The 140,011-nt window shown below is 42.2% G+C and overlaps 1 protein-coding gene, 1 non-coding gene and 2 pseudogenes across 7 annotated transcripts; 3 read left to right on the top strand and 1 right to left on the bottom strand.

Annotated features, from left to right (window-relative positions):
* The first annotated feature begins 30,300 nt into the window (after nt 1-30,300).
* On the top strand, nt 30,301-70,834 carry Znf496 (zinc finger protein 496). Of its 6 annotated transcripts, none has more exons than XM_074056116.1 (10): nt 30,301-30,440; nt 32,131-32,250; nt 32,357-32,383; nt 32,587-33,014; nt 33,394-33,577; nt 37,994-38,067; nt 58,146-58,278; nt 58,778-58,885; nt 59,961-60,074; nt 67,409-70,834. In XM_074056116.1, the coding sequence occupies exons 4-10, from the start codon at nt 32,625-32,627 to the stop codon at nt 68,164-68,166; spliced, it is 1,761 nt and encodes a 586-aa protein (XP_073912217.1). In that variant the 5' UTR covers nt 30,301-30,440; nt 32,131-32,250; nt 32,357-32,383; nt 32,587-32,624; the 3' UTR covers nt 68,167-70,834. The 6 variants fall into 6 exon arrangements, with proteins under 6 accessions (XP_073912217.1, XP_073912219.1, XP_073912221.1 ...); XM_074056115.1 differs by lacking the exon at nt 32,357-32,383 and adding an exon at nt 31,604-31,751 and having other exon boundaries at nt 30,303-30,440; XM_074056118.1 differs by lacking the exon at nt 32,357-32,383 and having other exon boundaries at nt 32,635-33,014.
* On the top strand, nt 38,389-58,109 carry LOC109687947 (large ribosomal subunit protein eL31-like; annotated as a pseudogene).
* A 1,417-nt stretch (nt 70,835-72,251) lies between the features above and the next one.
* On the bottom strand, nt 72,252-72,325 carry Trnaa-agc (transfer RNA alanine (anticodon AGC)). The gene has a single exon. It is a non-coding gene; the product is annotated as a tRNA-Ala (tRNA).
* Nucleotides 72,326-90,922: 18,597 nt separating this feature from the next.
* Nucleotides 90,923-101,716, top strand: LOC109675107 (T-box transcription factor TBX21 pseudogene; annotated as a pseudogene).
* The last annotated feature ends 38,295 nt before the right edge of the window (nt 101,717-140,011 follow it).

Genomic DNA, 140,011 nt, shown 5'->3' with positions numbered 1-140,011 from the left:
TCACTCATCTGTCTTAGGATGTGATCCTCCAAAAAGGATTCAGTTGTTCTGGATTCCCTCCCCAGGAATTTCATTCTCTGTCTCACTGAATTATGTCAATGTTGACAGATACTCTTACACCGTTTTTACCCATCAGATGGCTGGGGTCATTTTGTGCTACCTGTTTAGAAATCATGGGTAGGTGAAGAGAAACTTCGGTGCTGGAAACTCTGGGCCTCTGAGTGCCAAAGGCCTATGGGATGGACTTGCAGACCCAGAGGCTTACATTCCGGCCCTGAGAACCTGAGGCCTATTGCTCCAGGCCTTAGAAGCTAGGAACATATAGCTCTAGGCCTCAGGTTTGAGGCTTATTGCTCTGGGCCATAACTACAAGTGGCCCCAGCACTTGGCTCTTATAATCCTCCGGTACCAGCAGCAGTAAGCAGCAGCAACAGCAGATAGCAGGAAGCACTTGTTAGTTTTCCAGCTCTCCCTCAGCCCTATAGAAGCTAGTGTTAACAGCTCTCAAGCCTAGGGTGTCTGCTTAGGCTTGGTTGCTCTCTGGAACTCTTCCAATGACCAGGGCCTTCAGTGTCTCTTCTCTGGCTCTTCTCAGCCTCCCTTCTTCAGCCTCAGCTCTCCACCCTTTTGCGTTCCTTCGATGTCTCTGCTACCTCTACTTTCCATTGCTTCTGACCTTGCCACTACCCAGATCTCTTCAGCTGCCCTCTAAAAACTACTACTTTGTAGCTGCTGCTGCTGCTGCCTCCACTACTGTCACTGCCTATACCACTGCCACCTCTTGTGCCTCTGTTTCTGCCATTCTCTATTCATGTTACTAGTTCAGCCCAATCTCTTTGATGATAAAGATCAAAAGTAGGCAAGAAAAGGCAATTCAGAGGAAGGCTTTTTGGGGACCTAATATTGCAAAACCAGAGAGCCTCACAGAGGGTAACTCGCAAAATAAGACAAACAACTTGTTTATATAGTCAAAAGGGGTGTGGCAGGGATGTTTCACCAATCATCACAGATCTTCATGCAAGTGAAGGACCAGGCTTGCATCAATCACTACACAGCCCTCATACAAATGAAGGACTGTGTTTATACCAACCACAGACCTTCTGCTTGGCCATCAAGGGGAAGTGTACCCCCTCTAGCCTTGGTGAAAATTGACTGCAGTCATCTAGAGTTCACCAAAGATTGTGAGGGCAAAGAGTCCAGTGCAAATGCTTGAAATAGTCATGGCTTAGACAGTGCTTTCTGGAACCAGAGGTGTGTTTTGGCAGTGAGCAGCTGTGACTGCAGTGTAGCTTCCTCAAGGTTTCTGTGAAGTGTTCAAAGCAGCAGGCTGGAATACAGGTGGTTCAACTGGCTGCTTGTCTGACAATCCTTCACTCTAGGCAGAAGGGGCAGCAGGGAAGGATCTAACAGCAGTCAATTAGGGAGTCAAGTTCTCCTTGCCCTCAACATTTTAGCTTATTTAAAATAAAAATTAAGCCAAGAAATGGTGGCTAATACCTGTAATCCTAGCTACTCAGGAGGCAGAGAGCAGGAGGATCATGGTTCAAAGCCAGCCCCCACCCACACCCCAGGGCAAATAGTTTGAGACACCCTATCTCAAAAATGCCCAACACAAAAAAGGGCAGGCAGAGTGGCTTATGTGGTAGAGTGCCTTCCCAACAATTGTGAGGCCTGGGTTCAAACCCCAGTACCATCAAAAATAAATAAATTAGTGTGGGTGCTTATGATAAAGGAGTTAACCATGCTTAACTCCTGCCCCAGTGCCCAGGGAGAGGTGGCTCCCTCTAAGCTGTCTCACCATGTCTTGGAATTGTACATTAAAGGACAGTTTATAATAACCTCAGATTGGTAACTCCATTTCTATCTCTGTCTCCTATAGAAATGCTGGCTTATGTTCACTGTGATATATGTTCAGTGTTGCTCAGAGGAGTACCATTTACTGTACCAACCAGAAGAAACCATGAAGTGGAATCACTTTTGTGCAGGGAATACAGACACAAACACACACACATAAAACTGCAAATGTAGCCAGGCACCAGTGGCTCATGTATAATCTTAGCTATTTCAGAGGCAGAGATGAGGAGGATCACTGTTTGAAGCCAGCCCTAGGCACATAGTTCATGAGACATATCTAGAAAAAAAAACATCACCAAAGAGGGCTGGCAGGGTGGCTCAAGTGGTAGAGTGCCTGCCTAGCAAGTGTGAGGCCCTGAGTTCAAACCCCAGTGCCATCAAAAAAAAAAAATGCAAATGTGCTAGAAACCTATATGCCTTGTCCACATTTCAACCCTCAGTGTTGGGAACAGAACCATCCTGGAGAAAATCTATGCCCCAAAATACTTGAATAAAAAGATTATATAAAAAGATATGCACCAAATTATAGAAGGGAATAGTGGTATGGTAAGCAATTTTCATATAACAATAAACAAATGTGTGCTAAAGTTTTATGGTTTATTTCTTTCTCAAGAGTAACCCTAAACAAAAACTGTGAGACTGACCAGACTCAGCAAGACTGAGGCCAGTAATCCTGGCCTACTTTCCAGAACTCCACCCCAATCTTTCCAATCCCAAATCAATATGAAGAAGTTAGAAAACACAGGGAGAAAAAGGGAAAAGTATGGATATGGAGGAGGCAAGGAGGAAAAAGGAAAGGGGGAGGAGGATAGAGAAAGGCAGGTGGGCAAAGAGGGGGAAAGGAGAGCAGGGACTGGAAAAGAAGGGGGAGAGAGGAGGAGAAGGAAGCAGAATAAGGAGGGAGATGGGAAGTTCTAGAAGGAAGACGTGCTCTTTTTACGTGGGCGTGCACAAAAGCGAACACTTTCCACATGGGGGTGCAGGGAAGATGCCTTGAACTTGTTCAACTGAAACCAACCCTGCAGCTCTAAGCTAAAAAACAAAGAGCTTCCCCAGGCTCTTAGTTTCTGGTCCAGGGACCTGTGTAGGAGCTCGGGCAGCCAGCATGCCTGAGCCAGCCTGGCCGCACACACCTAAACTCTTGGCGACTCAGCGATCCAAGAGCCAGGACAGGGCTGGTGCGGCAACGGGGTGTTGGGGGTGGGGGGTGGAAGGCCTGGAAAGAGTGGGGGCTGCAGGGATGGGGCTGTGGGTGAGGAGTGCTGGGGCGCCAGAGGCAGAGTGAGCATCTTCCGGATGAGTAGCTCTCGCACTGGGAGCAATATGTACCGCCATACCGGGTCAATTGCGTTCGGGGAGCCTGTGCTTTCCGGTGTAACACCGTGAAAATCATTTCACAGCAACACACACTCTCTCGAGTGGACTTGAAGGAGTCGCAGTGGCGTTGGAATTGCCTTGCCCGCCCTCTGCTGGTCACAGCAAAGTAAAACGGATGGGAAAAGTCGTTACCTGCTAAACTACTGGGCGCAGAGCGTAGATTTATAGCAGCTCTGGGAGGCAAATGCAGAAATCTGGATTCTTTTGAAAGTCCAGAGCTTATGGCTCTCCGCGAGTCACCCTTTCGTTGCATGTGCACATCTCACCTTGTCACGATGATTGACTACTGTCGTCTTTGACCGCCACAGTGGCCTGGAACCTGCTCAGCGCTTTGCAGTGTGTCTCCGTTGGCGGATTTGTATACTGTCCTTCAGTGCCTCTACCTGCGCATCAGGGCAGGTTCCATGCCTCGCCCTAGGTTTCCTCCGACAACCTTCGGCCCTCACTGCCTGATCGTTGTTTGGCCCCAAGCAAAGAAATCGCCAAGGCTGCCAGGCTCAGGACTGAGCCGGAGAGGCTGCGTCCAAAGCCCACATGGCACTGTTAACGTCCTTTTCAGCATTTGTGCCGCTGCCCCACCCAAGAAGCTTCAGTATTAGAATGGGCTGTTCTTAAAGACGGGCATTGGATGGAAGTTGAAATCCATCTTCAGGGTACCGACAGGAGCTGTGGGTTTAAACAAACAAAGAACTGGGCTGGCGGCAAAGGTATGGATAAACAATTCCAGTGGCAGGTGTGGTCTGATTGCTCATTATTAGTCTTTGTTCTGGGAGTCATTGTTGTCTGACAAGTGGTCCATCCTGAGGGGGCTTCAGTGATAGGGATAGTTTCAGTCTCTTGTCATGAAGATGTTACCATCTGTCTTTCCTGGAATCTAAGACAATTGCAAGGTTACTGCAAAGAGAATGGCTTAGAGCAAAGACATGCTATGCTTTTCTCTTCTTTTTAGTTAATCCGTGGCCCTGAGTAAGGCCACCTCTTTTCAGCAAAAGTAGTTTATGCACCTCTTTCAGAGCTGGGTGTGTAGCTCAGTGAACACTTGGCTAGCTAGAGCCAGGCCCTGGGTTCAATGCCCAGCATAGTAAATCAGTCCCTCCACTGCAAGATGAAAAGAGTATTTGCTTTCCCATCCTGGAAAAGAGGGGAGGGGAGGGGAGGGGAGAGGAGGGACCCAGAACACCAAAGCCCATAACTGGGTTGGGCAGAGAGTGAGGGTTCTGTTGCAGGAGGTTGCTAGCTGAAATACAGAACTCTGAGGCAGTTTGGCAGGAAGCAACGTTTTATTGTGCTAGCACAGACTCAGCAGACTTGCGTCCAAAGGCTGAGCCCCGAAAACAAAGGGGTCTCAAGGGGTCTCACCTTATATACCCTCGAAAGCAGGTTACAGAGGCAATAAAATTTAAAAACAAGGCTTCACCCATGTACGGTTACATGCAATTCTATAGGCTATTTCAGCTTAGAGCTAAGTGCCCTTCTACCCCTAGTGCTATGTGACCTTCTTCACCTTTGAATTCTTTAGGTTTTGTCTCTCTGTTATGCCAGTCCCTTCCCCCCTGCTACTTTATCAGGACTAAGGCCTAGTCTGTTTTCTTCTGATCCTCTTCCCTGCTACAGTTCAGGTTTTATTGCCTTCCCTGCCTGGAGAAGTTTTCCATATTGAAATTCTGTGGAGTCCATGAGGGTAGGTGACACAGAACTTTTCATATGTACCAATATCACCCAAAGCTATAGTTTTCCAACTCATTCATTGGGGATCCTGAGAAAAGGAAGGTGTTTGGGGTGGGACCCAGTGATTCTAGGACATTGAAAGCCTCATAGTTAGTGATAACCCTAGGTAGTTTTGACCAGAGAGTTTTCCTCTGGCGTTTGATACATGCTTCCCTGAGGTGGTGCTTGATAGAACAATAATGTCGCCATTTTGTGAATCAGCCAAAATGGCAGCCCTGCCCTTAAACAAATTCTCTTGCTCTAAGACAGCCCCACCCCTACCAGAGACTACTGCACCTGTACTAACTTCCTTACTCTCCCCCTTCTATAAAAGCCACTGCTCTGCTCGCCCAGACTTGGCGCTGCGCCATCTTTTCCCCGGCCATCCTGGCAGTTTGGGCCTGCCATTAAACTTTGCTTTATGGATGTGAGACTTTTCTCGTGATCTTTCTTTGAGAGTGGTGTTTTTCCTAACAGTGATAAAATGCAGATTCCAAGGTCACCTGCCTACAGCTTCTAAGAGCTAATGTCCGTAGAGGGGTCAGGATTGAGCATTTTCAGCCCCCACATGGTTCTGTTACAAGTATTGCATGACTGCTTTTGAAGTGGTGGACTCATATGGTATTATGTTGTATTTTTAAAAATTAAAAGCCCAGGCTGAGCACTAGGGACTTGTGCCTATATTATCTCAGGAGACAGAGATCAGGAGGATCACAGTTCAAAGCCCAGGCAAATAATTCAAAAGACTCTATCTCAAAAATACTCAAAGCACAGAAAAAAAAAGGCTGGTGGAGTGGTTCAAGTGGTAAAGCTCCTACCTAACAAGCATGGGGGCCTGAGTTCAAATGTGAGTGAACAGGAAAATCACCCTAAAAGCAGGTTTTAGGGACACGAGAAGTTGCTAGTTAGGTCATAAAATGGGTCCCAGGCCAAGATAAAAGGCCCCATGCACAGATAACCACCCATTCCTGCCTTTCTTTGTCTCCTTCTGTAAACACACTTCCCAACAGAGGTCTCCCACTACTCCTGCCTAAACAAACCTCGATCCCTAAACCCCAATGTGAGCCCACCTATTAGCATCCAGCACGTTCCCTTTAACCTGATGCCTTCCACTGCCCTATAAGAATCCTGTAATTTCACTGCTGGGGCCCAGAATTTTTAGTATGAGCTCATCTGGGACCACTGGCATGAAGTCCGAGTTCTCTTACTTCTCTGAGTGTTGCTTGGTTTCTTTTTGGACAGTATTTCCTCAACACTAGTACCACCAAAAAAAAAATTTTTTTTTTGAAAGCCCAAAAAGAAATATGCTTTTATGGTTGTTTTTGAGATGGAGTCTTATTATGTAGTCCTGAGTGGTCTCAAACTGGATCTTTCTGCCTCAGCTAAGATTACAGGTGTACTTCACTATACCAGGTTTAAGAAATACATTTAGCATATCTAGTACGTTTGTATTTGTGTGTATATATATATGTGCATGAAATGGGAATACATTTCAGAAAATAGTACTTCAGCCTGCCTATGGAAAACAGCCCCTCTATAAATGGATCTTTAGCCTGCATTTTAAAAGTTACAAACTCAACAGAAGTCTTTGAACTTCCCTCCCACCACCATTTATTATTCAGAATGAAGCTGGGACCCCTCACTCCCCTTAATTAAAATGCATGCAAGTTTGGGTTGCTTTCAAATGCTTATTTCACCTTCTCAGAGGCTTTTTAGGCTGGTTTTCACCAGGTAAACTAGAGTAACTTTTTAAAGGCAAGTTAATGGTATGCTTGCTTTATCAGGACTTCCCTACCTCCAGGGATTCCCCCAAACAAAGTTTTTGGAGGGGGAGGGAGTCTTCTGTCACCACAGGGAGAGGCCATGAAACCTTGTAGGTAAGAACTGTGGGGAAGGCTGATGGATGCTCCCCTCATTCTTCCCTCTTGCACATCTTTAGACAAGAAAAGTTTCATTTAAGTAATACCAGGCCTTGGACTAGGGGTGTAATTCAGTGTTGGAACTTTTGCCTAGCCTGTGCAGGCACTGTGTTCTATCTCCAGAACACACACACACACACACACACACACACACACACATGTTCTATCTCCAGAACACACACACACACACACACACACACACACACACACACACACACACATGGTACACCAACCAAGACAGACCCAAGCCTATGTATTATTTCTCAAACAAAAACAGTGAACTCTTGAATCTAATCTCTAGTAGTCCCCTTCATTAAAAAGTGGGGAAAAAAAACTAGCACTGGCATTTGCCTACTACGTTGCTTAAACCATGCTCCAAGCATAAGGTAAAACACGCAGATTAAGACTGTTGAGAAGGGATGTGCTGGAAGGATCCAGACTGAAAGAGAGGCTGGGTTGGAATCTGTGTCCACGAGATGTCACTGTTTCCCATTCTCTTTCCATTTCTAGAGGAGTTCTGCTGGGCCCATAACAACTCAGAAAAAGGAACCTCCAGGATTCTTCACTGCTAATAATGAGGAATCAGTGACAGTTCTGGAAAAGCGAGAAGGGTAGGAGGGACACCTCACTCCCAAATCAAAGGACCCAAGTGAGGTCGCAGACCCCCAACCATCCTGCAGAGTGCAGAGGAAATGCACCGTGCACATACAATCTAGGTGACTGAGCTAGCGCAGGCCAGTTGCCTGAGGGCTCCACACCTTTGCTCCTGCCTCAGTCATTTCATTTGTCACTCTGTCACTTGCAAAGCAGCTGTACATTAATGCTCAGATTTCCCTTTAAAGGAGATTCTTTAGGAAAACTATTTACTGTACTTTTTTTAAAAATTGGCTTTTTCATCTAAGCTACACATCCTTTACCCAGTCCCTTTCAGTTTCTCTTTCCTTTCCTTTTTTTTTTTCTTCCCCCTCCCCTCTCCCCTCTTCCCTCCCTCCCTTTCCTTTCCTTTGTACTTTGGGCCTTCTGCTTGACAAGTGCTCTGCACTTGAGCCATGCCTCTGGCCCTTTTTGCTTCTTAGCTTATTTTTCAGATAAGGTCTCTCATTTATTACCCTGGGCTGGCTGGCCTCCCAAGCAACTGGGATTACAGACATGAGCAACCGGCCCCCCCTTTCAATTTTTTACACAGCTTTCCACAGGCTAATTTGGTGATAAACATTCACCTCTAGGCCTCTCATGTATTCTGGAATGGACCTGAGGAGCCCACTGCCATCCGAGTCCCTGTTCCATGTCCCTACCAAAGCTCTAGGGTCTGCAGGAACGCTTTTTACAGCTAGTGACCCACAGAGACCTATGGCTCTGGAGGACTGACTGACTGCCTGTGATGCAAGACACGTGGGAACTTCTGCTCCAGCAATAATAGAAATAAAGACGGAGAGGTCAAGGGAAGGGATGCTTTTTCTCAAGAACTGGGGAAAGTATGGGGAAGGCTTGTAGGGAGGCTACATTGATGAGGAAGGAATATTGCAGGACAGCTCAGACAGAGAGACAGGGCACCAAAGCTTTCGGGAAGCAAGTTTATTAAGCAGGCTGACAGTGACTCAGTGGATTCGTATCCAAAGGCTGAGTCCCCAGAACAGAGTGGGCCTTCCTACATACCATTTAAAGCAGGTTACAGAAATGAGGGGTACAGATTGTCCCATACATGGTCACATGCTGTTTGATTGGCCATTTTAATCTCTGGGTTAAGTTGACCCTTCTCTGGTCTCACCCCAGTGCTATGTGACATTCCTCAAATCGAGTTTTTTTGTTTGTTTGTTTCACTGTTGCACTCATTACCTCTCATTACCTCCCATTATCTCTCTTCCCCCTCCCTCCCTTCCTGCCACAGTTCCCCCTTTGATGCTCAGACCCACTTCTGGGTCAAAGAGCATCATCTTGATCTAGGGGGTTATATTTCCACAAAGTCATTACATGAGCAGCTGTCTTTCTATAGTGGCTTCCATAATGGTTCTGAAGGACTGCAGTACCAGGGGGATTAGGCAGGGTAATATCAGGCAAGCTCCTACGACAAGGAACGACAAGGAACATTGCCCCTATTAAGGTCTTGAACCCACCTAGAGTTGAGAACCAGCCCCCGAACAGGTCATTAGGATTCCATCCCTTCCAGGTCTGCACAGGTATGTGGGTAAGCTTTTTCATCTTGTCAGTAATCTCTTCAATTACCTTTCCCTCACCATCAATCTGTTGAGTAGTTACTCAGATTGAACTTTCCACATACCCTGCCCTCTGAGGCTAGCAAATAGTCCAAAGCCAAACAGTTTTGGTAGATGGTGTTGCATATTTTAGTTTGTTGTTTGGCTAATATGCTAAGGGCATTTGCTGTTTCATTAGTTATAATCTCTACCACTACTATGAATGATGTGGTTGAGTATGTAGATTGGGGTGTGATAGCCCCAAAAGCCATCCTCTGCCCATGTAGTGGGACCATAATATTAAATGATCTGCTCTGGAGGCCATTCATTGTCCTGCCAGTCCCCTAATTGTGGGGCATCTCACTTTTTCCTGTTTACCCATTCCTCATATATGGAGATTCCTAATTTTTACCTTATCTGAGGGGGAGTAAGAAGAAAGAAGGCCAGATGGTGCCCAGCACACAGGATCCGAACCAGTTATTGGGAAGGATTGTGTAAGCTCATTCCCTACAGATTCAATATAGCCCCTTAGGCATCCACCACTCTGTGCCCATGGTCAGATTATTCCAGGCTATTGCAAGGTTAGGGAGCTAGCCAGTGGGTGAGGTTGGGGCTCCAGGTGATTGGGAGCCCCCCACCACTGAGTTTCCTGAGCAGTATCATTGTAAAACTTTTGCCCCAACCAGATCAAGTCCCCTACTAGGGTAGAGAATTGGCCTTTTGGACAGGAGATACGGTGATTTCTGATAGTAGAGGTTTTTAGGAGCCAAATGCTCTCCCTGTGGCTAGGCAGAGTGGTTTTGTTAATGGGCTCTTGTGGGTTTAGTTCTCTTGCCTCCCATGGCCAGTGGTCTCCCATATTCATTCCTCCACAAACATAACATGAAGTTACATTCAGAGTTTGGGTTATGAACTCAGCTAGTGAGAGGAATAGGTTTTTGGTCTAACTAAGATGAGAAACTCACTTTGCATCTCCTCATAGAAAGAGTGAAAGACCTGATATGAAGAGCTCTCATGGGTAATAGTTACTAACTTGAGGTGCAGTAGAGTCCCAGGATCAAGCCCCTTTCCATTTATCATTATACCACTCTTATGTCCCTGTTCCCAATCTGAGTGCTTAAATATAGTAACATTTATGGAGTTACAGTTTCCAAGCAGTTAGAGGTTGTTTCTCCTTTTTGAAAGAGGGCAGAGAATTCTGCCTTTTGCCAGGTAGCCCATGAAACACAACTCCAGTATGGGCAGTAGTTCCAATTTTTGTCATTACCTGGCCAAGAATTGTCTCCCCAGCACATATACTTATTATTTGACATGTAAGTTTTCTCCCAGGCCAGGCCTCTGCAGGTGTTACCAATGCCCTGAGGTCAGTATGTGGTGTTTTTAGCTATTACGGGCACACAGATCAAAGTGTATAGATACTGGTCTTTTGGGGTTGTAAACCTGTGTCCAGCTAATAAGCTCCCCAGTACTGGTGAAGGTTCAGACCTCCAGCCATTGCTCCCAAGGGCAATAGATGGGGTTAAAACATTTATACTGACCATCATCAGAGCACACTGATTAGATGGTATGGTTGTAGGTATGGGATCCAACAATTGTGCCTACACAAGAATAATAAGTATGGGAAACCAGAGTTTTAATAACAACACTTCCCACTCAGGTAGTACACATATTTGAGTCACAGTTCAAGGCCTGGGGGTCCCCAGGTAGAGAACTGACCAAGATTAGCAAGAAGAAAATACGAAAGGGACTCATTCCCAAAGGTGAGATGGGCGACTCCTCAAGCTTCCACTATGCATAGACTAGTCAGCTTCCAGAATGACCAGAGCAGGGCTGATGTCTTGTCATTTGTGGTCTCCTGGGAAGCAGGGTCCTGCCTGGGAAGGGCACAGGCGTTCCTGAGGGTGATCTTGCATGGTGAGGCTGGGTCGGGGATACATTCCCACTCGAGGGAAGCTGTCTTCACTTGGCTGTGGTAGATCCAGAGAACGATCCCTGCTACCTTAATTATGATGGGGGTGGACAAAACAACAACAAAAGGCCCCTCAGCGGGGCTTTAGTGGTTGAACATTCCATTCCTTTACCCAAATGGCATCCCCTGGTTTATAAGTGTGTGGGGGGTTCTCAGGCTAATGGGGAGTCTCTCTCTTACTCAGTCATTGATTTTTGAGCGAGTCAACCTAAGGGCCTGCATCTGCTGTCTCAGGGTGAGGTCACCTATTTCCTTAAGGTCCCCTCACAGGCCCTTGACTGAAGGGGATGGGTGCCCCAAAAAGAATTTCAAAAGAGAGGTGACCTGCCTGCTTGTGGGGCTAGACCTAATCCTGAGCAAGGCTATGGGCAGTAACTGATCCCAGTCTCCTGGCATAGTTTTCCCAATTGCAATTTTAGAGTCCTGTTCATCTATTCTACTTTCCCTGAATTCTGGTGGTGATAAGCCATGTGCAGCTTCCAGCTTATTCCAAGCCCTTAGCCACCAACCAAACCACTTCAGCCATGAAGGCTGACCCATTGTCTGATCCAATAGACATAGGTATTCTGAATTGAGGGAAGATTTCCTTTAACAGGCACCTGACCACTTCCCAGTGTTTCTCAGTACAAGTAGGGAAGGCTTTCATCTATCCTGAGAAGGTACAGATAAACACCAGCCCATGGCATGTCAGTAAAGTCCACAATTTGGTTTTCAAAAGGGGTTCCTCCAACACTTTGCACCTGGGGTAGTGCTCTTGGCCCTTGTCAGATATTGTTTTTGGCACACAGACTGCACCTTTCACATACTGTCTCACTTATTCTGGAGAGCTTGGGGACATAAAATGCTGGGCCAAAGTGGTCTCAAGAGCTGTCCACATTGAGTGAGTTCCTTCATGGAACTACCTGACAAATGTGGGAACTGGTGACTCTGGAATTGCAATACAGCCATAGGCAAATTTCCACCATCTGCCTGGCAGGAAACATTCTCCTTCAGTCTCAAACCAAGCTTATTCTTGTGATGTATACTGTGGGTCCCATTCAGATAAAGGGCACAAGAACAAGGCAGCTGTCAGTGATGCTGAAGTTTGCCCTCCTTGAGAGGGCTTTTTGTTTGGCTTCTCTATCAGCTTTTCAGTTTCTCTGAACAGTTGTGGTCTCCCCCTTCTGGTGCTCTCAGCAGTATATGATCGCTACTTGCTTAGGGGCCCATACAGCTTCTAGCAATTATAGAATTTCTTGTCCATGCATAACACTTTTTCCTCCTAAGTTAATGATCCCCCTTTCTTTATAGAGGGCTCCATAGACATGAATGGTAGGGTAGGCATATTTAGAGTCCATACAGAAATTTACCCACACTCCTGCAGTGAGCTGGAGTGTCCACATGACAGCAATGAGCTCAGCTTTTTGTGCAGAGGTCCCAATCGGCAGCGGACGTGCTTCAAGGACAGCATCCAGAATCACTATTGCATATCCAGCAAAACATGTACTGTCCCAGACAAAGCTGCTGCCATCTGTGACTCAACGTCTGGGTGACTGATAGGCTGATCAGTCAAGTCCAGCCAGCTGGAGAACACCTCATCCATAACCTCTCAACAGTCATGTTCTGGGGGTGATGAATCAACAGGCAATAGGGTGGCTGGGTTTAGAGTCTTAACAATCTCTAATTGGACATGTGGGTTTTCATGTAACATGCTTTGATGTCTTGGGACATCAAACACTTGGGAGTCTGTCAGACATAAATTTCCTTTATATTCCATAAGAGTCTAAACAGAGTGGGGAACTTGGACTATAAGTTCCTGTCCTAAAGTAAGTTTGTCTGCTTCAACCACCCAGAGAGCAGTGGCCACCAGGGTGCACAGGCAGGGCCTTGGGAAACTGCATCATGTTGCTTTGATAAATAGGCCACCAGGTGGTGGTGCCTGGAACCTAGCAGCTGGATCAAGACTCCTACAGCTGTCCCCAGTCTCTCAGGTACATATAGGAAGAAAGTCTTCATCATATCTGGCAAACCCAGAGCAGGGGTGTTTGTGAGTGGCCTCTTCATTTCTTTAAAGTCCTTTTCTTGCTCCTTTCCTCATACCATGGGTTCCCATTCTCTCCACTTGTGGCTTCATAAAGGGGTCTTGCCAAGAGACAGTAATTGGGGATCCAGATTCAGCAGCTCCTAGAAATTCTCTAATCTGTCAATGGGTCTTGGGGAACAGAATGGAACAGATGGCCTGTTTCCTCACAGGATCTAGTCTACATTGTCCTTGTGACAGGTGAAACCCAAGATATTTGATAGGATCCTGGCAAATATGAGCTTTCTTTCAGGAAACCTTATATCTTGCCTTCCACAAAAGGGAGAGAAGGAGGTGAGTTCCTTCCGTACAATTCTCCTGAGTCAGTCCAGCCGACAGAAGGTCATCTACATACTGGAGGAGTGTGCATTCATGCTAGTCAGCCAAGAAAGCCTTTAGGTCAGACACCATGGCAGTCCCAAAGACAGTGAGAGAGTTTTTGAAGCCTTGTGGCAACTAAGTCCAAGTGAATTCCCTTCTTTACAGTACTAGAACTTTCCCATTGGAAGACAAAGATGGGTTGGCTCTGTGGGGCTAGGTGGATGCAGAATAATGCTCCTTAAGGTCCAGGTAGGTAAAGAATTTTTCCTCAGTTGGGATAAGGCCCAAAAGCATGTACGGGTTTGGGACCACAGAGTGTAAAGTAACAGTTGCTGAGTTGACTGCACAGAGGTCCTGAACTGGCCAAAAGTCTTCAGTCCCTGGTTTTTGGACAGGCAGTAAGGGAGCATTCCAGGGAGACTGGCAAGGCCAAAGGATCCCATACTTTAGGAGTATGTCGAGATGCTTTTGGATCTCAATTTGGGTCTCGCAAGGAATGTAGTATTGCCTCTGGCTAACAGGAATGGCTCCTGGATTTAATTCTACCACCACTGGAGGTGTGTTCTAAGCCAGTCCAGGGAGGTTTTCCTTAGCCCATACTCCTGGAACCTTAAAGGGAAGGAATCTTTCTTAGAGGCATAGAGTCGCCATTCCTCCTCCTGCACAACTGTGAGTTAGAATCTTGGCTTCAGGTCCTCTCAGCTTTAAGGCTGCCATGCCACCAGAGTCAAAAGTTATCTATGCCCTTAGTTTGCACAAGTCTCTGCCCATCAAGGGCACATGGCAATCAGGAAGATAAAGGAATTCTTGCCTTACTTAGTGCTTTCCAAAATTGCATTTTCTAGATATGAGGAAAGGGCCCTAACAATGGTCACATGTCTCTGTGAGTGAAGGCCCACGGGTTGGGTTACAACCAAATGGATCATGCTAGTGTCCACCATTAGGTCAATGGGACAGCCCCCTGTCTTCATTTGGACCGGGCCCAGTAAAATGGAGCTTAGTCTGTCCTAGTCTGCCTCACAATCCTCAAAAGTGGCCAGCCCAATGATGTTCTCCTTCCAGGGGCCACTTCTCCCCTGAGCAGACTGATAATTTCCTTCAACAATTTGGCCTCTGCCTCTGGTCTAGGGGGGCTTGTGGGGGTCCCTGGGCCATTGGGGACATTCATTTTTCCAGTGTCCTTCCTGACAATGGGCACACTGGTCCTGCATTAGTTCCTCTCTAGGGTGAGACCATTCCAAGAGTACTGACTGCTCTATCCATGGGGATTGCCTCTTCCTCTGCTTTGGCCTACACACCAGGGCCTGCCCAACTGTTCAGCTAGAGCTGCAGCAAGGAGGTCCACCTTCCTCTTCATCTTTCTATTGGCCTCCCATTTGGCCTCCTGATCTCAATTGACAAAGACTTTAGTGGCCACCTCCAGAAGCTGACTGGCGTTCATATAGGCAAATCCCTCAAGCTTTTGCAGTTTTCACCTTATGTCCCCCTGTGCCTAGCTGACAAATGCTGCATTAATCATCCTCTGTTCTCAGCTGCCTCTGGGTCAAAAGGGGTACACAAGTGGAAGGCCTCACATAGCCACTAATAAAACTGGCTGGGGCTCTCATCTGGCCCTTGGAGGACTTCTGCTGTCTTACTCATGATCATGACCTTTTTCCCTCTGTCCTCCATGCCTCCTAATAATGCCTCCTGATATCGTTCAAACCACTTTTAATCTCGGTCATCATTAGGGTCCCAATAGGGGTCCTCCTTAAGAAACTGGCCCTGAGCATGGGCTTGGGCATTTACAGTGCCTGCAGGAGCATGATTTTCCAGCCAATTTAGAGCTACCAAAGTTATATGGCATCACTCCTTAGTATTAAATAGTCAGAAGAAGCTGTCAGCAGTCTGTTTGGGTGGGCTTATGAGTTTGGATAATAGACTGCATTAGATCAATCAGAGCCTGAGGCTTTTCTGTGGAGGGGTTATGATGCTTCCAATTTAGGAGATCTGTGGTGGTAAGAGGCTGGTAAATGAATGTCTGTCTTCCTCCTTGTATCTGACCTTGCTGGTCATAATATATTGAGCCCTGGACCTCTCTCAGGGCATCTGCTGGGTGCTGGGTCCCAGGGGATAGGCTAGGACTGTATTGAGACTGTTCAAATGTTCTTGGTTGAACCTAAGGGCCAGTCTTACAGAGAGCTGCCGAGTGAGGTCTGGTGGGCTCAGAGTGAGCATGAGGTTCATGGGGCCTGAGGAAGGTGGAGCTGTTGCAGTCTCAAGAACTTCTGGACCCAGCCTTGTAGGCATATAATCTGCTGGGGCTTCCCTGTCTGATGCTGCTTCCCCTCCCGAGGGTGGAGACAAAGAGATGGAAGGCAGTGGCAAAGGTGGGTACAGTGGTACATAAGGGCAGGGTCTCCTTGGGCTTCCCTGCTAATATGGATTTCTCTGGCTTTTTACATTTTTCCCTGTACTTGGAAGCTGCTGCCACCTTGGCTACCATGATGCTACATGTTTCCTTTAGCCATATGGGCTGACTGAGGACTGCATTCTGCCAGTAATCAATGTAAGGAAATGGATCTGGATGTCCAGGATCCCCTACAACCAATTCAAAAACTCTATTGACTATGACCTTTTCTAATGACCCCTCTGGGGGCCATCCCATACCAAAAGAAGGCCAGTCTATTTCACAGAAGTTCCTAAGCTTCCCAGGAGTCAGTTTGACTCCATAATCTCCATTAAATCCCTTTTTAAAGTTCTTAAGCATGCAACCTAAGAGGATGTTCTTACTCTGACCTCCTCCCATTCCTCCCATTACCAGACATCAACATAGAGACAGAAACAGAAGGGATGAGGGTTGTGGAGAGGAGGTAAGAGGTCCTCCCTTCCAGCACACAGGGAAAACAAACAATACCACTCATTTTGTCCTTCTCCGGCTGCTCCCCCCATGAGGATGTAGGCACCTCTTAGCCATAGTGCATCCATATAAACCCTGGACTGGATGTTTATACATCCAGTATAAACATTCCAAATGGGACGTACACCATAGACTATATGAGGATTGCAATGGAAGCATGGATCAGGACTCTGAACTCTCTTCGCAGCTTGGCAATATCTGAGGCTTGCACTTTCACACACTCTCACACAGCACAGTACTTCCATCCCACTCCCTAAACCTGAGAGACATGGTTTCACCCCAAAAGGGGGTTACTTGGTATTTCTGGAAGTTGATCAGACTCCCTTTCTGCCTCCTAAGGCAGGCCTAAATTCAAACCCGGATTCTTACCAGTCTGATAAATGGGACTCCAGAGTTGGTTCCCAAGCCTTTCCAATTCCTTTGTGCTATTGAAAATCAACTGCTTGGTTCACTAGGAGAGAGGTTCCTTCACTTCCTCCCATCAGATCAACATGGTCCAGTGGCACCTGGCAAGGGCACCCCTCCTGGTGGGCTGGGGACACTGAGCTGGTGACAAGGAGGTGAAAACACTGCCTCCAAATCCTGGGATACCAGCCCCCAGAATGCTACAGGATAGCTCAGACAGAGAGATGGGGCACCAAAGTTTTTGGGAAGCAAGTTCATTAAGCAGGCTGGCAGTAACTCAGTGGATTCACCTCCAAAGGCTGAGTCCCCAAAACAAAGGGGGCCTTCCTTATATACCATTTAGAGCAGGTTATAGAAATAAGGGGTACAGCTTGTCCCATACATGGTCATATGCTATTTCATTGGCCATTTAAACCTCTGGGCAAGGTGACCCTTCTCTGGTCTCACCCCAGGTACTATATGACATTCCTCAAATCTGTTTGTTTGTTTGTTTGCTTGCTTGTTTCACTGTTGCACTCATTACATTTCACTATCTCCCTTCCCCCTTCCTGCCTTCCTGCCACAGGAACAGGCCTATTTATTAGGTTGTTGGCATAGTCCAGGGTCCATTAATTTTCCACCACTAATGAGGGTAGCATTTTTTAAAAGAAACCTTACCTCAAGTAAGATACAGATAACAGGCCAGTTTGTCTTGGGGGACATCATGACATCACCTTGTACCTGGTGGGTTTTGTCTTTGCAATAAGATTAGCAGGAAGGGGTTAAGACTAAGGGTAGGTGGGCACATTCATGAACTGCCCACTGGGAGGGAAGAGACATATTTCTAATTTTACAAAATACAAATTAAGGGCTCCTCCCTTATGTCCATAAAGGTCCCAGTCTACTTCACCTGCAGGAGCCTGGCAACGCAGCCCAAAATCCCTGAGTGGTGTTCACCAGGGTGCAGGTGCCCATCAGCCCAGTGCTCCAAAACTCAGAGGCCAACCTTTTAGATGCTCCCTCCCCTCCCTGATCTGCCACTAACATGCCCCCCCAACACACACACTTTCCCTGCTTCTCCTCTTCAGGTCTTGGAGGTTACTCCAGTGCCAGAGGACACTGCATAGAGGTCAGGCTGGTCCCGCAAACTGCAGAGCCCTGGTGGCAGACTCCATGGTTGTCTGGGATGTGGGATGGGCAACAGAGCCAGGACAGGGGTCTCATGGTGACAGTGAGTATTAAAGAAGGCTCAGGATGCCCTCCCCAACTAGGAGAATGCTCTGGAAATCTGGAGACCAACCTAAGTCCCTGGTGAAAGGGACATGGGTTGAGAGTCAGAATCAAGTATTGTGGTCTCCCTTTCCTGGCCTATTTCAATACAATGAAGCTGGATAATATCAGATGATTCATCAGTGTTAACTCAGTGTTAGTAGAATCAGCAAAGTAAAGAAATTATACCAAGGGCTGGAGGAGTGGCTCAAGTGGTAGAGTGACTGCCTAGCAAGCATGAGGCCCTGAGTTCAAACCGCAGTCCTGGAAAAAAAAAAGAAAAAGAAATTATACCAAATACAATTATCACTGAAAAGGAAAGCTGTGGCACATTACTAGGAAAACAAAAAGTTTGTTCCAGCCAAAAAGAGGATGATGGGAGAGGGGAATTCTGCCCACCTAGAATTAGTACTCCCCAAGTGCCATCAGAGGAAGCTCTTTTTATAGAAGAACAATAAAGATGTTAGATCAAACCGGATGTTGTTAGACTTGACTGGTGGTAGTCCACTACTTATGTTATAAGTTCCTGCTAAAATCTATGGTAAGAAGAAAAAGGCTTTCACTGAAGTTATTCTCTTTATGGCATGAAGAAGTCTACAGAAACCTGCCTCTAGGTCACTAGGGAAAAAACCAAATAAGGAGGGGAGAAAGAGAGAAGAGAATGGAGAGAGGAAAAAAAGGGAAGTCACAACAATGACTTGTCTTGGTGACTTCTTCCCCACGCTAAAGAATCTTGTTACCTAGTTTCAATTGTGTGTGGGGGCTGCAGGACCTATCTGTCTGTCTGCTTTAAGGTCCCAGGTTGCCAGTGAAGTGCACTCCTATGTAGTCATTTCCCCAGGTAGAAGGGAGAGAGAAAGTTGTAGTTATGAGGCCAGGGCCAAACTGTAGATAGCAGCACAAGTTCTTGTGAGTGCCTCAGACACACAGTGCAGCAAATTCCTGTATCACGTTCAATCTTTGGGCCACCATAATTTGAATTTGTCCTATGGTTCTGACACATGGAGAGAGGCAAAAGGCAATTTAGAAAGGACAAAGTCATACCAATTAAGACAATTACCATTAATAAAATCTGGAATTCAAATCTGAAAGGATGAACAGGTGAAAGTGTCAGAAAACTCAAAATCAAACCAGCTAGTAGAGTCAGAAAAATTGGAATAACTCTTCAGAGATCTGACAAAAAATAAATAAATTAAGCCTGTAATCCTAGCTACTCAGGAGGAAGAGATCAGAAGGATCGAGGTTCCAAGCCAGCCTAGGCAAATAGTTCTCAAGACATTATCTTGAAAAATCCCACCACAAAAAAGGCCTGGTGGAGTGGGTCAGGATGTAGGTCCAGAGTTTAAATCCCAGCACTGCAAAAAGAAGAAGAGGTAGTACAGGCATTTATCTAAATAAAATAGTTTAGGGTTGTGCCAGCTTTGCCTGATATTGTGCAAATAGTTTTCCTTTTTTTTCTAGCTTTGAATATTGCTTAGTAGAGTAAGGCCAGAATGATTTCCTCCTTCTGGTAAGTAATCTCATTTTCTACCAGGAGGTCCTTCATTCTTTATAATCAATAACTTAGCCAGGACAAAATATCAGGGTTGAATATGTGCGTTTTTCTTTAAATATTCTGTATTATGTAGATTCAGTTGGGTTTTTTTTTTTTTTTTGTCTTTTTTTTCTTTTTGGCAGTACTGGGGTTTGAACTCAAAATCTCAGAAGTACTCTACAACTTGAGCCAGGCCCCCAGGACTTTTTGCTTTAATTGTTTTTCAGATAGGGGTTCCCTTTTTTGTTTTTTGGATTTTTTTAGGTTGACCTCCAACTGCCATCTTCTGGATCTCCACCTCCCAAGTTGCTGGGATTTCATGGGTGAACCATAGTGCCCAGTCCAATTCTTTCATTATTTTGTGGAAATTCTCTACTAGTCTATCTCTTTTTTTCTTGATTCATTTGTTGCATTATGCACTCAAGGAGATGAATCAGCTTGTAGTGTAATACCTTTGTCTCACTTCTATATTGTATGCTTTTCTTCTGGATTCAGTGCAATTTATTAGTTTCTGCAATTTATTAAATTCATTTGTACTGAGATTTCTTAAGTACCTACTGTATATACCAGGCATAGTGGTAAGTATGATCAAATCTCTCCTCTTATAAAGGTTATATTTTGGTGGAGGATGGGGAAGAAGAAATATAATTATAATACCAGAGAGTGATAAGTAGAAGGTTAGGAATTAAAGTGGGGTAGGGAGGGTAAAAGGTACATTTTTGATAGGTAGTCTGAACACACCTCTCTACATTATATTGAAAAGAATCCCCAGTGAAGAGAGGCAGAAAGCTAGGCACAGAGTTGGGCAACCCAGATATAGGGAAGAGCTAAACAATGGCCATGAGGTGGGCAAGCACTGTGTTCTAGACAGTGATTGGAGCCAAATAATTAGTTAGAGGGAAAGGGATAGGAGATGAAAGTAGGGAAATGGACAGGCTAGGTCACAAATCAGTTGTGGGTCATGGTGAGGAAGGAATTTTATTCTAAGTTCAAAGAGGAGCAGGCAGGTAGGTTTGTGCTGCATGGGAGTCACTCTGGCTGGCACTAAGATTTTCAAGAACAAATCACTGGGCATATGAATTGGTCATCAGATGAAATGTGGGATTTTTTTTTGCCTGTACTGGTGATCAAACTCAGGACCTTTTTCTTGCTAGACAAGTGCTCTACAACATAAACCATACCTCCAAGTCTTTTGCTTTTAGTTTATTTTTCAGATAGGGTTGTCAATTAACTTTTGCCTGGGCCATCCTCAGATCATGAATCCTTCTTTCTCTGCTTCCCAAGTAGCTAGGATTACAGGCATACAACATCACTCAAACCCTGAACTTTGAATGTTTTTTAAGAAGTTTAATAAAACAGTGAATGACAACAGTGGAGAATGTCTCCCCTGAAGAAAGTGGGTCATGTTTCTTCATCTAAGCACGTGGGCTTCCCGCTTTTATTTCAAAGCAAGAAAGTTGCTGTTTTTCAAATGGATAGAAGGAGGGTTGAGCACCACCAGTGAAGAAGCTTTAATCAGGGAAGATTAAAACCCTCTCAATCCAAACTAGGTACTGGTGGCTCATGCCTGTAACTCTAACTACTCAGGAGGCAGAGATCAGGAGGTTCCAAGCCAGCCCAGGGAAATAGTTCCACAAGACCTTATCTCAAAAAAAAAATCACAAAAAGAAGGGACTGATGGAATGGCTCAAGGTATAGGCCCTGAGTTCAAACCCCAATACTATAAAAAAAAAATAGCCTCTCAATCTTGCCAGTTGGGGCTGTGTTCCCCACATCCAAGGACTGTGGATAAAAATCACGTCGGGAGAGTTGTGAATCTCAATTACAAAGTTGTTTGGCCTGGGATATGTTCTCATTCACTGTGGAGTTCAAAAGGCCCTCCCCAGGAAGGGACAATCTTGTGTGCTGGGTTTTTCCCTGCCATTTGGGCTTTGGTTCTGTGTCACAAAAATTATACAACCCCGCAAAAAAACATGTAAATTGTTACCAAAACCTACTTGTGCCACTTTGACAAAGGCTAATTGCCTTATCTTGAAGGGTTTTGGGGGCAAAGGAAAGTGTCCCTGTGACCCACCCAGTGGCTTTCCAGGATTAGGTTTAGGACCAAAGTGCAGCAGGAAGGCACCTGAGAGTGACCACAGGATAGGTTTCCAATAATGCTGCTTTCCCTGGATGGTATTTTATTGGGGTTTCAGCAAGTCAGCTCATGAACATGCTGGAAGAAAGGCCTGTAATCCTAGCTACTTGGGAGGTTGAGATCTGGAAGATCTCAGTTGGAGGCCAGCCTGGGAAAAAGATTCCATCTCTGAAATAACCAGAACAAAATGGACTGGAGGTCTGGCTTAAGTGGTAGAGCACCTGAGTTCAAACCCCAGTCCCACCAAAAAAAAAAAAAAAAAGAAAGAAAAAAATGAACTGAAGTCCTTGGGGAGGCTCCATTTGGGTCTGTCGTTTGGTCTGTATCACAGCCTCAGAAGAGGAAGTTCCTCCTCTGGTCTTCCACATTTGGAATTCCTCCTCAGGACCTATGGGGAAGAGGTCCAGGGTCCAGAGCAGAGTTCAATCAAGGAGAAATGCTCAATAGAAACCTTGCCTTTTACTAGTAGAATAGAATACAGCAAGAATTATCATCATTATTGTGTGTGTCTTTCTCAGCATTGCAAGCAAAAAAAAAAAAAAATGAGAAACTCTGGCCTGCAGAGTAGAATCCAAATTCTTTAGCTCTCATATTTCCTAGTGCATCACACAGTTCCCTCCAAATTGCAAATGTTGTTTTCATTTCTATGTAAGAAGTCCTAGTTGTTTACCCTCTGACTTTTTTTTTTTTTGGCAGTATGGGGTTTGAACTCAGGGCTTTATGCTTGCTAGGCAGAACTTCTACCACTTGAGCCATTCCACCAGCCCTTTTTTGTGGGTATCTTGTGGGCCTCTCAAACTATTTGCCCACTGGCTTCAAGCCTCAATCTTCCTAATCTCTGCCTCTTGAATAGCTAGGATTGCAGGTTGTGAGTCACTAGTGCCCAGCCCACGTTCTTAGCAAACACTATGTGGTACTGGGGGCTCCAGCTTCCGGGAATGGAATTAAGTGATGAAATGTAGGTGTGGTGATGCACTCTGGGAATCCCAGGGGATCTGAGGCAGGAGGATCATGAATTCCAGGCAGTCTGGTTTACAAAATAACACCCTGTCTCAGCAAAATACAAAACAAACAACAACAAAAATCTCAAAATGTAGGTAATTAATATACCTAGCAAATGCTGAACATATTTTGTACAGTCAGTCTCTCTCTCCCTCTGTCTACACACACACAAACACACTGTAACAGCACTCCAGATGGAGTCCAGGAGGGGTCTCTGCTCCATTTGTTGTTGTTGTTGTTATGCTGGGAGCCAAACCCAGCACATGCTGGGTAAGTGCGCTACCATACATGCAGCCTAGCACTGGATCCTTGACCAGTATCCTCTCTGACCTTCAGTTTCCTTCCTGAAATTCCCAATGCTGGAATTCAGCTTGTTGGGTCTGGATACCTAAGGCAAGTAGCCCATCCCCCATGGAGAGCACCATGAGCCCTGCACCCTGAGAAGGAGTTATAAATCTGCATTTCTGCACCCTGAGGAGGAGATACAGGGTCTCACAAATCTGCCAGGAGGAGATACAGGGTCTCACAAATCTGCCATGGGGCTGATAAACAAAATGCTGTCAAGATTGTTTCCCCACCTCAATAAGGGGCAAACAGACCAGCTCATCTAAGAGGGCCAACATGCAAATACATGGCCAGTAGAAAAAACCCACCTAACTAAATACCCTAACCCAAAGTTAAAGCGTCCTTAAAAAGTCCCAGCCTTCACCTAAGCAGGGAGTTACCAGCTTCCAGGCTCCGCTGCAGTGCTCTAGCTGTAGCCTTTCCTTTCTGTCTAATAAATCCTACTTCATATACTGGCTTTGGCTCATCATTCAGCTGTCTCATGAGCCAGTTCTCTGGCCTGTGAAGGAAAGGACCCTTGACACCAGCCTGCAACACTTCTGACACCAGCACATAATAAGCTCACTGAAGGAGCAGGCAGTAAAGAAAATGAGAATGGAGCAAGCTCACAGTCATGGACCATGTGAGGAGCTTCAATGACCAGGCTGCTTCTATGCTAAAAGACTCCAGACCCATCTGGGAGAGAAACTGTCACAAGGGAGGACTATAAAGAGTACAAGTGGCCCAGCCTGTTGCTGGTCTGGGGGACATATGCAGTAAGGCAGTTATGGGTTCACAACAAAATGGCTCCCCAAGGTTTTGCTGTGAAATGCCATAGCCCCACTCTTGGAGTGCCTCCCGAAACCCCATGACTTCCACATAGCCTTGCTTCTCCTGAGACTACCTCTAACTAGCAACCAGCTCGGAAGTGGCCTCTACCTTCCTGATACTTGTAAATTTCTAAAACCTCCTAATTTCTTGATGCCAAACATCTACACACACAGGCTGAGAACTCTGCCCCCACCAAGTGGCTAGATTCCCCCATGACATAAGGCTGTTCCTCTCCAATGTCTCCTTCCTCACCCTTCCCGACTGTGATCTAGTGACATGGAGACACACTTTGCTTGTGCGCTCCACCCTGACTGTGATCTAGTGACATGCAGACACACTTTGCTTGTGCGCTCCACCCTGACCCCTCAAACAAGGCACCTACTCACAGGTCCCCTCCTATTTCCCTTCCTACATGCTGGAGCAGCTCCTTGGTACCACTGTGATAGACCTGTTGCCTGCAGCCAAGCCCCCTCAGAAACTCTTTCTCTCTATATGCCTCCCAGAGTGCAATGGCTATGGCTCTTTTAGAAAGAGCCTTAAAGAATAAAGAGAAGACTTACTTCACCATTTATAACACACCCAGCCTCCTCCACCTACTACTTCCTTCAGAAGGACCCAGGCCTCAGAAGACTTCTCCCCTCATCAAGCTGTATTCTCTCTCACTGTATAAAGACAATAAATAAATCTGCATTTGCTCATCCGAATCTGCATTTACTCATCCTGATAGCCTGGCTGAGTAAGTAAGCATTAACACCCTAATGCTCAAGAACAGTTCTCAAATACTAAAGTTTGGGGTCTGTTTTGTCATCTTAACTGCAGCACCCAACATATGGTTTCAAGGAAAGAGACATCACCTCTCTCTAATGAGGTACTTCTTCTTTTTTCTTTTTGGTGGCACTGGGGTTTGATCTGAGGGCCTCATGCTTGCTAGGTAGGCACTCAACCACTTGAGCCATTCCACCAGCCCACATTAGAGGTACTTCTATTTGGGGAGCTTCTGAGCAGTCAGTTTTGTTAGCTTAGGTGTAGGTCTGAAAGTTTTGGGTTTTTCTGTTTTTTTTTTTTTTTGCTTTTTGGAGACAAAAGGAAAAAAAGAAGAAGAAAGAAAAAAGATAAGCATAGAGGTCTATGCTTATCTCTATGGCAGCTGGAAAACAAAATCAAGCAAAGCTTTGCTGCTGCTGGCTTCCCACAGCCTTTTTCACATATCACAACTTTGGCTGGATATGGGGTGCCATGTGATAGTGTAGCAGGGAGGAGGTAGCCTGCTGCCCATGCCTCCCAGAAGCCTGTGAATAGCGGGCACAAATGAAAATCAGTTCTGCTATCCCTTTAACTGCTTATCAAGCTACAGTTCATTAAGCTTCTACTATGCAAATGATCTGAGTAGATACTTCTCAAAAGAAATACAAATGGACATCAAGTATAGCAAAATGCTCAAACAAAAAAATTATAAAATCCAGAATTACTGGACCATGACAGTACTCCCAACACAGAAGTGGAGATAGGAAGATCGCAGTTCAGGGCCAGCCTGGGAAAAAGTTAGTAAGACCCCTTCTCAAAAACAAGCCAGATGAGGGAGAATGATGGTAGGAATGAACCTGATCAAGGTACCTTGTGAGTATATATGGAAGTGTCACAATGAAACCCTCTGTTCAACTATTATATGCTAATAAATTTTTTAAATGTGAAAACAAACAAAAAAACAACCCAGGCATGGTGGTATATGTCTGTAACCCCAATTAAGCAAGAGGCATCCATCCATCCATGCAGGACAGCCCAGGGCAAAAAGCTTGAGCCCTTATCTGAAAAATAACTGAAGCAAAAAAGGGCTGGGGGCATGGCTTAAGCTGTAGAGTGCCTGCCTAGCAAGCATGAGACCTTCACTTCAAACTCCAGTACTGCAAAAAAAAAAAAAAAAAAAAAAAAAGACCAATGGTGGGAATGTAAATCAGAACAGTCATTATGGAGAACAGAATAGAGATTCCTCAAAAAAACTAAAAGTAGAACTGCTTTCCACTCCTGGGCATGTATCCAAAGGGAACAAAATCAGCATACCAAAGACATACCTACATGCCCATGTTTAGTGTAGCATTTTCATAATAGCTAAGATACGGGAATCAGCCTAGGTGCCCATGAAGAAAATGTGGTATATGTAGACAATGGAATATTGTTCAGCCATAAAGAAGAACAAAATACTGACAGCAAAATGGATGGAACTGGAGGGTTAAGTAAAATAAGCCAGACACAGAAAGACAAGTACGGCATATTGTTTCTCATATATAGAAGGTTAAAAAAAAAAGTCAACCTAAAATTAGAATAGTGATGACTAGGGATGGGAGGTGGAGTGTAGAAGAAGGGTGGTTGGATATGATCAATGCATGCTACATGCCTGGATAGAAATATCACACTGAATCTCATTAGGTGTACAGATAATATATTAATGAAAAAGAACTGTCACTGGGTTCCAGCCTTGCTATTCTCTCAAGGATCTTCAGCCAAGCTGAGTGAAAGAGCCTGCTTCATGGCCTTTGCACACTCTTTCCCCCTGCTGAGGGGTTCTTCCTTCACACTTCTGCTCAGGTGCCCCTTACTACCTACTTTCTGGCATGGATATTACATACAGAGGCCCTACCTGGATGTCCCTGCATGCCTCTCCTTGTCGTGTTTTATTTTCTTCATGACATCTATCACAAATGGCATTATACTGCTGCCATTCATTATCTGATTCCCCTTCCAGCTTTCTGAAAGTGGGGTTTTCTTCTATCTACCATAGTTTCCCCAAGAATTACTGAGTACTGCCTAGGTGACCCACCTGAATTTCTACCCTACTCTCACTTGCTTATCTTTGAGGACAGGATGCCTGTAAACCAGAAGATCCTCTTCAGGTGGGCTGGCTGGAACTGAATGATCTAAGATGGCTGCCAAAGTAACCACAAGACAACCTCTAACTTCATTACAATCCCATGTGCATGCTAAATGACACACCTCCAGCACTATGACAGTTGACAATTGTCATGATAATGACAGGAAAGAATCATAAAAAGAGAAAAACAGATGGTGCCTGAATTCCCAGAAATTCTCTGCCCATTGCCATGAATTTTCTTCCTCTTCCCATGCATTTCAAACTAGTTCTGTTACCTCTGAAACCCCAATGGATTGGGAGGCTGATTTGAGTCATCTCCAACTTCTATTCTTGGCCAAGAATGTTAGTCTCCTTCACTGCTCAGTTGTTATCGGTTCCACAATTCTGAAAGGGAAAAAGCACCCAGTTTGGAGGCAAAACCCAGTTACACAGTGCCAGGCACTGGTGGCTCACACCTATAACGCTACATACTCAGGAGGCAGAGATCAGGAGGATCTTAGTTTGAAGCTAGCCCAGGCAAATAGTTTGCAAGACCCTATCTAGGAAAAAAAAAAAAAATCACCAAGAAGAGCTACCATTAAGCGTGGCTCAAGGTATAGGCCCTAAGTTCAAAACCCCAGTACCACAAAAAAAAAAAAAAAAAAAAAGAGGAAAGAAAGAAAAAGAAAATCAAACAAAACTCCTGGTAACACAGGATGGAATGCTCATTGGCAAAACACCTTCCTTCCCATAGCCTCCAACGCTGCCATCTAGCTCTGCATGTAATTACCTCCTCATTTCACAGTGATATCGGTTCTGCCTTCCTCTTTATTTTGTTTTGGTTTTGGCAGTACTGGGGTTACTAGTGCCTAGCACCACACGATTAGTAGATGCTTTGTACACATTTGCTCAGTGACCAAGTGGTCTCACAGAACCACAAAATGACAGCATCATCCCTGTCACCTGAGAGAAAACAAAAGCATAGGTTATGTAGGCCTAAGATCACCTGGCTAGGTCTTTTTTCTTTCTCTTTTTGGTGCCATAGGGGTTTGAACTCAGAGCCTCATGCTTGTTAGGTAGGTGCTCTAGAACTCAAGCTGCTCTGCTAGCCCTTATTTGTGATGGGTTTTTTTTCAAGATAAGGTCTCTGGAACTATTTGCCTGGGGCTGCCTTCAAACCATGATCTTCCTGACTTCTGCCTCCTGAGTGGCTTGAATTACAGGCCTGAGCCATCTGTGCCCAGCAAGAGGTAGTTTTGGCAGCATAGAGGTTTGAACTCAAGGCCTTATGCTTGCTTGGCAGGCACTCTTACTGTTTGAGCCACTTCACCAGCCCCCTGGCTAGGTCTTGATAATGCAGGATTTAACCCAGGTGTTCTGATTCTGAAACCCAGACTCTTAACCCCAGATCTAAGCTAAATGCAGGGCATATTCTCAGTTATAGAGGATTAATGGTGAGAGGGACCTTTGTGTGGGGAGATATTAGATCAAGGGAGGAAACTGGAGTGGATGTGAGGCTTAACCATATGCTGTGTGCCAGCAGTCTCTGGACCCTGCATTTTATCTGCTAAAGCAGTTGTGTTCCACAGGGCATAACTATCAGCAGGATTCCCAAACGCTCAACAGCTGGTTCCTGGGCCAGTCACAGGCTGGGAGCTCCAGACTGAAGAAAATCAGCACAGGTTGGACTGTTTCCCAAAGCACCTGAGCCCGACTTCCTTGTGCTGATCCTTGGTTCCTCCATGCCTCTTCTCCAGGACATTGTTCCTGGCTGGTGGTGCTACTGAGAAGGGAGCATATATCTAGTGAATGCTGAGTCCAGATAAGTCAAAGAGGTTGGCTCTTGCTGGTGTCTGTAGGCTCCAGGTAAGATCTTCAGGTGACCCTTGCCTGTGTCTGGCTGTTACCTAGGGAGCAATCACTGTTCACTCCTTTCCTCCATTCATCTTCTGTCAAGTCACAGAATCTGGCATTGGACTAGTAAGTAGTAGTCAAAAGTGATTGTTCCAGTCAGGCACCTAGTGAGATCAAGAAGGATCACAGTTTGAAGTCAGCCAAGGCAAATAGTTCTCAAGACCCTATTTAAAAAAAAAAAAAAATCGCAAAAAAGGGCTGGTGGAGTGGCTCAAGGTGTAGGCCCAGTTCAAACCCCAGTACCGCCAAAAAAAAAAAAAAAAGTGATCTTTCAACAATTGGGAGGAAATGGAGGTGCCCCACCCACAGAATGTCCACAGCAGGTAGCTGATAGATGGGTGCCTCGATACAACCACATTTTCCCTCTCTTACATTGCCACTTTGGGGAAATTGGTTTCCTTACAGGTGCCCCTGAAACGGGATCTGAAGAAAATGTGAGAGCAAAGCACATTTTACTCTCTAGGCAGAATTCTCTCTCCCTTCTTTTCCCTGGAACTATCAATCTCCATTGCCAGGGCAGATGAAGGAGTGTGGGAATGAGAACTGCTTAGACACTGGGGACACACTTTCTCCCAAACTCTGGGTCCTGAACAATTAAGAATGACTCGGGAAAGACTCATCTGAGAATTGAGGCTATGTTCAGCATAGGGTGGTAGCAAGTAGCCCTGTGGGGTGCTCTGGAGGCCCTAAATCCTACTTGCTCCCTACTGTTCCACACCTGAGGTCAACATCGGATCCTCCTCTCTCTGCAGTGGGAACATCAGTAACTTTCACTTAACCCACTCGGGGCGGGGATTCATAGTTGTCCCTCTGCGCACTCACCAGGACGCTCAGAAGGGCCACAGGATGCACAGCCTTTCTTAAACCGTGAAACTACAAATCAGCTCCAATAATAGAAGGCGCAGGCTGATACCTTGGAGTGCCCAGTGGACCAAGTGGAAAGCAAATCTGCCTTTCTCCGGCCCTCCACACCTAGGGCTTTGATGTGGGATTTTGACTAGAAAGGGGTTGGGCCTGACCGGCATAGACTGGATGGGGGTGATCACAGTGGGGTTCATAAATCCGGCGACAAGCAGACCGAACTCCTCACGCCCCCTCCCAATACTGGCATTTGGCCAACGCTGCCAGATCTGCCCTTCCTGACGTCTACACACCCTCAGGGAGAACCCGAACGAGAAGAGCCCCAGGCTGGCCTTCCCCAAGCTGCGCCCGCGCACCGCGGTTCGCACCGGGCAAACCTTCCTGTGCCCAAGTCCCCGGTCACTGCCGCGTCGCCCCTGCCCCTCGCAAGCAGCGGCGCGCGCACCACAAGCCAGCCCGGGGGAGGCCCACAAAGCCCCGGCCCAGGCGCCCAGGCCTGGGCGCGCGCGGAGCTGAGCGGGGCGGGGCGCGCGGGCCGCGCCGGGCCGGGGGTGTCGGATGTCACCCCCCGCGCACACCTCGGCCGGGGGGCGGGGAAGCGAACCATTGAGATGCGGAGACCTCCTCGGTCCTAGAGCGGAGCAGGAAGTGTCCCAGGGGAGGGAGCCGGAGGGCTCCGGCCTTTCCTTTCGGCGGCGGCCCGGCCTGCGCGGCCCGCCAACCGGGACGCACTGTGGCGGTGAGTGTGGCCCGGTTCAGCGGCCCGCGCGCCCGGGTCTGTCTCCCGCCTCCGTCCGCGCCGCATCTCCGCGCAGAGCCGGGTGTCCGCGACAGTGCGGGCGGGGATGAAGCCGTGTGGTTGTCTTTCAGGCGTCTCCATTTGCTCCCAAGCCGAGTCGGGGCTTTCTGGATAATCTGGGACGCGGTTTGGACCAGCCAGGGACCGAGTCTGGCCCATGCAGAGGACCTGCCTTGGCAAGGACACCTAGGAGACAGGGCTGGAAGGATGAGGAGCTGTTGTCCTGGAGTTGTAAGCTGCGAGGTGAGAAGTCTGGAACTGATTATCCTGTAAGAGAGAGAAACCCCCCTTTTTCCTGGCCTAACATGCCCTTCTTTTTTCTTTCTGCTGATCGTGCTCCTTCGCTCCTTCTGTAACTGCTTTAAGCAAGCCCCGCCCCTGTGAGAACCCTCCCCTGATAACTAGCGTTAGTTCATTCATCAGGCTTCCCTCCTGAGCCTCCTACGCGCCAGGTGCCAGGGTGACAAAGAGGAAATGGGCTCTCTGGGCAGAGATGTCCCAGAGGGCAACCCCCCAGTAGGAACTGGGTGCTAAAGGTGGGGCGCAGGGCACCCCAGCATGGAGGCAGACCTGAGTAATCAAGGACCCAGCAGGTGGGACATAGGTGACCTAGGGGGCAGGTGAGGAGAGAAGTGGGGCTCAGAGTAGGTTCCTGATGCAGGAGCAATGGTGGAATGGAATCCATTGGTGGGAGATCAGTCATGGTCCCAGCTAGCTCTACCCTCGGAGTCTCTTATACATGTCAGTACATGTCTTTACTTTGTAAAGCCAAGAAGTCCAGCTGATGCAGCTCAATTACTTAGTGGTTTTTTTGGGCACCATTTGTCTTTCTGTAAAATGGAAATGAGGGTAAATGAGGGAGGTAAAGGATGGTGAATATGGTTGAGGTACTTTCTGTACACGTATGAATATGGAACACTGAAACCTGTCAAAGTCATTTTAAGAAGGGGAGAGAGGAAAGAGGGAGAATAATGGAGGAGTTAAACTAAACCAGAGTATAATATAGGTAGATGTGGAAATGTCACAATGAATCCCTTTGTATAACTATCATATACTAATAAAAACTTAAGGAAAAAAAAAGTAAAAGTGAGGCCTGTGCCATCCTGTGACCCTCCAGATGTTAAGATGCTCCATGGTGGGAGTGTGAAGGGAAAGTGGCCATGATGCCTGTGAATCCCAAAGACTTGAGGGGTGTAGGGGAGTGTCTCCAGTTGCCCTTTCACTTTCCCTGTGTCCTAAGCTGTAGATCAGGTATAGTAGCCACTGGTCTCTGCTGTGTGTGTCCTGTGTGTGTTGGCTGGATTGTCTGCATAACTGCATAGAAGGTGTAGGAACATCCATGCATATGTCTCAAGGGCTAGAATTATGCTATGAGTGTTCTCCTTTTCTGTCCTTCCCATGGAAAGGCTATGAAGTAGATGTGTACCATTGCCTTGAACATAGTTTGAAGAGAATAAGGATCAAGAAGAGGATGGAGACAAGTTTGAAGGTCAAGTCATCTTCAAATATATGATAAAGATTATTGTTCAGAAGTTTCACTTAGCTGGGCAGAAGGTTTGTCTGAAAGTGCTGGTTTTTTTTTTTTTTTTTGGAAGTGCTGCGGGTGGAATCCAGGGTCTTGCATGTGCTGGGCAGGTGCTCTACTGCTGAGCCATGGCCCTAGTGCTGATGTTTTTAAATAGTTTTATTTCTCTCTGGTAAACTGTGTAGCTGTCTGTTGTGACATTCTCCATCTCTGGGAGTCTTCTCACCTGTGCTTCACCCCCAGCCTCCTAGTGCAGATTCTACTTCTTGTCTGTGCAGTATGTAGCACTGGTGGTCAGCCCTCCAAAAGAAACAGTTCTCTTGGAGAAAATCCAAGACAACGGATTTTCCACTCCTGGATGTGTTTTGATAGGTCTTCCCATGGATGTCTGTCTTTTTTTTTTTCCAGCTTGTTCTGTAGAGGTCTCAAGAACAAGGAGGTAACATCAGCTCCAAAGCATCAAGATAGTGGCCTGCTTGGGATATCCATCTATCTTGTGTCCTCTCCAGGAGGATCTGAACACAACAGGTACCTGAGATCCTTGATTACATCCCTTATCTGCATGTTGCCCCGATGTGCTCCTAGGTGCCAAAAACACCAGTGTCCTGTTAAAATGCTGCCCCTTTTCTCCCAGATTTCCTGCCTTGTTCACCATCTCCTGGTAGGGAAATCCACACATAATGGTACTGATGGGAGGAGGGTATCTTTCTTCTGTTCCCACATGTAAGGACAAGTCACATCGACACTCCTTACATTTCCCAGGGCTTCTCCGAAGGGCTGGTCTCTGTGGGCTCTGCCTCCACCCCTCAGAAACAACCGCAGGAGATCAGAATATTGAAGCCAGCCATTTCTGTTTGGAAATAGGGTCGTCTTCTGCCGCTGACCCCCCATCAAATCCCATCATGCCCACAGCCCTGTGCCCGAGAGTCTTGGCTCCGAAGGAAAGCGAGGAGCCCAGGAAAATGCGGAGCCCTCCTGGAGAGAACCCTAGCCCCCCGGGGGAGCTTCCCAACCCCGAGTCCTCCCGACGCCTCTTCCGCCGTTTCCGCTACCAGGAGGCTGCAGGCCCCAGGGAGGCTCTACACCGCCTCTGGGACCTGTGCCGGGGCTGGCTGCGGCTTGAGAGGCACACCAAGGAGCAGATCCTGGAGCTGCTGGTGCTGGAGCAGTTCCTGGCCATCCTGCCGTGGGAAATCCAGAGCTGGGTGCGTGCCCAGGAGCCTGAGAGCGGCGAGCAGGCTGTGGCCGCGGTGGAGGCACTGGAACGGGAGCCAGGGAGACCCTGGCAGTGGGTGAGCAGGGAGCAGGCTGGGGGAGGGAGAACTCCACTGGACAGCCCTGTACTCTGGTGCTGTGGTGGGGTCAGGCATCCCCTGGACAGGGATGAGTAATTCTGCCTAGAGTCATGTTAGCCCCAGATAGACTTTGGTTTGGTTTCCTAGAAAAGCAAGTTTCATTCCCTAAAGGGTCGAATTTGGGCACAATTGTGCCGTCCCTCTGACAGCCTTGTCCAAGGCCCAAGTTAAATGTTTAGTGGTCAGTTGTGGAGTCAACAGTCAGCAGCCTGGGGCAGGGAAAAGGTCTACTCAGGTCCTTGCAGAGCCCACTGTCTGGACCCTGACCAGGGTCCTCTCCACCTAGCCTTGAACACCCCTCTCTCTGGGATTGCAGCTCAAGCACTGTGAAGACCCTGTGGTGATTGAGGATGGAGATGGTCCTCCAGACCAAGAGCAGGAGCGGCTGCCAGTGGAACCGCAGAGTGACCTTGCAAAGAGCCAAGACACACAGCCCACAGCCTTGACACAGGGCCTGGGGCTTTTAAGCAGACCACCAGGCCAGCTCAGCGAGGACCAGGGTATGTGGCCCATAAAATATGAGGGATGACTTGGGGCATGGTCTGTGGTGTTTGTTAAGGCTATGGCTCTTTATGTTAGCCATTTTCTCCTGTCCCCTAAGGAACTGTGAACAACTGATGGTTGTCCTCTTCATGGCGCTGGGTCCTCCCAGAGGGAGCTCTTCTATAGATGGATGTCTGTGATGTTGTGCACCTCATCTCTTGCATGGTGTGTCTCTGTGGGCTGTTGGTGGAGACAACTGGAGGCTATCACTATACAACCAGAGCTTCTGGCCTGACTGAGCATTGCCATGTCTTCTGACCCCTCGGAACCACATTTCCTTGGCCAGGCAACTCCTGTTCTCAGGGTTATGATGATACTGCAAAGAAATCTTAAACTTCACTTGAGAGTACAGTGGGGCCTGGACACCCTGAAACAGAGCTTGAGTATCTGAACAAAGTGCACTATGGCTATGGGCAGGTAGATTTGTCCCCAGATAAGCTTGATTCTGAATCTTGTGGGGATGACTCAGGGTATGCTACTAAACTCGCCATTACCTCAGTTTCTTCCTATCCAGTGCAGATAGTGGTCATCCTTTTTGGCTTTTTTGAGGACTGAATGAGGAACAACTTGTCAGATGTTGATCATGAGGCCTGAGTTGTCCATACCTTTCAAACAGGAATTGGTTGTTCTTGTGGTGTCTGGGGGGATTGGTTCCAGAAGCCCACCATTCCAAAACCCAGGTTACACTTATGTTCCTTATGTTCCTTATGACATACTGTTTGCATATAACTTCTGCATATCTTCCCAATCATTTCTAGGTTATTTATAATGCTTAGTATAATGTAAATGCGATATAAATAGTTGTTATACTATATCAGTTAGAGAGTAATGACAAAAATCTGTACATGTCCAGTGCAGATGCAGTTTTGTTTGGGGGGAGTTGTTTGTTTTTTCCAAATTCAGCTATAGTTTGTTGAACTGAGTAAAGATCATGGAAAGTTGTGACATCTTTAGTTTGAGGGTGACTATGGTATGTGCATTTGTCTGGCTAGATTTGCTACATTGCCCCATAGTTACATATAATGTAAAGAGTCCGGAAGACCAGGAGTGCATTCTTAGGATTTGCAATAATAAGCTTTTCAGTGGGCCAGAGGGGTGGCTTAGTGGCAGAGCACTGGGCTAGCATGGAAGAGACCCTGGGTTCCATCTCCAGCACTGGGGGAAAAGTTTTTTAGTTTTTTGTTTGTTTAGCTTTTTAGGTTTTGTTGTTATTTTTTGAGACAGGGACTTGCAGTGTAGCCCAGGCTGGACTTAAACTTATGATCCTTCTGCATCAGCCTCAAATGCTGGGATTACAGGCCTATGTAGCCATGCTTGGCAATAATAAATTTTTCAGTTTAAAAAAAAGTATTAAATTTCCCTGTATGTGAAACTGTACTGACTTCTGTGCAAATCATATAATTCTTCAGATAATCTCTCCTTGGTTAAAAGTCTAGATAGTTGTGTTAGTGTGCTGGGGCCACCATACCAATTATCACGGACTGGATGTTTTACCCAACAGAAGTTTATTTTCTCAGTTATGGGGCCAAAAGTCTGACATGAAGGAAAAGTCAACCTTGAATAATTCTTCTCCCTTTTTTTGGCGAAACTGGGGTTTGAACTCAGGACCTATACCTTGAGTCACTTCACCAGCCCCTTTTTGTGATGGGTTGGAGCGCTTGTGGTACAGCATAATGACCACAGGTAGAAATAAGATGTTCTATGTCTTAAAATTGTCGAGTGAATAGATTTGAAATGGTTTCATCTCTCACACACACACACACAAAAGATAAATATGTGAGGTTATAAATATATTAGCTGATTTAATCATTTCATAATGCATACTTATCACTTTGTGCACAACTTTTGTACACAAATATGTTCTTGTTTTCTAGCCGGCACCAGGGGCTCATGCCTGTAATCTTAGCTACTCTGGAGGCAGAGATCAAGAGGATCATGGTTTGAAGCCAACCCTGGGCAAATAGTTCTCTAGACCTATCTTGAAAATACGCAACACAAAACGGGGCTGGTGGAGTGACTCAAAGAGAGCCTGCTTAGCAAGCGTGAGCCCCTGAGTTCAATATCCTTTTTTTTTCTTGTGGTTCTGGGAATTGTACCCAGGGCCTCGTATATACTAAGCAATCATTCTACCACTGATGTATAACCTGCTGCAAAATACACAATTTTTATTTGTCAGTTATCCTGGGTGATAAAAGTAAATACAAAGGAAATTGAACACAAAGAAATATCTCCCCAAATTCTTGCCCACCTAGCCTGATGTTCCCTTCAGGCAGCAGAGTGAAGCAACTGCCTTCCACTGGGACCCGCAGAGTCAATGTGATCTACTTCAGCTCTGCCCCAGCCCCATGTTCAGCAGCTATTCCTAACCCTGCTGTTCCCGGGCTTTGCATCCCAAGTCTAAAAGCACAAGGACCCTGACTTCTGGTGTTTGCTTTAGTACCGACTAAACGTGCAACCTGGGGTTAATCGCTAGGATTCGCCCCTAAGCTGAAAGACTTACAGCTTTCTAAGTTTTAGTCTATAAAAAAGTGCAATGGGAGTTTTGTTTTGTTTGTAGTGCTGAGGATCGTTGAACCCAGGGCCTTACACAAACACTAAGCAGCTGCTCTGTCACTAAACTCCACCTCCCACCCTGGTTGTACTTTTAACAAGTTACATGGCTCATTACTGGCAGAGGTCTGAGCAAGGTATAGTTTCCAGTCTGAGAAAAGAGAATTTAGAATGTGGCAAAGGTTCTGAAAGGTTAAAATAAGGGGAAGTAAGATGGTCCCAAAGCCACACTCTGCACCTAGGTGTATGCCGGTACTCTTCCAGGAGCATCTAGCAGTAGTAATAGTCTTCACTTCCCTTCCTTCCTCCTTTCCTTTCCTCCCCTCCCTTTCCCTTCCCTTTCTTTCTTTTGTGTGTGATATTGATTGAACACAGGGTCTCATGCAAGTGCTCCACCACTGAGCTATACTCCCAGCACCTAATTTTTTTTTTTTTTAATTTATATATTTATTTTGTGGAAAGAAGTGACTGATTTTATTTTTTATTTTATTGTTTTTATATTTACTCACATATGTATACATTGTTTGTGTCACCTCCCCCCCAATTTTTATTTTAAATTGACAAATATTGTATATATTTATTGTGTACATCACAAAATAATTAAATCAAGTTAATTAACATGAATTACCTTATGTACTTATCCTTTTTTGTGACTAAAATATACTCTCAGCAATTTTCAAGCATATAATGTATTGTAATTATTCATAGTTGTCATGTTGCTCTTAAAATTACCCCTCTTCTCACAGAGACTTGTACCCTTTGCCCATCATCTCCCCAGTTCCCTACTCCTCCAGCCTGTGGTAGCTGTCTTTCTATCTTTTGCTTCTAAAAGTTGGACTTGTAACTATTTTATTTTTAAATTTTTATTTTATTTATTTAAATCTTTTTTGGTTGCACTGAGGTTTGAACTCAGGACCTTGTACTTGTTAGGCAGGCACTGACTGGTGCATACCCCGCTAAGTTCAACTTTTTAGATTCCACATATAAGAAAGACCATGAAGTATTTGTCTTTCTGGGCCTGGCTTATTTCTCCTAGGATAATGTACTCCTGTTCACCCATGTTGTCACAAATGACAGGTATGTATACCACATTTTCTTTATCTGTTCATCTGTTGATGGATCCCTAGGCTGATTCCAAAACTGACCTGTTGTGAATAGTGCGTCAGTGAACATGAGAAGTACTTACTTCATTTTCTGTGGATATGTACTCATAAGAGGGAATCCTAGATCATAGGGTAGTTGTTTCACAGTTTTCCTCTAATGGCTGTACTAATTAATGTACATTCCCACTGACAGTGACAAGGACTGTGTCTTCCGTATCCTCTTCAGCACTTCTATGGAGCTATTGGAGCTTTGCAGTTCACATACTTGTAGGTCTAGGTAGGTGTATGTAACAGCAGAGCCTCACAGTGATCCTCATCGCAGCAGCCCTTAATGATACCACGGATCCATAGTCATAACCTTTATTCCCCTGTGTTTTAGACAACAAAATAGGTTCCTGGGCCTGCAGAGGATGAATAGATAATTGTTAACAGTGCAAACTTGAACCCAGGCATCCTGTGATAGCTCCCATTGTTGTATCTGAAACAGTAGTAGAAATCCTTGTGGTTTGCAGAGTTCTTTTCATGTGTATCATCTTGTAAGCCTCATTTCACAGGTGAGAACAGAGACTAGGTTTTATGAAAAGTGCCATGAATTGCTCCTGTTGATGTCTCTCTCTTGTAATTTTCTTTGCTTGCCAAACTGGAAGCAGAGAGGATCCCCAGGGAACCCAAGAGGTAACAGTGGCTCCCTTCAGGACACCCTTTTCCAATCTCTTTCAGTTCCACAAGATGCTTTCCTTCTTCAAGACGATACTATGAGTACACAACCAGTGACCACCTGCCAGCTGCCACCGGTGAGTAATGTCTGCAAAAGTTCTTGAACATCCCATGTCTGCCTCTCTGAGGTACACCACAGGGTAGCTTTCTGAGGACCCTGACCAACCCATATTAACATGTCTCATGAGAATGTAGGGGGCTGAACAGCTTGCTTTCCTCACAGCTCACTGGACATGATTTTAAGCTTGTAGAAAGGCGGTCTGAGATGGAAGGGAGTTGGCCATCCAAGGCACCTGGGGTAGCCAGGAAGTCTCTGTGCTGCCTTCCTCTTTGCCAAAGCTGGGCACATGCCTTCACCCTGATGGTCAGCCCATGGATTTTAGCATTTACTGTGAGCCATGGTCATTGCCAAACCCCAAGGACACAAAGCGGGTAGGACCCATATTTGTAATTAAAAGTTGGTGCCTAGCCAGGCGCCTGTAATCCTAGCTACTAAGAAGGCAGAGATCACAGTTTTAGGCCAGCCCAAGCAAATACTTCACGAGACCCTATCTCAAAAATATTCAGTGCAAAAAATGGCTGGTGGAGTGGCTTAGGTGGTAGAGTGCCTGCCTAGCAAGCACGAGACCCTGAGTTCAAACCCCAGTACCAACCAAAAAAAAAAAAAAATGTCAGTGCCTTTAACCAGAATCACTTGCAAAGAGATGCTATGAATCTTGTACTTTGTGAGGTTTGGAATTCAGCTGTAAATAGGTCCAGGTCCATTGTAAATGCCATAGTGAGCACAGTATGTAGATTTTGATAAATCAGTGCTGTTTTGTCACTCTATTGAAGACATAGTTTCTGTCTAGTACTCTGCAAGTTACCATTGTGAGCTGGGCACATGTGGTGGCACCTGAAGTCCTAGCTACTTGAGAGGCTCAGATGGAAGGTTATGAGTTCAAGACCAGTCTGGGCAATGTTTTAAAGATTTTTAGTTGCAATTGTGGTTAAAAAAACAAAAAAGATCTAGTCACGACGGTTTTTAAGTACATACTTTAGTGGTGTTAGGTTTGTTTACATTGTTGTGCAACTGATCTCTAGAACTTTTTATCTACCTAAACTGAAATTCCTTATCCATTTAACTCCATTTCCTCTTTCCCCCAACCCTTGGCAACCCCCATGGTACCTTCAGTCTCTGTTAGTTTGATTACTCTGGATTCCTATGTAAGTGGAACCCTGCTGGGTTTGTCTTTTTGCAAATGGCAGATTCCACTTAGCATAAGGTCCACCTGGTTTGTATTATGCATCAGAATTTCCTTCTTTTGGAAGGCTGAATAATGGTCCATTGTATGCTCATGGCACATTTTGTTTATCCATTCTTTTGATGTCAGTCCTACCAACTTTTAATAAGAAATACGGATTTTACTCTTCTGCATCCTTCATGTGCGACAGTGGTCACAGAACATAGTAGGTGCTGAAAGGTTAGTACTGAGCATCAGGGTGCAAGGCTGTGTGATCCAGTTTGACAGAATGGAAGGCAAGGCACAGAGATCAATTCTCCAATGAATGCTTGGATGGCTCCCATATTTTGACTGTTGTGAATAATGATGTTATGCACATAGGTGCATATAAAATGTTTTGTTTTGTGTGGTTTTTGGTGGTGGTGCTAGGGATTGGACCCAGGGTCCCATGCATGCTGTGTACACATTCTATCACTAAACCACAACTCTAGCTCTGTTTTTGTTTTTCTTCTAGAGATAGGATCTCTATAGCCCAGGCTGGCCTAGAATTCATGATCCTCCCACCTCAACCTCCTGTGCCACAATACTCAGTGTTTTCTTTTTAAATAAACCTTTTTATTCTTAGATAATTATACATTTATATGCTATTATAAGAGATAACACAGAAGGCTGGTGGAGTGGCTCAAGCGGCAGAGCACCTGCCTAGCAAATGTGAGGTCCTGAGTTCAAATCCCAGTATTGCAAAAAAAAAAAAAAAACCCACAGGCTTCTCTTAACTTTTAACATCAGTGGTATAATATGGAGTTTAAAAAAATTATCTTGTGGGCCAGGTATGATGGTGCATTCCTATAATGTGTTGCCTGAGAGGTAGAGGTGGGAGGATTACAGTCCAAGGCTGGCCCCAGGCAAAAGCATGAGACCCTATCCTAAAAGAAACTAATGGCAAAAGGACTGGGATGTGGCTTGGCTTGCTGGGCAAGGGAAGGCCCTGAGTTCAATGCCCAGTACCATTGAAAAAAAAATATATAGATACAGATATATATCTTGTAACAATATAGTAAGCGTCCCAGCCATCACATTGCCCTCCTTATCTGCAGGACAGGAGCTACTGCTGCACTACAAGGTTCTTCTGTTGCCGTTTGTAGCCCCACCTGCTTCTTTCCTATCCCAAGTTCTCATCAGTCTGTATCAGGTACCAAGGTGATCTGCAGCTCTGTGCCATTGTCACTGCATTTCAGGAATATCATAGAAATGATCTACTATCACAGTCGATCCAGGGATTGTCTGTTTTTATCCAGCTTGTTGTATATCAATAGTCAGTTCTTTCTCACTGCTGAGTAGTACTCCAGGGTGTGGTGGCACCATTGTTTCTTTAGTCATTGACCTGTTGGAGAACATGTGGTTGTTTCTAGTTTGGGACCATTACATTATAAAGCTGCTACAAGTTTGTGCACACGGTTTTGTGTGAATGTCAGTCATCATTTCTCTAGATAAGTGCTTAGATATTCAATTGCTGGTTTGTATGGTAAGTGAATACTTAGCTTTATAAGAAACAACTATGTCCTTTCTCAGAATGACTGTTTCTTAAATTCCTACCAGAAGTATATGAGTGACCTACCTTCTCCACATACTTGCCAGCATTTGTTGTGGTCACAGTTATTTTTATTTTAGCTGTTCGGTTAGGTGAGCATTTATATCTGAATGTGAGTTTAAACTTGCATTTCCATATTGGCTAATAATGTTAAACCTATATTGCATGTGCTTCTGTGTCATGTCTACTTCGTCCATGAAATGCCTCTTTGTGATTTTTGCTCATATTCAAGTTGCACCCTTTAGCTTTCTAACTGTTGAGTTTCAGAGTCCTTTATAATGCTCGTCAGTCTGTCAGATTTCTCTTTCAGGATGTTTTTGGTGTAGTCTAAGAACCCTTTTATCTACTCCTAGGTCCCAAAGATTTTTCTCCTATGTTTTTTCTTAAAAGTGATATAAACATTTTAAGTTCATGATATGTTTGAAGTCCATTATCTGCGATCCACTTGGATTTAACTCCGTGATCCACAATTTTTGTGTAAGGTGTAAGACTTAAATTGAGGCTCATTTCTTGCCAGTGGATGTGCCTTTGCTTTAGTACATCTGTTGTAAAGGTTCTCCTTCCTGCATTGAATTGCTTTGGCATCTTTGTCAGAGGTCATTTGAGTATGTGTCTGTACATCTGTTCCTGGGTTATTTATTCTGATCCACTGATTTTATGTCTTACCCTCAACTAATGTTACACAGTTTTGATTACAGCAGTCATATATTAAGTCTTAAAATTAGGCAGTCTGATTTCTGCCATTTTATTGTTCTTTAAAAGTATTTTAACTTTTTTTTAATAAGACAGTACTTGCTAGTGGGTGTTCTACCTCTTGAGCCATTCCATCAGTCCTAATTTATTTTACTTGTCATTATCACTGTCTTGCTGTGCTGCCAATCAGCCCAGGGCCTTCCCATGATGAGCACATGGTCTAACACCAAGCTTCTCTTTTAACTATTTCAGTCGCCTTGCCTTTGTAGATAAATTCTAGAATAATTTTGTCCACATCTACAAAAAATCTCACTGAATTTTGATAGGAATGTGGTGAAGCCTGTGTGTTGATTTGGGGCGCACTGACATTTTTACCAACTTGACAGTAATAGTGAATTTCAATCTGTGAATGTAGTATGCCTCTCCATTTATTTATTTCTCAGATTTCTTTCATTGGTGTGAATGTTATTCTCAGCATATAGTGTTGTACATGATTTGTTAGATGTATTTCTAAGTGATTCATTTTTTGAGTACTTGTGAATGCTATTGTATTTCTAATTTTGATGCCAACATATTCATTTCCAGTAAATCAAAGGACGATAGAGTTTCATATGTTTGCATATCCTGGGGCCATATTGAATTCCCTTGTGAGTTCAAGGAGGATTTTCTTAAATAGATTCCTTTGACTTATTTTGTTTTGTTTTTGGCAGACAGTCGTGTTATTTAGAGGTGTATTGTTTAATTTTTAAGGGCTTGATGGCTTTCCTGTTACCTTTCTGTTTTGTTCTTAAAAATAGGGTCTTGCTATGTAGCCCAAGCTAGCCTGGAACTCAAAATTCTCCTGCCTCATTCTCCTGAGTACCATCATACAGCACCACCGCCCAGCATCTGTCTGTTATTGACACTGAGTTTGATTCCATTGTGAGCAGAATACACACTCTGTATGATTTCAATTCTTTATAACTTTTTGAGATTTATTTCTCCTTTCTTCCAAGACTTTGATGAACCATGTATTGAGGTCTGTCTTGGTACATGTTATTTGGGCGTTTGGAAGGATTGTATATTCTGGTATTGTTGGGTGAGGTGTTCTGTGAGTATTGATTAGATTCTGTTGGTTAATGGTGCTATTAAGTTCTATCCTTACTTATTTTCTGTTAATTGATGATTCCATCAGTTTTTAAGGCAGGAGTGAAGTCTCTTAAGTATAGAAGTTGATGTGTATATTTCTTTTTGGTTGTATCAGCTTTTGCCGCACATAACTTACACCTTTCTTGTTTGGTACATAAGCATTTATGATTGCTATCCTCCTTGGTGGACTGACCCTTTCGTTGTGATATAATGTTCTTCTCTTTCTCTGATAAGCTCACCCTGTCTGATATTAATACAGATTCTCTTCCTTCTTTTGATTAATTATTGCACAAAATGTGTACTTTTCCTATCCTTTTGCAATCATCCTGCTGTAGCATCATGTTTGAAATGAGTTTCTTTTGCCAGGTACCAGTGGCTCACACCTATATTCCCAGCTGTTTAGGAGGCGGAGATCAGAAGGATCAAGGTTCAAAGCCAACCCAGGCAAAATAGTTTGAGAGACCCTATCTCAAAAAAACCCTTCCCAAAGAAGGACTGGTGGAGTGGCTCAAGGTGTAGGCCCTGAGTTCAAGCCCCAGTACCACAAAAAAAAAAGAGAAAGAAATGAGTTTCTTTTGAACAGCATTTGATTGGCTTGCACTTTTGGAGTTTTGTTGTTGTTTGTTTTGTCTTGTTTTGTGGTGGTCTCGGGATTTGAACTTAGGGCCTTGTGCTTGCTGGCAAGTGCTCTACCACAGAGCTGTGCCCCAGCCCCACACCTCCTGAGTAGTTGGGATTATAGGCATGAGTCAGCATCCCAGCCTGGATATGTTTTTTAAGCCACTCTGCCAGCTGTTGGGGTTTGTTGTTGTTGTTTGTTTGTTTGTTTTGCAGTGCTGAGTTTTGAACCCAGGACCTTGTACATGCTAAGCATGTACTCTGGGGGAGTACATTGGTTCTCCCCCAGAGCCAAACCCCATGCCCAATTGCTGAGTTTTAACTAGTGCATTTAGACTATTTTAATATAATTATTGACACATTAGGGCTTAAACATGTCTGTCTGGTTTTTGTTTCTGTTTTCTCTTTCCTGCCTTTCTGTGAGTTATTTGAACATTCTGTAGAAATTTGTTTTGATTTTCCTAGTAAGTCAAACATCTGTGTTTCTGTGTATATCTTTTCTTAGTGGTTATTCTAAGTATTACCGCTTACATACATACATATACACATATGGAATACATATTACATTTTATCGGTTTGAGTAATTATAGAAACTTATGTCACTTTACAACCCTTTACCCCCATTTATAATGCAGTTAAACCTTAGACATTTCTTCTGTATACATAAATGAGCACATCAGAAAGTTGCATAATTTATATGGCAAATGTTATTTAGAAAACTTAAAAGAAGGAAAGCCTATAGTATCTGCTCATATTTTGACTTATATTTTCTTCCTTTCTTATGTTGTTTCCTTTTTGTTTAGATAATTTCCTTAGACTCTTTTTTTTTTGGTACTGGTGTTTGAACTCAGAGCCTCCCTCTTACTAGGCAAGCACTCTACTCCTTGAGGCATGCCCCAGTCCTTTTTTGCTTTTATTTTTTATTTTTGCTTGGGGTGAACCTCAGACTTATGATCCTTCTACCTACAGCCTCCCTTGTAGCTGGGATCACAGGCACATACCACCACACTTGGCTTACCAGTCGAGGTGAGGTCTTCCTAGCTTTTTCCCCCCAAGCTGGCTTCAAACCATGATCCTCCCGATCTCTACCTCCTGAGTAGCTGGGACTATAGGCATGAACCACTTGCTTGGCTAGAAATTCTTTTAGAATAAGAATAAGTAAATGAATAAGTAAACTTACTCATTTTTTCTTTATCTGTTATCTTATTTCCCTTTATTTCTGATGGATATTTTTACCACATACAGGATTCATGGTTGACAGTTTTCTTTTAGCATTTGAAGAATATTATGCCATTCCTGTTACCAGACAGCTGGCTGAGGTCCTTGTGTGCTGCTTGGATAGGCAATGCCTGAAAGTGAGATTTCTACCAGTGCCAGCAGTCCCAAGCCCTTGAGTGCCCACCTAGGGGTGGGACTGGCAGAGCCAGAGACTTACATTTCCAAACCCTGACAGCTAGAGGCCTTTTGCTCTAGGCATTTTTTTTTTTTGGCGGTACTGGGACTTGAACTCAGGGCCTTCACCTTGAGCCACTCTGCCAGCCCTTTTTGTGATGGGTATTTTCGAGATAGGGTCTCACCAACTATTTGCCTGGGCTGGCTTTGAACCTCAGTCCTCCTGATCTCTGCCTCCTGAGTAGCTAGGATCACAGGTCTGAGCCACCAGCACCCAGCTTGCCCTAGGCTTTAATCACCCAGCAGCTATTACAGTCCTCAGCTTCTAGCAGCAATGAACAGCAGCAGCAAATACAGGCAGCACCTGCTTGCCTTCCAGCTCTCACACAGGCCTCTTAGCTCTGGTAACTGGTGTTAACAACTCTCAGGCCTAGGGTGTCTGCGACTCTTGGCCTTAAGTCTTGGCTGCTCTCTGGAACTCTTCTAATGACCAGGGCCTTCAGTGTCTTCCCTGGCTCTTCACAGACTTCTACCTTTCTTGAGCCTCGGTTGTCTGTCCTCTTTCACCTTCTCTCTACTTCTGCCTTCCCTCGTTGTCTCTGCCTCCTCTGTTCCCCGTCATTTCTGCCCCAGCTACTCTCTGGAACTCTTTAGCTGCCCTGTCATCACTACCGCTGCTTCCATTGTCTTCTCTTTGTATGCTGGGCCCGGTGATACACACTTGTAATCCCAGGTACTCAGCAGTGAAGATTGGGAAGGTTATAGTTTGAGGCCAGTCTGAGCTAAAAGTTAGCAAGACCCTTCTCTACCAATAAGCCAGGCATGGTCACAGCTAGGACTACCATGGTCTGAGGCCAGCCCCAGGCAAAAATAGGAGACCCCATGGAAAAAATAACTAAAGTGAAAAAGAGTTGGTGGCATGGCTTGAGCGGCAGAATCCTGCCTAGCAAGCTTGAGGTCCTGAGTTCAAACCCCAGTACTACAAAAACAATAATAATAATAATTTAAGCCTGGCACCAGTGGCTCACTCCTGTAATCCTAGCTGCTCAGGAGGCAGAGATCAGGAGGATCTCAGTTTGAAGCCTCCTTGAGGCAAATAGTTTGGAAGACCCTATCTAGAAGAAATCTAATACAAAACAGAGCTGGTGGAGTCACTCAAATGATAGAGTACCTGCCTAGCAAGCTTAACAAGTGTGAGGCCCTGAGTTCAAGCCCCAGTACCACAAAAGGAAAGAGAAAGATTTAACAGTGCCTTGACAATGCCTAACAGTGTTTAACTCCTGCCCCAGTACCCCAGGGAGACTTGGCTCCCTCTGATCTGTCTCATTTCCTTCTGGCCTCCAGTTGCTTTTGAAAAATATGCCATTCAAATTTTATGCAGCCATGAAGAAGAACGAAATGTTATCATTTGCTGGTAAATGGATGGAATTGGAGAACATCATTCTGAGTGAGGTTAGCCTGGCCCAAAAGACCAAAAACCCTATGTTCTCCCTCATATGCGGACATTAGATCAAGGGCAAACACAACAATGGGATTGGACTTTGAGCACATGATAAAAGCAAGAGCACACAAGGGAGGGGTGAGGATAGGTAAGACACCTAAAAAACTAGATAGCATTTGTTGCCCTCAGTGCAGAGAAACTAAAGCAGATACCTTAAAAGCAACTGAGGCTAATAGGAGAAGGGGACCAGGAACTAGAGGAAAGGTTAGATCAAGAAGAATTAACCTAGAAGGTAACACACACGCACGGGAAATTAATGTGAGTCAACTCCCTGTATAGCTATCCTTATCTCAACCAGCAAAAACCCTTGTTCCTTCCTATTATTGCTTATACTCTCTCTTCAACAAAATTAGAGATAAGGTCAAAATAGTTTCTGCTGGGTATCGAGGGGGTGGGGGGGAGAGAGAAGAGGCAGGGTGGGTGGTAAGGGAGGGGTTGGGGGCAGGGGGGAGAATTAAAAAAAAAAAGAATTAACCTAGAAGGTAACACACATACACAGGAAATCAATGTGAGTCAACTCCCTGTATAGCTATCATTATCTCAACTAGCAAAAACCCTTATTCCTTCCTTTTATTGCTTACACTCTCTCTTCAACAAAATTAGAGATAAAGTCAAAATAGTTTCTGCCGGGAGGGGGTGGGAGGGAGAGGGAGGGAGTGGGGTGGGTGGTAAGGGAGGGGGTGGAGGGAGGGGGGAGAAATGACCCAAACATTGTATGCACATATGAATTAAAAAAAAAAAATCTGCCATTCAAATATTTCCCCACTATAGGGAAGGTATTGGTTTTACTATGGCTGCTTGTAAGATTTTTTTTCTCCTTTTTGCAGTTTTCATAAAGTTATGCTAGATCCTGATGTGCATTTCTTTAGATTAAGTTCCGGGTTTGCTCAGCTTTTCATTCAAAGTTTACATCTCTCTTCAGACATAAAAAAATCTGAGCCACATTTTTCTTCAAGTACTTTTTTGTTTCCACTCTGTTTCTCCTTTCAGGACTCCTGTGACTAGATCTTATGTTACATTTTCACAGGTGTCTAAGATGCTCTTATCTGTTTGAGTCTTTATTGTCTTTGTTCAAACTAGACAATTTCTTTCTTAAATTGACTTGAGTCTTTCTTCGATCTCCTCCCTTCCACTGTTGAGCCCATCTGCTGAGCTTTCTCTACAGTATTGTGGTTTTCAATGTTCACCTTCATAGTTACTTATTTAGGGTTTTTTTTTTTTGTTCAGTACTAGTGGGTAGAATTCCAGGCCTCACACTTGTTAGGCAGGTGCTCTACCTCTTGAGCCTGCCAATCCTTTTTATGTTTTTTTTTTAGCAGCACTGGGGTTTTGAACTTAGAACCTCACCTCATACTTGCTAGGCAGCGGCTCTGCCACTTGAACTAACTCCACCAGCCCTGTTTTGTGTTAGGTATTTTCGAGACAGGATCTCATGAATTATTTGCCCAGGCTGGCTTTGAACCACTATCTTCCTAATCTCTGCCTCCTGAGTAGCTAGGATTGTAGGTATGGTCCACTGGCACCTGGTTTATGTTGGTTATTTTTGAGATAGGGTCTCACTTTATGCCCAGCTGGCCTGGACTATGATTCTCCTATTTGTGCTTCCCCACATAGCTGGAGATAACAGGCACGTACCACCATCCTCAACCATTGGTTGAGATGGGGGTCTCCTGAACTTTTTGCTGGGGCTAGCCTCAAACAGTGATCCTCCAGAGGTCCCAGGTAGCTAGGACACGTTATTCTTTGTGTCTTACTTCTTTGCTGAGACACGGTGTTTCTTTTAGAGGCAGTCCAGCTCTTCGTTTGCTTTGAGTCTACTTATAATTGCTCACCAAAGCATTTTATCACAGCTTCTTTCTTTGTCCATGGTTTTAACAGCTCTGTTATCTCAGTGTTAGCATCTGTCTTTTCATTCAGTTTGAGATCTTTTCTGATTCTTGATTTGGTAAGTGATTTTTCTCTTGAAACCTAGACATTTTTATCTTGTGGGACTCTGGCTCTTATCTAAACTTCAGCTCAGCCACCTGTGTTTGGTGTTTCTGACACAGCATGGGGCGATGGGGGTCATGTGCCTGGTGAGAGAACAAGTCAGCTTCCCCCCATGCTGCATTGGAACGGAAGTGAGAGTGCTCCCCATTTGCATGAGGAGTAGGGCGTCCCGGTCCTCCTGTGAGCTCCACTGATAGGCTGTGTTGGGGATAGGGATGGGAGTCCAGCTCCCCACCCAGCCTACTCTGAGACCACCCAGCAGTGGTGTTCGGGGGTTAGGCATCCCTTTGCAGCCTGGCAAGTGTAGGCTTCCTGCTTGTTCTCTGCTGATGTGGATGAGGGGAGGCCCAGGTTTTTTCTTTGGTGCTTGGCTGAGGTAGAGGGGTTGTTGATGGTCTTGGTAGGCTGCCCCTCTCTTGGCCCTGTGGCTGAGAAGTCAGGCTTTTGTCAAGGTTTTATTTCTTTGTTTTGTTTTCTTGTCTGTGCTCATTGGTGTGACTGGTTTCCCAGCTTCATTTCTGGGATATGTGAGGCAAAAAGGAAAAGCAGGGAACTCATAACCATGGTGTTGCTAAGCTTCCAAGCTTCCTAGTCCATCTGTTGCCTTCACCACCTTTGTTTCTTTTATGAGAGTGGGGTTTGAACTCAGAACTTCAAATGCTTGCAAACCAGGCGTTCTACCACTTGAGCCACACCGCCAGTCCGTTTTGCTCTTGTTATTTTAGAGATAGGGCCTTGAGAACTGTTTTCCTGGGCTGGCCTCAAATCTCAATCCTCCTGATCTTAGTTTCCTAAGTAGCCAGGATTATAGGTGTGAGTCACCAACACCCAGCTTCCACCTTTTTGAGTCTTGTGTTTCTTTTATGTAGTGTTCAGGGCTTTTAGTTTTTGTTTTGTTTTGTTTCTTTAATTTATCAGCATATATTAGTTGTATAGGGGACAGAGGGGATGCATTGTGACATTTACATATTACATGTATTTTTACAATATATCTCAATTAGATTCATCCCTTCCATCATTCATCCCTTATTCTCCCTCCCCCGCTTAGAACAAGTTCAGCAAGTTTCATTGTTCTGTTTTCATACATGTATACAAAATACACCCATCATATTTGCCCTCCTTCACCCTCTCCATTTGCCCTCCCCCCTCATACTAGTACCACCCCTGGATAGGACCTGCTTTACTTTCCTGTCCTTCATCTTTTAAGTGTGTAGTTATAGTTCAAGGGGTTTCACCATAGTATTTGACACTACATGCATTGCACTTTAGTCAGATTAACCCTCTGTATTAGTAGTTCTTAGTGGGAGGAAGAGGTAATTTTAATAGGCAGGTGTATTAGTCAACATTCCATTACTGTGATAAATAACTGAGATGGTCAACTTCTAAAGAAAAATGGTTTGTTTGACTTAGCTTTAGAGGTTTTATTCTATGATCAGCTGTTCAGTTGCTTTGGGCGAGGCAGCACATCGTGGTGGAAGCACACAGCCAAGCAAAACCTCTCACTATAGCCAGGAAGCAAAACAGCAGGAAGAGAAAGGAACAGGTTCTGACAGTCCCTTTGAGGTTTACTCCCAGTGACCTAAAGACACCCACCAGGTTCTAAGTCTGAAATTTCTACCCCTCCCAGAAGTGGTACAGGCTTCAACACATGACCTTTGGAGCATTCTAGATCCAAACTCTAAACATATTCCTATGTTTTGGGAATTGGACATTGAAATACTCATATGCAGTCTTCACTGCTCATTTAGTTGTCTGTCCTGCCTCTAACGTTTCTTCCTGTGGCTTTCAGTGTCTGTAATGCAGGCAGTATGCTGGGGAATGGAAAGACAGTTGTAAAGTAGACTTCTCTCAGGTAGGATTTGAGTCAAGTTCAGGTCAGCTCATTTTGGCAGGAGGACTGAGCTGGGTTGTTCAAGAGGCATTAATGGTGGTTGCCTATGTTGGGTCATGGCAGCTGATCCCTGGAAGAAGGACTCCTGAAGTGACTTTTAGTAGAACCTGTATATACAATTCATCACTGTTCCATAGATAATTATTTTTCGTATTAACATTCTTTTTTTTGGTAGGACTAGGGTTTGAACTCAGAGCTTTGCACTTGCAAAGCAGGCATTCTATGGCGTAAGCCAAACCTTCAGCCCCATATTAACATTCTTTTAAACTTCACCAAAACCAGGCACTGGTGGCTCATGCCTGTAGTCCTAACTATTCAGGATGCAGAAATCAGGAGGATCACGAGTTCAAAGCCAGCCTGTGTAAACAGTTTGTGAGACCCAACCAATCTTGAAAAATCCCCTCACAAAAAAAAAAAAAAAAAGGGCTGGAGGAATGGCTCAAGGTGTAGGCCCTTAGTTCAAACCACAGTACCCCAAAAAAATAATGGTCTCTTTTAGGGGCCACAATTTGCGTAAAATACTCTACAGATATCAGTAGACCCTTGGTATCCACATGTCTATGGTTCAGAGGAGACCACTGTGGAGAGAAAACGCCAATGCTCTATATGTATAGAGTTCAGTGCTGTACTGCAAATGCTTGATTCATTTTTCCCACAACACTGCCCAACTGCTGCTAAAGACAGGCCACATTTCAATAAATCTAAAATTTTCACTTTAGCACTTCAGTGAAGTACATTATGCACCATTTTTGGCTTGGGAGGATTACCATAACTCTTACCTTGCTTTTTTTGAGCACCACTGCTTTTTGGGAGGCATACTGTATTTGCACAAAATGATAGAGAAACAGCTCAGCTCACACAGTGATTCAAATACAGCTGATGATAACACAGGATCAACTGAGCTGTGTAATGCATTCAGGAATTTAAATTTTCTTTTGATGTGTTTATTTTTTGACCACACTTGATCAACCTTATGTAAAATTCACGAATAAGGCGGATTTACTATACTTTTGTACTTTTTCAAGTATAGAAATTAGAGAGTTTTGGAAGGGAGGCAGGGTCTTGCCAAGCTGGCCCTTTACCTTTTTATCCTCCTAAGAAAGTTTTGATTTTTTGTTTTGTTTTGTTTTTGTCTTTGATGGTACTGCGGTTGAAGTCAGGGCTTCATGCTTGCTAGGCAGGCATTCTACCACTTGAGCCATGCTTCCAGTCCAGATTTTTCTATTATTATTGTTAAAATAAGGCTAGGGGTGTAGTTTGGTGGTAGATCACTTGCCTAATGTGCCCAAAGCCCCGGGTTCGATCCCCAGCACTGAAAAAAAATTGAAATTGTTTTATCCTTTCTGTTTCAATAGTGAAATGCATCTATACTTTAAAACTATAAGCCTCTTTAAGAACACATAGTAAAAGCAAGCCATTAGAAAGTAGAAACATGGACAAAGAAAATAAGTGAGCATCTCAACCAAGATGAAACCCAATTGGCCATTAAATCTGAGAAGTAATATTCATCAGAGAATGGGAGCTACAGTGTGTGTTCACTGCCCATCCGTGCATTCGACAGTGCCCAGCCTGGGCACAGGGGTTTGGAAACAGGGACCCATGCTCACTCTTGCTGTAGGAGTGTGCTGTGGTATTCCACTTATAGAACAATATGGAAATATTTAATGTAGGTGGAGATGTATGCCCCCACAAATCTAATAATTCTTCTACATATATACCCTAGAGACACTTGAACATGGACAGGGGAGAGAGATAAGAGAGTTCATTGAGGGGCTGGTAGAATGGTTCAAGAGGTAGAGCATCTGTCTCTGAGTTCAAACCCCCAGTGCTACCAAAAAAGAGAGAGAGAGAGAGAGTTCATTAAACTGTTGCTTATAGTAGCAAAATGTTGGGGGAAACCTAAACATTATTGACAGAGAATAGATACAGTGAACTGCAGTCTATGAAGTTGCACATATTAGTTTAAGTCAATGAGCTAGACCTCCATGTGTATTGACATAGATGATAAATATAATGAAAGTTTAACATTTAAAAATATACCAGACTTTGGGAGGCTGAGGTCAGGAGGATTATGGTTCAAGGCCAGCCCAGGCCAATAGTTCCCATGACCCCGTCTCCAAAATAAACAGAGGAAAAATGAATTGGAGGTGTGGCTCAAGTGGTAGAGTACTGAGTTCAAACCCCAGTCCCAACAAATAAAAAATAAATGTCAAACAGTGCCGTGAGAGCTGGTAGCAGTGGCACACGCCTACAGTCCCAGCTAGTCATGAAGCTGAGGCAGGAGAATCGCTTGAGTCCAGGATTCCAAGGCGAACCTGGGCTACATAGCGATATTCCATCTCAAAAAAAAAAAATGAAGTGAGCTAACCACTGTATCCAGTGTGACCTCCCTCTGGGGAACTGCAGGGGAAGAAGTTCAGTGGAGATCACACTCCCACCTGTGATACTCCATGCTCTGTCAGAAGAAATGGAGGAGTTTTAGGTCTTAGAGGAAGCTATGTGGGTATTTTTTTTCTACAGTATAGTGCAAATGATCCATGCTCAGAGTAAATCTTCAGATATTAGGAAAAACAGAGGTAAAGCTCACACATGGCTCTATGGAACAGTGTGTTGTACATCTGCTCACATACCTCTTTCACACATCTTTGATCATTTCCTTAGGAAAATTTCCCACAATTTGCTGGATCACAGCACTTGCTTTCATTTCACACTTCCAACTATTGTCCAGATACCTGCATTCCTGCCAAGCAAGTACAGGGAGCTGTTGTCCTGCATCATCAGTGACACAGTGGAGGATCATGCTTCTGATCGTTTATAATGAGACACGACTTCACGAAAGACAAACAAAAAATAATTGAACATGGAAGACTGTGGAGTGTCTCTTGTATTTCTGATGGTCGACATTTAAAGACACAGTTTCTATTTAGCAAGATATCTAGGGGTCATTGGAAACCTGTGGACTTTGTATCACCGTAACCTGGGCAGCTCCTTACAGCTTATTTTTCTTGGAAAGGTAATACTGTCTTACCTACTATCTAAAGGTGATTCAAAATACATTAGAGGCTGCATGTTTAGCTCAGTGGTAGAGCTCTTGCCTAACACGCACAGGACCTGGGTTCCATCCCCAGCACCACAAGAAAGAGAGAGAGACATTGGATTGTTGAATTTCCTGGGTGTTATACAGAAGTTTCTCAACTGTGGTGCTGTTGACATTTTGGGCAGATCACTCCTTGTCATGTGCAGCTGTCCTGTGTTATAGGGTGTTGACCAGCATCCCTAGCCTCTACATTCTACCCAATAGATGCCAGAAGCTCCCAACTCCCCCACCCCCTCATTGTGACAAAAGAAACTGTCTTCAGACATTGCCAAATACCCCTGGGGGCAGGATCCCCAAGCGAAGCTGGAGAATCTAGTTCCACAGCTGTGCGCCCTTCACATTCGTTGTATTACTGTATTTTTCTAGGTTTTAATTTTTAAAAGTAAAGAAGTATACTTGGGAAAGAAAGAGTCAAATGTACTAGAGGACATTCATTAAAAGCTGTCCTTCCCAGCCCTGTCCTGGATGTCTGTCCCTGTCCCCCAGGCACTAATTGCTATTCTTTCAGAAGTTCAAGTAGATATAAGAGCATATGTTTAAAACATGATTCTGGTTTTGTTCTGTTTTTTTCCACACAGGTGTCAGTAATACAAAAGTCCTGCAGGTTGCTTTTTGTTAAACTGTTCCAATTAACTATATAAAGTATTTCATTATTTTTATGGTCACGCAGTATGTGGATTGTATGGCTTATAGTCTATAGTTCAGTGCATGAAAAAGTCTCCCACTTAATCTCAGGATCCCAGCTGTTATGCTGGCTCCTGTACACCTGCCCAGGGTGGTAATCTGGGGCCCCTTCTGCATCCTGCTTTTCTTTTACCTGCACACCTGGTGCAGAATTCCCTTATTACAGAGAGGCTCTCATTCCTTCTAATGCCTTGTAGGAAGTATGTCCTCTAGTTGACTTAACTCACCCTCCAGTGGTGGGCAAAAGGTTTGTTTAATCCATGCTTCAGTAAAGAGCTGGAGTAGACAACTACACATTGCTCCTGTGCAAAAGAAACATTACAAGTTGGATCTCCAGAGCTTGGGGATGTAGCTCAGTGGTAGAGTGCTTGCTTTATGTTCATGAAGCCCTAGGTTCGATCCCATGCACCACCCAAAAAGAGAGAGAAGGGAAAAAAAGAAATGGAATTTCTGCATTGGAGGGTGAGCACATTGGTAATTTGATATACTTCCCAGTAGCCCACCATGGAATCTGTGGGGCACAGCTTCCTAGCACTGAGAAAATCCTGTTACTCTACACTTGAGACATAGCACCCATGAGGCATCTACCATTTGTATTTTGCCAAACAAATTAAGTAGAGGGAAGCAGGTCTTGGTAGGATTTGTGAAGTAATGCATGTCTGGTCCTGGCCTGTCTGCTTTCTCTGCTTCCTGCCATGTTGCTGAGAGCTGTGTCCTCAGCCCCAGCTTGTACTCTACCCTCCTATTTTGTAGCATCCCACTCTCTAGTGCTATGGTCTGAATCTTTGCGGAAATCCTGACTCCCCCCCACCGGGAGCAGTGCTATTAAGAGGTAGCTTCTGGAAGGTGATTAGGTTATCAACTCAGAGCTGTCATGAATGGGATTAGTGCTCTCATAAAAGAGGCTCCAGGTGGGTTGGAGGCATGACTTAAAAGCCCTTGCCTAGCAAGTACAAGGCTGTGAGTTCAAACCCCAGTACACCAAAAAAAAAGAAGAAGAAGAAGAAAAAAAACTGCAGTGACTTGTCTTAAGCCTTCTTTCATTTAAGAGCAAGGAAGTGGGCCCTCACTAGAATCCCACAATGTTGGTGCCCTTGTTAAAGGCATGTCCTGGGACAAATTCCTCACCTGGCCAGAGAGCAAGTAAAAATGTCTACTAGACCTAAAGGGGTAGGAGTTTTATAATGAAATTGTTGTTTAAGTTGTGATTTGGCAGTGCATTTAATAATATGAAGACAATAACAATCTTGTCACAAAGGAGGATTTACTTTGTGTCAGTCACTATGGTATACATTTTTCATATGTTATTTGTTATGCTTGTAGCAATCCTGAAAGATTATTTATGTTATTCATCTATTTATTTATTTGTGGTACTGGGGCTTGAACTCAGGGCCTACACCAGCCTTTTTTTGTGTGTGTTAGGTATTTTCAAGATAGGGTCTCGAGAACTATTTGCCCGGGCTGGCTTCAAACCACAATCCTCCTGCTCTCTGCCTCCTGAGCAGCTAGGATTACAGGTGTGAGCCTCCATCACCTGGCCCTTTTATTATTGTTGTTGTTGTTGTGCTGGGTAGGGGAGCATTGGAGTATTTGCAAAAGTTCTTAAGATGTATCAAATATATCATATTTGAATTTGAATTTACCCCCTCTGCTTATAATGAAATTTTGGATAGAAGAAATCTAGATTCTTTGCACTGACCCTATGCTGGTTGTATGATAAGGTCAGGATAACATGAAGGGAGCAGTGTCCTGGTACAGGAAGTTAACTGTACACAGAAGTTTTTGCTACTTCTTAACTGGTTGGTTCCTAAAGCAGAAAGCAGTGTGGTCTTGGTGAGTCAATAGTACACAAGAGAGAAACTTGGGGAAGTTTTTTTCTTTGTTGATTAATTTGGAGCTATGAGTTAAAGTGGCCTTCTTATCTCTTTCTTCCCTCCATTATCTAACCCATAACTTAACTTAGTACATCTCAGAATTCTTTTCATATCATTTCTCCTTTTTTTTTTTGAGATCTTTCAGAGAAAGCATGGCTGGTGGCTGCTGTATTGATTTTATCACTTTTTTGTTTTGTTTTGTGGTACTGGGGTTTGAACTCAGGTCTTTGCGCTTGCAAAGAAGGCCCTCTATCACATGAGCCACACCTCTAGTCCAATTTTATAACATGTTAAGTGGACATTATATGTTCTGGTCCCATTCCGCATCACTAGGAAGGCCTACTCCTAGGAAGTCATATCCCGCAGAGAGAAAGTTGTAGGTAAGGAATAGTGGTATGTCTTTAAACCCAACTATGGGAACAAGAGGGAGACCATCTATCCAATCATAATCAGGGCTCTTCAGTTATTTCTGAAGAAACTTGTTTTGGGAAGGTAAAGATAGCTAGTTCAATCTTTTGACCAAGCATGATATTGGCTACAATTCAGTCTATTAAGTTTATATAGTTTGGAAAGACAAAAAATGCAGCATTAGAGAGTTTATCAATCAAAAGAATGCACAGTGCAGCCCAGCAGAATAGTTCCTTCAAAGAAAGATGGTAAGAAGAAGAGCCATTTTGCCATCAACAAGGTAGTGACCTGAGAATACGCCATCAACATTCACAAGTGATCCACAGAGTGGGCTTTAAGAAGTGTGTCCCTCAGTCACTCAAAGAGATCTGGAAATTTATAATGAAGAAGAGGGGGACTCCAGATGTATACAGTGATACCAGACTCATCAAAGCTGTTTGGCCCAAAAGAATAAGAAATGTCCCATAGTGTATCTGTGTATGGTTATCCAGAAAACATGTGAGGAGGAAGATTCACCAAACAAGCTCTATACTTTGGTGACTTATGCACCTGTTACCAAGTTCAAAAATCTACACACAGTCAATGTGGATGAGAACTAACTAGTGAATGAAAATAAAGTTATAAAACTGCCCAAAAGCAAAGCAGAATTATCAAACCAAGCCATACTATTTTTCTAAACAATGAAACTATTTCTACTAGGAACCAACTAAAAAGATCACTAACCAGTTTAAATTTGGGTTCATCCATAGAGACCTATTAGAGCCAGGTAGCTTCTGTTCTAGTATTTTTCTAAATGGGTTTGTACTTTGTCAAAGGAATTTATGTACTCATAGCAAGACCATACTTACGCCTCCTTGCTCTGCTAATACTCATTCTAGAGCAATTTGATACCTAACACAACTTTGGCTGGAAGCCACTAGCTTCTGGTCTTTGCTGTAATAGCAAAGGCATCCTCTTTACTATGGCTGCTTGGGGTGACACAAAGACTTCTGACCACTTGTACCTGGACACAGAACCCCACCATGGCAAAAAGACTTTTCTAACGGAACAAACAGAGCTGTCTTCCTGGTTTCCTGGTAAATATTTGGAAGATGATGGCATCATGGATAGTCCCCATCTAAAATGGATTGAGTCTGGAAAAAAATGCAAAGGGACTAATTCAGTATCGGGTTTCCTCTGAGTCAAACAAAGATGCAAGAGTAAATTCAAGAGACCCTTACATAGGTCAGACTTTGGACCAAGGAATGTTTAAAGTTGCCATACGTTTAGCTAATTCAGTTTTTTGTTTTATTTTGTTTTTTTCAGGGCCTCATGTTTGCTAGGCAGGTGCTCTACCACTTGAGTCACTCCACCAGGCCTTTTTTGTATTAGGTATTTTCAAGATAGGAGCTTGTAAACTATTTCCCTGAGGCTGGCTTTGAACTGTGATCTTCCTGATCTCTGCCTCTGAGTAGCAAGGATTACAGATGTGAGTCCACCAGCACCTAGCTGCTAATTCAGTTTTGATGATTCCATTTCTCCTTTCTACCAATCCAGAGGACTGCAAATATTGTGCATAGTGAGACTGTAGTATCAGCCAGATAGCACACACTTGTTGGACTCCAGAAAGCTCTCTTGCTTCCACCATGCTTTCTGAACCAAAAAGTAGATTCTTACCAGAGACTCAGTCTGCTGGTGCCTTGATCTTAGATTTCCAGCCTCCAAGAACTATGAGATAGGTGGGCACCAGTGGCTCACACCTGTAATCCTAGCTACTCAGGTGGAAGAGATCAGGAGGATCATGGTTCAAAGCCAGCCCAGGCAAATAGTTCGAGAGACCCTATCTCTAAAAAACCCAAATCAGGGCTGGCAAGTAGCTCAAGTGGTACAGTGCCTGCCTAGCAAGCCTAGCAAATGTGAGACCCTGAGTTCAAACTCCAGTACCTCCAAAAAAAAAAGAACTATGTGATAAATGTCTATGGTTTCTAGGTCACCCAGCCTATGGTGTTTTGTCATAGTAGCCTAAATGGACTAAGACACTTAGCTCATCTCTGGACTGAAACATCCCTGTTCTCCTGTGGTTTCAGAACCGGGTTTCTCCATTTAAGGACATGATCTTATGCTTCTCTGAAGAGGACTGGTCCCTGCTAGACCCTGCCCAGACTGGGTTCTACGGAGAGTTCATCATTGGGGAGGACTGCGGGGTCTCAATGCCTCCGAGTAAGACCTAACTCCCCACACCCCCAAGACGAGGGAACTGGCAGGGGTCTCAGAGTCAGGATAAGCCTCCTTCTGTACCTCAGATCTCTGTTCACCCTCCAACCTCGACAGGAGGCCATCTATGCAGGGGACCTATCGGAGGTTTGTCCCATTGGCCACTGCATGCTTTTTAGCATGTGTAGGTCAGGCTCCCTTGGCCTCCCAAATATGACATGATTTTAGTGTCTCTAGTTTTCTTCATTTCTGCTCAACTGTCTCTTTTTCAGACTTACCTAATAGGTCTCAGAGAGCTGCCCCAGGCCCACCACTCTCCCTCCAGTGTGCTGCCTCTGTTGCCACTCCTGGCTTGCTCTGGCCTTTCATGACTTTGCAGGCCCATGTGTCCTCTAAGTGTGTCACAGCCCATTGGCCATCCCTCTGTTGCCTCCTTTCCGGGCCTGCCATGTCACCTGCAGGAGTAGATCACTAACTGAAACATATCCTGCTCCTCTCTAAACAGATGACCCACCAGCCCAGCCGGATCTTTCCCAGAGAGAAGAGAATGAGCCACGGCCCGCAGAGTTGCAGGACCTCCAGGGCAAAGAAGGACCCCAGGTCTCCTACTTGGGTGAGTAATGTTCCAGAAGTGGGTGGTTGGTGAGGTGAAAGGTCACTGCCTGCTAGAGCTGGGCCACTCCCTGTTTTTTTTTTTTTTTTTTTTGGCAGTTCCCAATCATCTGTTCATATTCCCCAGACTACGTCTTGGTGTCCCATGTCTTGCCTTATCCCTGACATCATGCAGAAAGAATAGGGGATCTTAATTTTGCCATCTATGAGGATTATACTCCCTCAACCAGGAACTAAGAAATAATGGGACTTTCTTTCTCCTCTGCCTGCAAGTAGCACTTGGTGTGTGCTGACAAGCCAGAGGGCCTTCCAGGAGTGAGGTCAGACAATTGTGACAAACCAGGCTGTGTGGCGAGTGTCTCTTCCTGACTGGGCACTAAGTACAGCATCTCCAGAGACTTCACCTGCCTGCTCCTCCCACCCGTGCTCACACAAGGGGCTGTAGGAGGTGCTCAGCCTTGGCAGCAGTATTCAGCTGTTGTCCCCTCCCACCCACCCTGATACTCCATATACCCAGAACTTGTGTTTGTAACCTCTGTGTGGTTCTTTGGAGAGTCTGCCCCTTCAAAGAAATAGCTTTGTACAGAAGCAATAGCAGTCCTGGACCTCCTTCCCCTTTGGGACCTAGTGTTGGCACTGAGCAGACCAGGTTCTGGTGCACCATCCTTGCCTGGAGCAAGCATCCAGAACCTCCAGCATGGCATGGTAGATCCTGTCCCTCCTATCTCTGTCTCCAGACTTTACACAGGCTGTTTGTGGAGGTTCTGCAGGTCTGCAGAGAACCCACCACAGGAGGTAGCAGTGAACTCATGGTCAAGGCCATTACTTGTCTCTGGCCACAAAGGTAAACAGGCAGATCCAAGATCTACATTGATTCTGGCTAGCTTCAGAACCCAGGTTCATGGTGTCAGCCCATTTTGCCTTCAAGTTTATTCATTCAGCAAACACAGAGTGGCCACTTCGTGCCAGGATCCAGAGGGGAGCCCAGTGCCCTCAGATCATAGCCTGGCTTCTCTTCAAGCTCCAGGTAGTGATGCCAATACGAGACAAACTTTTCCATTTTCTTCTTTGGAAAGACTTTCCCAGTCCCCAGCCAATCCAGGTGGAAGAAAGAAGGAAATGGGAGGAGCTGCAAGTGCCAGAGCTCCAGGCCTGCCAGCAGGTGATGCTCACTCAAAGCACCTGCCCAGGTAAGGAAGGCTGAAGTGTAGGGTATGTGCTAGGGCTCAGGGATGCATGGTGTGAATGTGCACTTGTGGGGTGTGTCTGTGGTATATGGTGTGTTAAAATGTGCGTGGTATACACATGCATCTTGGTGGAGCTGTTAGGATTTAAACTTTTGGAGTTTTCTGCTGACCACTGTTGTGCCGTCATCAACCACTTGCCCTGTTTCTGTTTTGCTGGGGTCTCTTTCCAGCTGACTTCCAATCCCATACTGTCCCCTTGTCTTTCCTGGGTGGGTTGAGGCAGGATGCTGGTAGGCATGCATGCCTTTCTTCCCTGTTCATGGATGGCCAGAGTCCTGAGACAGTATTGTCATCAACGAGCAGGTTCAGGAATGCCAAAGCTGCAAGGGTCTTCTCGAAAGTGATTGCTGCCCTTGGAGTATTGTGAACTCTGAATCATCATGGTAAAAGTCACCGCCACAGAGGCAAAGACTAAAATGTCACATCCTTAATATCCTCACAGTTCAGCTGTTCTTCTGAATATCAAAGTCAAGTTCTACTGAATGACAAACTGATCCTTACTTTAGCCCACTGTATTGTAGTGGTTTCCTGCAGCTGTGGAAATTTACATATTATCTCATACCAGTGATGCTTTGAAGGCAAGATTGGTGTTATTTCCACCTCGCTTTGTTCAGGGCATGCAACCATTTGTGCTGGGCCCCCTATGGTGTGTAGACAAAGGGGATTTTACAGTGTGACTGATCTGGAAGGATAAGACCACTCCTCACCAGAATTGAGGTCCACTCTTCACATTCTGAAGAGCTTCCCTCTGCATGCGGTCCTGTGGGGCCACTCAGTTCAGGTGCAGGCTTGAAGTCTGTGCTGCATTTTGAACCTTCCCTGGTTCTCCCAGCCATAGCATGTCTCTCATCTCATCAACATACTTTCAGAAGGTAGATGATGTTCAGTAACACAGGAGATTTCAATTTTGTTCTCCCTTCACTGTGCTCTGATGCAGAATCTGCTCTCACATGGCAAGAAGCAAAGGGTTGCTATCTGAGAAGGGGGAGAGGATGGAATTCAGAGAGTAGGTGCTGTTTTTATTTTGGTAGCTGCTGCCAACTCTCCTTCCACAATGCCTTTCCTGCCATCCTGTGCCCCCTGACAGCTGGTAAGGGACTGCTTCTCTGTATCCATGATCACACAGGATGCTCTCAACCTGTTTGGTTGGTGCCAGCCAGATTAGAAAGTTACTGTGCTGGCCACTAAGGTGGAATATCTTTTCTTATTTACTGTGTTTTCTTTATGAGTTGCCTGGCTAATGTTGATTTGTCTTTTTTTTCTTTTTTACATTCTTCCGCACACATTTGTTAAGTTCTCTCTCTTAATCTATTTTCTGTTGCTAATAAGACAATACCATAGACTGGGTAAATTATGAAAAAACCAAAGAGGCTTATTTTGGCTCATGTACTGGTTCAAGGTCGAGGAATTTCAGGTGATGGACTTTTTGTTGGCAGAGTCCTGAGGCAGTTCAGGACATCACATAGCAAGAGATCTCACCAAACTGGCTTTTATCTTAGGCCTACTCTCAGTATAACCCATTAATCCATTAATTATATGAATGGCAAAGCCCTCCTCACCTGCTAAAAGTCCCACTTGGTCCTACCTCTTAATATCTGACAATGGTGATTAAATTTCAAAATGAGTTTTGGAGGGAACATACCATATTCATACCATAGCATTCTTTTATGTCAAGTACTGTACCAGGGTAAAATGTTTGTGCAGTTTTGTGCACAAACATTGTGTACCACAATGTCTCCATTCTCCATCTGAACAGCAGAGAGCCTAGGAGTCCGGTGCTCACAAACAGCACAAAATCTAAACTCAGACTGTCAGGCCCCAATCTCATGGTCTTTACTCCCTATTACTAAACCATGGTTTGCACTTGTGCTCTCTCTCTCTCTCTCTTCCTCTCTCTCCTTTTTATTCACCCCCTGACCCCCCACAGTGCCTGGGTCCATGCCTTTGCCCCCACACCCAGTGAACCCAAGTCAGCCCGGGCAACTTCACTTCTCTGCTTTAATTTTTCATCTGTGAAACACAGATGAAAGTTATAGCTGCCATTTGGAGTTATTTTTGAAGATTTAAGGATTTAATGCATATATAAGCACTTAGATAAAAAACTCTTCCCTGTCTTTCCTACATTGTACTGACAGCTAGTTCAGGCACCCTCCCCTTTCACCCACACATATATTACACTCACATTCAGCACTCACACACCTGTTTCTGGGATTCTGAGCACACATCTAACAGCCTCACATCATCTACTTTTCTCTCTTCAAGGAATTTTTCACATTGTATTGATGGCACACAATAGCACTACTGTTACTTATCCTCCGACCCCTTTGAGATTACACATCTTTTGTCATTTGAGCTGATTTTAGCCTAAAATGTCATCATGTCACATATGCTAGGACTTCCATAACCAATTATTTCATGACATGTGGCTTAAAGAACAGAAATTCATTTTCTTATAACTCTGGAGTCTGAAAGTTCAAGACCAAGCCGGGCACCAGTGGCTCATGTCTGTAATCCCATCTACCCAGGAGGCAGAGAATAGGAGGATCAAGGTTCAAAGCCAGCCTGGGCAAATAGTTCACGAGACCCTATCTCAAAAAAAAAAAAAAAAATTCACAAAACAGGGCTGGTAGAGTGACTCAAGGTGTAGGCCCTGAGTTCAAGCCCCAGTACTGGGGGGGAAAAAAAGTTCATGACCAAGATATTAGAGGGTTGTGTTTTTCTTTCTGGTTTTGTTTTGGTCGTGGTGGTGTTTGGATTTTTTTAAGACAGTCTGGCCAGATGCCAGTGGCTTACGCCTATAATCCTAGCTGCTCAGGAGGCAGAGATCAGGAGGATCTCAGTTCAAAGCTAGCCCAGAAAAATAGTTCATGAGACCCCATCTCAAAAATACATAACATAAAGAAGGGCTAGTAGAGTGGCTCAAGTGGTAGAGTGCCTTCCTAGCAAGCATGAAACTCTGAGCTCAAACCTCAGTGCTACCAAAAAAAAAAAAAGGGCTTTTGTTTTGTTTTGTTTTAACTGAGGCCTCTCCCCTTGGTTTGCAAATAGTCGTCTTCTCCATGACCTTCTCTTTTCCTCTTCTCATAAGGACTCCAATGATATTGGGGTCAGTATAACTTCATTTTAACTTAATTACCTCTTGAATGACCCTGTTTCCAAATGTAATCACATTCTGAGATCCTGAGGGTTAGGATTTCAATATATGAATTTTTGGAGAATTATTTCAGCCCATTACAGTCCCTGCATTGGTCCTCCCAAATTTATGTCCTTCTCACATGCAAAAATACATTTACCCTTAACCAGTATGGTAATACAGGCCTGTAGACCCATCTACTCATGAAGCTAAGGGAAAAGAATCACTTGAGTACTAGAGTTCGAAGTCAGCCTGAAAACAGAAATGAGACCCGCTCTCCCCCCCTGCATAACAACCCCAAAAGTCTTAATTAACCTAGTACAGCATCGACTCCAAATCCAGGCTCTCATCTGAATCAGATATGGATGAGACTTGAGGTATGATTCATCCCGAGGCAAAATTCCTCTCCAGCTGTGAAACTATAAAATCAGCAAATTTATTTGTTTCCAGAAAACAGTGTCTGGACAAGCATAAGACAGATGTTCTCACTCTAAAAAGGAGAAACCAGAAAGGGTGACAAGTCTCAGGCAAGTCCAAAACCTAGCAGGGTAAATTCCCATAGACTTGTAAGGCTAGAGAAAAATCTTTGGCTCAGTGCTTTGTTCTCCAGAGCCTGCTGGCATAGGTGTCTCTACCTTTTGTACCAAGAAGATAGCCTCACACCACTGGCCCTGGGTGGAGGCAGCCTGGATCTCTGGAGTTAGGGCAGGAGATGGCCCTAACTCCCAGGTCTGCCCTCTAGATCCTTGGTGGCAGTAGTAGCCACCTATGAGGTCCCTTTTATTGCAGGATTATACATATTTACAGGAGGATAGTTATGTTGGCCTGTTCTGTAGAATGCCAGAAGTCCAACAACCTTCCTTCATTTTGTCCTATCCCCTTTAGCTCAAGCTGGGAGTGTGTGCTAGTATAAAATCCTCAAAACCTCATTGGCCTTCCATGCAGTTCAAGGGGGTCCAAGCAGCAGAAAAGAGAATCCTCCACTGATCTTTCTCAGATAGCTGCATCTCTATTCTTGGCTTCTGAGATGTTTGACTAGATTCCTGAGTATTAGCTGAAATCTCTTTATCTGGTGCTTGTTCAGCCATATTTCAGTGCTCTCACCAGAACATATGCAATATGGATAGTGCTATGGTTTGGGTATGGTTTGAGCATGTCCTCAAAGATTCATATATTGGAATCTTAGTACCCTGAGTGGTGACGTGGGAAGTGATGTGACCTTTAAGCGATGGGACCTAGTCGGAGGTCCTTAGGTCATTGTGGGATGGGGAGAGCTGCCCTTAAAAAAGATTAGAATTAAGGTAGCTCTCAAAAGGACTCTGAGCTCTTGAAGAGTGAGCCTGACCTCTAAATTGCCCTCTGATTTCCTGTTTGGCAGTGTAATCTCACTCTGACAAGCGTTTCCCATCATTGCCATCTGCCTTAAGGTCCTTGCTAGAGTCTGCACCATACTCACTGGACTTTCACCTTCCAAAGATGAACTTAAATGAACTTCTTCTCTTCATAAGAAGTGACCTCAGGTATTTCATTGTAATAATGAAAAAATAATACAAATAGGCAAGAATTTCTCAAATCTTCAAGTTTCAGTTCCTAATTTCAGTTCTTAAGATTCTCCCCTCTCAAATTGTACCATAGGTAGCAAGAAAAAATAATCCAGGCAATGCCTTTAACACATTGCTTCAGTTAAATATCTCTGTTTATCACTTATAGTTTCTACTTGTCACAAAACATAAGGACACAATTCAGCCAAGTTCTTTTGCCACTTTATAACTAGAATCACCTTTCTCCCAGTTTCCAGTAACATGCTCTTATTTCCATCTGAGACCTCATCAGAAGTACTGTAAATGTCCATATTTCTACCAACCATCTCTTCACAGCTTTCTCTTATCATTCACCTTCAGACTCTCCCAACTTGTACTTGTTACCCAGTTCCAAAGCAACTTTCACATTTTTTGGTATTTGTTAGTTGTACCCCTGCTTTCTGGTACCCAAAGCCATATCAGTCTACTAGAGCTGCTGTAGTAATTTAACACAGACTAGATGACTTTAACTTTCCTGCAGTTCTGAAGGCCTCAAGTCCAAGATGTCAGCAGGGTGAATTTCTTCCAAGGCCTTTCTCCTGAGCTTGTACGAAACCTTGCTATGTCTCCCATAATCTTCCCTCTGTGTCTGCATCCAGATTTCTTATATGGACAACAGTTATATTATATTAGGACCCACCCATATTACCACATTTTTAACATGAGTACCTCTTGAAAGATCCTATCTCCAAATATAGACACATTCTGAAGTTGTCCTAGAGATCAGGACTTCAACATTTGGATTCTCAAGGGACACAGTTCAGTCCATGAGATATGCTGTCTGCAGGTCATCTTCTCATTCAGTGAACAGATCAGCTCTTAGTGTCCACTGTAGCACTTTTTTTCTTTTTATTCACCCAAATCTAGTAATAGTTAACAGAAGCAAATTGCTGATCAAGTAGTTTGTTATTAACAGTGGATAAAAGCAAGTTAACACCTCTTGTCAGTTCATGAGGTCCAAAAAGTCCATTACACCTTCTTCACCTGCCCCACCAGCGACCTGATGCACAAGGCAGCCATAGTTCACCTTTCAGGCAAGACAACACAGGCTCAAAGAAGCCATCTTTTTTTTTTTTTAACTTTTTTTTTTTTTTTTTGCTATCCCAGTAGGGTAGGGGCTCTGAGTCAGATTTCACTGAATTTGAAAGTTTCTTTCTTCTCCTCCTTCTTCTCCTCCTCCTCTTCCTTCTCACTCCCTTCCTCCTCTTTTTGTGGGACTGCAGTTTGAACTCAGGGCCTCATGCTTGCTAAACAGGTTCTCTACCGCTTGAGCCACGCGCCCAGCCCCTCAAAGAGGCCATCTTGCTAGAGTGAGGTAGGTCCCCATAGCTAAAAGACCAAGAGGTGAGATGAGCGTCAAAACAGCCTCTTCTACAGCTGATAATTTCTATTCTGTATGAGTTCTTGCCAGGCTCCTTTCCCACTGCCTAGTCTCATATTCTCCCTATTACCTTGGTCTTCTGATTGGTGCAGATGCTACCCCTAGTTCTACTGCTGCCCATTAGCTGCTCTTTGTAGCTTCTGGATCTTCCTGTCCTGCTTTGTTTTTCCAGCCCCACCTACACTAAGCTTCTCTACCCTGCCATGGCCATCCACTAGCCATTAAGCTAAGACTTTCCACATCTAGGAGGGCCCACACATTACCTCTTGAGTTCTAGACCTGAGTTCCACACTTCACAAAGTGAGGATACAGAGGCCACATGTGTGGTGGGCTCTGGGCTGTAGTTCAGAACCTTGGGCCTGGTTCCCTGCTGCCTACCCACTTCCTCTCCATGGTACCACTCTCTGATATCACAGACTCAGGATCCATTAAGCCAGCTTCAGTCTAGGTTATAAAATGCAGAACAAACCATCTCTACCCATCATAGCTGTGGGCCTCAGACTTGTGTTGACATTGAGTAGGGAAGAGGTAGGAGTATGGATGGGGTTCAGTGACCCTGGGCAGTCTGGGAGCATTAAACAGCCTTAACATCAGTACAGGGCTCAAGTCCCACCTCAACCCTCCTCCCTTGGATAGGTCACTTTAGTTATTAGGGTATGTAATGTGGTAAATAATCCATTGGATGGTGACCAGGAGCAAAGAGGGCCAGTCCTGTCAGAAATGTGCTCAACAATGGCAGCTAGCACCTTCTTGCATCTCAGTTTGTAAAATAAAGAGTCCTTTGTCATAATATCCTAATAGAATTTTTCACCATGCCTGGTTAAGTGAGGTGGCAGTAAATGTTGTATATAGGGGAGGACTTTACACAGTTAAGTTACGATTCTTAGAACTTAAGTCTCAATGGCTCAAGAAAAAATGAGGGCGAGTGGTTAAGGGAAATGGAGGGAATAGAGGAACAGGAGAAGGTGCTCAAAACGCTTTGGCCACCATGTGCCCATGGGTACATTTCCTTCTCCCAGACTCCACCAGTGGCCTGTGCATTGCAGCTGGGGACTCTATGGTCACCAAAGATCATTGCAAAAATGAGGGTTTCTGCACCCCCTACAGAAACTTCCCGGAGAGCATTCCTAGGGGCTGGGAGGTAGCCTGAGCAACACCACTGACCCATGTTGATTTCCTGTAGCTGGAGGCGACTCACCCTCCCTAAAGAACGGCCTCGACCAGGAGGTGACCATCGAGATTGTTCTATCCAGCTCTGGGGATGAGGACTCCCAGCACGGCCCATTCTGCACAGAGGAGCGAAGGAGCACCCCAGAGAACCCGCGTAGCCTCCCTGCCTCCCGTCGGGGCAGCGCTGAGGTGGGGGGCGAGGCACAGACCTCCCAAAAGTCCTACGTGTGTCCGAACTGTGGGAAAATCTTCCGTTGGAGGGTCAACTTTATCCGGCATCTGCGGAGCCGCAGGGAGCAGGAGAAGCCCCATGAGTGCTCCGTGTGCGGGGAGCTGTTCAGTGACAGCGAGGATCTGGACGGCCATCTGGAGGCCCACGAGGCCCAGAAACCCTACCGGTGTGGCGTCTGCGGGAAGAGTTTCCGCCTCAACTCGCACCTGCTCTCCCACAGGCGGATACACCTGCATCCAGACAGACTCCAGCCAGTGCAGAAGAGAGAGGAGGGGGTGTCAGAGACCGAGGGCGGGGATCCAAGCCCCCTGCTAGAAAAGAGCAAGGCGAAGCTGAGCATGCAGTGCGGTGACTGTGGGAAGGGCTTCCAGCGGCATGACCAGCTTGTGCGGCACCGCAGCAACTTTCACCTGAAGGACGAGGCCCGCCCCTTTCGGTGTCGGTACTGCGTCAAAAGCTTTGGGCAGAATTACGACCTCCTCCGCCACGAGCGCCTGCACATGAAGCGGCGCTCCAAGCAGGCTCTGAACTCCTACTGAGCTCCCCTGGTGCAGCCCCAGTCACAGTGGTCAATTGGCCCCACACTCACTACACTTGTCCCAGGACATAGACGCACCTCCCTTTGCTCTCAGGTAGTGTCCGACTTTTCCTGGTGCCATGGTAGCTTCCTTCCTCCTTTCCAAACAAGGAGAGTGGCCGACTGAGCCTTTCTTCCATTTCTGCTGTGCCAAAAACCAGGGAGGCTGTCACCACCAATTTCAGCATGCTCCATATGTCTGCGTATTACAGATCCCTGTGCGGTGCTCCCCAAGCCCTCCAAAGAGAGTAGCTGTCCTCTCAGCACCCTCTCCCATCCTGCCCTGACACCAGCTCCTCAGGGTCCAGGGTGGCTGTACTTACTGTCTGACAGTGAGAAGCTGCCAGTGCAGTGATGGGCTGGCAGGAAGGAAGTAAGACAGGGAGGGGCTAGTGGGTGCAGTAGGGAGCAGGGCCAGACCCATTGACTCCTGTCATCAGAAGTCAGCCCCAGCTCATCATGCCTACAAGAACACCCCTACAGACCCTGAGCTTATCAGGAGGCCCTTCGGGGCTTGGAGTCTGGCTAGGAATGCCAGAGCTCCTTCTTGGGGGTTGGAAATTATCATGAGACCTTTTGATTTGTCCTGGTGCTAATTTTATGGATCCGGAGCTCATCCAGGGCAAAGCTCCCATTTTAAATTGTTGTGCACCCTATCATGTCCTTCCTTTATACTCTGAAGGTCCCTGGTATCTGGGATAGAAGCTGAGTTGTCACCATTTAAAAGGCACTTAAGCTCCTCACCCACTCTGTCTACGAATGTGGAGCTCATCCCCAAAGAGGAGCTCTTCTGGGTGAGCCAAGCCATGAACAGAACCTCTCAAGAAGTCACGCCCTACATCAGTTCTGACTTTGATGCCAGTTGTGTTAGTTTCCTACCACTTTGTAACACAGTACCAAACACTGGGTGATCTCCAACAACAGTGTATTCTATCACCACCAAACCACTTGGCTACTTGTCTAAGATCAAGGTGTCACCAGGGTAGGCTCCTTCTGAGGTTATGAGGGGGAATCTGTTCCTGGCCTGCTGGTTGCTGGCACGTGTTTATGACCCTTGACTTGTAGAAGCATCATGCCATCTTTGACTTCATCCTCACATATCTGTCTCCAAATTTCCCTTTTAGATAAGGACACCAGTCTTAGGATCAGGGTCCATCCTACCTATGCCTGTATAAACCTCATCTGCATCAGCAGTGACCATTTCCAAATAAAGTCACATTGTGAGGTACTAGGGGTGAGAACTATAACATTGGGGTCTTGAGAGGACACAGTTCAAGCCACAACTCCAGATAATTTCTTGGTACTGCTGATGTTTCTGACTCAGATGAGCCAATATATACTTCATACTCGTGGAGTTAGGATTCAAACCCAGGGTTCTGCATTCAGGACTGCTCTTGTCTGCATGGAAGAATCTTCATCAATAGCCTTTAAAGGTCAGATCCTGGGGGACTGTACTGTGACTAACAGACAGATGGTAGTGAAACCTCAAGCAATCAAAAACATGGTCTTACTGTACTGAAAGACTGGTTAAGTCTGCCAGGCTCAGCAATGAGAAGGCATCAGGGCTTGGTGTAGCTTTGGCTGGACCTCAAAGCTGCAACAAGGTAGTATTTTATGTTCTATGCCAGATCTCAACAGACAGGAAGCCTGGGAAAATGAATGTAAGGCTACTGGTGCTCCTTGTGAAGTGATTTTCACATCAAGAACCTCTACCCCAAACCCAATAAAAGATTTATGAGATTTTATGAATAAATTTCTATTTCTGGGCAACTGCATCTATATACCTAGGAATAGTAAATGCAATAAAACCATTTGGTCATACCTTGAGCAGGAAATAAGCTGTTAAAGGTCTTGATTTCTAAATAGTGTGTTTCTTGTATTTACTTGCCTAGAAGAGGGAGCAACTGGATCCTTAAGGGCAAGGGAGGAGAAATTCTACTCAGGCCCAGCTCTCTGCACATTTGCCCCTCCCACCCTAGTGCTCTTGACTGAGGGCTCTATCAGTAGCTCCAGGACCCAGAAGAGGTTATTTCCCCTTCTGCTTCAGACTTGTCTAAAATGGGGACTTTGCTCTACTTTATACATGAGATCATGTTACACATGAGATCAAATCATAAGTAAGTAAGGCACAAAGGGAATGCCATGGAACTGGAGTCAGAAGGAGTCTATCTCTTGAGTCACCACCAAATATTGTCAAGGAGCTTCCATCACTGATCCAAAGCCAACCAAGAAACCTCAATAATTGGAAGGTCAAGTTGCCAGAGAGTCTGGAAACCCTTCTGGGTGATGTAGCTCAAATCTCACACAGAAGTGGATGGGGGTTTACCTGTTTAGGGGAAAGGCCTACCAGCCCTCCTGCAACACGCCCTGCTCCAGTGGGAGGGTAGAGGTACTGAACCAAATTTATCTTTGTCTCCCTTTTAGCTACTGATGTTTATGGCCTCAGTGAGAACAGCTGGTCCCTTTCTTCCCTCTCTGTTTCCTCGTGGGGGAAGAGGGGCCAACAGGTGAGCTACAATTCTATTTTGCCATGGAAGTTGAGACCCCCCCCAATCCAAGAAGCTCCTCCTATTCCTTCGAATCATTCCCACAAATGCACAGGTGCATAATAAAAACATGATGAATTAAAATTGTGTTAGACTTTTCATTTAAAAAAAATAGAGCCAGGTGCCGGTGGCTCACACCTATAATCCTAGCTATTTGGGAGGCTAAGACCTGGAAGATCGCAGTTTGAAGCCAACTGGGCCAAATAGTTCACAAGGACCACCCCCCCAACCCATCTTCAAAAAATATCCAGAGCAAAATGGAATACAGGTGTGGTAGAGTGCCTGTTTTGCAAGCATGAAGCCCTGAGTTCAAACCCCAGTTGCACCATAAATTAAATAAATGACATATGAAACACAGCTGAGAGTGGTAGCTGTTCGAGATTAGCTGGAACCAGTCACTTGGTAACTGCTTTTCATGGAATTGGGGAGATTATAATCCTGCTCAAGATACAGTAGTTAACCTGGGCCATTTTCCTGTATCCTTTATCTTCCCATCATTCTACCCAGCTGGGAAAACAAACAAAAGGTAAAGGCATGGTGGAAAGATCCCTTGTCAGATGTCACACCATGGCTCAAGCAGAAGAAGACAGTAAGTCCAAGTCATCTCCTATGAGATGGTATACCCTACTCTCCCAAAAGCAGTCTGAACCACATGTAGATAGGTGGGGAATACCTTGCTAATTCAGTCAAACAGTTTCAGACTTAGCTAACTAGTTAGTTACCATTGAGCTACACCCCCAATCCCCCAGACACAATTTCTGTTAGCAACAAATACTAATGGATCCCCAGCATCACAAAACAAATGAGAGGAAGGAGGGGAGGGAAGGAAAAGAAAGAAAGAAAAATAAGGTCTTGCTTACTGCATCTTGTTAAAATACAGAGGGACAAGAATACTTGCCTTCTCACCCTCACCCTCTCCCCGGTACTGGAGTTTGAACTCAGGACCTACACCATGAGCCACTCCACCAGCCTTTTTTTGTGATGAATTTTTTTCAGGATTGGGTCTCTTGAACTATTTGCCTGGGCTGGCTTCGAAGCACAATCCTCTGTTTATCTCTGCCTCTTGAGTAGCTAGGAGTATAGGCATGAGCCACTGGTGCCTGGCTTCCCAGAAAGGTTTTTTAAGATGTCAAAATATCATGTTTCAAAAATTGAGAAAAACATTTACAGTACTACTGTCCTAAAACGTTGCTAATCAAAAAAGGCACATGTAGGGTTCAAGGCATAGCTCAGTTGTAGAGCACTTTTCTAACATGCTCAAGGCTTGATCCCAGTACCACAAAGAGAGAGAAAGCCATTGGGTAATTGGGAAAAATTGACCTCATTTGAATCAAGCTGGAATTCCTTTGGAATTGTCTGTGTGCCCTTAGAAAAGATGGGGTATGCCACCAACTAACTGAAGTTTTATTTGTTTTCAGTGCTGGGGATTGAAGCTAGGACCTCATACATGTTATATCCTAGCCCTACATTTAGCTTTTTGTTGTTGTTTTGTTTCTTTTTTTGGTGGCACTGGGGTTTGAACTCAGGACCTCATGCTTGCTAGGCAGGTGCTCTTACCACTTGAGCCACTCCACCAGCCCTATTTAACGTTGGGTATTTTCAAGATAGAGTCTTGTGAACTATTTGCCCAGGACTGGCTTCAAGTTGTGATCCTCCTGATCTCTGCCTCCTGAGTAGGTAGGATTGCTAGGATCACAGACATGAACCACTGGTGCTGGCTTTTTTTGTTGTATTTTTAAGACAGGTCTTGCTATTTAGCCCAGGCTGGCCTCAACCTTGTTTTTTTTTTGCTTTTGTTTTTTGGGGAGGGTTGGTGTTCCTGGGTTTGAACTGAGGGCCTCATGCTTGCTAGGCAGACACTACCATTTGAGCCACTGCACCAGTCTCTTGGCCTTAAACTTGTGATTTTTCCTGCCTAGGCCTCATGAGTGCTGGAATTCAAGCAAATATACTCTGGCACTTTTATTGACACAAGAAAAACTTTTGGAATGGGAAAGAAAATAAACTCCTGTGGAAATCAGAGCAATATTTAACCCCATTACCATCATCAGCAAATATTCTTCTATCTAGTTGCAGGGCACTGGTTGGGGGACTGGACCAAATTTTTCTTTGTCTCACTTTTATCCACCAATATTTTTACAGAATGGCTTAGCTGATGTCAAGATAATAATCTGTGCTCATGATGTGAATTTTTTTTTTTTTTTTTGCAGCACTAGGGTTGGAACCCAGGGCCTTGTACATGCTATACAAGCACTCTGCCATTGAGCTACATCCTCAGCCCCATAATCTGAAGCTTTTACTAGCAACTTCATCTAAAAATCTATGCTCTGGAAGCCCAAAATTCAACCAGAAGTTCACCCATCTAACTTACAGAAACATAGCTAGGTGGTCAGGCAAAGAATGAGTCAGAAACGACAGAGTCCCAGCATCCTGAAGTTGGTCTTCAGTCCCTATGAGATTTTCATGTAGCTACCAATGGTGGTAGCAGTGAACTCTGACTTGAGTGTGCTCTCGATCAGTCTTACAAGTATGAGGGAGGTGTGCAGTCTTGAGGCTCAAAGGGGGTGTAATTATAGTTTGGAAGAAATGTATTAATCAATATCCTGTGTGTTCTCTCTCAACACCTTCTCCGCCACTAACCACCAAGGACCTTACTGTGTCTGTTTACATCATGCAGTTCAATGTCTGAAACAAGATGGGACTTGATGTATGTTACACAAAGCTGTACCCATCACTCTACCCTCCCAAGAGAGAAGGGACTCCCGTCTGAACTAGAAACCAGCTTGTTTGGGTGCAGAGAAGAACCTGCCACTGTCCTGCCATCAGCTGGATATCCAGTCATTCAGTTAGATTCTGACACTAATCACTGAGAGGTAGTGTCAGATGCCACAGGTTAAGGATAACGTCCTCCACAAGACTGTCCCTTTGCTAGACTCCAGCTGAGTATCTGAGGGACCACCTACACTTCTGGCTGACTGTGTTAGTCAGCTTTCCATTACTGTAATGGAAATGTAACTCAGTATTTACTGACTTAATCGACTTCAAAAGAGGAAAGATTTGTTTTGGCTCATGGTTTCAGAGGTTTCAGCTGATGGTCCTGTGGTTCCTTTGCTTCTGAGCCTGGGGCAAGAAGAGTGTGGTAGAGTAAGCTGTTCACCACATGGTTGTTGGGAAGAAGAGAGAAAGAAGAGAGATTGGAGTCTCTCAAGTGCATACCCTCTAGGACCTAGCCTCTCAGTAGGCCACACCTCTTCTAATCTCCTTCCAGTAGAGCCACGCTGAGGACTATGCCTTTCTCACTGGGCCTTGGGGGACACTCAGTATCCTAACTGTAGCACTGGCCATCTACAAATTTGAGGCTTCTCATCACCCTATCAGGTTTGATTATTTTCTGAACCAACTCATAGAACTCACTCAAAGTCTGTAGATATGATTAGTTTTTATTATAATGGATGCAATTTAGAAAAAGCCAAATGGAAGAGTTGTATAGGGTGAAATCTGGAAGGGTATGGATGCAGAATTTCTATGCTCTCTTTCTGTGAAGTCAGGACACATCTCCTTCCCAACATGAATTTTTCACAGGCAAGAAGCTTGAGTTTTAGTCCCCAGTTTTGTTTTGTGTGTGTATGTGAGGGGTGGGTTTTGTTTTGTTTTTTGAGGTACTGGACTTTGAACTCAGGGCCTACAATTGGAGCCACTCCGAGGTAGGCTGAAATTAGGGAAAGTTCAGGACTCATAGAAAAATACTACATCTTAGATTAGCCATGCTTCAGCTCAGGAACCACCCTCACCTGGCTGGGAACTGCCCATGCCTCTCTCTACTCATTGGTTATTAGATAGGAATCACCTGATTCTCTCTTTCCTATAGGTTATCTTAGGTTTTAAAAGCACCTGAGGAGCAGAAGCATGCTCCCTCAGTCTCCAGATTCCACCTGGGCCCCACCATGCTCCTCTTTTTATTTTCCTTTCCTAACTTAATAAACTCCATTTACACCCACACGTCCTACCACAGATTATTCCATGAGGGACAAAAAATTTAGAAGTCTTCTGACCAGAGACTGTACCAGTGCCTTTAACAACTCCACCAGCCCTTTTTTTTGTGATTTTTTTTTGAGATAGGGTCTCAAGAATTATGTACCCATGCTGGATTTGAACTGCAATCCTCCTTGTTAGGAAAAATGCCGCTCACAAAGAAAGCTCACGAGAAAAGTCTCACATCCATAGAGCAAAGTTTAATGGCAGGCCCAAACTGCCAGGCTTGCCAGGAGAAAGATGGTGCAGCAACGAACCTGGGCCAGGCGTGGCTTTTATAGAAGAGGAAGGTTAAGGAAGGTAGCACATGCGCAGTAGTCTCTGGTAGGGGTGGGGCTGTCTTAGAGTGTGGGAATTTGTCCTTGGGAGTTTCTCAAGTGAGGTCTGAGGGTAAAATGGCCACCAATTTAGAAATGGCAACATTATTGTTCTATCATTCCCCCATTTTTTTCTTTAATAATGATGAGGGTAGGGGCTGAGGATCAGGAATTGGGGCAAAGCACCAGTCTCTTTAGCCGCTTCCTGCTGGCAGGGGGCGTTGTATGGGGCGGGATCCTCAGGCTCCTGTGGCGTCCTGGATGGGGCCTTCACAGTAGTTTTTTCAGGCAGTTTTGGAGAGGTTGATATCCCTGGAGGTACAACTGGTTAAATTTTTGATTAGCAATAGCCTACATGTAGTATGATACAAAGGAGGAAGCTTAAGAATAGGAGAACAAGAAACATAGGCATTAGGATGGGCATTAGCCAGGAAAACCACTGTGAAATTTTGTTTCCTAGACAATTTCTAGAGTCTTCTAACTCCCTTTTCCATTTTTCTAATGTTTCTTGAGAGGTGCCGCCATTGGGGGAATCCATTGAGCTTGACAGCAGTGGGTGTCATGAGAATGACCAGATGAGGGCTGGTCTATCGAAGTCCCAATGGAGAGGGTAGAAGATCATTTAAGAGAACAACATCCTCTGATTTAACAGAAATTATTATAGGGTGGGGCAGGATCTGGTCTGCATGCTTTCTGAGAAGTTCCCTGAGAAGGTTAAGGTAAGACAGGTAGTCAGCCAGAGGAGCAGAGTTTGTTGGAGGCAAGTTTCCTAAGAGAAATGGGTGGCCATACATTATTTAAGACCCAAATAGGAATATTAGGAGGCGCCTAAAAAGGTGTTTGCTAAGGGACTGCATACCTAGGGATCTAAATTCTGTAAAATCCTGTAACTCCCAAGAAAGCTGTAAGCTGCCTTATGGTATGGGGGGAGGGAAATGGAAGATTTGGTTGATGCACTCATGACTCAGGGAGTAGGTCTGTTCCTTTAAGGCCACACCCAGGTAGGTGACCTGTGGGAGACAGGGGCTGTCAGGATTTAGGTTAAATGTAACACTCTTGGATAAAAGAGAGCTCTAGCTCATTTTAAATATAATTTTACATTTTTAACTTTATAAATGTTTGTACCATATTTAGATAAAGTATAGACATAACACTGTTACAAGGTGTTATTTAAGACATATAAGCAAAAATGTAAACAAACTCTGATTTAGTAGTTAAGACATATAAGCAAAAATGTAAACGAACTCTGATTTAGTAGTATTTAAAGCCTGACAAGATTAACAGAAAATACAAGCAATTTCTTTGATAAAATATTTCTCTGTAATGATTTGTTGTAGATGTTACTTAGAGCAGAACAATATTAAGATAACCTTGTTATTTTATAGACATAGAGAATTTGATTTTAGTTTTACATCTAAACTTTTAGGCAACTCTTACTTAGACCTTTATATAACATACTAAACCCTTTGATGGTTTGTCCCTCCTATTTGAAACAATCTTTAGGACAAACTCTTCTTTATAAAATCCTTTTTCATCTAAAAACATTTCTTTTTCCTTTAACTTCTCAAAAAATACATTTACTACCTATCTATATCCCTTTTAATTGTTTACTTTGTAGCTTGTATTTTTAAATTAGCTTTTATAAGAATTTAAATTTTATTATATGGGCTGGAGTAACTAATTAGTAGCCTTTGTTGTTTTAAGGAATTTATGATAGGCATAAGGCTTCATGTCCCTCAGGCTTGAGGGGATATTGTTTTGGGTGTGGAAACTGTGAGGGATTTTTGAGTTTTATTTGAATAGGGAGGGCCATCCTGGCCCACCCTACACTCATCTCATCAGTCCACACTGTGGAATCTCTTTGTTCCTGAAGGAGGGGGCAGCAGAGATAGCTGCCTGGGGGGAGGAGAACTTAAGCTTTTAATTGAGATAGTAAATCCCATCCCAGCAGGGACACTGGAGTTTTAGGTACTATGAAGAAAGAGTGTCAGAAGAGGAGGTCTCCCCAAGAGCAGGCCAGAGGCCAGGTAAACTAGTGCTCTAGGGGCTGGCCAGATTTGCCCTGAACAATAACTTTTGTCATTGGACCAGGAGAAAAATATAAAACAGAGAAACGGGTTCCACTGTCTAGGAGGAAAATGACCTTTCACTTCTCTACCATTATGACTACCTGAGGCTCCTCAATATCGATATTAATAAGTGGAGCATGGACAGGAGGCCAGGACCTATAAATTCATAGAAGGTGGCACCTTGCCTTCCATCTGGTGATGGGGGCACTTAGACCTCCAGTGGTTACCCTTGCAGAGAGGGCAGGGTCCCGATTAGGGTGGTGCTGTCTCCCGGGCTGTCCCCCTTAAGCATTCTCTGCAGAAGTGCCCCTACTGTCCACCATGGTAGCAAACTTGAGATGCAGGCCCCAGACAGGTGGGGGCAGCAATGGGTCATGTCTCTTATCTTTCTCTCTGGTAGTAAGGTCCCAGACATACAGACATAGCTATAAATACAGACATGGCTAGCTTTATTACTTGGTTCAATGACTTTTTCCCTTCAGCCATAGTCTTTGAGTTTTTTATGAGTATCTAGGGGGCTGACTGTTAGAAATTTATCTTTGAGGAGAACCTCTCTAACCTGTGACTCTGGGTCCACTGTGGTATGTTTTTTGATAGCATCCTTAAGGTGTTGTAGAAAGGTAAGGGGATTTTTTTAGGGCATTGCTGTAAAGTAAAGTTGTTATTTTACATTGACATCTGACACTCTGGAGAGCAGGTCTCTGAAGTGTTCTGGACTTCAGTTTCCTCACTTGAAGAATGAGGGATCTGGTCTAGGTTAAACTACCTTCTTCCACTATGAGATGGCTGAAGTGACATTAATGTCACTTATCTTCTTTACTATTTTTTTAAATTAGTAATGCTGGGGAATTGAACCCAGGGCTTTGCACATGCTGGGCAGACATTCTCCCATTGAGCTACTTCCTCAGCCCCAATTTTTTTTTCTTTACTTTGGCTGTACAGGCTTGAACTCAGGACTTTATGCTTGTAAAGTGGCACTCTACTGCTTGAGCAATATAATCATTTCCAACCTGAGTGGTCTGGGCCAGAACCCATTGCTTTTCTAATGAGATAAGAGTCTGGTCTAGTAGAAGCATAATATCCTTTCATGTCAGTTGAAAGGTTTGGATCACAGAGATAAAGGCTTGAATGTATTTGTCTGGGCATCAGTACAGCTGTTTAGATGTTTTTAAATTTCCCTTAGATCTGGTAGCTGGAAGGGGACATAGACTTGCCCTCTTCCTTCCATTACCTGTTGAAGGGGGAAGCACACATTAGGACATTTTAAATATTGGGGTGGCTTAGAAGGTAGGGCAGAGGGTGGAGCAGTAGGAGTGGGCCTTGTCTTTGATAGGGACTTTTCTGGTTCTCCTTTCCATGTTTATCCTGTGGCTTACAAAGAATGGCCAGTGTTTATCTAAATAGTAATTGTGGGGTCAATCTGAGATGAAAGAAAATTTGTATGGGGACCTCAGTTTACTTTTTTCCCTTTTATAGAAAAGGTCTAATTGGAGTATGGTATTGTAATTTAAGGAACCCTGTGAAGGCCACTTCTTTTAGTCACAGAGGCTAATAGAATCTGCACAGGGGAACGGAAAGTACAGAGGGGAGGGTTTGGTGCAGAGATAGGGAAAGGATTGGATGTAGGAAAGTTCCTTCCACTTACCAGCATGCTCACAGAGATCGTATAAATCCCTTAAAATATTGAGATTGAAAGTGCCATTAAGTGGCCATTTGGAGGCATTGTCTAATGCGTATTGGGGCCAGGTCTGATTACAGAGAAAAATGAGCTTTCTTGGCTTAAGATCAGGTGTTAGGCGGAGGGGCCCAAGGTTGGCCAGGAGACATCCCAATAGGGAGTCTGAAGGAATTTGGGATGGTCCAACTGCCATGGTGAGGCCTGACCTGAAGAGAGATATGGCAGGCGTCCCCGAAATATCAGGTCCTCAGGAGAGAGAGAGAGATGTGGAACACCCAGAGGGAACGTCTTCACCACGGAAGTCCACAGTCCCTAGTGGGAAACCCGGTTCCCAGAGACAGAGTGAGCTGCGACCTAGCACTAGGTTCTCAAGTAACTGAGAGAGAGACCACAGCTCAGTGTGCGAGGAGGACTCACTGAGAGAGAGAGGACCTTGAGGGAAGATTGGCTGGTTGTGGATGGCAGTTGGAGGCGCGCTGGGGCAGAGGAACTTCCCTGTGAGCTAGTGAGAGAGTGGCGTTTTCTAGGATCAGGGGTCCCAGTAAAGCAGCTCAGATACTGGAGGAAGGGAATGGGAGTTGAGAGAGAGAGAGAGAGAGCGGGATGGGGTTGGGGAGGCCGGGAGAGCAAGGTCAGTGCCGGGAGCTCACCCGATCCGAGTCATAGCACCAAATGTTAGGAAAAACGCCGCTCACAAAGAAAGCTCATGAGAAAAGTCTCACATCCATAGAGCAAAGTCTAATGGCAGGTGCAAACTGCCAGGCTGGCTGGAGGAAAGATGGAGCAGCAGTGGACCTGGACCAGGCGTGGCTTTTATAGAAGGGGGAGATTAAGGAAGTTAGTGCATGCATGGCAGTCTCTGGTAGGGGTGGGGTTGTCTTAGAGCATTGGAATTTGTCCTTGGGAGTTTCTCAAGTGAGGTCTGAGGGTAAAATGGATGCCAACTTAGAAATGGCAATGTTATTGTTCTATCACTCCTGATCTCTGCCTCCTGAGTAGTTAGGATTACAGGCATGAACCACTGGAACCCAGAAGGTCCTCGGTTTTTTGGGGGGTTTCATTATGTAAAGGCATGCCTGATCACTGGCTGCAAGACTGAACACAAACTCCAGCCCTGTCCTTTCCCAGGAAGTCAGTTTGACCTAAAGTTTCAACCCTTTATTCATGTGGTTGATCGTTCTGCTACCAGCACCTATCCCAAAAATATATAGCACAACAAAGATACTCTTCTCAATCAGTTAATTTCAGGGGTTTTTTAGGCTTTTTAATCTTGGACTTAAAGCATCCAGAACTGTAAGAAATAAATTTTTATTGTTTGTAAGCCATTTAGTCTGTTGGTATTCTGTTATCACAGCCTAAATGGACTACAAAAATTGGTCATATTAGTACTTTTGCCCCATTGTAAATTCTTTTTTTTTTTTTAATGGGAGTTTGAACTCAGGGCCTCACCCTTACTGGGCAGGTGTTCTACCACTTTAGCCACTCTACCAGTCATTTCATGTTGGATATTTTCAAGAACTATGCAACCGAACTGGCTTCACACCTGGGGCTGGCTTTGAACCTTGATCTTCCTGGACTCTGCCTCCTAAGTAGCTAGGATAACACCAGCACTGGCCCCACTAGCTTTTGTACCCCCCCATATACCTCTTAGTCACATCCTAGAGTTTACTCTAGCTCAGAGAGCCATTTGTCTTATTTATTATTCTCTGTCTAAAAAGTATAAAAGCATCTTCCTTTGAACATTTCTTCCAACTTCACTTTCTTGTGAAAGTCCTTACCTACCCATAAAATTATTAAGATGTGGGGTTACAGGTGCAGCTCAGAAGTATGGCACACACTTGGCATACACAAGACCCTAAGTTTAAAAAACAAACAAAAAAACTGTGTTAGTCTACTTTTTGTTGCTGCAAAAAATTTCAGACATAAATGAGTTAAAAAGAGGAAAGGATTATTTTGGCTCATGGCCCAGCATGTGGTACAGGATGCTGCTCACCCCAGCAACCAGGAAGCAAAAAGAGAGAGGAAGAGCCAGGGCTCCGACACTCCTCCAAGGGCATGGCCTCAAAGACCTAACTTCTTTCCATTAGGCCCCATTTTCTAAAGGTTCTGCCACTTCCCAATAGCACCACAGTCTGATGACCAAGTCTCCACCATATGGGCCTTTGAGGGACATGTAAAAATGAAACGAGTGGGTGTAGTGATACTTGCCTGTAATCCTTGCACCTGAGAGAATTAGGCAGGAGGACCTAAAGGACCTGGATTTTGAGTTCCAGGCCAGTCTGGGCTAAATAACCAGACCCTGTGAGAGAAAGGAAGGAAGGGAAGGAGGGAGGGAGAAAGGAAAGAAAGAGAAAGAGAGAAGAGGAGGTGGGGAGTGGGGAGCACTCTTCACAATTTTTTTTTTTTTTTTTTTGGTGATATTGAGGATTAAACTCAGGACATGTAATACACCTTGAGCCACTGCACCAGCCCTTTTTTGTGATGTGTTTTTTGGAGATAGGGTCTCAAGAACTATTTGCCTGGGGTGGCTTTGAACCTCGATTTTCCTGATCTCTGCCTTCTGAATAGCTAGGAATACAGGTGTGAGCCACAGGTGCCCAGGTAACTTTTCTTTTTTCTTTTTTCTTTTTTTTTTTGCAGTGCTGAGGATCTATCCCAGGGCCCAACACGTGCTAGGCAGGTGCTCTACCACTGAGCTCTGTCCACACCTCTCTTCCATAATTTAAAAAAATGAGTGGGGGACAAAAAAGTAGCAGGACTTGGTCCACCTTCTGTTAAGGAAGCTGAAGGTCAGAGATTTAAGCAGTTCACTTAGAGTCAACCAGTTAGAGGTGGGACCATGGCTGGAAATTGCATGTCCTTGACCAGGAAACCTCCCATGGCTCCAGAGTGCTCTTGGCTTGCAGCCATAGCATCCTCTCCAAGGTTTCACTTTCCCACTCCCTGCACTCACAACTATTTGAAATCTGCCTCCAGACTCAAGGCCCCCACACCCCTTAAAGCTCAGAGCCCAATTCCCTATATATGTGGGAACCAAGGAATCATAAACAGGCTTAAAGTAAAAGTAAAGGTCATTTTGTTTTGTTTTGTTTGGGCCTCGGTGCTTGCTAGTCAAGCAGTCTACCACTGGAGCCACACCCCAAACCCACAAAGGCAGTTTTCGAATAAAGAACAGATTTGCAAATCAGGAAGCAGTTTCAGTTAGAAGCCAATCATGTGTTCTGTCAAGAGTAGTGAAACAGAAAAACAGAGGACAAAGAAGGGAAAACTGAAAAACAAGTGAGTTGTTTTTTTCATATTTACATTATTTCATATTTGTTATTTTCATTCCTGCACATGGAGCTCTGATCTCACCAGGGAGACCCCACAAAGAGCTGTAAATTCCATATTCCTACACTCTAACCTCACAAAGAAACCCTACAGAGAACTGTAAACAGATCCAGCCTTAAAGAAAACCTGTGTTAAAGACTCATTAACAATATAAAACATATTCTAGTAGAGTAAAATGAAAGAGTGATATGCTGTCCATTTGCCCCTCACTGTTAAAAGACACACAGAAGCTGGGTGCCAGTGGCTCATGCCTATAATCCTAGTTATTCAAGAGGCAGAGATCAGGAGGATCAAGGTTTGAAGCCAGCCTGGGCAAATAGTTCCACGAGACCCTATCTTGAAAAACACTTCACAAAAATAGGACTGGTGGAGTGGCTCAAAGTGAAAGCCCTGAGTTCAAGTCCTAGCACCGTAAAAAAAAAAAGGCAGACAGAATAAAGACTGGAACCATCTAATAAGACCCTAGCAACAGGAAACTCAGATAAGACCCTAGGAGAAAGGTCAAAATAAAGAATTGAGTAACCAGAGGGGCAGCAAAAGAAAAGCAATACAGATCAGAACTGGAAGATTTAGTCCAAAACATGTATGTCCCACTAAAGAAAGAGCAGCATACTGGGCACTGTTGGCTCAAGCCTATAATCCTAGCTACTCAGGAGGCAGAGATCAGGAGGATCATGGTTCAAAGCCAGCCTGGGCAAATAGTTCCCGAGACCCTATCTCAAAAACAACCATCACAAAAAAGGGCTGGTGGAGTGGCTCAAGGTGTAGGGCCTGAGTTCAAGCCCCAGTACCACAAAAAAAAAACAAAAACCACTGTGTCTCCTTCACTCCCACACTCTGTCTTTTGAGGGCATTCTTTTCTGGCTTTCTAATAAATCTGCTTCAATTTTACATCAGATTCATTCTTTAGTTCCTTCCAGCAGTGCTGGGAATCAAAATAAGAATGAACCTTGCACAAGCTAGAAGGTGAGCTCTCTACCATTAAGCCACATCCCCAGCCCCACACAAATTGTTTGAGTGAATTTAGATTGGTGCTGAGGGTCTGTTTGTACATTAAGCTACACACATTTAGTAGTAAGTCTTTTGAGACAGTCAGCAAGTTAGCTGATGCACAGACTGTAGGGTGCTCTGCACACAGACTGTTATGGTAGCAGGACCAAGGTGCAGGTGTGTAGCAAAGGTCCCGCTCCTCTCTTTCACTGTTCCTGGCTTCATCCTGGACAGGGAATACATATAGAGTCCAAACCCACAATAAACACTGATTGTGTGTTTGTTGACTCTTTGTGTGTGTGTGTGTGTGTGTGTGTGTGTGTGTGTGTGTGTATGAGAAGTGAGACTTCCCTGAGCTGAGTTTTAAGAAGCAGGAGGAAGCAATTGCTTTTCTGTGTCTTCTTATAGCTGGATGGGAAAAAGTCTTAGGCAAAGACCTGGCAAAAGCTCATAGTTTCCTGTCTCCCATCTGGGCTCCCCTCCCTTTAATCTCCCAGGAAGTCCCCTTGGGGAGGGTGGCAGGCCAGTCACCTGATCAGCTGGCTGCCCTAGCTGGTGGGTTTCCCCCAGGCAAGGGCTGTGCAGCTAAAGACAGAATCTCACTCTGGCTCTGGCTAGGTGGAGTCATGATAAATCTGAAGAAGAAAGAATATACTTTTAGCCAGAAGACCCTGTTCTGTTTTGAAATGGGAGAAGGGAAGAAGAGCCTTTAGCACCTGTTTTGCCAGCAAAGGCCTGGGAACTATCCATCTCCTCTTCTGTGTCCATGGGAGCCACCAGGAAACCCCTACAATTCACCCATTGGCAGAAGGTCTGACAAAAGGCCTGGATGCTGTGGTGGTTTATCTGCTGGATACCTGTAGATGAACATTAAATGTTCAAAAGTACAATCACCAGACTTGACAGGGTTGGTGGAAAATGAACAGAAACAACACCAAGAGCCACGAGTTGTGGTGCTGAGGTAGGAGGATCATGAGTTTGAGGACAGCCTGGGCTAAGTAGCAAGACTTTATCTCTATCTCAAAAAAAAAAAAAAAAAAAAAAAAAAAGAGAGAGAGAGAGAACAAGAACACCAGCAAATGTCACGGGGAGTGAAATGTATTTGCTGCTAATAGAGAGACCACAGGGACTAACTTCCAAAGCTGCAGTTTATATTCATGCAGCTTCACAGCCATAGGTGAGGACATCCTGCACAGGTCCATACTTATGGAAATGAGGACTCAGCTCTTCCCTGGGTGGAGAGTCTAGTATTATAATGAGGTTTGCTGCTCAGTCACTGGCGTGTGCTCCTTAGGGCAGTTGGTAGAACATTACTTCTACAAAACAACTTTAAGGAGATTTGTTAGCAAAGCAACTTTAGCCAGGCATGGTGGTGCATAGATGTGATCCCAGCTACCTACACCAGAGAGGCAGGAGGATAGAGCTCCAAGCCAGGTTTAGACAAAGTTAGCAATATCCTATCTCAAACGCAAAATTAAAAAAAAAAACCGTAAGTGCTGGGGGGTGTGGCTCAAGTGGTAGAGCCACTTGCAGGGCCCTGGCCTCAATCCCAGGCACCAAGGTGCAGGAAGCCACTTTATGCTGGGGCTCAGGCCACTGAATTTGTATCCTTCCCACCCTGTCAGGCTCTGGTTAAGAGACAGCCGCCTTCTCAGCACCAGGCTCCTCCCAACCTCACGAAGCAGCAGTTTGTGACCCCACAGTTCTTTGGTTCATTTCAAAGGTCTTTGGCAGCCACTCAGGTTGGGTTCCATCTCTGGGTGTGGCACATCCTAGCACATCTTTTGTCTTGAAAATCAATTAATCCCTCAGTGCCTTTGTGTGCCCACCTGCAGATCTTTAGGAGGCATTTCTTTCTCCAACTCCAATCTCCCCTCCCTAGCCCTGTGTGAAGATCAGCCTTCCTTCCTTCCTTCTTTTCTTCTTTCGTTTTTCCCTTCCTCCCCTTCTCCCACCCTCCCTCCCTTCCTTCCCCCTCCCTTTTTTTTTCCATGTATCTTTTTTAGAAGGTAAGTGGAGAGTCCAGGAATGAGACCTGTCAGGATTCTGGTCTCACCATTCCAGCATGGCCCTAAGAGGTTTGCTTGTAGTCACTAACCCCTCTGAGCCTCTGGTGTCTGATCTGTGGAAGTGTGTGGGGATAGCGCCCCCTGGGCTGTGAGAGCAGAGGTGCAGCTTCACTTGCCAAGCAGCTAACCTGAGTTGTGCTGGGGTGGTCTGAGCTAGAAAGAAAAGCACATGCTGCAGGATTTTATCTGTATCTCAACAGGACCCTCCCACTGGGAGATAATGGGCAAACAAGCACAAAAACAGACTCAGGAATCTTTTCTGAACTTGAAGAAGAAAGTTGTTATGGTTTGGATCTTGAATGTGCCCCAAGGTCCCATGTTGAAGGCTTAGTTGCCAGCCTGTATCACTATTGGGAGGTGATGGAACCTTTAGAAGGTGTGGCTTTCTATATAACATCACCAACTCTGCTTTAAGGAAACAAGAAAATTGTTTATTCTGAGCCAAATATCAGTGACCATAGTCCAGGATCACAGATTCAAGCTACCCTGAATGGCATGTTCCACCATGGAAAAGGTTACATGAATTGATTGTTTGGTTGGTTTTTGTTTTGTGGTGCTGATGATTAAACCCAGGGTCTCACATATGCTAGGCTAGTGCTATACCACTGAGATCCATTGGCAGTATTTATTTGTTTTATTTTGAGATAGGGGCTTGCTAAGTTGTCCAGGCTAAATTTGAACTGGCAATCCAAGTGCAGAGTTTACAGGTGTGTGCTACATGACCTTTTATAATTACAGAAAAGAATGTAATGAATCAATGTGTTTTCAAAATACATAGGTGGGATTACCTGGTAGGGGCTATAGCAAGGCATTTAGATGTTGTTTTTATCACTTTCTTAGCTTTTGAGTTGGTGGAGGCTAGGGGTGTCAAACTTATTGATACATTTCAAAACTCTTCCCTAAAAATCAAGAGGATGGTAGATCAAGACCCAGAGGTTAAGGAAATAGCCATTAAAAGAGACTAAAGATAGCCCAAGATAACTTGGACCCTTGACCTGAAATTTTCCATCTCTCCACAATCACGATGTTCTACTAAGCCAAGGTCAAGCAGTCTGGAGAACAGGATCTGTTATACAGATGCAACTCTTCAGAACCTCAGTTCACAGGGCCCACAGGAAGAAATTAGGTCATTGGGGCATGCCCTTGAAGGGAATATTGGGATCCTGGCCCCTCTTCTCCCTCTTTTTGCTTCCAGGCCACTGTGAGATGAGCCGCTCTACTGTGTCACATACTTCCAGCCATGGTGCTCTGCCTCTCCACAGGCCCAGAAGCAGGGCGAGTGGGGTAGGGAGGTGTCAGGAATCATGGACTGAAACCATGAGCCAAAGTAAATCTTTCCTGTTTTTAAGTTGATTATCTTAAGCATTTTTAGGAAAAAGCTGACTAACATGCTTTTGTAGTTCTTTCCCCTGGCAATGGCTAAGTGTCAGGCCCTCATGGACAAGCTTTGCACACATGAACTCGTGAACTCATTTTTTTTTTTTTTTGTGGTACTGGGGCTTGAACTCAGGACCTTCACCTTGAGTCACTCTACCAGCCCTATTTTTGTGAAGGGTTTTTAGAGATAGGGTCTTGTGAACTATTTGCCCGGGCTGACTTAGAACCACAATCCTCCTGATTTCTGTCTCCTGAGTGCCAGGATTATAGGTGTGAGCCACCAGCACCCAGCTCATTTAGTCTTTATGACCACCTTGGAAGTGTAAGAAGTGGTCAAACTGCTTTTGTTGAACAGCACAGACTCCTCACTCATAAATTAACTAAAAGCAAGATCTCCTTCATTTTCTATCTGTCTTTGCTCTAAGTCATTCTCCCTGCAGTCATTTTGTAATCACCTTGGATTCCAGGAAGGACAGGACTGGTATCTTCATAACAAGAGATCAAAACCACCCCCAACAGTAGAGCCTCCTCTAGATTGACCACCCACCAGATAACAACTCAGGAACCTCTCCCAGAACAAGGATGAGATAATGACCAACCAGACCACTCCTGTGACTGGACTGTTCCTTTTGTCCTGTATCCCCTGTCTACTTAAACATGTAACTCATTTACCCCAAAGATGGCTGAAGATGGGTTGAATGTTCACTCTGCTTCTTCCCATGACATGTCTAACAAATCTCCTTTCTTTGCCCTTCACCATGCCTCTTCATTTGGCATATAGAGGTGAGTGACAAGACCTGGTATGTGGAATCCCAGGAGCTTAGGCCTTGGGTCCAAAACTCCAGTTTCAAAAGAAGTTATTACATTCATTTTTCGGATGAAGCACAGAGTGGTTAAGGAAAGTTGCTTAGGGACACATAACAGACCCAAGATCCCAAATCAGGCAGCCAAAGGTCTAAGGCCTGGGCCTTTTATAATATACTTAGCTGCTGCTCAGTAACAGAATAATTAAAAGCATTAAATAAAAAATGATTTTCAAATTACTGCTGTGATAAGGGCTACAGCTTATGAGTAGAGACTATACCAGGAGAGTAAACCTTCCAAGAGAAGTAATGAAAGAAAGACTTAGAAGGCAGCAGGATAAAGAGTAGCAGATGAAGGGGCAGGGTTTCCTTGGCTGGAAGGACATAAGAGGAACTGTAAGTGTGGATGCAAGGGTACAGAGATTTGAGAAGTATTTGAAAGGAAGCTGGAAAGGACATCCAAGTTTCTGACATGCACACAGGGGTAACCTTGGGCAGGAAGGAACATTGTAGCCAGAGTTCATTGGGGGACATACTGAGTTCAAGGACAGTCATGGGAAGGAAGCAGCTGTGTTACCAGATGGGCGGTCTAAGAAGACCCTGGACTAGATCTCAGGTCCTTGCCTGTCCCAAACACAGAACTGGACGGAGACACAAATTGCAAAAACAGTAGCAAAGCTTTATTTAAAAAGAAAGTATAGGCACCACAAAAGAAAAAGTGGCAGGCCCTGGAAAGGTGGCACAGTAACACCAATTTTTGTTCAAAGGGCAATTTATAAATTGTAAGGGCAAATGGTGAAAAAATCAGAGGCATTTGCAGGTGAGGCTAGGGTAATTGACAAGGTCTTTTTTTTTTTTTTTTTTTTTTAGGAAAATGAGGCATTTTAATGGTCATAAAGGAATAAATTCAAATTAATGAAAATGATAAGAAGACATGAGGATTTCTAATGTTTAACAGAGATTGATCAAGCTGCCAAACATCAGCAAAGTGAAAATGAAAACTAGGACAGGAAAAGCAGAGGTTAAAACCTCCCTCAGTCCCCGGTGTGGGTGGGTAAGAGTTGGCAGGGCCTCTAGAGTGGGTGAGCACCAACCACTGAAGGAGCACCCCAGAAATGCTCACGCCAGCTGGGGAGCTTGGGTCAGATACTACTGAGAATGTGTTGACAAGGTCTTTAATCATATACATGAGATTCGACCAATAAGTAGGGGTTTTACCTGAGAGGTCAATTTTTTTCTTCAATGCTCAAGGCCTCAGGCTTGTTAGGCAGGCATTCTATCAGTTGCTTCACTCTCCCAGCCCCTGAGAGGTCAAATTGAGGACAGATTCCCCTTTCTTGGGCATGTGCCATTTTCAGTCTGAACAGGGTCTTTTGGGGGGAATTTACATCTGTAAAGGGATGGAAAAGGAATTTACAACTAAGAAGTTCAATGGTGGTACTGGCTGGGGAGAAGGAATTTCAGCATGTGGTGACCTTTTGCTGAAAAGGGTGGAGTCCCAAGGTTACTTCCCCTGTCTCTAGCCTGCCTCAGTTGGATGTGCAAGTCCAGAGAACAGGGAGAATTTTAGGCTGCTGGGGAAGTGCTTGTTAGAGAAATGCTCAGAATCTCACCATGTCACTGTAATTAAAGTTGAGAGTAGAGGGTGTGGTCGTGGGAGAAAGCACTCACAGACAAGAGAGCCTGGAACTGCTGGCTGCCCTTGATACTAACCAGGAGAGTGAAGTTCTCCAATGTGCACTCAACATGTTGGCATTAAGCCAATGAACACAACACCCTTCACACATCTAATTAACCTGTAAGTTGAGCAACACAGATAAACCCTCCACTCAGTCACTTCCCGGGAAACCCTCTATAGGGAGCCTAGGGAGAGCTGTTTCTTTTCTTCTTACTCGCTTTAATAAATGTCATACATTCACACTCTCCCTCCCTTGTCAGTGGATTTCTTTCTTTGAGTTGGAGGTCAAAAGACTGAGAAAGAAGGGTAAAGAGTGGTAACATTTTCCTGCCGCTCAGAAGAACCTTGATTGGTATGGCAGAATCTCTGTGTTGTTGCTAGATGTTGACTGGGATCACTTTTGGTCTCAAGATGCTGTGTGTTCCCTCCACAATAGGTTTCTTGTTCCTTGAAGGCAAGTAGAAGTGTCACCAGACTCAATGGGTATGCTTCTTGGTGGGAAATGAATTGGAAAAGCATATAAGAACAGTTGTCACACAGAGTGAAATTTATATGCAGCAAATAAAGAGGCTTCAGGGAATGGATTCCAAGCTAGAGCACCTGCAGTTTATTTGGGCAGAGAATGCATATTCAGGAGGGAAAAGGCAACATCACATGCATGCAGCGATGGTCCTGCACAGATGCAGTCTGACAAGGTGCACCCTCCTGCTTCCCTGAGGCTGGAAGATGGGAAGTGTTTTTCCAGTGCTGAAGATTAAACCCAGGGCCTTGTGTGTGCTTGACAAACACTCTACCACTTAGATATATGCCCAGCCCTTGTTTTTGTTTTCTTTTATTTTTTTGTGACAGGGTCTCACTTTGTAGTCCACACACAATCCTCCTGCCTCTACCTCCTGCTGGGATTACAGGGGTGCACCTCCACCTCTGCCAACACCACTAGTCTGGTGCTTTGGTGTTGTTATTAAGTAAACCATGGGTTACTTGAACACAAGCACTGCAATACTGTAACAGTAGATCTGATAACTGAGGTGACTGCTAAGTGATTAAAACATGGGTAGCATGTATAGCATGGGCCAGGCAATGACAGGTGACAGCAAATAAAAAGAAACCTTAATACAACATTTCAGAACACATTAAACTTTGTTACCTTATTGGGGGAAAGTACCATCACTTAGTTACAGAACAAATTGAGTGTGAATGAGTTATGAAAGCAAATTTTAAAAAATAGATCAGTCTTTAAAAGACAACAACAACAAAAGAACCAATCTGTGGTTTTAAAGCCCTGCCCCCTGCCCCTGAAAAGAATCCTTAACTATAACAAAAACACTTACTATGCTAAGGGAAATAACAAATGAGCTTATATTAAAATTAAGAACAAGAGCGAAAGAGAAGAGAGAGCCAATTAAGAGCTCCTATCCAGCTTATATAAAAACTCCTGCAAACCAATAAGAAAAAGACAGATAAAACAATAGATGGAGGGGAATGGGCAATATAACACAATCTCTCAAAAGTAAGATGTTACTCAAGGGTATAAAATGTGTGAAAGATGTTCAACTTCCTCTGAAATCATGGAAATGTAAACAAAGTCTGATATAATTGCATAACTAAAAGACTAAAATGAAAATGACAGAAAGTAACACTTGTTGGCAAGAATGTGGTTACAACAGGAAACTCACTGCCAGTGGAGACTAAAATCGGTGCAACATTGTGTCCTGATTTTTAATGCACATAGCCTGTACTGAGTTTAAATTTTCACTATGCTTTCTACTTATGATATATGTGTATCTTTATGTTTTATTAATTTATTTTTGTATGGGCCTATCTGCAGTATGGCAAAGAAACAGGTAAGAGCAGTTCTAAAACTTCTTAGTTTGAAGACAGAATACAGCAAAAACTTTTTTTTTTCAGTACTAGCATTTGAACTCAGGCCTTCATGCATAGCTAGGCAGGCACTGTACTTACCACTTAAGCCACTCCACCAGCCCTTTTTTGTGTTGGGTATTTTTGAGATAGGGTCTTTTGAACTATTTGCCTGGGCTGGCTTTGAGCTGTGATCCTCCTGATCTCTGCTTCCTGAGTAGCTAGGATTACAGGCAGAAGCTACTGGCACCTGCCTCCCATGATATCTCATAACTAGGTATATTGTAATTTGATCAGATTAACCTTTTTTATTGCTCCTTTTCTCTATTGCCTTCTTCCGTATTTTTAACAATTTTTAGAGGATTTCATTTTGCCATTTTCACACATAAACACAACATACTTTGATATTATTCACCCCATCCTCTTTCCTTCTCTCCCCTCTTCCTTGTATCCCCAAACAGCCCCACAGTTACATTCATGTTATATACAGCACATATGTATATGTGCATATATTTTAGATCTAGATTCTGCATATATGAGACAAAACATGGATATTTATCATTCTGAACCTGGCTCATTTTGCTTAACATGATGATTTCCAGTTCCATCCTTTTTCCTGCAAATGACATAATTTCATTCTTCTTTGTGGATGAATAATACTCCATTGTGTACATATATACATTTTCTTTATCCATTCATCAGTTGAAAAGCACCTGACTGATTTTATAATTTGGCTATTGTGAATTGTGCTGTAATAAACATGGCTATGCAGGTGTTTCTATTGCATCCTGACTTACATTCCCTCAGAAGGATGCCCAAGAGTGGTATCACTGGATCATATGGTAGTACTATCTTAGTTTTTTGAGGATCCTCCATATTAATTTCCATAGTGGCTGCACTAATTTACATTCCCACCAATAATGTATAAGGATTCTATTTTCCCTGCATCCTCAGCAGCATTTGTTGTTGTGTTCTTTTCTCTTTTGTTTTCTTTTCTTTTTTTTTTGTCGGACTGGAGTTTGAACTCAGGGCTTTGTACTTGCACAGCAGGCACTCTATGGCTTGAGCCACACTTCCAGTCAATTCTGCTCTAGTTAAATGATCAGAACAATTTGCCCTGACTGGCCTGGAACCATCATCCTTCTGATCTCAGTCTCTCAAGTAGCTAGTTTTACAGGCATGGGCCACCAGCACTGACTGTCGTTTGTGTTCTTGATGACAGCCATTTCTGGCTGGGGGAGATGGATTCTCAAGGTTGTTTTGATTTGCATTTCCTTTATGGTCAGCGATGTTGAACATTTCTTCACATATTTACTGGTCATTTGTATTTTTGAGAATTGTCTGTTCAGTTAAGTTGCCCATTTATTAATTAGGTTGTTAGGGTTTTCTGGAGTTTAGTTTTTTGAGCTCCTTGTATATTCTGGTTATTAATACCTTGTCAGAGGGATAGTTGGCAAAGATTTTCTCCCATTTTTGAGACTGTGTCTTCATTCAAGTGACTGTTTCCTTTGCCATACAGATGCTTTTTAGTTTGATGCAGTCCCATTTGTCAATCCTTACTCTTATTTTCTGAGCTATTAGAGCCTTACTCAGGAAGTAGTTGCTCATGCCTACATCTTCCAGTGTTTTCCCTTTGCTTCCTGTAGTAGTTTTTGGTCTTACATTAAGGTCTTCAATCCATTTTGAATTGATTTCAGAGAGAGACAGGGATCTAGTTTCAGTCTGCTATATTCAGATAACCACTTTTCCCAGCACCATTTGTTAAAGAGGCTGTCATTTCTCCAATGCATGTTTGTGGCATCTTTGTCAAAAATCAGCTGGCTCTAACTGGGCACCAGTAGCTCACGCCTGTAATCATAGCTACTCAGGAGTTAGAGATCAGGAGGATCATGGTTCAAAGCCAGCCCTGGGCAAATACTTTGAGAGATCCTATCTCAAAAAAAAAATTACTAATAAAAGGGGACTGGCAGAGTTGCCGAAGCAGTAAAAGGATAAGCGCGAGGCCCTGAGTTCAACCCTAGTGCCACACACACACACACACAAAAGTCAGCTGGCTGTAATCATGTGGGCTTATTTTGGGGTCAGTTTTTGGATATTCTGTACTAATCTATTAGTCTGTTTTTGTACCTGTGCCATGCTGTTTTTGTTACTATGGCTCTGTAGTATAATTTGTAGTCAGGTATTGTGATACCTCCAGCATTGCTCTTTTTGATCAGGATTGCTTTGGCTATTCAGGGTCTTTTGTGCTTTCATAGGATTGATTTTTCTATTTCTGTAAACAATGTCATTGGGATTTTGATGGGGATTGCATCAAATATACAGATTGTGTTTGATAGCCATTTTCATAATGTTGATTCTGCCTATCCATGAACATGGGAGATCTTTCCTTCTTCTGGTGTCTTCTTCAATTTCTTTCTTCAGTATTTTATAGTTTTCATTGTAGAGGCATTTCATCTCAGTTAAATTTATTTCCTTTTTGAGTCTATTGTTAATAATATTGTTTTCCTAATTTCTTTCTCAGCCTATTCATTGTTGTATAGAAAATCCACTGATTTTTGTATATGGGTTTTGTATTTTGATACATTGCTGAGAGTGTTTGTGAGATCTAAGAGTCTTTGGGTGAATAGTTAGGATTTTCTAGGTATAGGATCATATTATCTACAAATAGGGATAATTTGACTTTTTCTTACTTATTTGAATTCCTTTTGTTTCTTTTTCCTACCTTATTGCTCTGGCTAGCAACCCCAGTACTATATTGAGTAAGACTGGGGAGAATGGACACCCTTGTCTTTTTCCTGACCTTAGAGTAAATGGTTTCAGTTTTTTACCTTTACGCATAATGGCAGATATAGGTTGTTTTTTTTTTCCCCTCCCAGCCCAGAATATAGGCTTTTTTGCATACAATCTTAATTATGTTGAGGTAAATTCCATCTCTTCCTAACTTCTTCAGAGCTTTTATCATGAGGGATGTTGAACGTTGTCAAAGGCTTTTTCTGCATCTATTGAGATGATCATGTGTTTTTTGTCCCTGATTCAGCTTATGTGTCATATTAATGTTTTTTGATACGTATATAGTAAGCCACCCTTGCATTCTTGAATGAAACCAACTTGATCATTTTAATGTATTATTGGATTCACTTTGCAAGTATTTTATTGAGTTTTTTTGTTCATGTTTGTCAAGGAAATTTGTCAATAATTTTCTTTTTTTGTTGTGTCTTTACCTGGTATTGGGATTGGGGTAATACTGGCTTTGTAGAATGAGTTTGGCAGCATTCCTTTCATTTGTATTTTTTTGCACTAGTTTGACAAACATTGGTGTTAGTTCTTTAAAGGTCTGGTAGAATTCATCAGTGAATACTTCTAGTCCTGGGCTTTTTTTGGGGGGGGACGTGGAGCTCGAAGATTCTTTTTTTCTTGTTTTGGGAGTAAAAGTAATAGTAAATTTTATTAGTAGGGAATTTAGTATAACAGAATAAAAGTGAGGAGAAATGGGGGGAAAGGGGAAAAGCATTTCCTGCTCCCCATGCAAGAAGAAATGGGAGTAGAGTCTTGGTTGGGAGATTATTACTGTTTCAATCTCATCACTTGTTATAGATTTGTTTAAATTATCTATTTCCTCTTGGTTCAATTTTGATGGGTCATACATATCTAGGAATCTATTTCTTCTAGATCATCCATTTTATTGGAGTATAAGTTTTCAAAATATCCCCCAATGATCTTCTGAATTTCAGTGGCATCTGTTATAACATCCACTTTTTCATCTTTAATTTTATTAATTTGGGTCTTTTTTCTTTTTTTTTTGGTTAATTTGGCTAAAGGTTTGTCAATCTTGTTTATCCTTTCAAAGATCCAACTCCTTTTCATTGATTCATTGTAATGTTCTTTTAGTCTTCATTTCATTAATTTCTGCCCTAATTTTTATTACTTCTTTACATCTACTGATTTGGGAATTGGCTTATTCTTGTTTTTCTAAGAGCTTGTGGTGCATAATTAGGTTGTTTATTTGCGATTTTTCTGATTTTTTTTTCTTTTTATGTATTTACAGTATTGGGGTTTGAACTCAGGGCCTACACCTTAAGTCACTCTACCAGCACTTTTTTTTGTATTGAATATTTTTCAAGATAGAGGCTCATGAACTGTTTGCCTGAGCTGGCTTCGAACCATGATCCTCCTGATCTCTGCATCCTAAGTAGCTAGGATTACAGGATTGAGCCAGCAGTGCTCGGCTATGAGATTTTTCTGATTTTCTAATGTGGGCACACTCATGAATATTAACTTTCCTCTTAGCCCTGCCTTTGCTGTATCCCACAGCTTTTGATAAATTGTGTTTTCATTTTTATTTGACTATAGGAATTTAAAATTTCTTTCCTAATTTCTTCAGTGAGTGATCATTCAAAAGTGTGCTATGCAGTCTCTTTGTGTTTGGGTAGTTTCTGTAGTTTTCCTTGCTATTGATTTCTAGTTTTATTCCATTATGGTCTGTTAGGATATGGGAAATTATTTTCATTTTTTTTTGCATTTGTTAAGACTTGTTTTGTGACTCAAGATATGATCTACAGGACTGGGGGCATGGCTCAAGTGGTAAAGTGCTGCCTAGCAAGTGTAAGGCCCTTTCAAACCCCAGTACCACCAAAACAAACAAACAAAAACCCAGGATATGATCTATTTTGGAGAAAGTTGCATGGGTTGCTGAGTTGAATGTGAAATCCATTCCTATAGAATGGAATACTCTTTAGATGTCTGTTGAGTCAATAGTGTTGTTTAGTTCTGGGATATGTTTATTGATCTTTTTTTTTTTTTTTGGATTTTTTTTTTTTGGATGAGACTGAGTGTTGAGATCTCCCACCATTATCCATACCTTGACCTATCCATCCTCTACATTCAGTAATGCTTGTTTTATGAAATTGAGGGCACTGATGTTCGGGGCATATATATTTAGAATTATAATATCTTCTTGATGGATTGTTCCCTTTATTAATACATCGTAACTTTCTTTATCACTTCTAATTTTTGCTTGACATCTGCATTGTCCAATATGAGTATAGCTATTCCTGCTTACTTTAGACTTCCACTTGCTTATTATATCTTTTTTCATTCTTTCACTTTTAGTCTGTGTGTGTCTTTGGTTGTGAAGTGTGTTTCTTGTAGACAACAAATTGTTGGATCCTGTTTTTGTTGTTGTTGTTTTTTTATCTAATCAGACAACCTGTGTCTTTTGATTAGAGAGCTAAGCCTATTTAATTTTATGGTTATGATTGAGAGGTATTTATTATTTCATTCAGTTCTATTGTTTGTTTGTTTTTTTCCAGGTTGACTCTAGTGTTGCCTGTTCTTTTCTTTTGCATTATTCATTTTTGGATTTTGCTAGATTTCTGAGTTGAACATGCTTGATACTTTCCTAGTTCTCGTGTGTTCATCTATTCCTCCTTTTTTCCCCAACTCTCTCACTTTTTGTGAGAGTATTTCTTCCTCTTTTATGTACAGTATTCCCTTAAATATCTTCAGCAATTCAGGTGTCATGGATGTGACCTGCTTTTTTCCAAGATAAAGACCTAGAAAGTCTTTATCCATCAAAATTAAAGGATAACCTTTCTAGATACAGTACTCTTGGTTAGCAGTTATTTTCTTTCAGAGCTTGGAATATATTGATCTGTGCTTTCCTGGTTTCTAGGGTTTGTATTGAGTGGTCTGAGGTGATTCTTACATGTTTACCTTTGTATGTAAGTTGGCATTTTTCTCTTGAAGTTTTCAGTATCTGATGCTTGTTCCCTTGTGTTTGCATTTTAATTATGATGTGATATGGTGAGGTTCTTTTCTGGTCGTCTCTATTTGGGGTTTGAAACATTTCCTGTACATCCATATTTATATCTCTCCCAAGACTTATGAAATTTTTTTTGCCATAATTTCATTGATTAGGTTTTCTATGCCTTTAGTTTATATTTCAGCTCCTTCTTCTACACAACAGGAATATTTAATTCTATAATTTTGGGTTTTAGCAAGCTTACATTGACATGTAAAAATTGTTCTATTGTTCTTTTGTCCATAGAATAATATGTATTACAAATAAACCTTTAGAGATTTTGATAAAGTGTAGATGCAATGATTGCAGTATGATATTATAGGAATCTGCCCAATGACCAAGTTAGATTTAATGAATACAAGGCCATATCAGGATGGCCACAGAAAGACTCACTTGCTTTTATGCCAGGAACAAAAGTATATTAGCACCCACTACAACAAATATTGAGCAATCTTTTTTTTTTTCAGTACTAGAGTTTGAACTCAGGGCCTACATCTTGAGTCATTTCACCAGCCCTTTTTTGTGAAGGGTTTTTTGAGATAGGATCTCACAAACCATTTACCCAACTATGATCTCTGCCTCCTGAGTAGCGAGGATGCATCATGCATCATGAAGTAATGTAGATTGGAAACTAAATTATTATAATTTTCAGCTCATATAAACTCATCAATTAATACATAAGTTAACTAAATAGCAGTGAGAGGAGAGTTGGGAAAGACATTCATGTAAGGCACGTGGACTATCAGCTCTGTAAGGTTTTAGACCATTGTGCATTTTATCAATTAAAATAGTAGATTGGGAATTGATGTTAGAATTTTTAAGGCAGAAAAACTTACCACAAGATGAATTTGAGCCAGATGCTGGTGGCTCATGCCTGTAATTCTAACTGCTCAGGAAGTAGAGATCAGGAGGCACACGGTTCAAGGCCAGCCCTGGTCAAATAGTTTGCAAGACCCTCTCTCAAAAAATCTCAACACAAAAAAAAGGCTGGTGGAGTGGCTCAAGGTGGAGGCCCTGAGTTCAAGCCCCAGTACCACAAAAAAAAAAAGTAGAAGAAGATGAACTTGAGACTGACATCTGCTGTCTGAAACTGATTATTATAAAGTTACATTTTCCTCATATGTCACCTCTCTAACTTCAAGACTGAAAAGTGGCTGATCATAATCAATGCACTAATTATATTTTCAGTAAGGATTCAATTATTCTCTCTGTTTAGTACTTCATATATGAAAGCTTTAGAAAATATTTCTGTTCCAGAAAAGTGCCATTCAGGCACACTGGTCCTGCACAGGATTAGATAACTTTTCCAGATTTATTCTATTCTTTATTATGAGCATGGAGGTTGTAGAGTTGTTTCTCTAGTAATCCTAAAAATTCTATAATTTGTGTAATGTATGATGAATGAAGATAGATTTCAGAATTATAATCTTCCAGGATGAAAATATTATTATTAAGGATTGCATTTAAATTATGCTATGAGCCATCATGGATGGGCAAAGGGTTTCCAGCCCTCAACTGTCTTTACTGTGTCTCAGGAACCATTCCTCTTTACTGTATGGCTTTGGTATTACAAATCCAAAATATTTCCTTTTTTTTTTACAGGATCACTGTACATATATATCTGCTGTTATATCTTCTTCCCTTATATATTCTACTTTTTTTTTTTTGTGGCACTGGGGTTTGAACTCAGAGCTTCACACTTGCAAAGCAGGTTGCTCTACTGCTTGAGTCATACCTCCAGTCCTGGATTCTACCATTGGAGCCACTCCACCAGCCCTTTTTTGTGATGGATTTTTTGGTATAGGGTCTCCTGAGCTTTTTGCCTGGGCTGGCTTCAATGGTGTTTCACCTGATCTTTGCCTCCTGAGTAGCTAGGATTATAGGCATGAGCCACCAGCACCCGGCTACAAGGTTATATCTCTCTCTTTCTAGATTTACTCATATATTTAACATTCTTTTCTTGATGCAATAATTTCATAAGTATTTTCAGAGTTGGGCTACTGTCTGGTTAAATGCCTTTCCTCAACCAGTGATGTTTTCATTCTCGCTGAAATAAACCTATGTATTCTTTTGCCTTTTTTATTTATTTTTTGGCATCACTGGGGTTTGAACTCAGGGCCTCAAGCTTGCCAGGCAGGTGCTCTATCACTTGAGCCATTCCATCAGCCCTTATATGTATCCCTTGAAATATCACTTTCCAGCACGATGATGGATGCACCAGCTTTATTGGATAACTGCTGTTTACACACAGAGATGAATATGTCTGTCTCCTACTACCACACAAATCAGGAAACTTAGTCACACTGAGTGAGTACACGTAGGTTTCTGGGTGGTTCTTAGAATGGCAGAGCCATTGGGATTGCACATTCTCCCCATAGGTAGATAACTGTTATCAGGTCTTGCAAATAGGTGCAAAATATCATATCCCAACTATTGTGAACCCATATACCTTTCACTTTTCATCTTTTAGTCATTTTTCTCTTTGAGAACCTTTGTCTCTCTCAGTACTGTGGGACCTGAGGTATCAGGAGACCTTGGATAAACCTGGCATGGGCAACAAGTTCTTCATTTGTTCTCACTTCCCACCATAATTACAAATGTCTAGAGGACACCAGCAAAATAACACCCCTCTAAGTATAAAACCCTGATACCACAGGGGCCTGATGGCACTGCTAGAGATTCTTGTTCATGTGGTCCCATAGGACTCCTGTCAAAACACCCTTCTCCCATCCCTAGAACATGCAGCAGCAACCCAGTTTGGTTCCTCCAGGAACCTGGTCTTTGAGCCAAGCACACAGGTCTGAGGTCCAGTGTTCAGTCCCATTAGGAACTGGAATATGTAGCACAAATCAGTCCTTCTACCAACCTTGTGTAACCTTCTCTCACCATGAGTTCGTAATCTTCCCAGCTCCCATTTCCCACCACTTATGTCTACATGCTCAGTAAAGCCTCTCAGAGACCTGAATCCAGAACCTTCTGTGACTAATATGGACTGGCATAATAGTTCTGCACCACAAGAAAGAGGGAGGCAATCAAGCAAGGCCCTACAAGAGCCCTTCTCAAATGTCACTCCAATTCCAGCCTTTTGCTTCCAGCCTAACACAGTTTGGTATACAAAGCTAAGTAGCTCTCAAAATCTGCTTTCAGAATGGACCCTGAATGACTCACATCCCCCAGTGTTAGCCATTCTATTCCTGTGGGTGTATATGCATGAACTAATAATACCACTTACTTATTCTGAGCCCTAAGAAAAGATAAATATATAATGTTCCTTTTGTTTTTTTCTTTTTTTTGGCGGTACTGGGTTTGAACTCAGGGCTTGCTACTCAGGTTTCTACCGCTCGAGCCACTCCGCCAGCCCTACAATGCTCTTTTATTCCTAAATATTTCAGTATGAATTCCTAAACACTTGGACATACTTTTACAGAATCACTGTACTATTATGAACATCTAGAATTTAATATTGCTATTTTCTGAGGCGGCCGGCTTCCCCGGGACAGCTAGCCCTACCTGCCGCCAGCGGACGCCGAAGGCCACCAGCCCCGGGATGGTTACGCCACCCCGTACTCACGCAACGGGCTCTACCCTGGGACGTGCAAGGACTGCACGCTGTCCGCGGGGCTGGAGGTGTCCCGGAAGCTGAGAGTCGCTCTCAACAACCACCTGTTGAGGTCCAAATTCAATCATCAGCAGACAGAGATGGTCATGACCAAGCAGGGACCGCAAATGTTCCCATTCCTGTCATTCACTGTGCCTGGGCTGGAGCCCACTAGCCCACTAGGATGTTTATGGTTGTGGCCTTGGTGGACCAGCACCACTGGCGATATCAGAGTGGCAAGTGGGTGCAGTGTGGAAAGGCTGTAGGCAGCAGGCCAGGAAACTGCTTGTACATCCACCCAGACACCTTCAACACTGGAGGCCACTGGATGCGCCAGGAAGCTTCATTTGGAAAACTAAAGCTCACTAATATCAGCGTGACCCAGATGATCGTGCAGCAGTCTCTCCATAAGTACCAGTCCTGGCTGCACATTGTGGAGGTGAATGATGGAGAGCTGGAGGCCGCCTGCAATGCTTCCAACACACACATCTTTACTTTCCAAGAAACACAGTTCATTGCTGTTACTGCCTACCAGAACCCCGAGATCACTCAGCTGAAAATTGGTAATAAATCCCTTTGCTAAAGGATTCTGAGAGAACCTTGAGTCCATGTAGGCATTTGTTGACACCAGTGTCCCCTCCCTACCTGGACCCAACTGCCAACTGCTTGGAGGAGACTCCTGTTCACCTCTCCTATCCAACTAGTACCCTGTTCCCAGCCGCTTCTACCCTGATCTGCCCAGGCAGGCAAAAGACGAGGTCTCCCTGCCTTATTGGCTGCGTGCCGGCTGACACCACAGCTATGAGGCAGAGTTTTGAGCGGTCACCATGAAGCCTGCATTTCTGCCCTCTGCCCCTGGGTCCACTATGTTCTGCTACCGAGGCCAGGAGGTCCTGGCACCTGGAGCTGGCCTGCCTGTCACACCCCAGTACCCTCCCAAGATGGGCCCCTTACAAACTTTGCCCATGGAGCCTGGCCCCAGAGCCTCTGGGTGGGGGGGGCCAGAGGAGCAGGGCTTCCCCTCCTTGTGGATTGAGATCATCCACTCTGGCCAGAGCCCAGTGACTCAGGATTGGGAGAAGGAGACTGTAAGAGGCAGCAGGTAGCTCCCTACCTGTCCAGTGGTGACAGCTCCTCTCCTGCTGGGGCTCCTTCTCCTTTTGCTAAGGAAGCTGAAAGTTAAGGAAGACACAATGTTCCTGGAAGGACACCAACCAACTCAGAAAACAGATGCAGGACTGAGAAGCCCAGCTCCCACTGTCCATTCTCAGTATAGTGATTGGTTGGGGGAGAGAAGTCCAAGAAGGATTCTGGAGTTCACTTCCTGCTTCCTGACTCACAATAAAATGTGGCAGGAGTGTCCCTAGTCCCCTCTCTGCCTGAACTACAGTCATGTACCTGGTGCTGTTTCTGGGGAGACAGTCCCATGGAAAACAGACAATGAACTGGAGAAGGTCCTGAAAAACAAAGGAGCTTTGTGGCTTCTGGCAGGGTGGGAGGGTGGGGAGGTTGGCCAAGACTGAGGACCAGTTCTCTACCCTTATGAGTAACTTTTGACAGTTTTGTCCGTGTGTGTTAATAATCTGTGTAATAATCCCTGATCTACAAATAAAAAATACATGGATTTTGTAACAGCCACCCAGGGTCATAGAGAAGACTCAGATGAATTTAGACAGCTGGCCTGGGCTTACCTGCTCAGAGATAAGAGAGTGGGTCACAGTAGAAGGGGCTGGGAGGGGAATGGTGCATATCTCATCAAACCAGGTCTCCTTAATGAATGTTTTTCTTTTCTTTTTTTTTTTATTTTTTTGAACAGAGGCTATTTATTGTACAGAGAGTGATGCCTGGATGTATTTATTTTGTCTTCATCACTTTATGAAAATAAACATGAAACTGTTAAAAAAAAATTGCTATTGTCTACCATCTCATTCTCAGACCTCTTTCAAGTTTTGACTGTTGCCAATAATATCCTTCATAGAAAAAAGACTCTATCTCAGAATTATTAGTGGCATTGAGTTGTAAGTCTCTGGACTCCATTGTAGAACAGTTCCTATGTCTCTCCATGATTTTGCTTAATTTTTCACTTTTTTTTTTTTACAGTTTCAGTTTGTGTGATGTTTCCTCATAATTAGATCCTGATGATCATTTTAATTTTTTCCAAAAGCTTCACAGTGGTGGTGGTGGTGGTGTGTCCTCAGAGCATCCTTTGTACTGGGAGCATGTTATATCTGTTTGCCCATTACTGCTGATATTAACTTTGGTCACTTGCTTATGATACCTTCTCTTACATTTCCCCCACTACATAGTTATTACTTCTTCTTAGTAATTAAAACAATATCTTGATGAGACTTAGTTTGAGATTATATAATCTGTTCTCATCAAAATGACCCCAGTAGTTTTATCATGCATTGGTACTTCTTGCCCCACACAATTTTAACAATGGTGGCTGCCAAATGATTATTTTCTACTTCCATTATTCCTTCCATATTGCAAGTTGGCATTCTACTGAACTTCTCATTATTTATTAATTAAATTCATTGTTTACTTATTCATTAATTATTGTGATTGATTCATATCTTCACATTCCTTAGCTTTATCATCATCATCTTGTTGGGTCTGGGCGATTGGAAGACAAAATGAGCCAGTGCCCCCATCCCCCATGAGAGCACTGTGGGCCGCACATCCTGTAAAGGGATAGATGGTTTCACAAGTCATGGCCTCCTAGGAATGCCTCAAAATGCCAAAAGGTTGATAAGTAGGAGCCTTTCCCAGAACTGTGTATATGTTCCTACAAAGATATGTTAAGATACCACCCCACTCCAGACTGCTGCATCTCCCCTCCCCAACAGAGTGTGCTTCTACAAAGATATATCAAAAGGCCACTCCACCCCTGACTCCCGGCTCCCCTCCCCAACAGAAAAAAAAATACCCCCACCCCCGTGAATGACAGAGAGCTACTGACTTTCCGGTATCCTTGTCCATCTCTAAGGGCAGCTTTTCCTTCCTCTCTAATAAATCTTACTTGTGTGCTGACCTTGTCATCTCATGACTCAGTTTGCTGCCTCACTGGCCAATTCTTTGGCTAGTGAAGGCAAGGACTTTGACCACCAGCCTGCAACAATCTCATCAGTAATATTGATGTTGCTATTACTCGGTTTGGTTAGTGGAAGTCCCTTTATTTATTGATTCATTAATTTTCAGTGGTGAGGATTAAACTCAGAGCCTCATGTTTGCTACGCAAGTGCTCTATCACTGAGTAGAGTGCTCAACCACTCCTTTCCTGTAAGCAGTTTTTTTGTTTTTTGGTGGGACTGGAGTTTGAACTGCAAAGCAGACACTCTATCAATTGAGCCACACCTCCAGTCCATTTCGCTCTGGTTATTTTGGAGATGGGGGTCTCACGAACTATTTGCCCAGGCTAACCTCGAACCATTATCCTCCTGATCTCAGTCTCCCAAGTAGCTAGGATTACAGATGTGAGTCATCAGTTTGAGGATTGCTATAAGCATTTTTAAGGTAAGTTTTACTACTTTGCAATACTAATAAAAATTTCTAAATGGAGGCAGGCCCTGGTAGCTCATGCCTGTAATCCTAGCTACTCAGGAGGCAGAGAGGAGGACTGCAGTTCAAAGCCAACCCTGGGCAAATAATCAGAGAGACCCTATCTCTAAAAAAACCCATCACAAAAAAAGGGCCAGTGATGTGCCTCAAGGTGTAGACCCTGAGTTCAAACACCAGTACTGAAAAAAAAAAATCTGTTTGTTTAAGAGAAGGGAGGAATACCATCATGAGTTATTTCCCCTTTGCTAGCCTACCTCACTAATGTTTTGCTGGTGACAAATTAAATGATGAAGGCCATTGGGAATGACATGGAGCCTACAGGCTGCTAGTGCTGCCTGCTGAGTTGCCCAGATTTGCAAATGAGCTACTCATTTCCTCCACCCAAGGGTAAATCACTGGGGATGGTCTCAAACCTTGATCTTCCAGACCTCAGCCTCCTGAGCATCTATGATTACAGGTGCGAGCCTCTGGTGCCTGGCTGTTGCTAGACTTCTTGATGACACATATTTCCCCAGCTCAGAAAGTATAAAACTGCTAATGTTAACCACCATTTTGAGTCTTTCTCCCATTTCCTTTTCCCTACTTTATCCTGTTAAGCCAATTGCTAATATATTTAGCTAACCTTGCTAAATATATTTAAACTTGATAAATGTATTTCTTAAACTTGGTGTGGTAGAGTATACCTATAATCCCAGTTGAGACAGAAGGATAGAGTTTGAGGCCAGTCAAGGCTGCACAGTGAGACTCTGTCTCAACAACAATCATAAAGGTGTATTTCTTTTTGGTCTTTCAATTTTTAAAAGTGTGAGACAGTACCATAAGAGCCCACCATTTCTTCAAGAGAATGCAATACTTGCATTTGTAACAGAACCTTGTGGGGGTTGAAAATGCTTAATCCTAATCCCTCCACAGCCATTAGCTGTAGGAAGTTCTGGATAGGTGACCTTGGAATCTGCATTTTAGCACCTACCTCAGAGAAGTGTGTCTCAAAGCCCAGTGGAAGGCTCTTCAGTCAAACTAGAATTATTATTAACTCTGAGGCTTCCAACTCCCTAAAATCACTGGGGGCAGACCCAAGACACCTTCCTTTCCCTAGGATCCCCACCATGGGTTCTTTTTTCCTCTGGGGATCTACATTAGGCAAAAGCTCCACTGAGTTAAATATTACACAAAAGTTGGAAAACCACTGCTTTAGGTGACATTGTTGAGGTGATCTGTTCGCGTCTGCTGTAGTATAGCTGGGAACTTTGTCTCAGGAAATCAAAGAATGAACAGTTCTGTGGTCTCTATCCTCATTCTTTCCTTTTTTTTTTTTGTTGGTGGACAGGGGTTTGAATTCAGGCTTCAAGCTTGCGAGGCTGGTATTCTACCATTTGAGACACACCTCCAACCCTTTATTGTGTTTTAATATGAAATAAAAGAAAACTTCTCCAGGTAGGGAGGGCAATAAAACCTGAACCGCCACTCTCTGGCAAGGCCCGCCCCATGGTGGCTTTTGGTGTTCTGGGACCCTCCCCTCCCCTCCTTCTCCAGGATGGGAAGGTGAAGACCCCGTTGACCTAGCACTGGAGGGGCCAATTGTTTTCTTTGCTGTGCTGTGCTTTGAACCTAGAGCCTGGCGGGGGCCAGGAAAGCACTCACTGAGCTACACACCCAGCCGGAATGGGGCCTTTATTAAGAGCTCGACGTCAGAAGAAACCTAGGGCGAGGCATGGAACCTACCCTGATGCGCTGGCAGAGGTCCTAGAAGACAGGACGCAAATCCGGCCTCCCAGGCACCATGCCCTGGGCTGGGCAGGTTCCAGGCTACAGAGGTACTCCAAAGCTACAAGAGTTAATTATCATAACAAAATGAAATGTGCACATTTGGCGAAAGGGTGACCCATGGAAAGCCACAAGCTCTGGACTTCAAAAGAATCCAGATTTTTTTTTAAATGATCATATTATTTTTGTACTGGGGGTACACTGTGACATTTACAGCCTAGGCTCCCCTAACGTAATTTACCCAGAACAGCGATCCGTATTGCTCCGAGTGAGAGAACTACTTGTCTGGTAGATGTTCGCCCTGCGCTTCCGGCGCCCCAGCACCCCTCAGCCGCAGCGGTCCCTACCGCACCCCCCAACAACCCATTTCTGCACCAGCCCTGTCCCCGCTCTTGGATTGCTGAGTCCATGGAGAGTTCAGGTGTGTGCGGCCAGGTTGGCTCAGGCATGCTGGCTGCCCGAACTCCTACAAACCAAGTGCTTGGGCAGGCTCTTCTTCGTTTTTTAGCTTAGAGCTACAGAATTGGTTTCAGCTAAATTCAAGGCATCTTCCCTGCAGCCCCATATGGAACGTGTTCGCTTTTGTGCACGCCCACGTGAAAAGAGCAAAAGAATGAAAAGGACCTTTTCCCTTTGCCCTCTTTGCCTACCTGCCTTTCCCTTTTCCCCCTTCCCCTTTGCCTCCTCCCCTTCTATATCTTATCTCCTTATTTTTTCTAACTTCTTCATATTGATTTGAGATTAGAAAGTCTGGGGTGGAGCTCCAGAAAGAAGGCCAGGATTATTGGCCTCAGTCTTGCTGAGTCTGGTCAGTCTCATAGTTTTTTGTTTAGGTTTGGCTTTTTTTTTTTTTCATATGTGCATACAATGTTTGGGTCATTTCTCCCCCCTTCCCTTTGCCCACTCCCTTCCCCCCCTTCCACTTCCCTCTTTCTTCCCCCCACCCCCTCCCTTACAATCCCCCCCTTACCCACCCTAACCCCTTCCTACCAGGCAGAAACTATTTTGCCCTTATTTCTAATTTTGTTGAAGAGAGAGTATGAGCAATAATAGGAAGGACCAAGTGTTTTTCCTAGTTGAGATAAGGATAGCTATACAGGGAGTTGACTTGCATTGCTTTCCTGTGCATGTGTGTTACCTTCTAGGTTAATTCTACTCAAACTAACCTTTTCTCTACTTCCTGGTTCCCTTCTCCTCTGTCACTTTAAAATATCTGCATTAGTTTCTCTGCATTGAGGGCAACAAATGTTATCTAGTTTTTTGGGTGTCTTACCTACCCTCATGCCTCCCTTGTGTGTTCTTGCTTTATCATGTGATCGAAGTCCAATCACCTTGTTCTGTTTGCCCTTGATCTAATGTCCACATATGAGGGAGAACATACGGTTTTTGGTCTTTTGGGCCAGGCTAACCTCACTCAGAATGTTCTCCAGTTCCATCCATTTACTTGTGAATGATAAGATTTCATTCTTCTTCATGGCTGCATAAAATTCCACTGTGTATAAATAATCAATTTGTCAGTAGTGGGGCATTTTGGCTGTTTCCATAACTTGGCTATTGTGAACAGTGCTGCAATAAACATGGGTGTGCAAGTGCCTCTGGAGTAGCCTGTGTCACATTCTTTTGGGTATATCCCCAAGAGTGGTATTGCTGGATCATATGCTAGATCTATATTTACATTTTTAAGAAGCCTCCAAATTTTTTTCCAGAGTGGTTATACTAGTTTGCATTCCCACCAGCAGTGTAAAAGTGTTCCTTCCTTGCCCCCCCACTCTGCACCTGCATCCTCGCCAACACCTGTTGTTAGTGGTGTTGCTAATGATGGCTATTCTAACAGGGGTGAAATGGAATCTTAGTGTGGTTTTAATTTGCATTTCCTTTATTGCTAGAGATGGTGAGCATTTTTTCATGTGTTTTTTGGCCATTTGAATTTCTTCTTTTGAGAAAGTTCTGTTTAGTTCACTTTTCCATTTCTTTATTGTTCATTAGTTTTGGGAGAATTTAGTTTTTTAAGTTCCCTATATATTCTGGTTATCAGTCCTTTGTCTGATGTGTGGCTGGCAAATATTTTCTCCCACTCTGTGGGTGGTCTCTTCAGTTTAGAGACCATTTCTTTTGTTGAGCAGAAGCTTTTTAGTTTTATGAGGTCCCATTTATCTATGCTATCTCTTAGTTGCTGAGCTGCTGGGGTTCCATTGAGAAAGTTCTTGCCTGTACCCATTAGTTCCAAAGCTTTCCTACTCTTTCCTGTACCAACTTTAGAGTTTGGGGTCAGATATTAAGATCCTTGATCCATTTTGAGTTAATATTGGTATAGAGTGATAAACATGGATCTGGTTTCAGTTTTTTGCAGACTGCTAACCAGTTTTCCCAGAAGTTTTTGTTTAAGAGTCTGTCTTCATCGTATATTTTTAGTGCCTTTGTCAAAGTTAAGTGGGTTATAGTTGTGTGGCTTCATATCCAGGTCCTCTATTCTGTTCCACTGGTCTTCATGTCTGTTTTTGTGCCAGTACCATGCTGTTTTTATTGTTATTGCTTTGTAATATAGTTTGAAGTCAGGTATCATGATACCTCCAGCACTGTTCTTTTGCCTGAGTATTGCCTTGCCTATTCGTGGCCTCTTGTGTTTCCATATAAATTTAATAGTAGATTTTTCAATCTCTTTGATGAATGTCATTGGAATTTTGATGGGAATTGCATTAAACATGTAGATTGCTTTTGGGAGTACAGACATTTTTGCTATGTTGATTCTACCAATCCATGGGAATGGGAGATCTCTCCACTTTCTATAGACTTCCTCAATCTCTTTCTTCTGGAGTTTATAGTTTTCCTTGTAGAGGTCATTCACATCTTTTGTTAGGTTTACACCTAGGTATTTGATTTTGTTTGAGGCTATTGTAAATGGAATTGTTTTCATACATTCTTTTTCAGTTTGCTCATTATTAGTGTATAGAAATGCTAATGATTTTTCTATGTTGATTTTATATCCTGCTACCTTGCTATAGCTGTTGATGGTGTCTAGGAGCTTTTGAGTAGAGTTTTTTGGGTCTTTAAGGTATAGGATCATATCTTCTTCAAATAGGGATATTTTGACGATTTCTTTACCTATTTATATTCCTTTTATTCCTTCTTCTTGGTCTTGAGAAGGAAATAAACCATAAAACTTTAGCATACATTTGTTGATTGTTATATGCAAATTGCTTACCATACCACTATTCCCTTCTATAATTTGGTGCATATCTTTCTTTTTTTTTATTTTATTTTATTATTCATATGTGCATACAAGGCTTGGGTCATTTCTCCCCCCTGCCCCCACCCCCTCCCTTACCACTCAGATATTTTGGGACATAGGTTTTCTCCAGGACGGTTTTGGTTACAGCAGCGAGGGTTGATCTGTGAACAAGGCATATAGAATTTAGCACTTTTTTCAGTTTATTAGTGTTTATGTGTCTGTTTTCCCTGCATAAAAACTTAATTTTTCAAAAATATTACTTCAGTTGGATCATGAGGTACATATGTTTTGCTCATAGCTGTCTTCACAACACATCAAACATATGTGGGTGTCCTATCAAATAATGAATCCCCTTCATGGTTTTGCCAGGCTTGGTACAACAAAGAGTACTCCTCTTTAGCATCACTGAACATATATCATGGTGAGCCTGAGCCAGCACTTCTCTAGGAGACAGACCTAGAAATGGAGTTTCTGATCAGATGTTACTATAAATTGTCCTTTTAATGTACAATTCCAGGACATATTGAGACAGAGTAGAGGGATCCACCTCTCTCTGGGCACTGGGACAGGAGTTAAGCATGGTTAGCCACTACTGAATAAAGCAAAATAACTGTTAATGGCAAATCTTTATTGTAAGCACACACTTTAATGTTTGTTTTTACTTTTTTATATTTATTTTTGGCAGTTCTGGAATTTGAACTCATTGCCCCTCTCCCCGGCCCCACTAAGAGGGTGCTGTACCACTTGTGTCACACCTCAACCTCTTTGTGTTTTATTTTCCTAGATAGGGTCTCATGTTTTTGCCCAGGGCCAGCTTCAGAGCAATTGTCCTACCTATGCCTCTCATGTAACTGGGAGCCCAGTCGTACACCACCACACCCAGCTTATTGGGGAAGATTGGGGTCTTGCTAACTTTTTTTTGCATTAGCTGGCTTCAAACCACCATCCTCCTGAACTCTGCCTCTCAAGCAGCTGGGAATACAGATTTGTGCCATCATACTTGGCTATTTTTACTTTAAATAAGCTAAGATGTTAGGGGGCCAGGGAAATTTGACTCCCTAATTGACTGGTGTTGTTAGATACTTCTCTATTGCCCCTCTGCCTGGAGTGAATGATTGTCAGCCAAACAGCCAGTTGGACCACCTATATACGAGCCTACTGCTTTTAACACTCTTCAGAAACCTTGAGGAAGCTACACAGCAATCACAGGTGCTCACTGCCAAAGCACAACTCCAGTTCCAGAGGCAAACATTTGCAGGGCACTTTTTGCCCTCACAAACCTCAGTGAACTCTAGATGACCCTATAGCCAATTTTCACATAGACTAGAAGGGGAGCACTTCTTCTGATGACCCAGGAGAAGGCCTGTGGGTGATGTAAACACAGTTCTTCCTTTGCATGAGGGACTCCACTGTGATTGATGCAAGCCTGGTCCTTCATTTGCATGAAGGTCTGATATAATTGGTACAAAACCCCTTATGTTCCACACTCTACATAAGCCAGCTAAATAAACTGGTTGCAAGCAGCTCAGATTTTGAGTTAGTCAGGAGACACTCTCCTGTACTGCCTCTTGGTGTTGAAACATTACACCCAAGAAAAGGCTTCCCCTGAACGGCCTTTTCTTTTTTTTTTTTTGCCTACTTTTGATCTTTTCTGTTAGTAGAGCAGGTGGAACTGGTAATACAAATAGAGGATAGTAGAAGCCATGACACAGGTGGTGGTGGCAGCAGCAAATGCACTGGCAGCATAGAAGGTGGCAGCAGCAGCTATAGCAGCCCTCGTGAGGAGTGGCAATCTGAAGAGTTCCAGAAAGTGACTGGAACAGACACACCGGGGCAGAGAGACAATGAAGGAATGCATAAAGAGAGAGAGGGTGGATAGCTGAGACTGAAGAAAAGTAGAAAGGCTAGGAAGAGACACTGAAGGCCCTGGTAATAGGAAGAGCTCAAGAGAGCAGCCAAACCTTAAGGCCAAGGGTCTCAGACATCCTCGGCCTGAGAACTATTACCACTGGTTGCTGTAGAGCTAAGAGGTCTGTGTGAGAGCTGGAAAACAAGCAGGTGCTGCCTGTATCTGCTGCTGATGATCATTTCTGCTGGAAGCTAACAAACAACAACTGCCAAGTGCTGGGGCCATTGGTCATTAAAGCCAGAGCAATAGGCCTGCAACCTGACTGCCTAGAGCCAGTATAATCCATACCAAAAAAATGACTTTGAGCATTTGTAGCAATAAGAGTTATATGCTTTATGTGTTCCTGGTTCCTGATACAGATCTTCCAAATCCCTTGGCATTTCCTAAATGTGATGGGTGAGAAGAGCATCTTTTGTGAATCATAACTGGGAGACAGGGGGCTAGCTGTCAGAGGAACTGACCATGTCGTTGGAGAAGGATTGGACCTTCTAGCCCCACCTCCTGATTTCAAGGGAGGGAGAAGGCTGGAGAATGAGTTTTGCTGTTATTGTCAATTGTTGTTCTCAGAAGATCTTGGTCCTTGTGCTCCATATGGAAGAATCCAAGAAGAACACATAGATGGGATGAAGTAGAATAGCTTTATTGAGGGAAGGAGAGTCACCCATTCTGACTGAGAAGGGAAGGGAAGAAGAAGGGCTAGGGTCTCTTAGTAGGTCATTTTTATACCACCATGAACTTGGAGGTGGAGAGACATTATGTCATCATCTGGCTCTTCTCATCTGTGAGCTAGGGGGAGGAGCCCTTGAGCCAAGAAGGGGAATAGTTCCAGACTATCCATAACCTAGCTGCCTCAAACTCCCCCCCTGAGGGACAATATTCCAAAAATTCTTTCTGGGGGTTGTTGAAGGGGGTTGGTTCATCTTTGGTAGCTACTTTGAGCTGACAAGGGGCTGTAGACCCTACCTATCAGGAATATTGCCCCTTGTCTATCACTGGGGACTTGAACAGTGACAATTGTTGTCTGAATCTTTGTCCAGTCTGATCAAAATTGCTCATGAACATCTTGTCCACCTCTACGAGTTGACCTTCTTGTTGTTATTGTTTGGGTTTTAAAGGCTTTTATCCTGGAAGAGATCAATCTGGTTTAGAAGGCATGACCTGAACATCAATAATGATAGGAGCATCAGAAGGGGCCCTGCCAGGTGTGGCAGGAAGGTTAAAGTAATTTTGAAAAGTGACACAAAGTGACACAGAGTCTTATGGTTACTTTGCTACAGGTGTTTATATCTGTAGCTATTTTAACTTTCGGATGGCCCGCTATTTTGGACTATCATTTTAGTGGGCAGTTAAGAACTGATTAAATTAGGGGCAAGGTGTACCAGGGGTAGGTGTTAGTCCAATTAGAGAATAAACATCAATGAATCAGTTTTGTATAGAAAAAGACAGTACTCTCCTAAGGAGAAGTTAGATATCATTGGAAGTTATATTGCCTTTGTTTAAACAGAAGGGCGCAGTCAAAAACATGACTTTGTCATTTGCCAGAAGCCTAGAAGGCTTAAATGTTAGAGCACATGCATAACAGCCCCTTTTTAAAATCTCTCAGCATTGGTTAAATTTAGAGGTCTGGCATAATTGACTCTATCTTGATCTGGAGAAGTCCCCTCATTTGTGCAGTCCTTTTGAACTAGCTCACATGGCTGAATGCCTCTTGTTTCTCTGAGATGTTGGGGGACACTGACTGCTCGGGGTCTTGTCTTCTTAAACTGTGTTTTGAACAGTTGTCTGAAGATTTCACCAATTTGGCAGTTTTGTCCCTCCATGCGGGGGTGGCTTCCCTTGGAAAGTCCAGAAAGTCAGATTTTGTTCCACAGAGGAGGGGGAGTAACACATCGAACACATCAGAAGTCAGTGCCAATGTGACCTTTTTTGGCCAAATTAAGCAACAAAGAGATTTATTTTAAAATGGCTCTTAGGCCACTTTAGATTTATCTGTCAGGCCTAAATGGTAGAACTTTTAGCATTTGTTATAAAGAGTAGAAATGTGAAAGACCTTATTAGATAGAATGTACCTTAGAAAAAAAGAACTATAACTGTTTACATGTATACATTTTTTAATTTTGTAAATGGTTTAAAACATTTAGATACATGTGCAAGGCACTAGCAGCATTAGAACAACTTAAAAGAATTTTTACTTAGTTTAAACTTTTTTTTTTTGCATTATCAGAAAAATACCTTAGGGTTTTGACAGGATGTAAAGAATAGTAAATAATTTTAAATAGTCTATATACAGAGCTAGTCATTTTATTTTTGGTTAGTAAGATCAAAGCATTATCCAGTAATTAAGGGTATAGCCAAGTGGATATGTTGGTTTTCCCTATGCTGGTTGGTGGAAAAAGGAAGAGAGAAGGGAAGGGGAATAGTTGCCCTTTTGGAGAGAGAAAAACGAGAATTTTCGAGATCCACAAAGTGTCCTTCTTGTACCTATTTAAATTCTCAGTACAGATCCCTCCAACCTGTTTTTGTCAGACGTTTCTGGAGCAAGCAAGTGGCAGGGTACTCTGTCTTTTGAGTCATTCATTCTCCTAGAAGCCCATCTCTTCCACCCCTGCATGAGGCTTTTTAGATGGGATGTTGATTCCATCTAAATGTTGACCCAAATTTAAAACATCAAAACTATTATGCACTAGGCAAAGAGACTGATACCAAAACATGTAGAATGACAAGATAACAATATGTAAGAAGACAATCTATTGAGTGTTAAAAGTAAAACATCTTAATATGAACTGTTGTAACCAGTACAAAATTAACTATTAAATCCAAATTGCACCAAGGTAAGCTTGGCTGATACAAACCCATTGCTTGTGGTCAGTTTTCATATTAGGCCATGGGGTTGTAGCCAGCTTGTAAACTGAGAAAAATGGGGGAATATGTCCTTTTTTTTGAAATAATAAACCAATTAAAATTAAGGTTTTAAATGATTAGATACAGAAACAGAGATAAGGAGATAAGTATAAAGTTAGGGAACCCAATGACTGAGATCCATGGCTTAGATGTTGTTAAGAAATTAATCCTAAACCTCAGTCCCACCAAAAAGATAAATAAACAAAAAGAAAAAGAAATTAGTCCTAGACTGCTGATGTTAACTAATGGCATGACTTGTTGTTGACCTGGATGTAGCCCTTGGAGCCCAAAATTAACAGGCTTAGTCATTGTGTGTTAATTACATGCATAATTTAGTATTTTAGGATTAATTACCTTTTTGTAGACTCTTAAAAATTTAAGGTTTTATATCCCATCTGGAGGGCAAGCTTTTGTTTGGTTTTGGTAAAACTTCATATCAGCCTATAGCACCAAAAGATCTTGATAGTTACTTTGATAAAACAGAAACCCATTTTTTTGGACACACTTAGTAACTTAAGTTTTTACCGAAGAAAACTTTTAGGCAAACTTTAGACTATAGCCAACCCAACCACACATACATAAACTTATGAGCCTTAAGACTTTAACTTATATTTGAGACAACCTTTGTAAAAACCCAAATTTAGATGACATTATTTTTAATAGAAGTATTAGCAAATTTATACCTTAAAAAACTCAGGAAGAAAATTGAATTAAACCATCTTTTAATAAAAACAATCTATGAGAACAAATGGGTCAATAAACCTAATTAAATGTAAATTATACTCATGACAGAATGAAACAGATTGAGATTATCTTTTTTTTTTAAGACAGAGAATAGTTAGGCCTGGTTGGGATTAGAGCTTTAGATAACTTTTGAGATAGTTATGCACATTAACTCTTTATAAAAGCAGTTTGAGAATCATTGTAAAGACATCTAAACACACACACACACACACACACACAGATGTTTTGATCTAAGCTGGCCAAAGAATAAAAGCATTGCATAATGAACTCAAAAAAGTAAAAATTAAGTGGTCACAATTGGTAGGAGACAAAGACATATACAGAAAATACACACTGATATAACACACAAAGCAATCACATTAATTTAGAGTGCATTCTTATTAAACCATTTTTGTCATTATCTTTAGTAGATTAGTCAGCTAGATTCCTAAGTAGTTCACAACAGATCTCCAACACAAACACTCTACCCTTTGTCCAATCCTTAACAGACCAATTCAGTAAGAACAACATGTATGGAAACTATATCTAGAGAGTTTTAACCACAAGTTAGTTATAATTTTCCTAGGGAGTGGCAAGATGGTGCTGGACATGTGGTGGCTTCATCATGGTGGCAGCATTTCCTGTGACCAAATGGTTTCTCCAAAGGATCTCTCAAATGGAACACAAAGACATTACATGCAACATACAGGCTCAAAATAGCAATCTGTTATAGAAGTAAAAGACATCTTCCCCTGAGAGACAGGTGTCCACATGAGTTAGTCATCCTGATGAAAAGCCAAATAGTTGAAGCAAGCTAAGGTGGGATTTAAAAGGTTTTGTTAGCCTCCTTGGATGTGACATTACTTGATAGTTTTGGAGAATTAGTCATAGGTTGAAGAGGCTTTCTTCTTTGAATTTAATGTCCTGTCTTTTAGTTTTAAAGGTTTATCTAAATTTAGGATTAGTAGGGCTAGGACAAATGACAGTAAACTTTAAGCTTTCTTAAAGTTTGGAGTAAACTTGTCCAGTTTACTCCAGATGTTTATAATTAGATCCTGGGTTTTCTTATAAAGGGCCTTTGTCATTATCTAGAAAGCCAGGAATTCAAATCCTGTAGAACCCAGCGATTCACAGATCTACAGTTTGGAAAGGACCTTAAACAAGTTTAGAATCTGACATACTACATTGAGCTATAGAGAACAAAGTTTCTTTAGTTTTAAAACCAAAATAATTGTTAAGAATAAATCCTCTAATAAAATTGCCTATTTAAAATACTCACACATAAGAATCCATTCTTTTTAACCTCTTACTGTAAGTAAGTCTAATTTTATCACCAGAGAACAGTTAAAGTTAGAATGTTCTCAAATGTTTATTGGATATTGCATTTTAGAATAATAATTATGATGGACAGCATTAATTAGCACTATAGTGTAGTGTAAAAAGATAACACTTTATTAACAGAATAAATTTCCCCTTTAAATTTTGCCTTTAGAGTACATGAATTTTAAATAAGTTATGTGATTAATTACAGATATACTTCATGGGTGACAATGTTAAATCCTTAATTAAACAGCAATTAAAAATTTTTTTTTATTGTTTTTACATTTATTCATATGTGTTTACATTGTTTGGGCCACCTCTCCCCACTACCCACCCCCTATCCATGTAGAACTTGTTCTGCCCTCTTGTTCTCCAATTCTGTTAAAGAGAAAACATAAGAGACAATAAGAAAGACATAGCATTTTTGCTAGCTTGAACTAAAGAAAGCTATGCAGAGAGATTCATTCCTAGCATTGTTTCCATGCACATGTGTATTACAACCCAAACTGGTTCATCTCTATCAGACCTGTTCACTACTTCCCAGTCACCTTCCCATATTAGCCTCTGTCAGTTTAAGATTACTGTAGTCACTCCTCTGTAGTGGGCACATCAAACACTTTCAAGTATTGGGTTTTCTACTTTTCCCCATTCTTCCTGTATGTGTTCTTCCCTTAGTGTGTGACCCATGCCAATAATATTACTACATTTTTTTTAGGTCTAAAGTCTGCATATGTGGGAGAACATATGATTTTTGGCCTTCTGGCTAACTTTGCTTAAGATGATGTTCTCCAGGTCTATCCATTTACTTGGGAATTGATGAATCTCCATACTGCTTTTCATAGTGGTTGTATTAACTTACATTGCTACCAATAGGATAAGGGTTCCCTTTTCCCCAAATCCTCACCAGTATTTGTTGTTGTTTATTTTTGTAATGGTAGTCATTCTGACTAGAGTGAGGTGAAATATCAATGTCCTTTGATTTGAATTTCCATTATTGGCAGGGATGTTTAGCATTTCTTCATGTATTTATTGGCCTTTTGTACTTATTTTTTGAGAATTGTCTGTTTATTTCATTTACCTATTTGTTCACTGAGTTATTGTTTCATTAGGAAGTTTAGTTTTTTGAGCAGAAGCTTTGTAGTTTGATGCAGACTTATTTGTCAATCCTTTCTCTTAATTGTTGATCTATTGGAGTTCTATTCAGGAAGTTATTGACAATATATGTTCCAGTGTTTTCTCTCTTCTTTTCTGCAGTAGTTTCACAGTTTCAGGTCTTACATTAAACTCTTCGATCTACTTTGAATTGATATTAGTCAGGTGAGAGACTGAGTAGTAGTGTCAGTCTTCTACATCTGTATATTCAGTTTTCCAAGCACTATTTATTCAAGAGACTATCTTTTCTCCAATATTTGCTTTGAGCTCCTTTGTCAAAAATAAAAATCAAATGGCTGCAGCTGGATAGATTTGTGTCTGGGTCTTCTATTCTGTTCCATTGGTCTTTCATGTCTGTTTTGGTGCCAGTACCATGCAATCTTTATTACTGTGTCTCTGTAGTATAGTTTGCAGTTAAGTATCCTGATATCATCAGCATTGCTGTTTTGGCTCAGGATTTCCTTGACTGTTGGAGGTCTTTTGTGCTTTCATATGAATTTTAGGACTAATTTTTTCTATCTCTGTGAAGAATGTTATTGGCATTTTAATGGGGATCGCATTGACTGTATAGATTGCTTTGGTAGTACAGTCATTTTTTCAATATTGATGCTGCCAATCCATGAGCACATTCTATCTTCTAATGTCTTCTTTAATTTCTTTCTCCCTTGACTTATAGTTTTCAATGTATATGTCTTTCACTTCCTTTGTTAAACTTATTCCAAGGTATTTTTTGATGCGGTCGTGAATGGGATTGTTTTCCTGATGTTTTTCTTGGTCTGTTCATTGTTTGTGTATAGAAATGCTGCTGGGTTTTGTATATTTATTTTGTATACTGCCACTTTGCTGAATATGTTTATGAGGGCTTAGAGTTTTTTTGGTTGGAGTTTTTAGGGTCTTTTCAGTATAAGAACATATCATCTGCAAATGGTTATAATTTCACTTCTTCCCTATTTTCATGCCTTTTATTTCTTTCTGCTATCATACTGCTAGGGCAAGGATTTCTTTTCCTCACTGGAGGTCAGATGGGGAGTTGGAGGTATAGGAGCAATTTCTGTGAATGACAGCAGGAGAAAATAAATGAGCTCATCTTTCTTGGGCACAGTTTTGCATCTGTCTCATCATTGGACCACCTACCTTACATTCTTATTTCTTGTAATAATTACCACTTTCAGTAGAATTTCTATTATGTAAAGTCAAAAGTAATCCTAACTAGTAACCCTCTAAGACAGTTAAAGGTATGAAGTCAGTAGTTAAAATCTATCTAGCATTCCAATTTTTAAATGAAAGATTGCTTTCTGACTCTGTTCTCTTTTTGACTTTCTTGTATTCATTTAACACACCAATGGGAGTCATCTTATTCTAACCAATAATTAAAGTCTAAATAAACCATCTTTTTAATAAGCATTGCATCATAAATAACTTAATGAACATTAATATTTTAATGAATGTACAGAATGGAAATAAAGTATTATGAACTTCAAATAGTTGTAATATATTTATAAATGCTTTGATATATTTGTAATTGATATTGTGGACAAAATGTTTCTAAAAATGTTTAGCATTACGCATGCATGCAATTAACCTTTAAAGTGTATGAAAAGTAATTTTCATGAGTTTTTAATGGCAGATTAGAGACACCCAGCACCTTACTACATCTCCAGGAATCTGAAATGAAATCACTAGGTTCATTGCTCAGGGAGAGTTGATTTTTCAAGATCCTATCTTAAAAAAACCTAACACAAAAAAGGGCTGGCAGACTAGAGGGCTCAAGTGGTAGAGTGCCTACCTAACAAGTGTGAGGCCCTGAGTTCAAACATCAGTACCGCCTCCCAAAAAAATAACTAAAAATAAAATGCATCCAGTACATACCTGTAATCCCAACTCATTGGACAGAAGAGATAAGAGCATGGCACCTGGAGGATGGTGCTCAAGGACAGCTGGGACAAAAGTTAGTACCAGACCTTATCTTAAAAATGAGTCAAGTGTGGTAACATATGCATATAATCACTTACTTGGGAGGCAGGGTAGAAAGGATCATGTCTGAGGCCTTCAAAGGTAAAAGCACGAGACCATACCTAAAATTCAAACCAAAAGCAAAAGGACTGGGGAGTCACTCAAGTGGTAGAGTGCCTGCTTCACAGATGTGAGACCCTGAGGTTCAATCTCCAGTACTGCCAATAAATGAATAATATACATAGAATAATTCTGCATGCAAAGTATACATTAACAGGAGAGGAATGTAAGATAATAATATACAAACATATAAGGCAATCAAACAGACCTGCAGATGAAGGACACTTATATGCACAATATAAAGACAATGGGGTTTTTTAACTCTTACAGTGTTTTACTCATTTATTTTTGCTGGTTTTTTTGGAGGAGACTAGAACTGAGGTTTGAACTCAGGGCTTTGCACTTTATAAGCAGACGCTCAACACTTGAGTCACACCGCCAGTTCATTCTGCTCTGGTTATTTTGGAGATGGGGTCTTGTGCTGTCCTCAAACTACTGTCCTCCTGATTGTAGTCTCCCAAGTAGCTAAAATTATAGGCATTATTTTTGCTTTCTTAATGAAAACTGTTATATTAGTTTATTTTTCCCTTGGTAAATTTCCTTTGGTAAGAAAAAAGCTGATTAAATTCCATGTTAATACTGAATATTTCTTTTTAAAGACCTCCGTCATCAGGGGCTTACATTCCAAGAAGCTACTCATTCCCACAGTTGAGAGAGTGCTTTAGGGTCTAATCTGAGCACCCCTGGGAGCCTGTGCTTCCTCTGCTCAATGTTGGCTTCCCAGAGACAAAAGTTAAGAATAACTTGCACAGTTATCTACTTCACAAATGGACTTATAGCAGAAAATTCTCTCATGTCTTGAACTTATGGTGAGCCTACAGAACACTGGAGACCTCATCCCAGTGACTGACAAAAGCTGAGCATCACAGAAGTATGAAATGGTAAAAATTCACTTTTCAAAGCCTGTGTAAAAGGCTTAAAGTAATAAATCTATGGTCTGTTATTGTAAGAGATTCAAATAATGTGCTTAATTCTGAAGCTGTGAGGTAGAGGGGGTGGCACATGAAACTCCTGAGGAAATCAATACATCACCATGATACATGGAGCATCTGGGAGGTTTCCACACAAAGTGAACTGTACAAATATTTGTCCCATAAAAGGACTGATATGTGTCTATCCAGGGTACTGTAATGAACACTGGACTTCCTTGAAAAGTCTTTCAAAACATCAGACAATTCAGAGAACCACACTAAGTACAAGCTACTAGGAACAAAACGTTTCCTAATATTCTGAGGCTGCATGATTTTAGACCATTAAGAGTAGTGTGACATATTTCTCCTTCTATAGATCTTGACAAGCCAAACAACCCTCTGAAACCTTCTGAAACACTGGAACAGTGCCAAGGTAAGAAGCAGGCAAAACAAGGCTCCAGGGTTAAAGAACAGCTGAGAGAATAAGGACAGTGCTGAAACAGCTTAAGGACAGATGTCAACTCTCCCACAAAAAGCAGAAAAGGCTGTCACTGGTTTGTGGTGTTTATTAAAGGCCAGGTTTCAGGGAAATGAAGAAGCAACAGAAGGTGACCACAAATCAGAAAGAAGACCTATAGGGAAAATGGAGCAGACTGTTGTTAAGAATAAAGGAACTATGGGAATGGGGAGACACAAATGAGAGTGGTCATGAAGGCAGCAAGCAGCAGATGTTGAAGAAGTGGTAAGAGAGTCTCCTGGCTGCCCCTGTCACTCCTGACAGTCTCTGGAAGATACCAGAATCCTGCTCGTGTGTGTGTGTGTGTGTGTGTGTGTGTGAGGGGTAGTAAGGAAAGATGCCCAAAGTCCTGCACCTCACAACCTCCTCAGGCAGCTCTTCTCAGTGTATCCTCGGGTTTGCCTGGAGATTCTCCTCACTCTGATGATGACAACCTTGACATGGCAGCTCCCGTTCTCAAATAGTTCCTGTGATGAGAAAATGGTCTAAGAAGTTGCCTATTCATGGCATTCCACATAAGATAACTTATTAGGAGGAAAGAACAGAGGGGATGCTACTCAGATACTACCCTAATCCTATCTGTGTTTTATTTTCATGGTCAGAGTTCTAGAAAAAGTTGTCTATACTGGTCTCCATTTGCTAAACACCTCCTCTCTCCTTAACCTACTGCAGTTAATGGATAGTCACTACCTGCATGTGAACTGACCCTGCAAAAGAACTCTTTCTGGGCCTTATCTTACTATCTGCATTCATTCATTCCTTTGGCTATAATAGGCACTTAAGAAAATTCTTTATTTTGTCACCAAAGATTTTACACAAACTGCACTTAACAAAATCCACCCTTCTTTCTATTTTTTTGTTTTTTATTTATGTTTTATTTATTTATTTTTTTATTATTCATATGTGCATACAACACTTGGGTCATTTCTCGCCCCTGCCCCCACCCCCTCCCTTACCACCTACCCCAGCCCCTCCCCCCCACCCCCTTGATACCCGGCAGAAACTATTTTGCCCTTATCTCTAATTTTGTTGAAGAGAGAGTATAAGCAATAATAGGAAGGAACAAGGGTTTTTGCTAGTTGAGATAAGGATAGCTATACAGGGAGTTGACTCACATTAATTTCCTGTGCATGTGTGTTACCTTCTATGTTAATTCTTTTTGATCTAACCTTTTCTCTAGTTCTCCTATTGGCTTCAGTTGCTTTTAAGGTATCTGCTTTAGTTTCTCTGAGTTGAGGGCAACAAATGCTAGCTAATTTTTTAGGTGTCTTACCCATCCTCATATCTCTCATGTGGGCTCTCTCCACCCTTCTTTCTTAATATGTCTCCTCCCTTGGACCCAACTGGTTTCCTCTCTATGTCTCTGGGAGTCTTCCTCAGGCAGATATGTCAGCTTTTGTGCCATATCAGGAAATATAACCATTTGTGCCTCAAGTAACTTTACGTATAGTATAAAGATAAAAATACAATTGCAATCTGATGTAATAGAATGTATAATGAAGTCTGGACACAGTGCAATGAGGACACAGTAATCTGTCTGTGAAAATTCAGAGGCTTCATGGAGATGGCAGGCTTTCAGCAAGAATTGAAGACATGTAGGAGACAGACAGGAAGATAAGAGAAGCTGTTCCAGGCCAAAGTCTACTTGAGAGAAGTAACTGTGACTACTTTCTAATCCTATGTCTGATACATATGTCCGGGTGCCTCCTCCATCCTTGAGTTGGAATTCTTGGTCTCATGTTTTCTCCCCCTACAGAAAAAAGTCTTTGATAAAAATGTATTTGTAGGTTTTGTAGTTAAATCTTATTGGTAAGCTAAGTTACTTTATATAAATTTCTATCCTAAGTATAAATTATATTGTTTTTAAAATATTAAAAATAATCTTGACATACTTAAGTTTTTCTGAGACTTAAAGAGTGAGTTAGAAACAGCAGAAATCAAGATCAGGCAGTCTGGAGAAGCCAAGTTACACAAAGCTTTATGCACATTCTGTGCTGAAGGAACTTAGATTCTCTCCTCTAAACTGTAAGAAAAGTTAGAAAAACTGGGGTAGGATAACAAGATGACTAAACATTCATGGCAGGAAAATAGTGAGGTATAAGATAGGTGGTAAGATAGGAGCTTAGAAGATGGGGAGAGATTTACTGCAAAAGTTCATGCAAGAGGAGACAGACAGCCATATATCATGGTACATTCCTGTAATTCCAGCACTTGGGAAGCTAAAGAAGAAAAAGCAGGAGTTTGAAGCCAACCTGGGCTACATAGGGTGGTTCTATTTAAAAAAAAAAAAAGAACATGTCAGAATGTATGCAATGCACAAAACAACAAACAAATATGTGATTATGGAGGGAGCTACCTGGCCTCTGATATGTGCTTGAATGAGAAAGGGTGAGGGAAGAAAAGGAACCTAGAATAACAACCATATTTAAGTAAAGGATTGTGAGTAAGAAAGTAACTCAGTGGCAGAGCACTTGACTAGTGTACATAGGCTGCAGGCTCAATCCCCAGCACCACAAAAAATCATAGGAAAGGAAATGGAGCTAGGGGAGAAAATGATGCAATTTGTATTAGAAATGTGGAAGTGAAATGCCTACATGAATTCTAGGGAAGTCACCCACTGGGAACTGAAGACACCTTGGTCTGGATCTCAGAACATAAGTCAGGGTTAGAGATAGAGACACAACAGATGTCATTATCAGATAGTAAATGAAGCTATGAAAATGGCAGATTTGAAGACAAATATACACAGAGAAAGAAAGAAGACAACTGACCATGCCAGGCCTCCCTGGAGCAAAGAGGGATGGCACACACAGACCATACAGAATGTATTCCATGCACACAGGGCAGCAGCTCTCTTCCCTACAGCAGAACTTGGAGTCAGATAGTTCCTTCTGACATAGGAAGCAAGGACAGAAAAGGAGGTGTGGCTGGAGTGGGAGGTACAAAAACTAGGAAGATGCAATTGCATTACAGAGCAATGCTGAGGGCTCAGCAGATACGAGACAACCTAATTCATAAAGGCACATTTGTAACACTTAAGAATCTCACTTGTAGATATCTTTAGTGTAGAGCTATGTAATTTGAGGATTTGAGGCTATGTAATGTGCTTTCTAACAATTAAATTCCTAACAGTTTGTATGTAAAATAATAAAGCAGCAAAACTTTAATGTTTTGTACCACATATTAGCAAATATAGTTATTTACAAAAATAATAAATCAGCAAAACTTTAATGTTTTGCACAGCATATTAGCAAATACAGTTATTTACAAAAGCTACTATCACAGACCACCACAAAAAACAATCCAGCTGGGACTGGCTTCCAAACCATAGCTATGTTTGTTAATATTTCTATTTGAGAAAATGCTGACAAGCAATTTTGTAACAATACAACTGTCTTAATTAGAAAGCTTTACAAACAACTTAGATTAGGTTAACTATATAAAATAAAATGAAGAACTATAAACTCTGTAGACTATCATTCTAAGTATAAGTTCATTTCCTAATATTATTTTCCAAAATTATATTATGTAGTTTTCATATACTACTTATCTCATTACCCTGTTTTAATACAAATTATGCTTTAGAAACAAACAAGATTAATAATCTGCTGTGACTCTGTTTTTAATTACTTGCTTAGCTTATTTGACAATGATTTTGTACTCTCACCTGGTTCTACATACTATTGCTTATATTTTTACATTTGTATTTTAATTGAATATGCTTGAGCTTTTATGTAAGAGCATATATATTCTAATTCTTTAGATATAAATTCCATCTGATGCATTCTTAAAGAAATATTGTCTATTAACAGTTTATCATCTGCCACTTGATTCTAAAGCAAGTTGAAAGGACAAATATTCAAAAATAATTACACCTGAAATAATAACTATGTATTTATTTTCTTTAGGTTTGAGTCATTGATTCCAGAGAAATGATAGCTATATGAAATAAGATGTTCCAGTTTGGAATATTTATCACCAATACCATCTGCATTCAGTCTGAATCATGAAAATTTTGAATCTTTCCTTTTTTTTTTGTGTGGAGCTAAAGTTTGAACCCAGAGCCTCACATGCACTATACAAATGCTTTGCCAATGACTTCTACCCCACTCTGAATTATCCTTTTCCTGCTGCTTATGTGATTGTATAATTCACAGAATTAATTCAAAATTTTAAAACAGAACAATGTAACACAAGAACAATTCAAGAATATGGTATCATTTCTGTATCTTAATTTTTCTTTTCCTTTAAATAGTCTTATTTTCTGCAAACCTATCCTAAAGATATCAAATGATTCTCTAATGAAAATCATTATTTCAAAACATCAATTAAGTTATAATGATGGAAAATGAAATATTTGAGTGAGAAACAGATGCCATCTATTCTTAGAAGTCTACAAAACAAATTGCTAGAAGTAGAGGAAACAAACACAATATGTAACTCCAAAACATAATTTCCAGTGAGATGAATTAAAGCATATTACAGATAAATTAACCTGTGACAATAGAACAATTGTGGTAATTCTTCCTCAGAATCATAACTTGGTCTTTATGCTGTCTCATGCTTATAACTTTCTACACTTTCTAAGTGTGTATAACACTTAGAACACCCAAATTATTAAAATTAGACACAAGAAGGTAGCATTACATCTGATACCATTAAAACTGAGATTATTAGAGAATGCTTTGAAAATATATTGTCAAACAAGTTTTAAAATCTGAAATAAATGGGTAACTTTCTTGAAATATATAACCTATCAAAATTTAACCAAAAAGATACAAATAACACAAACAGATCAACAGCAAGCAATGAGATTGAAATGGTAACTAAGTTCTTCTTAACAAAGAAAAACCCATGACCAGACACATTCACCACTGAGTTGTATCAGACCTTGTAAAGAAGAACTAACAGCAATTCTTAAACTATGCCACAAAATAGCAAAGGAAACAACAAATACAAACTCATTTGATGAAAACAGGGTTAACAAAACTGGATGAGGATACAAGAAAAGAAAAAAAAAACTACAGGCTAAGATCGTTAGTGAACATAGTTCCAAATACTCATAAGAAAATACTTACAAATAGAATTCAGCAGCATGTTAAAAAAAATACACATTCAAGTTAAATTCATGCCAGAGAGTCAAAGATTTTTGAACACATACAAACACATAAACGTAAACCAGCATATGAGTAGAACCAAGAGCAAGAATCACATGATCATCTCAATAGGTGCAAATAAAATCCTTGAAAATATCCAATATCACTTCATGATAACAAATGCACCTGTTCACCCATGTTTATTGCAGCATTATTCACAATATCTATGCTATGGAAACAGCCAAGATGCCCCACTACTAATGAAAGGATTAAGAAAATGTGGTACTTACATGTAATGAAATTCTGTTCAGCCACAAGGGAGAATGAAATTTTGTGTTTTAGATAAATGGATGGTACAGGAGAACATTTTTTTTTGTTTATTCATATGTGTATACAATGTTTGGGTCATTTCTCCCCCCTACCTCCAACCCGTTCCCTCTTCCCCCAACCCCCTCGCTTCCAGGCAGAAACTGTTCTGCCCTTATTTCTAATTTTGTTGAAGAGAGAGTATAAACAATAATAAGAAGGACAAAGCATTTTTGCTAGTTGAAATAAGGATAGCTATACAAGGAGATTCCTAGCATTGTTTCAATGCACATATGTGCTACATCTAAGTTGATTCTTTTCGAACTAACCTTTTCTCTAGTTCCTGATCCCCTTTTTCTATTGGTCTCTGTCGCTTTAAAGTTTCTGCATTAATTCCTTTGCATTGAGAACATCAAATACTATCATGTTTTTTGGGTTTCTTACCTATCTTCATACCTCCCTTGTGTGCTCTCGTCTTAACATATGACCAAAGTCCAATCACCTTGCTGTATTTGCCCTTGATCTAAAGTCTGCATATGAGGGAAAACATATGATTATTGGTCTTCTGAGCCTGGCTAACCTCACTCAGGATGAGTGGAGAACATCTTAAGTGAAGTTAGCCAGATTCAGAAGGCTAAAAGCTGCATATTTTCTCTCATATGTGGAATTTAGATGTAACACAAATGTTGCAATATTATGAAAAACAAGAAATACCAAGGGGAGTGTAAAAGAAGGAAGTTAAGGTGAATATGATTGGTGCACCTCTATGCAAAAATGAATATAGAAATTTTAAACTGGTTGAAAACAATAATAAGAAAGGAACTATAGTAGGAAGATGTAAAAGAGAGGAAAGGAACCAGACTGCGTGGTAATACATATATGCATGGAAGTGTCACAAGGAAATTCCCTATGTAGCTATCTTAAACAAACAATACTGTCATTTCCTTTACTTTTCTGATGCTGAAGGACAGAAGGTAGGAGGAGGTCCTGCCTTGGGGGGTGATTGTTGCTAGTGGGAGGGAGAGGAAGTGCAGAATTGGAGTAAGGGGATGATTATGGTGCAAATATTGTGTACACATGAGTGCAAATGGAAAAAAAGATACCTGTTGAAACTATTTCTCCAATGGCAGAGTGAGGAGATAAAAGAGAATTGTGGAGAGGGTGAGTTCAAGTATGACGTATTTGATATACTATAAGAACCTTTGTCAATGCTACAATATACCCCTACCAACACAATTAAGAATTGACCATGAAGAAACTAGTAATACATCATTTGTATCTTAACATAAAGATAAAAGCTATATTGACAGACCCACAGCCAACAGTATAATGGATGCGGAAAAACTGAAACACTACCTATAAAATCAGGAATTCATCAAGGGTGTCTAGTAGCTTCATTCTTTTTCAATTTAGTGTTTGCTTTCCTAGCCAGACCAGTAAGTCAAGAAAAAAATAAAAAAGGATACAAACAGAAAAGAAGTCAAACCATTCTTGATGGCAGATATAATGAAAACCCTAAATATACCATTGGACAATTCTTGTATCTGATATGCACTTTTAGCAAACTCAAAGATAAAAAAATCAATATTCAAGAAAAGTAATTTCTTATATGTCAACAACAAAGTCACTAAAAAAGATCTCTGGAAAGCAATCATATTTGCAAGGGTCTCAATAACTTCTTTGGCATAAAATTAAGCAAAGATGTTAAAGACCTCTACAGTGAAAATTATCAGCACTAAAGAAGAAAATAAAGAAGACACTAGAAAATGGAAAGAGCTGCCATGTGCATGGTCAGTTGAATAAATGTTGACAAAATAGTCATAATGCCAAAAATGATATGCAAATCCTGTTAAAGCCCCATCACAATTCAATTAATATCTGTACAGAATTAGGAAAAACAATACTAAAATTCACATGGAATCACAAAAGACTCTAACTAGCCAAAGAAGTCTAGAGTAAAAAGAGCAATGTTGATGCTAGGCATGGTTGCCTATACTTGTAATCCCAGCTACTAAGGAGACAAAGGAGAGAAGATAATGGTTCAAGCCAGCCTGAGCAAGAAGTTAGTAAGAGTCCATCTCAATCAATAAATTAGGTATGATGGATGATATCAGTGATCTCAAATTCATGGGAGGTGTAGGTAGGAGGATTGCCGTCTAAGTCCATACCCAAGTAAACCTGTGAGACACTGCCTGAAAAATAATTAAACCTAAAAGAGACCTGGATGAATGGTTCAAGTGGTAGTGTTTCTACTTAGCAAGACCAAGGCCCTGAGTTCAAACACCAGTGCCACAAAAAATAGAGCAATACTAGAGGGAACACAATCTTGAATTCAAATTATATTACAGATCCATAGTGACAAAATCAGACACAAAGACCAATGCAGTAGAATAGAAGTTCTAGAAATAAGCCACATCAGATATTTCCATCTTGTTTGTAACAAAGGTGTTGAAAATTTACACTGGCAAAAAGACAGCCTCATTAACAAGTGGTGCTGGGAAAACTAGAAGACAGAAACTAGAACCCTGTCTCTCATCCTGTAGAAAAACAGCCCAAAGTGGTCAAAAGAACTTAATATAAGGAAACTACAAGAGGAAAACATAGGGGACACTTTCAAGATACAGGCACAGACAAGAACTCCTTGCATAGAACTCCAACAGTTCAAGAAATAAGAAAAATTGAAAAATGTGATTGCATCAAATTAAAAAACTTGTGTACAGAAGAAAAAACAACCAACTGAGTGAAGATACAGTCAGCAGAGTGAAAGAAAATCTTTGACAGATGTTGAAGCAACAGGGGATTCACATAAAGAATATATAAAGAACTCAAGAAATTTACACCAAAAATAAAACATAAATACATTTTATATTGACTCTGGTTGATTTCACTTGGAGAATAATATTTTTCCAAACCTGGGGGAAGGCATGCTCACCCTTAGCATGTCAAGCAGCATACTTGGTATCATTTTTATTTTATAACGCTAGATTTCCTATGAGCTACAGGTGGTCCATTGGTTGCTTTTCTTTTGTTTTGAATAATTTCCTTATCAAAGAAGACACGTCCTTCTGCATCTCTTGTCCTGAAATCTCTTTCTGATGCACAGTCAATGCTGTAGTTCAGAGGCACAGTCAGCAAGAGCTGTCACTGCTCCACAAATATGTTAAACCCAGATAATCTGCACTGTAGGGACCCATAATAAGGAAACTTCTGACTGCATGAGGGGTTACTGACTGAAGTGACTGAAAGAAATCTATCTTTTTACTCAGGAAGCAGAGATCAGGAAGATGTTAGTTAGAAGCCAGCCCAGACAAACAACTTGTGAGACCCTTTCTTGAAAAAACCTTTGTGTATAGATGTGGTATCTATACACAATGGAATCTTATGCAGCCATGAAGAAGAACGAAATGTTATCATTCGCCAGTAAATGGATGGAATTGGAGAACATCATTGTGAGTAAGGTTAGCTTGGCCCAAAAGACCAAAACTCGTATGTTCTCCCTCATATGCGGACATTAGATCAAGGGCAAACACAACAAGGGGGTTGGACATTGAGCACATCATAAAAGCGAGAGCACACAAGGGAGGGGTGAGGATAGGTAAGACACCTAAAAAACTAGCTAGCATTTGTTGCCCTTAATGCAGAGAAACTAAAGCAGATACCTTAAAGCAACTGAGGCCAATAGGAAAAGGGGAACAGGTACTAGAGAAAAGGTTAGATCAAAAAGAATTAACCTAGAAGGTAACACACACACACAGGAAATTAATGTGAGTCAACTCCCTGTATAGCTATCCTTATCTCAACCAGCAAAAACCCTTGTTCCTTCCTATTATTGCTTATATTCTCTCTTCAACAAAATTAGAGATAAGGGCAAAATAGTTTCTGCTGGGTATTGAGGGAGTGGGGAGGAGAGGGAGGGGGTGGAGTGGGTGGTAAGGGAGGGGTGGGGGCAGGAGGGAGAAATGACCCAAGCCTTGTATGCACATATGAATAATAAAACAATAAAAAAAAAAGGAAAAAAAAGGAGAAAACCTTTACAAAAAAGGGCTAGTGGAGTGGTTTGAGGTGTTAACCCTCAGTTCAAACCCCAGTGCCACAAAAGAAATCTGTCTCATTAAATTTTTGGATCATAGAGTAGAAGTCATAGTGGTGCATTATTTTGTCATATTTTTAATTGATTTCTTTGGAAAATCTACAGAAAATTCCTCTTTATTTCCATATGAGCTTTAAATAGATTTGGGGTACCAATAACAATTTCAAATTCTTATACCTTTATATATTTCTGTATGACACTTGTATACAAAGATGTCTCCTAGCACTCTCATTCACAGAAGATCCCTTATCAACATATTTTTATATTATGTGTATAAAAACTCTTACAATAAAATGGGACTGATCTATATGTTGAGATTGTATTTTTCAATGTTCTTCAGCCATGAGGAAGACCAATTAACACAAATGGTTTAGTTCCCCTGTTATGTGTGTCTGCATAATGGAATGCAAAAATATAGTTGCTACATAAAAAACACATTAATACATCATTGCTCCAATTTAAGGTTCACAGTGCTAACTTTTAAAATGGAACACTCATCTTTAAGTCTGAAATGTATTTTGTAAAATAATTGTTACCAAGATAAATCTTAAAATATATAACTTCAGAACAAATATGTGGAAGAGTAATTCAATAAACTTAAAAATTTGAAAAGTAGATTATTTAGAATCTTTCAGTTTTTAACTGTGCTTTGTGAACAATGTGCAAAATTTAGGGATAATGTGCAAAAATTATGTGTTTCTAACTAGAGTGCTGGGGATTGAACCTAAGGCCTTGAAGAGGCAAACCATGTTCTCTATCACAGAGCCACATAACCATCCTTAAATTATGCAGTGCACATAGCATGAAATATTTCCCTGGCTTCACACACAAGTACTTATTATCATAACTGACGTAATTTTCACACTACACTGCTTAATTACTATATTAATAGTAAGGTTACTTTTATGCTGCTTTAAATAATACTTCTGGGAGTGACCTTCCATCTTCACAAAATTCCATACAGCTGTACTCTGTGGGTTAGTACTGCTCTTCTTGCAACTGAAACAAATAAAAAGAAATCTTTATTAATAATCTAGTACACATCTGCCAATTGCCAGTTTTTATGCTAAACTTTCAGTAGAATACAGTGATATTCCCTTGTTTGTATGTTGCTTATGGGGACTCTTGTGTTCTCCCCTCAGCATTAACAGTTGTTGCAACAGGGATCTCATCACCATGGGTCCTAAAATAATAGTACCTGGATAATTATGGAAGTATACATTGACCTCTGCTCAAGGAGGAAGCACTTTATTTTTGTTTTTAAATCATATTTTATCAGATACTCAAATGGATAAAATGGGGAAAACTGGAAATTCCCTCAGGGTTAGAATTCACAGATTTCTATTCCAAATACCATGTGAATAATGACAGTTTGAAAAACTCCTACATATGAATGACTAGCTTTCATCATCACTATTTATCATCACTATACAGTGATGATAAAGTTTAGCATGATTTGTTAAATTGCAACTCAATGTTTCACAAAATAGTTTGAATGGCAACATCAAAAAGATTGCCCCAGTGCCTGAATCTGAATCTCATGTCCACCTGTTCACAGCTGTGTTATCTTTATCAAGCTAATTTTTTGTGCCTGAGGTACTTCACCTGTAATATGGAGATAATAATATCTAACACAGAGAACTACTGGGAAGATTACATTGGGGAGTATATTTAAAGTGCTTAGAAATATATGTGGCATATAGGAAGCTCTGCATCAAATTTGCTATTAGCATTAGTATTTTGATTACACTTTTTGTTCTAGTAAAATATGATATTTTAGGCAAGTGGCAGGTCAGTGGAAGTGGTCTTCTATACAATGTGCAAGAAATCAGTTTTCACACCATTGAAAGAAGAAGTCAATAGGGAAGAGGAGACCCAGTATACATCCTCAGTATTTCATGAGACTTTTACGCTTGCACTAGTCACCACGACTTTTTCCACTTATAATAATTTACAGCTCACTTTCTTTCAGAATTATTCAGGAGACAATGAACATGCAGTGTAGTGAAAAAAGTACCTCCAGAATTACCTAGTAAATAACGGCCATGACTATCAGAGGGACACTAAGGCCACTTACCTTAAAATGCTGATTCTACTGTGAAATCAAGGCTCCCTAGTCAATTCATGCTTACCAAATGTTAATGCTGTGCTGTTTTATACAGAACTCTGGTATGTGGAATGGCACGTTAGAAAATTTGTAGCCAGATTTTCCACTGGTAAAATAGTACAAATCTATAAATGTAAGTTCAGACTACATACATAATGAGCTCTCACTTTCTCCAAAGTGAGAAAAATGTGAACATTTTATAGAATAATTTTCTCCTATTAGGTTAAGTGCATTGAATTTATATTTAATTACTTAACAAATATTTTGATTAACAGTTTTATTATGTAAATACCTCACAGAAGAAATTATTGGTGTTATCCTAACACAAATGTTTTCAATTTATTTTAGGACAAGCAATATACACATCAAATATTGTTCCTCCCTATGTAAACTTATATATAGGTGAGACTATTTCTCATACAAGAGATAAAAAACAATAGAGCAATGTAAAATTAAGGAGAAAATGTTCTGCATAGACAAGGACTGACAACAGTAAAGCCAATGAGAATCACAGAAGTCAGAGAATTCTTCATGAAAACTAAATTGTAAGCCAGTTATGAATAAATGAGTAAAAGGTAAAAAGACAGAAAGTCTAGCACAAGTAAAGATGGAGAGATGGAGAAATCAGGCCATTTAACCCAAATAATAAATTCTCACAGCAAGGAAATAAAATCATGTACACAAAATATGGTAAGCTCCCACTTCCATAGATTTATTACACAAGGTGTAGACCAAGGACCATCCAAAACAATAAATAAAAACCAAAATAAACTCCAAAAAAAACCCCTTCAAATTCCTTCAGATACATTATGTAACTCAGTGGATGCATAGTTTTCTCTCTAGAGGTCATTTATATTCTTTGTTAAGTATATTCCAAGGTATTTTATTTTTGTGGCTATTGTAAATGGATTTGTTCTCCTATATTCTTTCTCAATCTGTTCATTGTTGGTGTATAGAAAGACTACTGATTTTTGTGCATTGGTTTTGTATCCTGCAACTTTGCTGAAGCTGTTTATGGTGTCTGTGTGATTTTTGGTGGAATTTCTCAGTTTTTTTAGTTATAGGATCATGTCATCTGTAAAAAGGGATAGTTTGACTTCTTCTTTACCTATTTGTGTTCCTTTTTTTTTTTCTTCCTATCATATTGCTCTAGCTAGGATTTCCAAGACTATGTTCAATAGGAGTGGAGAGAGTGGGCACTCATGTCTCATCCTGACTTTAGGAGAAATGGTTTCAGTTTTTCCCCATTAAGTATGAAGTTGGCTATAAGTTTGTCATATGTAGCCTCTATTATGTTGAAATACATTCCTTCTATTCCTAGTTTCATCATAGCTTTTATCATGAAAGTGTGTTGAATTTTATCAAAGGCTTTTTATGCATCTGCTTAGATGATCAAGTGGTTTTTGTCTTTGCTTCTGTTAATATGGTGTATTACATTTAATGATTTGCCTATGTTGAACCATCCCTGCATCCCTGGGATGAGGCCAATTTGATCATTTTGTATGTTTTTTTATATGCTGTTGAATTCTGTTTGCCATTATTTTATTGATGAGTTTTGCATCTATGTTCATAAAATATATTGGCCTATGATTATCTTTGTTGTTATATCCCTGTACAGTTTTGGAATGGCTTCATAGAAGGAGTTTGGAAATGTTCCTTCCCTCTCCATTTCATGGAAAAGTCTAAGGAGTATTAGATCTTCTTTAAAGTTCTGGTAGAATTAAGTGGAGAATCCATTAGGTCCTGGACTTTTCCTTTTTTAGGAGAATCTTTATTGCTGCTTCAGTTTAATGGCTTGCTATAGAACTATTCAGGTGATTAATATCCTCATGGTTCAATTTTGGATGATCATATGTATCTATATATTTATCTGTTTCTTCTAGATTTTCCAATTTATTTGAATATAGGTTTTCAAAGTAGTCCCTGATGATTCCCTCAATTTCCTTAGTGTTTATTGTTATCTCCATTTTTTAATTTTTTATTTTGTTAATTTTGGTCTTTTCCATCCTCCTTTTAGTCAGATAAGCCAGGGTTTGTCAATCTTGTTTATCTTTTCAAACAGCCAGCTTTTTGTTTTGTTGATTCTTTGTATGGATTTTTGGTCTTTATTTCAATGATTTTGGGCCATAGTTTTATTATTTCTCCCCTTCTTCTTATTTTGGGTTTAGCTTGTTCTAGTTTCTCTAGGAGTTTGAGATTCAGCATTAGGTCATTTATTTGAGATCTTTTTGTGTTTTTAATATAGGCACTTGTGACTATAAACTTTCCTCAAAGGAATGCCTCTGCTGTGTCCCATAGGGATGGGTTGTGTTTTCATTTTCATTAAATTGCAGGAACTTTTTGATTTCTTCCCTTATTTGTTTTATTACCCACTGATCATTGAGCAATGATCAGTCTCCAGATGTTTGAATATTTTCTGCTGCTTCTTTTGTTGTTGAGTTCTAGTTTCATCACACTGTGGTCAGACAGTAAACGGGGTTATTTCATTTTCTTATATTTGTTGAGACATACCTTGTGCCCTAAGATATGATATACTTTGGATAAAGTTCTGTGGGCTGCTGAGAAGAATGTATATTTTGCTATTGCAGGATGGAATATTCTGTAGATGTCTGTCAGGTAGAGTACATCTGTGATGTCATTCAATTCTAGAATTTCCTTGTTGATTTTTTTTATGTGGGTGACCTATCTTTTGGTGATAGAAAGTAGTAAAGTCTCCTACTATGACTGTGTTGGTGTCTCTCTGTGGTTTTAAGTACACTAGTGTATGTTTCATGAAGTTGGTTGCTCTGGCATTGGGCACATACAAATTGACAATTGTTATTTCCTCCTGATGCATTGCTCCTTTTATTAGTATAAAGTGAGCTTCCTTGTCTCTTCAGACTAATTTAGGTTTGAAATCCACTTTATCTAATATATGTACTGCTACTCCTGCCTGTTTTGGCAGGCCATTAGCTTTGTAAATCTTCCTCCAATATTTTGCCTTAAGACAGATTTTGTTTCTGTAAACAACAGATTTTTGGGTCTTCCTTTTTAATCCAGTTTACCAAATGGTGTCTTTTGATGGGGAAGTTGATTCCATTAATATTCAGTGTTAACCCTGAGAGGTATGTGGTGATTCCTGCCATTTGGATGCTTTTGTAGTTTAAGAATTTGCATGTATACAGCCAAAACTATGTTACTCTCTGAGTACTTGTATGTTTTTCTCATGAGGCTTAATACTTTCTGTCCTTTTGTGGTTATGCTTGTTTCATCTTCTGTGTGTAGGATTCCTTTCAGAATCTTTTGTAGTGGTGGTATGGTAGTCATACATATTTTTTTAGTTTCTGTTTAACATGGAAGGCTTTTATTCCTCTGTCAATTTTGAATGATAGCTTTGTTGGGTAGAGTATCCTAGGACTGAAATTGTTTTCCTTCAGTGCTCAAAATACCTCACCCCATATCCTTCTTGTTTTTAAAGTTTCTGTTGAGAAATCTGCTGTTATGTTGATGGGTTTATCTTTATATGTTATTTGATTTGTCTCTCTAATGTCCTTCAAAATTGTTTCCTTATTCTCTATGATAGTTGTTTTAATTTTCATGAGATACTAGATATTTTCTGCACTATTTTTTCCATGTGAGGACATAGCAAAAAGGTGGCCATATATGAACCCAGAAGCAGGCCCTCACCAGACACCAAATCTACTTGTGGCTTGATTTTGGCCTTTATAGCCTTCAGAACATTGGGAAATAATTCTTTTGTTAATTGTTAATGTTTTGTTACATCAGTCCAAAGTGACTGAAGCATCAACAAAGGTAAATTCAATTATGTAAAGAACAGAAAAATATACAGCAAACCAATGAAATCAAGCATTTTTAGTAGATCAATGAAATACAAACATCTAACTAGCCATTATGCAAAACATTCACTTTATAGATGAAGAAAATAAATTAGTTGTGCCAGAGCTGTTGATGGGTGTGAAAGAGGGAGGGTGGTCAAAGGTACATGTTCATAGCTCGATAGGAGGAATCACTTCTCCATAACAGAGTAAATCACTTCCATAACAGAGTAAAATAATTTTTGGCTTAAAAATTACTTGAATATTAATCAAAATAGCTACAAGAGTGGATTTGTAATATTCCTACAACAAAGAAATTATCACTGTCTGAGGTGATAGATATGCCAGTTACCCAATTTGATTATTACACATTGGACATATGAACTGAGATATCACACTGTACCTCCCCCCCATGTGTACAATTACTATGTGTCAACTAAAAGAAAATATATAAACCGGAAAAAAATACTATTTACAAAATTATCAAACTATCTGAACTACAAAAATACCTCATAAAATATGTGAAGATTTCTGTAATGCTTATTTTTGATGGTACAGTGAGGAGAACTCAAGGATTCACTCTTGCTGAGCAGGTGCTCTACTACTTGACTCATATCTCCAGCCTACAAAGACTTATAAACTATAACTACAAAATATTACTGAGAAAAATAAATGCAACCTCTATAAATGCAGATAGATGCTGTTCAGGAGTCCAAAGTTTATTATTTAGATGTTAATTCTCCCCAAACTAATATCTAATAGCCTGAAAAAAAGACAAGAAGTCTGGTTTTTAATATAAAATCTGGTTCTAAAATTGATATGGAAGCTCAGTCTTAGAGTACTTTGCCTAGCATGTACAGGCCTTGGATTTAATTCCCAGGACTGATAAAAATAATTACATGGAAAATCAAAAGATCTGCAATAGCCAAAACAACACTGAAAACTAAGAAAAAGGAGTGATGACAGGATGTATTTTACGTATTACAATATTAAAGGAAAGAAAACTGTGTGGTGATGGAGTTAAGAAAGCCACATAAATATGTGAAATAGATAGGAGTATAGCAGACCAAGGCCAGCCAGAGAAAAAACAAAAAACACTACCTGAAATATAACTAAAGCAGAAAGGGTTGTACATACGGTTCAAGTGGTACATCACCTGCCTAGCAAACATGAGGCTATGAGTTCAAAAACCCTAGTACTGCCCCCCTCAAAAATCTCAACTTGACTAGGTGTGAAACAATTTAAAATTTTTCAAGGTATATTGAGAAAAACGGGGTTTAAAAACACTTTCAATTGCAAAATATGTTATGTTTTAGGTTAAAAAAATGAAGCCCATGCTAAATAATTAAGTAGCTCTGGTCAGTAGGGGAAAAGTTACCACATAAGGTTTTAAAGTTCAATTTCTTTCATTTGTTATTGCTACAATTTCATATTCCTTACTTCCTGTTGGTTGAAAATGAAGGATAGTGATAGGGAGGGTAGGCCTGATATATTCATACCCCTCCCCCACGTGAGCCTGGGACTAATATCAGCTGGTGACTCTGATGCTTTAGTATCTTGTCCACTACACCAAGACCTATACAATTTGCTGCTTCCACACACTTTTCTCCTTCAACAACATCAAATCCCACAGTCTCTCCATTTCCTACCAGCTGCAGTGATTTCCTGGAGCTTCTTCTTATTGGCAGCAATATATCTTCCTTGGCATCATTCCTCTTGATAAATCAGTATTTCTGTTTCCCAAAACTTCCTTGCTATGACCATCTTGTCCCATCTGGCAGTCACAGCCCAGTGGATCCACACAGACCTGCACTCCAGGTAGGGTGACCCTGGTGCCAGGCTTCTCCTGAGCAGCACAGAGGGTGGATGGTGGATGGCTGTGTCTTAGCCTCACTGCTTAGGACAGTGGTGTTTCTGTTATCAACTGCTGCAGCTCTGGCTCTGCCTAGGGTATGATGGTCTAAAGGTCTGCCTTGCAGTGCGGGTGACCAGGGCTCTGGGGTTCATTCTGCTCCCACTAACTATCTATATTTTTGCTACTGCTTTTATTATAGTACCTTGTGCTTTTCTTTAATTATATAATTTTGAGACATAAAAAAGCAAAAAATAATTAAAGGAAAATTTAAAATATCTAAACTACAAATGATATTACTTTTATATAAAAATATCTACAATTTTGATTGGCTTCTATTCATAAACTTTACAGCTTATTTAAAGTAAAATCATTTTTCTCAAGATGATTTCAACTATAAACATATAGTAAACTTACATAGAATAATGTTATTAATATAATTAACAATTAATTTAGAAACAAATGTTCTGAAAATTCAAAGAAAAAGAAAAACATGAGGTTAGTTTCATTATTTGATAGAATCCGTGCCAGGAATTTTGTTTTTGTCACTTAAATAAAAGAACCCACAAACTTTTTACAGATACTAAATCTTATTCAGAAAATATTTTATAAAATCCTCAGATGAGAGAAACCATTCTTAATATGATGTGGGAGTTAGCACTCCCAGGTTCTTCTATGCAAGTACTCTGTACTATTCTAAGTTCAGTACATGTGTTAAACTCATTTGAATTCACACAACAACTGTGTGAGATACATATCACATACTAGTACAGGAAGTATCTAGGCAAAGAAAAATAGACAAGAAATTTGCCCAAGCCCATTCAACCAGTGGTGGCAGACTCACAATTAAAACCATGGATTCTCTCTTCACACACATGCTTAAAAACATGCTGTGAAAGAAAATTTATCTTCATGAAGTTCAAGTGATACACGAGCAGATGTATCCATATTATCACTTCATTTCTGGGTAAAGTTTTAAATAATAATTTTTAAATCTTGCATATATTTTCAAAAATATAAAGACTTTACACCTAAACCTTTTTGGAATACCTAATTTCAATAAATTAAGATTTAGTTTTTCTAAAGAAACTCATAGACAGTCATCATTTATCTACTCTACTGTTGAATCATTCAACAAATGCTTATTCAGAACACAATACACGTCAATGACATTGTCATTACAGGAAACATTCTATGTATTGATTGTTAAACTTCAATTTCTCTTTTATCTCTGATACTTCTTTTTGTAGTCCTCCCATCTGAGTTTTCATTGTTTCTGCAAATACTTCAAGTTGAACATTTTTTTTTCCTTCCATTTCCCTTTCCCAGTGTTTGTTTGGATGACCAGAATCTATCAGAGAGAAAACAATATCGAATAAAAAGGGCACAGTTTGTATAGGAAATAGTGCATGTTTTCACACTGACTCTTCCATTCACTGAACAAATGTGGAGTAAGTGCCCACAATGAGCAACACATTAACTAAGCTCTGCAGATAAAACAGACAAGACTCTGGTCTTCTTTAGCTAAATGTGTTGTGTAAGACAAAAATATGACCATTGTAAATTCTGACAGACACTATGAGAAAACAGACTTCTGTGATCACATTATGGAATATGATCTACAATGAGCCAAGAAAGATTGTCCTGAGGAAGAGCCAGCTACACTGAAAATTGAAAGATGAACAGAAATTAATGAGACAGAGACTGGACAGAATTCTAGATAATCTACACAAATTTTTGAGACTGTTATCTGCTTCTATCCAAGATGGAGGACAGGTACTGAATTACATTACTACATGAAACAACAAGAACAAAACCAGCAAAAATATCTAAAACACAATTTTTCATATAATGACTTCCATCAAGGGATGTAATGATCTCTGTACAGTGGGATATAAATGAACTATTACTCCGAAAGAAGGAGCAGAAGCGGAGAAAGAACTGAACTGGAGTCTACAAACTCTCTGTCCTGATGTGATGAAGATAAGACTGATAAAACCAAGGCAGGTAGAAACACAGGACAGACTGGGAAGAGGAGATCAGTGCAAAAAGGAGAACCTTGAGATAAAGAGGGCACCCCTTGACATTAGCAGAGTAACACTCTGTGTGCCAGTAAAGTATATAGGACTCATGAAAAATCAAATCTGAAGAGAGCAAAAGAAACTGCCTACAGTGCCAGGAAGAGGGTCCATTCCATTATCATGACTACAACTATTCATATTTCACGATAGTATGGGGAAAAAAAAACACTTCTTGCCTCAACAGTGGAAATTAGCCCAAAGATGAGCACTGTTCTGTTTTACCTAACAAATCATAAAAACAACACCAAGAAGG

Source organism: Castor canadensis, chromosome 15, assembly GCF_047511655.1.
Source record: "Castor canadensis chromosome 15, mCasCan1.hap1v2, whole genome shotgun sequence".
Lineage (NCBI taxonomy): Eukaryota > Metazoa > Chordata > Mammalia > Rodentia > Castoridae > Castor > Castor canadensis.
Note: the sequence above shows the minus strand (reverse complement) of the source record. Positions and strands in the feature narration are given on the sequence as shown.

Coding starts and splice junctions, on each gene's coding strand:
- Znf496 (XM_020166087.2), top strand. CDS start 32,625: ATGCCCACAGCCCTGTGCCCGAGAGTCTTGGCTCCGAAGGAAAGCGAG. Junction 38,068..58,145: donor CCACCTGCCAGCTGCCACCG/GTGAGTAATGTC, acceptor CTGTGGTTTCAG/AACCGGGTTTCTCCATTTAA. Junction 58,279..58,777: donor CGGGGTCTCAATGCCTCCGA/GTAAGACCTAAC, acceptor CTCTCTAAACAG/ATGACCCACCAGCCCAGCCG.